Genomic DNA, 123,272 nt, shown 5'->3' with positions numbered 1-123,272 from the left:
GGAATGAAATAAGGGAATACACTTACACGTCAACACCAAAACTGCATGCAACAGTTAGTGTCGCGGAGCAAGTGATAAACCCCTTCTCAATATCACACCTTACCGATGTGGGATAACTCAACAACACTGAGTATCTTTTTTTATTTGAGAAACACACACACACATATATGGGGGAAGGGAGATGAGATAAGGGAATACACTCACACGCCAACACCAAAACTGTATGCAACAATTAATGTCGCGGAGCAAGTGATAAACCCCTTCTCAATATAAAACCAATGTTTTTTTGGAAATAAACACACACAAAAATTCATCGCAAGCCAATCTCACTGCAACCATTGCATGTGAGTGTGACAATCCACAAACACTCTAGAGTCTAACCCAAAAATTAATCTCAACAATCACCCAACTAACACTCACGGCAAGCCAACCAAGACCTCCCACGCCTTGTCTCGACAAACCTAAGCCTAATCAACCCCCAAACCACCCTGATCAGTGATCCAAATCTTTAATCGACCATTGCCCATCAACCCTTTTTCAAGCCACCTTGAGATCTAGATAATAAAAAGAGGATGATAAGAGATATAAAAACTAAAAAGTGTCAATGATCATTTCAATCACTGGTGTATCCAATCTAAGGCTTTGGACTTCCACTCACACATGAATCACATTTTTTACCTGATTGTAGGTATTTGCGTAGTCAATTAGAGACTCATATCAACCATAACATTCTCACATAGAGGGAACACCATTATACAAATTTCATAGCTAAAAAAGGGTAACATTTTTAATGTTACACTTGTTTTTGTTGTAAACTTAAGGCCAGTAAAAAAGGGGGTGTTAGCTAAAATATATATATTATTTTGAAGTAGAAGCTACACAAACTATTTTGATTTGGGATAAATCATAATAAATAAATAGTTTGGGATAGATTATAATATATCCCTTTTTAATTTCCATCCAATACAAACAAATTACCTCTTTTGGTTTGATTCAATCACAATTTAATCCAAAAAACCTTCTCAATAGTTACCTTTTGACTCCATAAAGTTTAGATTAAAAATCAAATCATTCAAAATACTTTGTTGGGAACTCTAAATATTTCATTTCAGTCCAAAAATTAGAGATAATATACTAGAATTGAAGTTTGTTAATTAAATTATGATAGTATTAGCATCAAATCACAATAAGGTAAATTGTATAAATTTCCTTTTGATTTATGTTTTTTTGATAAACCCCTTTGATTCATGTTAGTTGTTCATTTAGGCCAAACAAAAATTTCTGAGCTCAAAGGTCATACAAAATTAAAAATAAGACTTAGATATAATTCTTTAATTACAATTGATTAGCTTTCTCAATTAAAACAAAAAATATAACTATATTGATTTTAATTATTTTTTAAAAATAATATTGTTTATGTTGTATCATTGATGAACACATACAATGTTTGTCAAACAATGCTAAGATCACAAAAATTTAGGGCACATTTAGTAATATTGTTCTAGTAATGTTTTTTTTTTTTTTTTTTTTTATAGATAACTTAAAAACATTTATTAAACAAAAGATAACATTATATCATGAAGGAGAGCTTGTTCCAAGAAATAAGGATTCTTTTCCATCCAAACCATAAAGTCAACAATGCTAATAGCAGGTTTTGCTAAGATATGGGCAGGTCTATTTCCTTGTCTACATACATGAGAAAACAACACTTTCCTAACTTCATTACAAGAGCTTTGAATCCCATAAATTACATACATCACCGAAACTGATGGAGGCGACAAACCTTGAAGGGCACGAACCACATTGAGAGAATCACCTTCCAAAATAAACTCATGTAATCCTACATCTTTGGCTAATTGCAGACCAGATTCAAATGCTTTGGCTTCCACCTCTAAAGGACCCAAAGGAGCATGGAATTTTTTTCACATTGCAGCCACAACCAAACCATTAACATCACGTATTATCACTCCCACCCCAGATTCTTTTCTTTCCTTGAAAACAGCCCCATCCACATTCCCTTTATATAACTGATTTGAGGGAGGTAACCAAGAATGTTGAAGCACTGATTCGGACTGCACAGGTACCGTAGCAGCAGTGGCTTCATTTGCTTCCTGAAATTGCAGCAGCCAGAGTGAAGCATCATGACACAAATCCAATTCACCAAGCCTCTTACCACCATTACGAATTTCATTTCTGTTACCCACATCCTCCAAGCATCATTCCCACCAAAGCAACTGCACTATCATCACAATGGTCAACCATTATCATTTTCCATGCTAACTCCATGAAGTTGTTGAACTGGACTGCATAATTCGGATTAAGAAGCCCAAAACAACTCCACGCCCTTTTAGCTCTCGGACATGACCAAAATAAATGGCCTGAAGTTTCGGCCTCTAGCATACATTCCTCACAAAGATCTTCAGATAATACCTTTCTTCGCTTAAGATTCGCTTTTGTTGGAAGAATATCAAGGCAAGCACGCCATAAAAAATGTCTAACCTTATGAGGAGCTGGTAGCTGCCATAATTTCTTCCAAAAACAGCGTAAGTTACTGTATTCGAGGAAGATGCACCACCAGAATTACCATAACTTTCCATAGCCAATTTATAGGCACTCCGAACAATAAACAAGCCATTAGAAGTCCCTGTCCAGATTAGCTTATCAAATGGAAGTGAATTACTAAGTGGAATGCTGCTAATTTCCTTCACTTCAAACGGTAGAAATAATTGCTGCAACAAATGAATATTCCAGCACCTGTTCTCCATATCAATGAGCTCAGAAACTCGGAGATCCAATGGAGAATTCAGCCTAGGAGAAACAACTTTATAAGTTGAAGAACTTGGCAGCCATTTATCCTTCCACCCCTACACCTTGAACCCATTTCCAATCTGCCATCTCATACCATCTTGCACAAGCTTTTGAGCAGCCATAAGACTTCGCCATACATATGACGGGTTAGCACCAAGTGAAGCTTCTACAAAATCACAATTAGGAAAATCTTTTGCTTTAAAGACATGATAAACAAGAGAATTCTGACCCATTTGCAACCTCCACCATTGCTTAGCTAATAAAGCCAAATTGAAAGGTTTCAGCTGCTTAAAGCCCATTCCCCCATCTACCTTAGGCATGCAAAGTTTATCCCAACTCATCCAATTCAGTTTTCTTTCATCCTGTTTTTGACCCCACCAAAAGTTACAAATCATACTCGTCAATTCCTTACAAAGAGTATCAGGAAGTTTGAAACAACTTATGGTATAAGTTGGTATTGCCTGTACCACCGCCTTAATCAAAATTTCTTTACTTGCCTTAGAAAGCAATCTTTCCTTCCATCCAACTAGTTTCTTTGCAAGTTTTTCCTTGATGTCATTGAAAGTAATTTGCTTTTTTCTTCCAACCAGCGAAGGAAGACCAAAATATTTCTCATGTTGCTTGATAACTTGAGCTCCAAATCTTTGTTTAAATTGATGAAGTTCATCAATAAGAGTCAATATCACATTATATTTTGAACATTTTATAATGCTTTTAACGCATTTTTCCTTTTTGTTTCTATTAAGACTCTCAAAGCACGAGACCAATAAAACTCTAACCCAATTGAAACCCTAATTTTTTTTTTTTATAAAAAGATTGCAAATGTGTTAAATTAATAGTTTAAGACTTTAATTTTTGTAAACTGATATCTTACAAAGCCATACACTAAATAATATATACCTCTCTCTCTCTCTCTCTCTCTTAAAAACGAGGTATAAAATTAAAAATTAGATTACAACTTTACTTAACTATGCTTCGTCATATATTCAAAATAAACTATTTTTTTTAATCGTAATATGTTTTTTTTATATTAATATTTATGATTCAACTATGATATTCAATTCTCTATATGAAATTAACATTAGTTTAGTTGGTATTATTTTATCAAATTATGTATTTAATGTATCAAATTAACTATGATTTGATTAATATTAAATAATTTTGTTTAATTAATATTTATATATTAAAAAATCTACGTGTAGATGAAAATATGTATAATATTGTTTAGATACTTAAAAACTGTTATTTAAATTACAATTAAGATCGCAAAAACTTACAATTTTTACCACAACCCCCAATGAGTTATTAAATGATGGAATTATGGCAATTTCTTTTTTTTTGGTTTGGGGGGTGTTTTGAGAATTTTGGCAAAAGTTGTGTAAAGTTTGTGTGTTTGTAAAAAACGGTAAAACCCAGTGACTTCAAATATGAGAAAACAACCAGCTGCGAATCCTTCTTTTTCTTTCTTCATCGCCAACAATGGCGAAATCACTGTCTCTAACCCACGTATCCCTCCTTCTCCTCTCCCGTCAAAGACTCATGGCCACACGAATACACACACACTCTCTCTCACTGCCACTCCCAAACCCCAAACCTTTCAACAAAACCATGTTTCCATACTCTTCCCTCTCTTTCTCCACCTCTTCCACTCCATACCCTCTTCAATACGACATGATCATCAACCGCCCAACTCAGCCTCACCCTCCTCGCCGACTCACCCGAGTCAATAACAACCCCAACAGCTCAGAAGACTCGCCCCAATCGGACTCACCAAAAAACCCCACTTCAGAAACGGGCATTGAGGACTGGGTGGATCAGAAGCTATTGTCAGAGTGTGAAACAAACAGACCCAGTTCGGGAAACTTGGAAATGAACAAGTCTATGAGGAAGTATTACAATAAGAGGAGGAAAAGAATGTATGGGTCGGATTCAGATGAGGATGGTAGGAGCTCTGAGGAGAGGTTTGTGGAGTTGAAGCCTGAGGTTGTGGAGTTTAATACCTTGCACAAGAGAGAGGAGGAGTTGTATTTTTATGATACTTTTGCTTATCCTTGGGAAAAGGAGAAGCATTATAAGATGGTGTATCAGTTGGAGAAGAAGTATTTTCCAGATCAATGCCTTGACAAGGCGTTTCTTCAACCAGGTGAATCCAATGAGAGTAATGTGAAGAGGGGAAAGAAGAAGAAGAAAGAGGAGGGTGTGGATGGTAAAGGATTGGTTTTCTTCGACGAGGAAGAGGGAGGAGGAGAAAAGGGTAGGATAGAATTGGCGAAAAAGGATGCGAATAAGGATGTTGTGGAGAAGAAGGTGGAGGAGTTCTTTAAGTGTTTGAAGAAAGGTCCCAATAAGGATGGTGAAGTTAAGAATGAGGAGCCATATCTTTTGACAAGGAGTACCGAGCTTCCACCAAGATGGGATGGTCCTTGTGGGACAGTGGTGTTGGTGAACAAACCCAAAGGTGAGTTCCATTGGTTCATTTTGGCACCGAATGTGATTGCAACTTTCATTTCAGGGGTATTGGTCATTAGTTCTTGTTTGAACATTTTGAATTATGCCTAAGTGAATTGATTGACAAAAAATGTCGGAAGTTTTATACTCTAGTATATTCAAAGTTAAGAGTGATAAATTCTGGTACTTAGGCAGTGATTTAGAGCGATACTAATTAATAGTGGGGAGTGAGAATCCTTATTGTTATTGAAGAAAGAAACTTTGGGGAAACTCAATGGGAGTGAGAATAATTGGCCTACAACTACAAAATGTGTGAGATATCAGATATATGAGTCAAACTTATTATTGAGAATGAAATTCATTAGTTTTGGCTGGACATGCTGTGAATGCTAGGAGAAAAGAAAATGGATGTTTAATGGGATACTAGGGAAACTACTTGCCTATAATTTAGGTTGCAGCAAAGGATTATGCTCTATCCTTTGTTTTCTTGATTTAGGATTAACAGGACAATTTATCCAAATTCTCAAATTTCTTTATGTGTCACCATTTTCTTTGAGGTTACAAGTAGAATCATGACAATTTTAGGTCATTTTCCATCAATCAAAATATAACAATATCATATTGCAAGACAGGGTGGACTTCATTTACAGTTTGTGGAAAACTGCGACGCCTGGTCAAAGTTAAAAAGGTGCCTTTTTGCTATTGCATCTGCATGTAGGCATACTTTCTCATGTAACAGCTCTTCCAACCATTTATTTATATATTTGGGGTTGCAGGTAGGGCATGCTGGAACCCTTGACCCAATGGCAACTGGTTTATTAATTGTATGTGTTGGTAAAGCCACTAAGTTGGTAGAAGGGTAAGTTTTGAATCTTATCCACTTTGAATAGTGATTTACTATCTGCCCCATGAATCTAGAATTTTTTTTCCCCTTATCAAATTTATGCCAATGATCTCTCTCTGAAGGCTCTTAATGTTTTTATACTGAAGATATCAAGGTATGGTTAAGGGTTACAGTGGAGTTTTCCGTTTAGGGGAGGCCACTTCAACTTGGGATGCTGATTCACCGGTGTGTTTATCTCTTCTGGATAACTATTGTTCCTTATTTTGAACTTATATGCACCATGATATAGGTTATTTAGAGGATTGTCTTGTTGAATGACTAACTACCTATTGTACCAGCCATATAGAATGAATGTGAGGTATAATCGAGTAAAAATAGCAAATCCCCCCACCCCCAACTATTGTATTGTCAAAATAAAAATTGAGTATAAAAAGCAATGCTTCGTAAGCATATAACACTATCAACATTAGAAAAAAGAACGCAGAAAATGCACTGAAGATGAAAGAGCTTGCACTGAATTTGCACCCTTTGTTTTGCTATATGCCTTTTCTGCATATAGCAGTTTTTTGAATATACATCTTTCTTACTTATCAAATAATAATAATAATAATAATAATAATAATCATACAAATTATTTGCAACAGGGGTACTGTTGTGAGTTGTGACTTATGATGTTGGCAACAGGTTATATGTATGCATACTTGGATTGAGAGAAAGGGAAGTCATGGATAGCCTATAGTCCAATACTATAATCTAGTGCTTGCAGACAAGTTTATTTATATCCATGTGCATAATTTCATCTCAAATGTGGTTAGACTGTTTACAATTGTCTTGCAGGATGACCTTCATAGTTTCTACAGAACACTAGAACTACTAATAATGTTCTATCTCTTGCTAGGATTTAATCCATGGCTACACATGGTGCAAATATTACTCATGGGTCACCTCTTGTGTAGGTTATTCAACGAGAGCCTTGGGAGCAAATCAAAGATGAGGACTTGAAGAAAACTGCTGCATCCTTTTGTGGGGAAATTTGGCAAGTTCCCCCAATGTTCTCTGCCATCAAAGTAAGTATTTCTGTCAAAATTAGTTATGAATCTATGTGTGGACCGATCCTTTTGGCTTTCTTTTTCTTATATTCTTTTCTCTGAAGACTTTGGAAATACATCTATCTTCTGAAACACTTTGCCAGGAAGCTAATAAGTATATATGGGGCTGAACAACTGGCGGTATCCTCTATATGCATGCATTAAATAATCCTGTTTTGTTTCATAATTGCTTCTCATGGAACAGGAAATGTATAGAATAGGCTAAAGAGTAAAGAGTTTCCACCCTCTTCTTTGTTTTTCCTCCAGAGCTCAATCCCTGACTGTCACTGGGTTTCAGTCCACCTATTTTGAGAGGACCGTCAATTGGGCAGGGCTGAGTTGGAATGAGGATTCCGCAGGCTCAGCTGAAACACAACTCTCCTGATCTCATTCCATGACTGGAAGACTTATGGCCAAGTTTTGGGCTCGCACAAAATCAATTGTCCCATACAGAATGCAAAGGTTTCTGAAAATAAAACAAAACTTGAGGTTAAGACTTTGATGTATAACATCTACTTGACCACTAGACCCGCAGCTCTTCTTGAAGCAAAAAATGTATAATTTATGTAAAATTAATAGAAATATCAATAAAATTAATGTAGGATTACTTTGTGGGAATTAAAGGAAAAAGTTGGTCTTCAGCCCAAAAAAACATTCAGGCTCCAGGCAAACTCACTACTCAACCCAATTGACTGTCCTATTCAGGGGAGATCTAATATGAATGTGTTAAATAGAAATTCCATAAAAATGCAACAGAAACTTTGCAGTGTTGTAGTATCATGCATGCTCATTTCATCTTAACTTGTCGAAATTTTACTCTCAAGTTTGATTTCATAATTTGTGTATTATATGCAATTAAAAATTATAAGAATGTAAGCTAAAATTTTTTTATAAAAAATCTGGACCAATGTGAATTCATTAATGTCTTGGAGAAAAATGTCAAATACATATTTTATGCAAATAGACTATCAAATTCATTGTAAACTACATAAAAGTTTCAATTTCTTTGATAGGTCGGAGGAGAAAGGATGTATGAAAAAGCAAGAAGAGGAGAAAGTATTGAGCTTTCACCTAGAAGGATTTCAATCTTCCAATTTGATATCGAGCGTAGCTTAGATGACAGGTACCCTAGGTTTTGTTTGGATGTAGACAAACTCTGGCCTATGAAGCCCGTTATAGTTGACGTTGTAAAATCATACATATATTTGATGGCATACTATATACCTGGAATTTACTTCCTTTTTTTTTTCCTGGACTTGTTGATATGTTTTGTGCTCATGGATGACTCCAGTTCCTAATATACTGTATCAGAGTGAACTTTGCCATGTTCTGTGCCTTATGTGCACTAAATTTTTTCTATGTGAAAAATCTCCTCGACTTAAAGTGCACAAGTTATGGTTATGCCATATTTAAATTTTATTTTGTCACATTCAAGGGGTCAAGGCTGCAGAGGTAGGATGCTATTTAGCCAATGTAGAAGTTTGAAGGCTTCATTTTCTTATATACATATGAGTAAACAATAGACAGCACGATAACTCTGGGCCATGATTTACTTCTTTCTGATCACTCTTCAAAGGTCTTGAGTCAGTTACATCCAGAAATTTATTCTAAAAAATCTCCTCGACTTAAAGTGCACAAGTTATGGTTATGCCATATTTAAATTTTATTTTGTCACATTCAAGGGGTCAAGGCTGCAGAGGTAGGATGCTATTTAGCCAATGTAGAAGTTTGAAGGCTTCATTTTCTTATATACATATGAGTAAACAATAGACAGCACGATAACTCTGGGCCATGATTTACTTCTTTCTGATCACTCTTCAAAGGTCTTGAGTCAGTTACATCCAGAAATTTATTCTACCTTTATGTTCAAGAACTTTCAGACACATTCCTTCCATATATGGGGGTGATTAAATAAGATATGTTTCTGTAGATCATGCTTTAAGAAAAAAGGTGGTGGTGGAAGAAAAACTTCACATACATTTGAAGGGTGTTTTTGAAATCATCACAATGAGATATGCGGTTCATGCATTATTTTATCATGAGTTTGCCATATTTGAGCATGGTATAATTTTGTGTTGGGTCATATTTGAGCATTGTTTCATTTTGTGTTGGGCCATATTTGAGCATTGTTTCGTTTCATGTTTGGTGTTTACAGACAAAATCTGATTTTCCGTGTGACATGCTCGAAAGGTACATACATACGTTCATTATGTGCAGATTTTGGGAAGGCTCTTGGCAGGTAATTACTTTTATTAAGCTCAATACCACATTTTGAAATTCTCGAGCTCTAGCTCAACTGGTGTCTCCTTTCTTTATAAGTGCTAGGTGGAGGGGGAGGGCTGCATGTGTAACCTACCAATCAAAAAAAAAAATCCCCATTTTGAAATGTTTCCCCACAGTTATTGATATCCCCTCATCAGTCTATCCTATCAATAGTTTTCTTTCTAAAAATGGTTGGACTATCTTCAGCTTTTCAATTCTGTAAAATTCCTCTTAAACAGATAGCACTTAGAGTTTGCATTAAGAAATCCTAAAGATGAAAGAAAGATTGTGGGAATTTGAATCTCCTAAATGATTATTTTGGCTAAAGAATCTTTTGAGTTTGAAGTTTCTCTTACTTCCTCACTTGCAGTTGTGCTCATTTAACTGCTCTTCGAAGGGATTCAATTGGTAAGTGCCGATCAAACACATGATTTGTTCAATACATTTACAACATACTGAAGAATTTTATGAGCCCAATATTTTATTTTGAATGATACTGAATCTAATACTACCCAAAACATATATCTTTGAACCTGTTGATTCTTATAATAATTATTCTTAGTAATGCACGTTACCATTCGAGGAGTTTGGGATTACTTCTTTAATTTGTAAAGCTACATAATGCCATGTCAAACAGAGAACTTCAATTGCACATCTTCTTACACCATGAAAAGTAGAAGAAGAAAATAAAGATTGAAATTTGTATATTTCCCCACAATAGATGATGTGCACATCCTGAATCTCCATGTTTCTTGGTGTGGCGAGAGTGTTTACAATTAAAGCTGCATCTTCTTCCACCATTACATTCATCCAGCCTTGACTTGCAAGCTCAACAGCCCATTTCAGCGCTTGAGCTTCAACCACCCTGCCAAACATGTCATAATGCATTTAATCCAAGCCATTACCCTTTGCTCATTGTGTATCCTTGCAGTGACTACTAAACAGCAGATCTGCCTCATTGCTGAATCCTTTAGCTTGATTTGCTTCTCCAAAGGAGGGCACCATCTCTCGAGTGCCTACAACTTTGGATTCATCATTCTGTCCATAGTTTCTCCTTAGAAGTTTGTGAAAGCAGTTGTGGCATGGAGCTTTATTTTTTTTTCTCTATTGATAAGTTACACACACATGCATGGGTCTTGAACCCATGACCTCACCCTACACCTAGAGCTTATAAGGAGAGGATGTCCTGGTTGATGCTCATTGGTGCAGTTTGGAAGTCGTTGAAATGGTATGTTTCCTTTTCCCATGGAAACCTTGTTTCTTATTCTTTACATGGTTTCCAAAGCAACTGTTGCAAAGAGGACAAACTGGTCTTTTGGAATTCTAGACTCCAAATGCTGAGGGTGTGGCACAACTGGGTACCCACACAAACTGTTTGGCTGAGTTTGCTTAAATAGTTTCTATCTAAAACTCTAGTTGGTCACCATCCATGTCATCCTCAAGAAAAGAACATCTTCTTCCTCTGCTTGACATGATGGAAACATACTGTCTTCTATATGGATAATCCCTGCGCATCTTTTCCTCAATGGTAGCCCCCTGCTGCAACTCTCCATTGAAATATCTTGTGTCTTTCATCTAGTTTTGAACCCAATATGCTCTTCCAAAAACTCTTGTTTGATTAGTCAAATCTTCCGTGCTGGTCTATCCAATACGATTACTTGGTTGAGAATTTACCATTTTATCTTGTTGACTGGTAGTAGACACTAGAATGTTGAATATGTAGCTGATTGTTTGTTGCTCAAATAGTAGCTCAAGTTGTTCTCTATCCTGGCAATGGGCAGGTCAGACTAGGTTTAGTGGTGGCTATCTGCACATCAATTCCCTTCAACTCTTACTAGGGCTCTTGTAGCATATTATTGCAACCACTCTTTTGGTATTATGTAATTATCTTTTCTAGCAGGAAGGGCAAAAAAACAAAAACAAAAAAGAAGAGAAAAGAAAAGAAAGAGAACTTCAACTGCAAAAGCGATTTCAAACCAATTTGTTCAATATCAAGTGTCATCTCTATTCTTGTGATTTCTTAGCAATGAAATAAATAGATGGAATTTGCACATGATAAACTTCGTTTCCTTGAAAGTAGAAAAAGTTCAAGATTTCCAAGGGCATGTTCAATTGAAAATTTCACAATTTTAATTATAGGGCAAAAGGCATTAGCAGTTTGATCACAGTTTCCTCCTATGCAGGGGAATATTCAGCAGATAATGCATGGGATTTCAAGGAGCTCGAAGATGCAATTACCAAAAATTATTTCTAATTGCCAATCCAGTCTGTTGCTCCCTCCCAAAACTTTTGGGGCGACTAGAATGAACAGGTCCACAGGATAGGATAGCATAGGATAGAACCATTTTTTGAGTGCACAGTAGCATAAGAGATTTTCTGTGTTAATACTTTTGCTTCTTTGAAAATGTGATACAAAGTGAAATCCGTTGTAGCATTTTCAAGACATTTACGACATCCATGGTCTGCATCAACGCGCACAGTGCAAAAGCAGGTGTGACTCAGCCCCACTGTCCATGTGTTTGTGTTCTGATTTACAGAACTTCCTCATACCTGACTCATTGTCCTAGACTCCTTTATGGCCAGAATTTATATTGTTTGTATCACAGTTCTTTCTTGTTTTCAATATTTTCACAAGCTAACGAAATGACTTGTCCTTTTTATTTTATTTTTTTAAAGCCCATTTGGTAGTGCTAAATTTCCCCTTTTTCACTAGTGAAATGTGAGGGGATATATGTGCGTTTGTGTGTGTATATGTATATAAACATATATCTAATAATTTGACAGTTAGGTGTAGAAAGTTTGAACTGTGGATATCTTAGTTGGAAACATCATGAAGTATCGATTAAGTTAGAAGGCTCTTAACGTGAAGAGATATATTTGATGTAGCACACATATATCTATGTGCTCTCAAAATGTACATGGCATCATTTTCATTTCTATTAGTTTGGTAAAATTGATTTAATTGAATTTTGATATATACAATTTTTTTTTTTTTTGGCTGAGTTATATATATAATTTACCCCATAAAAGGCATCTCCCAACTTGTGCTCGGAGCATTCCATTAGGTTTGCATTACCCTGTAGACTACATTGGCTTATGCATCGCTATAGAAAACAATAGAGGATGCTACAGTAACATTTTTAAAAAAATGTTACTGTAGATATTGTGTTGTTGATCGATCTAGTTGTGGGATGTGGGTTCATTGGCCGTGGCTGACGCTGGGTTTGTTTTGGTCGGCTGAAAAAAACTTTTTAAATAATGTTACAGTTACAAATTATTTTAAAACATTCTTACAAATTGTTGTTATGTTTAATTTTTACTAGTTTTTATTTGGCCTTACTTGATATCAATTTTTTTACTTACTAATAACTATTCTCTATATCAACAACTTGTAAAATAGTTTGCAGCTCTAACATCCTCTTTATTTGAATTTTTAATGTGGTGTATTGTAAAATAAAGAAGATATAGAATATGTTTTAAGAGTGGTTAGGTAAAATAAAATAATAATGGCTTTGGGTGATGCAAATTACTTTTTTTTTGGGCATAAGCCTATGGGAGTGCTCTCAAAGAAGCGGTTTGAGACACAGGGATCAAGATTCAGGGCAGCAAAATCAGTTTTTCTCTATCTAGAAATCAGCCAGCACGTAAAAGAAGGGTAAAGTTTAGATGGTGTCCAAAAAGATAACAATATAATGGATAAAAATACACTGGATGTAAGTAATTTCTTTGTCTGTTGAGTTCAATGAACGGGTAAATTTACAGGGGTTCCTGATTCCAAAATTGTCTCCCCTAATGAGCTGTTGAATTCGGGGGATCATTTCCCATTGCCTCAAAATATGCTTTTTCTGCATTAACTATTCGATCTTGGAACATTATCCATTCTTTTCCACACCTCTCCCTTACCTGACACATTAAGAACTCAAAACTTTCAGTGCTCTTCTTGTGTTAAAAAGTGAACCATAAAATCCAACACAAATGCCACAAATTTGTATTTCTTCTCCATAAACAAACTAGTCTAAACAAGTACAAGGGCGTGCACGCACACGGAGTATTTAAATAAATGGACAGAGATTTCATTAAACTTTACATACCCCTTCCCAAGGTGCCCTCCCAAGCTCTGCTTGTCCCTGTTGAAAGAAGAATTGAGTGACTATAATTTCTTTCACAGAAGATGACTTAAATGACTGGTAGTTAAAAAGCTTTGAATTTACCTGGCTCCCAAGTGAAGGAACACTTTGATGAACAATCCATTGAGAATCTACAACTCCTATCTTCTCATGAGCAGGCTGTTTCCAAGCAAGGATATGAAAGCGACAAGAACCCAATTGTCATCATAAATAAGAGCAACTAAATGCCTGAGGCAGAAAATGAGAAGGGGCAACTAACCTCTACACATTTTCTAAGAGCAAAATCAAGGCCCCATCCGTGAACGAGATCATTCTGCAATGGTGGGACAAAAATTTTAAACAAGCTAGCAAGGGATAAATTAAGGAGTGGAAGCTAGAAAAGATAAAAATGATAATCCATACCTGAATCATATGCCAAACACAACGCCATGAATCCCGAGAAAATACAGGGGCCATGATCTCAACAAACCTGCATGTTTAGAATACAAATAAATTTATTACCACCTATTCTAAGGGTTCTTGAAATGATGGAGGAAGTAAAGCACAAATCCATTTAAAATTGACCAGGGTCAGTTAAGTTTACATACGCTGCACATGGTGGCACATGTGGATTGTTACACCAACCAGGTCTCTCCTCTGTGACCCTGTTGGAGGGAAAAAAGATATAATATGGTCAATCTAAAGGGGAAACCATCCGTGGAATAGGAAAAGGTTTGGGTACAAATTAGTTTGTAGCCAATGGCTACAACTCTCACTCAGTATATTTTTATTAGATGTGAATTTTGACAAATCCACCAATAGATTACATTTTCTTCTTATATCCTTCATGCTTGTAAAATTTCCAAAAGATCAAAGATCAATAACTATGTCATCAATTAAATATTTAAATTTCAAGTTTTTGTAATCTAAAATTATGCATAAAAAATAAGATTATGGATCGAATAGTAAATAACATCCAATTGACACAAAATTTGACATGCGTATTAACAATATAAAGAACACGAAATCCAACGGTTAGATTTTTAAAATATGTAGCTTTGTTAATTTTTTTAGTGGGAGTTGTAGCTAGATTGTAGCCAAACTTTGTCCCGTGGAATATATTCTAATCCTAATTAAGTGCACACATTTTTTAGCAGCAAATGAAGACAGATTTAAGGAGTTCTGTCACTCTTACTTGTGCACTTCACTATCACCTCTTCTCTTTGTCATCTGCCACGTTAATCCATTATTCGGTTCTAAACCAGGCTGTGAAATCTCCAAACCATGCTTCCTCACCAGTTTTATATATCTGCATTAGATAAAATGTGAAACTTTTAAGAATCCTATTTCATCACAACAGTTTTTCCATCTAAATCAGGATATGATTCAACACTCACTCTTCTGCATCAAAATGCTCTACACCAAGATCCTCATCCCAAATAAAGATGTAGTCGTAGGGAGCAACAATGTCAGGATGCAGAAAACGTTTGGCGTACCACCTTGGACCAATTTGCAGGGAGTTTACATGAAAACATGACTACATATGCCTTGGCAAAATTTTGCTACTAGCTATTACAATAACTTAAAATTAACAAAAGAGGTGTTAATTGCTAACCATTTAGTTTGCTTCCGAGCACTCACATGGATAGCTCGCCTTGACCATTCAAATTCATCCCATTCACTTGTCCGATCATCATAGTGAAACAAGACAATGGTGAAGTTTTCTGAGAACTGTAAACATAGCTACCGAGTGAGGGAATGAGAGAGAAGGGGAATTGTGGAAATAAATTGAGAGAGCAAAAAATCAAACTGGCCTTTTTAACTGCTGCATCAATATTTTTCATCTGATCATAACCAACAGTGAAGGTCACAAGATACTTTGGCTTGATGGTTAAATCCTGTGAGTACCACCTCCATCAACAGATTCAAATTAGATAGACAAATCTAAAGAAAGTTAATCATTTGGGAAAATGGAGATATCTTCTTCGTTGTTGGGTAAAGGGAAAATATTCATTACTAATCTAATTGAAGGTTAATGAAACAAACTAAAAGTTTGGTTGTTCACATTGACATCATTGTTGTGATGATGTATCTAAGAATGAGTTTAGCTTTATATGCAATAGTGAATTTCTTTTCTTTGTTCTGCTCAAATCACTTTTAAATGATTTTGTATATTGTTCATTTTTGTTCTCTGTTTCTGGTTTTTAAAGAACATTCTGAGCCCTCCGTCTTCAGTTTAATGCAAACAACCAAACATAATTGGGGGTTATTCAATCGTCTTTAATTCATAATATGCCATTCACAGATTCTTTGTTTAGTGGGCTCATTTCTTAATAGTCATTGCTCACATGTCAACTATCAGTCTAATTTAACCCTCCTAATCTTCATTATTCTTGCTTGTTCTCTACAAATAAACACAGGCTCCTCCCTACCAAACTGCAGCTCTTAATGACTTTCTCTTGGGGTACTTCGCTACTTTTAAATCAAAATAGCAAGGACCACACATGAAGCAACATCACGGACTTTCTAATAGTGAATTTACAGGCCAAATGTGTCTTTCATATTAAAGTCATGGTTGAAGATGCATACCTCACTAGGTTGACCCCATAACCGACGGAGAAAAAAATCTGACTCGGCTGCAATGATATTAGGGGGTAGTCTTTCAGCCCCTCTAGGATTTGTCGGAACCCAAATCTGCATTGGAATAAAAGGGTTAGTAGCTGGTGCTAGCACATAACATCAGCAAGGGCACATGCTGGTGCTGTTCCAGGATAATTACAAAATTAGATACTAAAAATAGCAGGTCTTACAGGTTCCTCACATTATTAGACTGAAACAGATATTAATCAGGTCAATACAATGCCCTGCCCAACCACCCCCACCCCCCCACCCCAACCCCTAAAAGAAGGAGTTAAACTGTACTAGATTTAAGTAACAACTAACAAAGACACAAGTACAGTGACTATTTGTCCTCGAGCCACATGGCATTACCAGGTTGGCTCTAATACTATTTGTCATGACTTGAGAAAAGAGTTAGTAACTTGATCACAACTAAACTATACTCCAAAAGGGCTAATCAAGTTATAACTAGAGTTCCTTGCAATAGCTTATATGGTCCAGTTCAAACAAGTAATCACCCAATGTGGTACTCAACATATGCCCAAACAACACACACTTATCCAATCCAATCCATATAATCCAAGTTATCACAATCTCACCTCTTAAATCCTTGACATCTTCATCAGGGCCCACATTATGTTCTAGTGCCCCCAAGCCACATGTCGTTACTAGGTTGGCTTCGAAACCAGTTTTCTTGACTAGAGGAAAGCACTAATGACACATGTGCTATACCCCAAAAAGACTAGTAAAGTTACAATTATGGCTCCTCATAATCCCACATATATAGCCTAACTCAACCAAGTAAACACTAGATGTGGGACTAAACACACACACACACAACACACACTTATCTAATTCAATATACATAACCACGGTAGCAAAAAACCTCCACTCAAATTCTTGACGTCCTCGTTAGGTCCTGCATTGTGCTATAGTTCCCTCAAGCCACATCCATTACCAGGTTGGCTATGATGCCATTTGTCATGATCCGAGGAAAACGCTAGTCACATATGCGCTATTTAAAAGGACTAGTTAAGTTATAGTTAGAATTCTTTGTAATCCTTATATGGCCCACTTATATGGCCTAGGTCAATCTAGTAACCACTCAATTAGGGACTCAACACATGCTCACAATACACATGCTTACTCAATCTAATCCATATAATCCAAGGTATCACATACAATGTCAAAATTTCAAGGAGGCATGGTTACATAGTACTAGACGAAGTTTGTAGGAAGCTCAAGTATAATGGGTTACTTTTCTACATCCAATCATTCATCACCAAATTAAACCTAAATTTTGCAATATTAAGAACAAAACAAACACAGACACCCATAAATGATAAAGATTCACCATTATATTACACAAAAGGTGTACCGAAAACCAGGATTTTAAATCAATGAGTGCCCTAATGAGCTCCTTGTTTCTATGCAACCCACTCCCCTCACAATCAAAATAATGGTTGTGTCTAGGTCTCCTCTCAGAATCAAAATAAGGGTTCATCTACCCATATGAATAAGACTTATTTGATCCTATTTTTTAACACAACTACCAAGTTTGTATGTAATGAACAGTTTATATTCTATTAATAATAAAAACTGACAGTTCTTATTACAAGTTGAAAGGGATTGGCTTCCAATGTATCCTACAAGGTACATATTAATTCTCTTCGTCAATAGGGCAAATAATTTCCACTCACTATTATCACAAGATGGACAATCTAGGAATTGTTACAGGCTGTTAACTCCAAATGAGGCAATATTTAGAGAACATTTGAAGAAGGCATAGAAGAATTGAGTTGACATAAAATAATTCCAGAGCATCACAATTTCAGGACAAGAGATTTTTGGAAGGAAGGAAAAACCATATTATACTGCACAAAGCAAATAATTTGAGAGAGCCTACCTCTGTATCATTATATCTGTAAAAATAAGTGGATGCGTCTCTATTACCCTTCAGAGAAGACAAAGCATTCAACAATGCTTGGCTTGAAAGGCCTGCGTACTTGTCCTCAATATACGTGAGATCGATTGAAGGAAAAAGACTGGTTGGAAGATTCATCTACCAAATTGATGTGCAAAAAAATAAGTTCCATTACTCCTAGTTGAAATCATTGGAATGGAATGGAGGAGAAACACAACCATATAAACAAAAAAACTTTTGCACCTTGGTTAATGTGAGTGTTGGAAATGACACTCCCAAAAAGAAGCCAAATACAACTCCAACAAAAGTTGTTACAATAAGCCTCATTGTCTCATTCGGTTTTCTCAGAATTCCACTGCATCCCAAAAGATGTCCATGTTATGAACTTAGAATCATGAGAGGCAAAAAAAGAATATAACATTTTTCCTCAACACAAGAATACTAGTCGGTGGTTCCATACCTGCGAAAGGGAGTTCCCATATCAGTCAAAATCCTCCAACTCTACAATCACAAAAGTACAAGCACAAGCTGAAACCCAGCAAGCAATCGCTTTTCCAAGCACACGTAAACTTAGTATTCTCACTTCTCAGAGCTTCAAAAGTAAAACAGAACCCCTCATTTTAAAACAATCAATCCTGTCAGAATTAAAAACATTGCATAAAACGTACTGCATTGATCAAACTCCACAACCATATAACAACACTACAATAAGACCACCAAACCTAAAATTAGCAACCTCATGCTCAAGCAATGTATATAAAGCATTAAAACAGCACAAAAGCTCTAATAAATTGTTCTAAACCCAACTGGTGGAGCATGACCAAAAATCAGCCGCCAAGAAACTCTAACTCAAATGACACCTCCTTTGCTTAAAAGACTAAGGTGGTGGACGGCGTGGCCATGGTTCAAGGAAGAATTGTCTCCTGCATATGCAGCGTGTCTCATAGTATGTGGGCCCCCATCAACTTTGAGACACCCATTGCTTATATCTGCTGCAAGAGATACCTCCTCGACTCAAAGGGTGTGTAATTAATGAAAAAAAAAAAAAATTTTGAAAGAACACAAATCAGTAGGTGTGTACATAGGAACCAAATGAAATTCAGAATTGCAGACCCTACAGCGTAGAAGAAATAGTAGGACCCCCTTTTCCAAAATGGGACCCACAAGAAATCTCCAGTGGGTCATTGTGCTTAAAGAAGATGATTCATTCAATCATCCAAAACCAGAAACTGCAAAGGTTAAAGCAACCCCAACAACCTAAACAAACCAGCCAATGTTAACACTTTCTAAAATATTCACACACACACACACACTCTTTGACAACTTCAATTCAAATTTCCACAAACCCTTTTAAAGTTTCAACTGAAAAAACCGTATTCAGCTAAGAAAGTAGTACCTGCTTGTTCTTGTTATATTAACTACTCCAAACACACACACAAAAAATAAAATAAAATAAAATAAAATAAAACATCGTTGAAAAAATTATCTTCTATATAAGAAGCAGTCTGAAACAAACAACCATAAAAAGGAAACGAAGATTACTATGTGACAAAACAAAATCAACTTACGTGGAAACCAATGAAGAGGATTAAACTCTCTGCCCCAGAAGAACAAAGTCCTTTAGAATGAATAACAATACACTACCGATCGAAAATTTTCTGGAGTGACTCTCCAAAGGGTCCTCAAAAAAAGTAAACTTTTTTTGTGTTTGTGAACTCAGAAGTCAGAACTGAAATGAGCTCTAAAAAATTTGGAAACGATATAAAGAAGTAAATGCTAGTAATAAATAGTATTTATTAACACTAGCAAAAAAAGGCAATTGTATAAGAAAAAGTTAATGAAACTTAAATGGGCATGTTTTTAAAGTGAACTAATTTAAGGTAGTGTTTATGAAAAAGGAAAGAAAGTAATAATATTTTGAAACTCATAAATGTGATATTAGACTTTTTTTTTTTAATAGTTTATTAATAATTAATAATTGCTCGTAGACTTTTTTTTGAAATAGTTTATTAATAATTGCTCGAAAAATACCCGTTAACATAACTAATATTAATAAATTACTTTAAAAAAATTTTGACATAACTTTAATGAGAAATATAAAAAAGTGTAATATTACAGTCACAAATTATTTTACAACATTTTTATAAATTGTTGATTTGCCAACTTTTTATTGGTTTTTATCTAGGCCCATCATTAACTTCATTTTTTCATTTACCAATAATCACTCACCACATCAGCAGTTTATAATTTTTTTTTGCAAAAAAAAATTATATCTCTAGCATTACTCTATAAAAAAATCATTAAAAAAAGTAATTATTTTCTCTTATATTTATAAAAACATGTTTAAAAATATTTTCTAAACTAATGCACTCGGGACATCAATTAACTTTTTAATTTTTATCGTAATATAAAATTAAGAGATATTTATGATTTGAATTTCAAAAGAGCTAAGCAAAGATTATATGATTTTTAATACTAATATTTAAAGTTAATAGATGTAAACTAAGCTGTGTCTGTGTCATTTGAATTTCAAAAGAGCTAAGCTAAGCAAACATTATTATATGATTTTTAATATTAATATTTTTGGTGTGTTTTGTTTTGTTTGTAGGGGGTGTTCTCTTTAACGTGTCGTTTTCGTTGGTGATCTTCTAAAGGAATTGTGGTGGGTCGCAGTCACTCTCTCTCTCTCTTATGTGGGACCCTCTTTGTTGTTTACATTTAAATTTGTGATCATTTTTTTTAGGCAATTAAATTTGTGATCATTGGTACAAAGTCTTTTTACAATAATATACAATAAAGTTTGAGGTTGACATATTCTAATCTGTAACGTGACATGACATTACTTCACATTAATTGTTTTTTTTTGGTTTTTTTTTTTTTTGGTTTTTACATTAATTGTTTTATGATTATAAAATATTATGTACACTTTAAATTTAAGTAGCTTATTTATTCACCCTCAAAAAAAAAAAAAAAAAAAAGCTTATTTATTCCTTAAATTTTGAATTTTTTTAAATAAATACAATAGAATTTCAACCTAATTTTCATTCTTACTTTTTATTATCAAACTCAAACATCTCTGGATTGATTATGGGTGTGAGGATAAATGAGTTGAGTAGGAATATTGGGCCATGAGCCATGCTCGAGGATGTAGGGTGGCCTAAAAAGGGTTGAACAGTAAGGCAAGCTTGTAAAGCAAAGAGACGAGGATAAGAACAAGTAATAACAAACAAAGGTTGTTTCCTGAGGATCCAAACTTCCCTAAGAAACGCTGTAGGGGATTGGAGCCCGGTTCCCTAGAGGATATTGTGCGAAAAGGTACCATGCTTCTAAGGATAAGTTTCAGATAAAAAAGTCCATAGTGAACCAGGAAATATCTGAGAAGAAGGTTACTACCACCACATTAAATGTTCTGCACCTAACTAACTGACTGCATTTATGTGAAAATAATACCTGAATAGTGATATTGAGCCTTACAACTACACACAAAGGTTCCAGAAGAGCTCTAATGGAACAAACATCCAGAACATCATTTATACAATCAACAAATAGAAGACTGGGATTGAAAATGAATAAGACTATACATAGAAAAGACCCAAGTGAGAAATGGGGTATGTAATCATTAAGAGAGAGAAAGAAAGAGAGAACATCTTGTACTAAAAGAAACTTAAGTGAATATAAGAACACTTGATCCTCGGATTGACCGAGGAGTATCATTCCCTTCAAATTGTGTTTTCTTATCTTTCTGACGCGAACCCAATTTCTTGTGGCCCATACATGATTTGCTAAGTCTTACTTGTAAGATCTACTTTCTAACAAATATATTGTTTTGAACTCGTTGGGCCATCATCCATTTCTATTGGACTGAGGGTCAAAATCTAGTACTTACGGTGGGTATAAGTAGAATTCAAAGTTCGAACCCCAAATATATCATTCATTAAAAAAAGATTATAGTGGTAGCAGTTTGATTTTAAATTTTGAATTTAAATTTCTAACTTCACGCCCTCCAAAAAAAAACTCTTACTTCACCATGTTACAATTAAAGTAATAAAAAAAAAAAAAAATAAATAAAACTTAAAAAGAACCAAACTTTGATTAGGTTTCACCATCCAAAAAAAAAAAAAATTGTAATTGTAGTTGTGCTTCACCTTGGCTGTATCTTGCAGTTCTTGGACAGCTTTTTTGATGAACAACATGAAAGAATTTTATAAAAACAGAGACACCAATTCTTGGACAACTGTGTCAAGAGAGAAAGGGCTGAATCAGAACATATATTGTGTGTCTGTACCTGTATAAGATCAACTTTATTTATTTATTTTTCTTCCCTTCATGGAATAGAACATCCTAAAATTATGTTGGAGACAAAAAAAAAAAAAAATTACACGACTTCTGAAGTACCATATCTATAATTTTATATGCATTATTCACATTTTTTAATCACGTTCGTATTAAAACATGAAATGAATGACATGTACCAACGATGAGTGTATGATAATCCATCCCAATAAATTATTCTCGTGCTCAAGCAAAATGTTGGGAAAGTGGTTAATTCATAATTGGCAGCCACGTGAATGGGGGAGTGTGATGTATAAGCAGATTGATGGGAATTTTTTATCTATAATTTCTTAGTTATTTTATGGATGAACTTTGCTAATCGATGCTGTTGAGGCTCAGGCATGTGATCGAGTTTCAATTCTGGAGGTTACTACTTATTAATTAATTGCTTATCAGGATAGCTCTTGCAAATTAGCCGGCCAATTGTTTGATTTGTTTGTTTAAATTAAAGAGATAATGGCCTCCCACAAACTCAAACGTCTCTTTTTTGCTTTGGATAAAATAAATTGCTAAACTTTAATCTATATATTCAAAATGAACCGGCCCCCCAATTAAAGAGTTCCCCCAAAACCCACAAAAAGGAGTTCTATTAATATAATGGGTTACACCTTTGGCCAAAGGAAGAAAGCAAGTGCTTGTTTACTTGTTGGCTTGTTGCTTTAATATATATATATATATATATAGAGTATAATTTTTACTTTTATGTGCTGTTTGGTACAGTGGAATCCACATTACTCCTGACATTCAGATTCTTGGGAATGTGATTCTTTACGAGCTGAGATTTTGAATGCCTAAGAATATAATTATTCCTATGGTTGGTTTCATTGGGAATCTAATAAGATTCCTAGAAATGTGAGATGATAATGTTTCGTTTAGAGAAATAATATGTCTACAACATTTTTACAACAAATCCTAAGTGACAAGTTATTACTGGTTGTTATTGTTAGGGCAAAAAAGAAATCTTAATATTAGTTTCAAATTTGAACTAATAACAACTAACCACTTGTGATTTGTTGTAGACGTAGCATCTCTCGTTGGTTTATTCACAGGAATCTTAAATAAATTATTTATTTTCACATTCTATCCTTAGATTTGAATGTGAACTACCAAGTCCTTTAAAAAATATATATATCTTTCTCTAAATAAATAATGAAAAATAAAATATAAACTATAAATTAAGACAAATTTCATTAAAACTATAGTCTAACATTTCAAATTGACAAGTACAATACAAAAATAACTATTTAAATTCTCAAATATTTTATTCTTAATAATAATTTTTAAAGAAAATATCAATAGAGTTGTCTATCCTGTTTATGTTGTTTTGGAGGGAAAAGATATTGATGATTTGTTTTATATTTTATCTTAATTGCTTAAATGATAAGGAAAAAATGGTTAAAATTGTCAATTTATAAAAAAATACAATTTCTTTTAAACTTGAAAATCTGGATACCCACCTATTTTAAAGGGAATCCACATTTCTATTGAAAGGAGGTTAAAGGGAGAATCCAGATTCCCTTGGCATTTGATTCTCTAGCGTGATTTGCAACCAAACATAGGAATCTTTAAACGTTTCTGGAAATTCTAAAACATTACCCTAACTCATGAACATTTCATAATTTTTCATCTAACATATGAGACATTAAATGTTCTAAATCTTGTGATTTTCTCAAATTATTTCTGAAATTTATAAAATATCTCATTGAATTGGATTGTAGAACATGTTTCTTAATTGCCACCTATAAAAAAAATCCTAATGAATCTTCACTATTGTAAGTGTTTGCTTTCTGAAAATTTTCTTCCATTTTCCTAATAGAATTCCCCATTTACAAACATGGACAAATGACAGAAGATTCTCAAATCTTTGAATCTATTACTATGCCTAGAATGGCATGTGTGCTTACTAAATTTATGAATTTTGTTTCAAATGAGTTTGGAATTACATCAATGAAGAGGACTTCGCGATTAAAACAACACTAAAGTTACAAAGTAAGGAAATTCACACTTTGCATCAACAGAGTTTGAGAAATATATAATCATTGAAGAGAGTCCTCACTCAATTTGTCAATTAGGACTATCAAACTAATTTTGTCTTATTTCTAACACTAAATGCTACACTACTCATAAAGATATAAAGTAAAAGATTTTATTCAAATAATTTGTGTCCCTTTCCTCTTTTATGTCTTCCCCTTTTTATAATATGAGAATTACCGTTATTATATGAAATTGCTTCTAAAGTTTTAAGATGAAAGATTTTTTTTTTTTTTTTTTTTGATGGGAAATACTAAAGACTTTATTAAACCAAAGAAGAAAAGGTTACATCTTTAATCAGAGCTAGATTAAGGAAACACGGTTCCTCTTCTAACCAAACTGAAAAATCATCTATACCAGAGGCATATTTAGCTAATAAATGGGCTGGCCTATTGCCTTGCCTACGGATATGTGAAAAAACAACCTGTCTAAACTCTTGAGAAACAGACAAAGAGCTAGAAATAATAGCAGCCACAGAAGATGGTGGCGGAGAGAGATCCTTCAGAGCATTGATTACCAAAAGGGAGTCGCCTTCAAGAATAAAATCTTGTACACTAAGATCTTTAGCAAATTGCAAACCCACCTCCACTGCTTTCGCCTCAATCTCCACTGCTTTTAGGGGGGCTGAAATCTTCTTGCTAAGGGCTCCAATAACATTACCTTCCTCATCCCGAATCAAAGCACCCACACCTGCAGCTCTCTGATCAGCAAAAACAGCCCCATCAACATTAAGCTTGAACAAACCTCTCGGTGGTGGTTTCCAAACCTCAGGCTGAACGTTCCTTTGCTGCTTTAGCACCGCTACGCTTTCCTGGTATTCAACCAAATATTCCAATGCATCAGATCGTAATCTCGTAGCAAATTTCATCACTCCCCCATTCCTTCGTTCATTCCTATACGACCAGATAGCCCACGCAAGCATAACTACTTTTTCAATCAATGTTGAGTCCCACTCTGCTTCAACTGTTCCGAACCAGAGCAAATCCATGAACGAAGAGAAATGTATGGATGGCGGAATATTGAACAGTTTTACACTATCCCAAACCTCGCGTGCTCGGCTACACTCCCAAAACAAATGACAAGAGCTTTCCAAACCCGAATTACACAGCTCACACACTCCGTCATTCAATACTTTCCGACGCACCAAATTTTCTTTGGTAGGCAGTGTGTCTCGGCAAGCTCGCCATGCAAAATGGCGTACCTTATGAGGGATGTTAAGCTGCCATAACCCTTTCCAAAACCTCCGTAGCCTGCTATCATCGGAAGCAGCCCCAGTCGAGCCTTCAGAGGTGAGCTCAACAGCCACTTTGTAGGCACTTCTAACACTGAATTTTCCGTTATTTGTAGGAGCCCAGACCTGCCTGTCCTCGGGGAGTTTTGAACTCAATGCAATACTACATATGTCATCAACTTCATGTGGGAGAAAGATGCTCTGAATCAGGTTAGTCTTCCATGCGCCAAGAGTTGGATCAATAAGCTCACACACCCGAGCCTCCAAAGGAAGACCAACCGGAGGAGATACTAACTTGTATGTAGAGGGGTTGAGGGTCCATTTATCCTTCCAAATCCGGATACTTTGACCATTGCCTACCTGCCACCGTATTCCTTTTTTGACAACATTTTGTCCTGCCATGATACTTCGCCACGCATATGATGGATTAGCTCCTAGACCAGCTTGTAGAAAGTCACTCCTAGGGAAATACTTCGCCTTAAAAACACGATAGAACAAAGAGTCTCCCCCCATTTGTAATCTCCATCCCTGTTTAGCTAATAAGGCAAGATTAAATTGTTTTAGCTGTTTAAACCCCAACCCCCCTTGAGCTTTAGGAGTGCAGAGTTTATCCCAACTAATCCAAGCCATCTTCCTTTCATCTCTTTGTTGCCCCCACCAAAAATTCCTCATAAGACTAGTCATCTCATCACAGAGTTTATCCGGGATCTTGAAACAGCTTATGGCATACGTAGGAATTGCCTGAGCCACTGCTTTGATCAGAATCTCCTTACCTGCTTTTGAGAGTAGTTTTTCCTTCCAACCCGCCAACTTCTTTTCCAGCTTTTCTTTAATCCCCTTGAAAGAGTTCTTCCTATTCTTTCCCACGAGAGATGGTAGGCCCAGATACTTTTCATGTTGTTTAATAACTTGAGCCCCAAACCTGTTCTTGATTTCTTCCTGAATCTCAGTGGCTGTATTTCTACTGAAATAAAGCGAAGTCTTTGCCCTATTTAATTGTTGTCCTGATGCATCTTCATAGACTTTCAAAATTCTCTGAAGGGACTCACACTCTTCAATAGAAGCTTTGCAAAAAATGAGGCTATCATCAGCAAAGAATAGGTGAGAAAGACAAGGACCATTCCTGCAAACAGAGATGCCTTCCATAGATCCATCATTAACAGCTTTCTTAATTAAAGCAGACAAACCCTCAGCACAAATCAGAAAAAGATAGGGAGAAAGGGGGTCACCTTGCCGAAGACCCCTAGAAGGAACAATATGACCTTTAGGTTTACCATTAATACGGATGGAGTAGGTCACGGTTGAGACACACTGCATCATCAGGCTCCTCCAACGAGGGTGAAACCCTAATCTCTCCATAATTTTCTCCAAGCACATCCACTCCACCCTGTCATAAGCTTTGCTCATGTCTAGCTTCAAAGCCATCTCCCCTCCTCTCCCTGATTTCTTCTGACTAATGTGATGCATGGTTTCAAAAGCAACCAAAATGTTATCAGTGATAAGTCTACCATGAACAAAGGCGCTTTGGGTATCACTGATTATAGCAGGAAGGATTTTCTTCAGTCTATTAGCAAGGGTCTTGGCAGCCATTTTATACACCACATTACATAAACTGATCGGTCTAAATTCAGTAACCCTTTGTGGTTTATTAATCTTAGGCACTAAGACAATCTGAGTATCATTAAAATGAGGAGGAATAATACCTAGATTAAGAAAATCAAGGACAGATTTGGTGACAACATTACCCACAGTAGGCCAAAAATGCTGGTAGAATAGTGGAGGCATTCCATCAGGTCCAGGTGCCTTGAGGGGATACATCTGCTTCAATGCTTTGTGTACTTCATTCGGTTGGAACTCCTTTATCAGCTGCTCATTCATCTGCCGAGATACTTTAGGTTGGACTGCTTCCAAGAGTTCATTAAAATCCGTAGGGTTTGATGAGGAAAATAGCTCCGAATAATACTTAACAAACACCCTCCCAATATCATCCTCCTCTTCCTGCCAAACTTCATCAGAGTCAATAATCCCTTCAATCAAGTTTTTCTGAGATCTTGAGGAAGCTTTGGCATGGAAAAAGCCTGTGTTTCGATCCCCTTCTCTAAACCAATCAACTCGAGATCTTTGCTTCCACATGGCTGCCTCCTTCTCCAACCAACAATTAAGCTCCACCCTAGTCTCCCTTAAATGTTTACTGACCTCCAAATTAGTTGGTTGAACCTCCAATACCTCCAGAAGCTTCTGAAGCCGTGCAATCTCTTTCCCTACGTGCCCAAACTCAGTCCGATTCCACTCTTCTAGTTTTGCTTTGCATGAATTCAGACATGACAACAAAGGATGTAAATTGGCTGCCACCAAACCTTCATTCCAAGCTTCGGTCACTACTTCTTCGCACTTTTGTTCTTTCAACCACATAGATTCAAATCTGAAAGATTTGTTGGGCTTACCCCGTTTCTTGGTAACCTTAAGCTGAAGCAGCAGTGGATTGTGGTCTGAAGTTGAAGAAGACTTATGGATCAACTTTACCGAGGGAAACAATGAAGCCCAACCCGGGCTCACTAAAGCCCTGTCCAACCTCTCTCTGATTTGAAACCCATCACTTCTTTGGAAAAGCCAAGTGAATTTTGGCCCAATAAAATCAACCTCCTGCAACCCACAAGAATTTATCACGCTATTGAACCTTGCCATCTGTTGCTTGGGTCTAGGAACACCACCCTCCTTTTTAGAATCCAACCGAATCTCATTGAAATCACCAATAACTACCCAAGGCAAAGGAGACACAGTAGAGAGAGAATGGAGGAGCTGCCATGACTCCACCCTCCTAGAAGTCTCTGGATTACCATAAAACCCTGTTAAACGCCATCTAGCAGAATTGTTACCCTCATCAATAATACTATCAATATGGGACACCGATGAACCCAATACCTCCACCTTAATCCCAGACTGCCAAAATAAAGCCAACCCCCCACTGGAGCCATTACTCGGAACAACATGACTTTCTTGAAACCCACATCTTCCTTTAACCAACTTCAACCAATCGATATCTGACTTTGTTTCCATTAAGAAAACAAAATTGGGCTTCTCTATCCTAATGACCTTCTGCAAGGTACTAACTGTCTGAGGGTTCCCAAGCCCTCGACAGTTCCAGCTTAATAGACTCATTGGGCTCGGCGGGGTTGCTTAGCAACCTCCGCCACTCCTAAGTGTGTAGCAAAAAGAGAGCCCAAAGCTTTAGCTTCCTCCTCCAATTTCAACTTCTTATCTTTTCCAATCATCTCACTCTCCACCTTATTCCCCATGACATTTTTCCTTTTGGAACCCACTTCATTCTCACTCATAATTTGATCCTCATTACCCACGAGTCTGGTTGTCAATCTAGTCCAACTACCCTTCCTAACTTCTCTGTTTTGAGCCAAACTATGACCCTCATTCCCATCATTAACCACTGCCTCTTCACCCTTATCTTTTGACTTCTTTAATCCTTTATTCTTTTGTTTTGGTTCGGACCAGCCTATTTTGAAACCAATGTCTTCCACTCTCGAAACATTGCCACTGAATTCGTTCAGTCCCTTCTCTACTACGGCCTGTACCGGTGTGTCACCATGTACCTCTACCTCCACCAGACCCGCCTTCCCCGACCCTTGAATCTCCTTTAATATTTCAGTAACTACCTGGTTTGTTACAGCCCCCTCATTCCGGATTCCTTCATCAATTTCCTCAATCATTGTCTCAAAGTCCGACCCATCTGGAAGGTTTTTAGTAACAGCCAAATTTGGTTCACCTCTACTCGGACCTAACCCCTCCGTAGTGCACTCTGTTACACAGCTTTGCACCAACTTCACTACACCTGTCTCCACCGTACCAGTTAGCATAGGTTGAACCTCTACATTCTCCCTTTGATCCCTTGGCTCATATTGCCTACCATTAGCCCAAGTTTTAGGCCCCCTAGACTCATATCCCTTAACCTCAACATATTGACGACGAACCAGACTAAATTGAGAAGCTCTAATCCAATGGCCATATTGTTGCTGCTCCACAGGAAGGGAACCTTTACTCTTCAACCAGATTTCGCAATCTTTGTCGTCATGTGATAACATCCCACACCAAAAACATATATTAGGCAGCCTTTCGTATTGGAAAGCCACCCACCCTTCCTCCTTTTCATCGAAACTGATCTTTCTCCCTCGGCAAAGCGGTTGGGTAACGTCCACCCTAATCCGAACCCTCATAAAGGTACCACCTTTCAACTCCGTCGGATCATTCGACTTAATTACAGGACCAACAGTCGCCCCAATAAACTCAGCCGTCTCCGGAGTTAAGAACTTGAAAGGCAGATCATGAATCTGAACCCAAAACGCACAGAACTTAAACTCCAACTCCTTCACTAACTTGCTGCCATCAAACCTCTGTAAAATCACTAAATGCCTATCAAAAGACCAAGGCTCACCCTGAAGAACTTTCTCGGCATCAACTTCCAGATCAAACTCAAACAATAACACATTATTCCCTGCATTAGTAACACCGAAACTCTCCTTAGTTCTCCACAGCGGTCGAAACGTTCTCGCCACTGCTTCGATATTAAGATTCCGCTTGGTGAGAAACTTTGCAGCCAAAACGTGGTCTGTCTTAGAAAGATTCTTAGACAAACTCAGTTTCTCCCCTTCCTTCGCTGATAACGACAACCCATCACACTTCCTTGTCAACTCCTCCATGATCTGAATAGCGGACCTGCTGCTAAGGCTGAACGGAAACACACTAAAGCCCTACTAGCACTGGAGATGCTATAGGGAGCGCCGTCTTTCTCAAGGAGAAAGGTAACGTATTTACTACAGACTAGGGTTTAAGAGAAGCCCTAGTCCGAGAACTCGATCGAAGATGAAAGATATTGATTCAAATGATCCATGCTCCTTCTTTTCTTTATGTCATCTTCTTTTATATTATGAGAATTTTCTATGTGGAAAATTGATTCAAATGGTCCATGCTCCATCTTTTCTTTATGTCATCTTCTTTTAAGATGAAAGATATTGATTCAAATTATTCATGCTCCTTCTTTTCTTTATGTCATCTTCTTTTATATTATGAGAATTTTCATTATTATATGTGGAAAATTGCGCTGACTTCTTCTAAGGGTTTTTTGTTATTAAACTCACCTCCCCATTAATTTAGAATAAAACGCTCATCTCCCTTAAAATGTAAAATATTTACATTGACCTCCTCTGGATGATTGGAAAAAAAAAGGCATTAAAAATTCTTTAATTTTTTATTTTATCTCCCACTTAAATTGTTGTCCACATCACCTCTAATAGCAATTTTGTTATATGAGGAAAATTGTGCTGACTTCCTTTAAGGTTTTTTGTTATTACACTCACCTCCCCACTAATTTAGAATAAAACACCCATCTCCCTTAAAATGTAAAATATTAACACTGACTTCCCTTGGATTACTGAAAAATTCTTTAAAAATTTTTAATTTTTTTTATTTATAATTTACCGCTGCTTAAACTGTTATCCACATCCCCTCTAATAGGAAATCAGGATTTTTTAAAAGTATTTTCTCAACCTTTATGATAGGTTAGTGCAAATAGTTACCATTTTAGATAGAAGGGAGATGAGTATAATAACAGAAAACCTCAAGAAAAGTCAATACAATTTTTTTCTACTATTTGAATATACCACAAAATTCTTTGTATTTATCCATTTTCTTCAACAAAACATTGACACAAGTCACCCTTATTGCTCCATTTGTCACCCATAAAATTAATTTATTTTGATGTGGCTTTTTTTATTTATAGTAATGATAATTGATAAGGACACATCTTTAATTACTTTCACTTTAACTCACCATTAATATCACTTTTAATATGCATTAATCACATTGAATCATATTAGTAAAAGTGAATTGGTTGAAGAATAATGCTATAACTACAAATTATTTTACAACATTTTTACAAAATGTTGATGTGACCAACCTCTTATTGGTTTTCATATAGGCCCACTGTTAATATCACTTGTTCATTTACTAAGAATCACTCACCACATCAACATCAGCAGTTTATAAATTTTTTTTGTAGAATAGTTTGTATCTCTAGCATTATTATTGGTTGAAACTCAACAATCACATTTACCACCCACAACAATTTGTAAGTTTTATATAGTAGAACTTGTAGTACCTTTAGCATTATTCAAAATATATATGGATAAACAAGGAACACAATGCCACCAAAACGAGCTTGGACATGGTACGTTGTTAACACAATAACTCTTTAATCCTGCCTAAGAGTGTTCACCAAACCGCACAACCACACCTAAACCAACCAAAATTCATGAATATTTCACAAATTTTTATCTAACATATCAGACCTCAATTGTTCTAAATCTTATGATTTTCTCAAATTATTTTAGAAATTTATAAAATATCTCATTGAATTGGATTGAAGAACATGTTTATTTTTAATTGCCACCTAAATTTCTAATGAATCTTGACAACTGCAAGTGTTAGTTTATGATATATTTTTTTTTCATTTTCCTAATAAAATTCCTCAATTACAAACTTGGGCAAATGAGAAAAGGTTCCCAAATCTTTGAATATATTAATTAATATGCCTAGTATTACATCGGTGTGCTTACAACTTTTATGAATTTGGTTCAAATGAGTTTGGAATTGCCTCAGTGATGAGGACTTCACAATTAACACAACACTAAAGTTACTAAGTAAGGAAATTCACACTTCAGAAATGATACTTAGGTTGTGTTTGGTATTGGCTTAAAAAACCAGCATTTTTTACTATTTAGTTTATTTTTACTACTATTTATGGGTCCTATTACACTTTTTGGTACTATTCATAGGTTCTACTGTACTATTTCAACTACCTTTTAGCTTTATTTATAGTACTTTTAGCAAAAAAAAGTTTTCAGTTTCAGCTAAATAAGTTGTTCCTAAATAGACTCTTACTTGCATTAACAAAGTTTGAGCAATATAATTTTTGAAGAGAATCCTTGCTAAATATGTCAATTAGAAATTGCTTTAAATATTTTAATTAAAAAAAAGTTGCTTAAAAGATTTAAGATGAAAAACATTGATTTGAATGAACCATGTCCCTTCCCTCCTTTTATAATATGAGAATTCTCACTTTTTAAAAAAAAAATTTTTTGTTTTTTCTCAATTCTATTCTCGCTGTTATTTGAATATACCATTATTTAGCCCCAAAAAAAAAAAAAATTAATATACCATAAAACTCTTTGTCTAATCCATTGTTTCAACAAAACATTGGCAAAACGCACAAGTCACCCTTATATGTCCTTATTGCTCCATTTGTCACCAATAAAATTTGGGTTGATGTGACTTCTTTTTATTTATTTTTTATATAAGATAGAATTTCTACTCTAACCTAATTTAAGTGTATATGTGGGTAAAGTTCCCTCCTGAAAACTTGAACCCTGACCCTTACCCTCTACACCCCACAAACACTTATACTTATAGAGTGACTTCTTTTAAATAATGCTAGGAACAAAACATTTTTCACAAATGTTTACTTGATCTATTGTAATTGAAATAACATTAATTTCACTTGAACTCATCATTAACACCACTTTTAATATACATTAATGACAATGAACCATGTGAAAAAAAAAAAAAAAAAGTATCATATGATGTTGAACTTATTATTTTATTTTGGCGTGAACTAGGAGCACAATGCCAACAATCTTTACCGTGGATTTAGTGAGTTGGGCTTTATTACATTTACTGGGTGATTTTATAATTTTGGATTTTCACTCGGTGAACAAATCTCGTCTTTGTGTACTGGTGTATTTGTTCTTTATCTATATATACATATAAAACCGAAGCTTTTTAAGCTTCCACAGTTTTCCACGTTAGCATAATATAAAAAAAAAAAAAAACAAAAAAAACGTAATAAAACTTTTTTAAAACCCGACTCTCCCTTTTGCTTTCACAATCCTATGCCAAAACCCAAACTGGCTCTCCAAATCCCCGATCTCCACCTTTGACAAACAAAATGCAGACCCTTTTTCTTTCCTCCACCATTTTCTTTCTCCTTCCTTCAAAACAAAAAACAAAATCCCGAAGTTTTCTATTTTCAACTTTTCCGGTCCCAACTCCACCAAACCCGATTCCCATTTTTCAACTTTCAAAGCATTTGATAGAAGAAGAAGAGAAGAAAGGCAGTGGATCTTATTGTCGGCAAAAGAAAATAAAAATAAAGAGAAGATGAAAGAGATGACAGGGGGATGCGGAGGGCACTGTTAGAGAAAAAAAAAATTGATGGAGAATGTCAAAGAAGAGAAGGGAATGACGATAATGAAGAAAGGAAAACAAAAGTTACAGTGAAGAAAAAAAAAAAAAAAAACAGAAAACCATAAGAGAAGTTCCAGTGAATAAAAGAAAGAGGAGAAAAAAGAAGTAGAAAGAGATGAAAGAGAGTCACAGCTTTGAGATAATAACGTAGGGAGGGGAAGATTTTAGCAAAAGTGAAAAAGGATGCTTCGTAGAAGGTGTGTGATATATAAACACCCTTCTATATTTAATAAATTACAAAAATACCAATTTTCTTTTCTTTTTTTCCCTTTAAAACTTCCAATTTACATCACTTTTTAGATTTTCTTTTACTGTGCATTAGATTAATAATAATAATAATCTAAAAATGATTTATTTTATCTTAGATAATTCCTCAAAATAATAATAATAATAATAAAAACCTTCTAAAGAGTCAATCTTCTCCTTCTGGTCATAGTTCGTGAAAGAGCAAACATTTCGGGTCATAACTGTGGGCCTGAGGTGCAGATAGGCTTGATAGTATACCATTGGGTTTTCATTAGATAAGTTCTTATACCATGATCTTATTTTTTATTTTTTAATTTTTATTTTCATATTGGGAAAGTTATCAATAGCTTTTCCGTGCATCGCACGGGTTAGCGACTAGTTATATATATAAGCGAGGTTTTTATGCAATCTGAATTGTAGGAATATTTATGCAATCCACTATGGCACTACATGACCGTTAAATAATACATGTGGATGGTTCTTTTAACGGCCACATAGTGAGTTGCATAAAAAAACCTACAACCTAGGATATTGTATAAAAACTTTTTATGCTTGAATATATATATATATATATATATATAGGGTTTAGGGTTCCTTGTTATGCTTAAATATTGACCAAGTAACTACCCAGGTGAATAATTGAATAAATTATTAAAATTAGTAGTAAGATGTTGTATGGGTCTATTATAGTGTTTTTTTGTTGGGTTACACGTGTGAATAAAGTCCCACATTAAATAAAGATAAAAAGAATGAGTAGTTAATATAACATAATTGAGCACATACTCATTGGGTTTAAGCCTTTTGGGTTAAAGTATGTCTCTATATGTTATATTAATTACTCAAGAAAGGAGTATGTGTACTGGAAGCCCTTTCGCAAATAGAATGGGGCACGTCCCTTTCGCAGTTAGAGTGGGGACAATATATTGCACCAAGCAAGCTCATAAAACCCACACAAAAAATCTTGGAAAAGGCCCAATAGAGGAGTATTATTGCCAATTGTGCTAGACAACGGTGAAGTGCGAGGCTCCTATAGAGGATAAAAGATGTGCGGTGTTGACACATGGAGGCCCATGGATGACGCGTTGATGAAGTGAAAAGTCCATTAGGCACGAGGGAGTGAGTAGGATTTGATTATGGCCCACAGAAAGGTAGAGACTCACACGTGAAGGGGAGATTGTTAGATTACACATGTAAGTGAAATCTCACATTAAATGAAGATAAGAAAAATGAGTAGTTAATATAACATAATTGAGCACATACTCATTGGGCTAAAGCCTTTTGGGTTAAAGTGTGTCTCTCTATGTTATATTAATTACTCAAAGAAGTTTCTCAAGATGTTTATCTCCCCAACATTTTTCATGAACAACATTTATTTATAGGAAAAAGTTTAGCTACAAAACTGGTTGCAGTCTAAGGCTACAACTTTACTCAATATCTTTTTATTTGAGGTGCATTTGGAAAAATCCACCATTGGATTACATCTTTTTCTTATATCCTCCATGCTTACAAAATTTCTAGAAAATTAAAGATCAATAGCTATGTTATCAATAAATTGTTTAAATTGCAAATTTTTATAATTTAAAGTTTTGCATAATATATAAGCTTATAGATCAAATAGTAAATAATATCTGATTGATACAAAATTTGACATGTGTATTAAAAGTGTAAAGAACATGCAATTCAACAATTAGATTTTCAAAATATGCAGTAATGTTTATTTTATTGAGTAATGTTTTTGCCTTAGGCTACAACCAGTTTTGTAGTTGTAAAGGCAGAATTTGGATTGGACCCAATAAAGGATTGGGTTTTAGCCCAATAAGCCTAAACAATGAATTTGTAGAGCGTGGGTAAAAGAACTAGTTCTATTTTGTGATAAAGACAATAACCGTTGTTTATTTAAGAAAATCAAACACAAGTGAAATGAGAAAATTCGTCCTCAGCACAATCCGAGGATCTATATTATAATATCCAGTTGATGATCAATGTTACAAGAGTTCAAAGGATTATTACAAGGATTTCTTGATTTCTCCTTGTGTCTCCTTTGGGCCACCTCTCCTATATACTATAATTTTGGTATCATCCCTACCATACACATGTAGGTTAGTTTCTAGGAACTCCTTCTTGTCCCATCCAACACCTCCCAGAACCTTCAACTAGCAGCTGTAAGGTTGCTTAACCACTGTTTAGGTATCACCTCCACATTAATGCGGCCAGAGACTTAGCTGGGATGCATTTAATGTGGAGGTAGCAGCTTTTAAAGATATTTGTTGCCTTCCTTTTCTCATCCCTTATCCAATGTTTAACTTCTAACTGTGATGCAACCTTGAAAGATGTCCAAGATGATAAGACATTCTTACTAATCTCGGATCTCTGTTTCCGAGATGACTTTTCTCCTCGGACATATTTTGGACTATCATATACAATCCTTATTTCTTCTTCTTATACCATTCCCATTATAACCTTATTTGACTATCCTCGGATTGGGCCATAGGCCCAATTCGTACAGTTTTAGTAGTACCTTCTGGCTAACTGGCCCCCACAATAGCCCCTCAAAATCTTGCTTTTCGACTCCTCGGGAGAAAAGAAGGATTTTGATATCCTCAGCCCATCCCATTTATGGTTATGCCTTGTCTACCCAAACTCCCAAATACCTTTTTACCTGCCCAAGGCACGCTCCTGATGCTTCGATGTCCAGAGCGTGCCATCATTAAATTTTGGCCGCACTCTTGTCCCCCACGTTCAACAACAGGAAGTAAATCCAACGGTGGAGGATTTTCCTAGGTTTACGAGCGGGAATTTTCTCGCTTGTAACTTTTGTGCCACTATAAATAGCTTTTCAAATCAATTCACTTTCCTATTTTCAACAATCACACAGTTCTAGAGCTCATACACTGAACCTATCACTCTCTCTCACTTCCCTGTGCGTCTACAAATACTAAAAATTTGTCCGGGAACCTTCTTTTCAAACCTGTAAGTTTCCTTGAACCCTCTTAGTTTTCGTTTCAAACTTGTTAATTTTTCTTCAAAACTTCTTAGAAAATGGGTAAGTTCAAGGGTTTAGTTGAATCCGAGGAGGATAGGGAAAGGTTTAGGGCTAAGTACAGGGTCCCACCAACAGTGGGTATGAGATACGCTACCCAGGGGGAATGGGTAGATGCTAGGAAAATAGGAGAGGTGGTCATCCCAATGATCGCCTTTATAAAGGGAGGGATGACCATTCCCATGGGTAACATCACGAGGAACTATCTTAGGTTCTTTAGATTATCTCCCACACAATGCGCTCCAAATATGTTTAGAGTATTAGGGAGTATAGAAGTCCTAAATGAGAGAACAAACTCGAATTTGATCCACCACGATGTGAACTGGGTGTACAACCTACACCATTTAACGGGGCAGGGATATTACCTTAAGTCAAGGTATCCTGAAGTAAGGTTAATCCAATGCCTCCCTACATCAAACAAAGGGCAAAAGGAGGATTTTTTAATCTTTTCTGGAGAATGGCATGATGGCCTTCCCTATCCGATTGAGAAGGGAGCACCAGGTGGGGGTATAGTCATAAATTTATGCACCCTGGCTTATATTTTCCCTTTGTTTCACATTATCTTTGCTTCTAACAAAATTTCCTTCCACTTTAATGATTTTGCAGACAGACTTTCTACCAAACCTCAGCTCAGCTTAGTCAACAAAGAGAGCCTAGATAGAATTTTACGGCCTGAGGTGTTCGTAAACGAAGCCGACGGTCAATTATGAGCAGCGCACATAATCCTTGGGTACATGCCCATTTCTTTTGCATTTCAAGCCCCCAAGTGTGTGATAAAAGCTAACGATCCTCGACTCCATCATATTAGTGTAGCCTACGAAGGATTCGTCGTTCCTGAGGGTATTCCAATTCCTGAAGGTACTCCCCTTACTCAACCACTCTTTGTGGGAATCCCTTCAGTAGGAGCATCATCGTCCCAACCCGTTCTTAAGGAAGAGGAGGAAGAAAGAGAAAAAGAAGAAGAAGAAAATCTAGAGGGGATTGTAACTTTGTTAGACTCCTCGGACGAATTTAAAGTGTTCAACCAACCTCCATCTTCCGAGTGTACATCGGCTAACATTGACTTTCAGCAACAAGCAAACGTCATCACTTCGGATGAAATGGGTATCCAAAGGAAATCCCAAAGAAGTTTGATGGACTTAATAGAGTCTCAGCCCAGAAAAGGTGCACCGGGGAAATCCACATAGCCCAAACTTTCTCCTCCTCCTCCCAAATCTCCTCTTCCTCCTCCTCCTCCCAAATCTCCTCTTCCTCCTCCTCAGCCGTCTTTGCCATCTAGACCTGAACCTGCTGATCCAAAAAGGAAGAGAGAGCATAAGGGTAAAGAGGTAGTAGAGGCTGGGAGGTCTTGTCTTACTTATAAAGACGAGACCCAAAGAGCTACAAAGCATCAAAAGACTAGCCAAACATGGCAGAAAGCCTTGGAGAGCGGGGATAATCAGCCACCTGAGCCTCAGGCTTGGCTTCCAGCTCCAATGATAAATGGTGAACCCCTGAGGGATGATGCATCCATCAAGGATTTCAATGGAGGTGCTGGGTGCCATGTGGCCTCGGCTTTGGAGGAGGCTTTATTACTCCCCACTGATATGGCCAAGCTGCGGTCTATCAGGAAGAATAAGGTTTTCCTTAACCTCAAAAGGTATCTGGGCATGGTATGATGCTATCCCCCTTTTTTTTCTTTATTGTTATTTGTTAGGTTACTAACCCTTTTCTTTTAGGCTGTCCAAGCTACTTTCAGGGTTGAAGAGATAACCAACTCTTGCTATTGGCAGTTGGACGACAAGAGGAATAGGCGCATAGCAGCTATGCAGTCGTTCAACGTTGCAGATCAATCCAACAAAGATCTAAGGAATAAGCTGATTGAGGAGGAAAGGGCCAAGAAGAGTGCTGAATCGGCTCTGGAGAGCGCTCAGAGGCAGGCCGAGGATTAGAGGCAGCTCCTGCGTAATGCCAATGATCAGCTGGCTTCTTTCAAAGAGCAAATAGTTGCCCTTCGGAAGAAACTAGAAGAAGCCCAGAAGCTTAAAGATCAAGTCGAGATGTTGAAAGCTGAGGCCGAGAAGCCAAAAATGGAGGCCGAGAAGGCTCAGGACGAGGCTAAACAACATGGTGACGACGTCGGCGTAGCTGAAACCGAGGAAACCCTTCGGACAGAGGTCCCTGCTGTGTGCCGAACCTACTGTGCTCATACTTGGGAGGAAGCCCTTAACCGAGTTGGGGTTGAGGCTTCTTCTAAGCTGAGAAGGCCAGAACACATCTATTTCCCACCAGCCATACGATCCTCGGACCTTCCTTCCACTCAAGGTGAAGTAGCCTCTACAGTTGCTGACTCGATTGAAGAAACACAGCCTCAGGATCCTCTTCCTCCCAGTCAGCAGGAGCAAACAAAAGAACCTGAAGTTTCCAAGGAAATATCCTCGGATAAGGCCGCAGAGGTTCCACAAGATGGGGCAGCTTCCCAAGGTTTTGAACAGGCCTTAGCTTCAGTTACCATGCCTACCGAAGGAGCCCCCAAAGAAAAAGAAAAAATGATTCCTACTGAAGCAGCTAAATTAGCTAGCAAGACTTCCAAGGACAAGCTTCAGATAAAATTGAAACAATGAATCTTCATTTTTGTAATGTAGTTACAATTTTTGTAATGGAATTTCTTTTTTCCAAGACATGTTTTAATGACATATGCATTTTTGCTTTCTCAAATTTGTATGAGTTATTTTCTTCATTTATGTAATTTTCATTTTGATTGTCCTTTGTTTTAACATAATCATATGCCATGAAAGTACAAAGTTGCTTACACAAGAGAAAAACAAAGTTTACACATATTTTTAATTGGTAATCGGAGTGAATCAAAACTATTGAATCCGTAGTACTATTAAGACACACTTTGAATCTATCAATTCTAACAAGTTTAATCTTTAAGAAAATGTTCTAATGTTTGACCAAATAACAGCCAAGTCCAAGGCATCCTAAAATGCTTTAAGTGATGCTCATGGGCTTACTGCGGTTTACATTTTTATTGGGTGATAACAAACCTTGTGATCCGAGAGAGAGAATTAGGGGTTTATTTCTTTTAAATGCTTGAGTTAATGTTTGACTAACACTTTAATAGGTACCATAGTGTATTAATTTTCATTAAGTCTGTGGTCCGAAGAGCCTAATATGACTTAGTTTCTATTTAATACTTCAATAGATGTCAAGGGGTATTAATTTCCACTAAGTCTGTAGTCCGAGGATCCTGACATGACTTAGTTTCTGTTTAATACTTCAATAGATGTCAAGGGGTATTAATTTCCACTAAGTTTGTGGTTTGAGGATCCTGACATGACTTAGTTTTTGTTTAATACTTCAATAAATGTCAAGGGGTATTAATTTCCACTAAGTCTGTGGTCTGAGGATCCTGACATGACTTATTTTCTATTCAATACTTCAATAAATGCCAAAGGGTATTAATTTCCACTAAGTCTGTAGTCCAAGGAACCTGACATGACTTAATTTCTGTTTAATACTTCAATAGATAGGAAAACACATGATACATGATTGGAATGAATTAAAGAAGAACTAAACAGGATTGTTTTTATTAATAATAATACCTCTTTAGGTTGTTTACATTCCAATGATGGAGTACAGTTTTTTCATCTAGATCCTCCAAATAGTACGCACCTATTCCTACCACCGAAATGATGCGATACAGTCCTTCCCAATTAGGCCTTAACTTTCCTTAGGCTGGATTCCTAGTAGTACTCAAAACTTTTCTCAATACCAAATCTCCTAGGGCTAACGGTCTTAGCTTTACATTGGTATCATAACCTTGCTTGAGCTTGTGCTGGTAGTAGGCCAGTTGGACCATTGTAACCTTCGATTGCCCGTGGTCCAAGGGAATGGGCCAAGAATGTCCAGCCCCCATTACGCAAAGGGCCAGGGGCTATTGATCGATTCAAATGGCCTGCTGGTTAGTGGATCAATGGGGCATGCTTTTGGCACTGTTCACATTTACGTACATACTTTACGGCATCGTTCTGCATCTATGGCCACCAGAATCCTTGAGTCATTGCTCGATGTGCCAATGAACATCCTCTCACATGACTGCCATACACCCCATCATAAAAACTCGGCCAGAAGTTCATTAACTCTGTTAGGGTGTAAGCACAAAAGGTACGGCCCCCCAAAAGACCTCCAATACAGCTTACGGTTTGCCGATAACCAGTACCGAGTAGCTACTTGGTGAACCTTGTTAGCTTCTTTCTCATCATTCGGGATTCAATCCTTGGCCAAGAAGTCAATGATTGGGTCCATCCAACATGGCTCGGCCATCGAAATCATTGCAACACCAACACCAACCACTATATTAATGTCCGACTCCGCTATAAGCTCTACCTTGATTAACCGAGGCACATCCTCCGTTATTGATAATGCCAACGTGGCTAGAGAATCAGCATGTCTGTTCTACCCTCAGGCCATTTGGGTCACCTTTACCGTTCTAAACTCACTTAAGACTTGCTTTACCACTTGTAAATACTCTTTCATTCGAGAATCCCGGGCTTCAAAATTGCCCTGCACCTAGCTAACCATTAGCCGAGAATCTGAATAAATCTTTACATCCCGGACACTCATACCCAAAACAATTCTTAACCCGGCAAGTAAGGCCTCGTACTCAGCTTCGTTGTTAGAGGCCCTGAACCCTAGCTTGAAAGAATGCTCCAACTGTATTCCTTCTGGGGTGATAATGACAATTCCGACACCAGCCCCTATAGCACTTGATGCACTATCCACAAATACCTTTCATGGGCGACATTCCACATGGTACACCATTTCCCCTTTGTTCTTGGGAGAAAACTCTGCAACAAAATCGGCAAGAACTTGGCCCTTCACCAGACTTCTTAGCCTGTACCTTATATCGAAAGATCCCAATCGGGTCCCCCATTTAGCTATCTGGCTCGTAAAATCGGATCTTTTCAACAACGACTGTAAGGGGTACTCGGTCAGGACATAGATGGTATGAGCTTGAAAATAGTGAGGCAACTTCCTCGTAGTGTGCACTAGTGCCAAAACCAACTTTTTCAAGGGTAAATATCTTGTCTCAACATCAACCAAGGTCTTACTGATGTAATACACAGACTGCTGTACTCCTTGATCCCTTAATAGTACGACACTCATAGCATGATCAGACACCGAGAGGTACATGAATAAGTCTTCCCCGGGTTCCAAGGCCATTAACATGGATGCCCGCGTTAAATACTCCTTCAAATCCTGGAAAACTCTGTCACATTCCTTATTCCACTAGAACCCCTTCCACTTCTTCAAAAGTTGGTAGAATGGACGGCAGCGGTCGGCAAACTTAGAAATGAACCGATTAAGGGCAGCTAGCATTCCGGTTAACACCTGCACTTCCTTCAGATTGCCCGGCGACTTGAGGCGTTGTACAGCTTCAATTTGGTCGGGTTGACCTCTATCCTACGATTAATGATCAGATATCCTAGGAACTTGCCAGCTTCCACCCCAAAAGCATACTTGTCCGCATTTAGGCGCAACTTATGTTGCCGAAGAACTTCAAATACCCCCTAGAGATCCTCTATATGCCTCGTCTCTTGTTTACTTTTTACCACCATGTCGTTAATGTACACCTCAACCATATGCCCAATCTTGTCCCGAAACATTCTTGTCATCATTCGTTGATATGTTGCCCCGGCATTCTTTAACCTGAAGGGCATCACGGTGTAATGGTAGTTCGCATCAGGGGAGATGAATGCCGTCTTCTCCTGGTCCTCGGCAGCTAGAGCGATCTAATGATAACCCTAAAAGGCATCCAGGAAACTTATCCTCAGGTGCCTATAAGTGGCATCGACCAATTGATCTATTTTTGGCATAGGGAACGGGTCTTTTAGGCATGCTCGATTCAAATTCGTGACATCTACACAAACTCTTCATTTGCCGTTCTTCTTTCTGACCACTACGGTATTTGCTAGCCATTCTTGGAAAAAGATTTCCTTTATCGCCCTGGCCTCTTTTAACCTCTCGACCTCCTGTCTCACTGCCTCAACGTGTTCCTTAGCTGACCTTCTTGGTTTTTGCTTCTTTGGAGGAAATGATGGGTCTACGTTAAGCTTGTGAACGATATATTTAGGATTAACCCCAGGCACCTCATATGGGCTCAAAGCAAACACATCTACATTTTGTATAAGAAATAACAACGTTTCTACCTTATCTCGATCTCCCACACTTGCCCCTATTTGAAAATACCGATCAACGTCCGGTAGTATCTTTACTCTAATTAATTCCTCGACACAACTAGCCCCCATTCCCTCTTAGGACTCCTATAATTGCTATAAAGAAGCCTCCTCAGCGATGTCCTTCTGTTTAGCCTGCTTATGCTCCCAGTTGACCGCGGCCACTAAACATTGCCTGGCCGCCTGCTAACTTCCCCTTACTAAAGCAATACCCTGCTCGGTGCGGAATTTAACCTTCATATGTAGGGTGGAGGGGACTGCCCCTATCGCGCGGATCCACGGCTTTCCTAGAATGGCAATATAAGGAGAAAACGAAGCGACAACTATAAAAGTCACTATTACTTCCTTTCCTTCCATATTCACGGGAAGTGATATTTGCCCCTCAGGAATCACCACTTGGCCATCAAACCCGACCAGGGGCGTATCATATTTTGAGTGGTCCTCCTTCTTTAGTCCAAACCCTCTAAACAGGTCAGGATACATCACATCGGTTCCATTTCCCTAATCTACCATTACCCTCTTTACTATGAAACTGTTTATCCGGGCCGTCACCACCAATGCATCATCGTGTGGCTGGATTGTTCCCTCTAAATCATCGTCGTTAAAAGCGATGGGTTCTCGACCAATCTTCATCTTCTTCTTAGGGAGTTGCTCGCTCGAGCAATTTCCCACGGGTGCTACGGTCAAAACTCCTCTGCTCATAGCCATAGCAATACCCCTCGGGGCGACATGGATGACTTTAATCACTCCTAATGGAGGAAAGGGAGGGTGCCCCCTTCGCTGAGCACCTTGCTCGGTGCCCTTGTCCCCCGAATCCACCACAAACTCCTTCAGATATCCTGCCTTCACTAACTGTCCTAAATGGTCATTTAACACCCGGCACTACTCGGTGGTATGCCCCTTATCCCTGTGATAGGTACAATACAAATTTTGGTTTCTCCTAGACGGGTCACCCCCATCTTGTTTGGCAATCTGAAGTACAACTCGTTTTTGATCCAGTCTATGATTCTGTGTACCGGCTCCTTAAACATCGTGTTTGCCTCCCTTAGTCGCAACTCTGGCTCTTATATCCTTAAATCCTTTTGAGGCATTAGCTGAAATCCACTATGCCAAGGACGGTTCACTACCGGGGCCTTGCCCTTACTCTACATCCGATCATCCTCTAGGCGTTTATACTCCTCAATATGCCTCATGAGTTGCCTCATATCCTCGGGAGGCTTCCTCGTCAATAACTCCCGTAGTTCGGAGTCCTCAGGTAGCCCTATCCTAAAGGTGCTCGCCGCAATCTTCTCGTTGCCCCCGCCAATCTCATTATAAAGCTCCCAATACTGACTGGCATAACTGCGAAGGGTTTCCCCAACCCTTATCTTCATAGACAGTAATGCATCCACTGCTTGTGGTACCTGGCTACAAGTTACAAACCGAACACCAAATTCTTGGATTAACTCGGCAAAACTGTGAATGGATCCTTTCTGTAACCCATTAAACCATCTCAAAGCAGTAGACCTGAGGCTCAAAGGAAATAACTTACACATCAATGCGTCATTGTGAGTATGCAAAGACATCATCTGGATATAATGGCTGACGTGTTCTACTGGGTCCATTTTCCCATCGTAGGAATTGAACGGTGGGCACGTAAATCTACTCTGCATTTGGGCTCGTTCAATGTCGTCTAAGAACGACGACCAAGCAGCTTTGCGTAAGGCACGGCTCATAGTGTCCATAGTGGCATTACGGGGCCGTCGCTCATCTGGGGAATCTGAACCCTAATCTACATATTCCCGTGAGCGTGAACGATCCCAACGTTAACGAGACTCCGGTAAGTGTGAGCGGTCTCAGTGTCGACAGGATTCCCGTGAGTATGAACGATCCCGACGTCGACGGGAACCAGATTGATTGGACCCTATCCCATAACGATTTTCCCCACTATCAGATCTCCTTTCTTGATTATCTCAATCCCTTCTCCGGTGCCTACCCTTTGCTTCCAACTCCAAGTCTCTCACTAGTCTGTGTAACCGCTCAAGTTTCTCATCTCTCTCGTCAAATTACCCGTACCCTGAAGCACTCGACATTGTCCGATGGGTTTGGTACGACCCCTCTCCAAGGCCGGACCATTCTTCCTCTTGTCCACGATCCCTATCTTGGTACCTCTTGTGACTTTGTTCTCGCCAAGTGGATCCCTGAGAAGATCCCACCAAACAACTTTTAGCGTAACTCCCTGAACGTCTTTCAGATATTCTCCCGAGCGTGAGTCTCAATTGAACCACGACTTTATAGGAGATTTCCATAGATGGCGCTAATTGTGCGCGCCAAAGTTAGGGTTGGTGGACCAACCCTCACTTGGGCTCACAATCTATTTATGATATGAGCTTTGAATTTCCTACTCTGGGTAGTTCTTTATACTAAGACCCAATGGAACTAAATCCCCCCTTTCTCCCTATTATCACTATCCTAGCTTGGTACACTCACTCTCTCTACCCTCCGTTTCTTTGTGAGCCTTTCAACGACCATTTCCCCTCTTCTCTTCTCATATTTATAGCCTAATAATTAGTGGGGAGTTATGATTACTCTTGTGGTTAATGGTAGATGAGGTCCAATGTTATCATCGATAAGTGGGTGTTTAGTTAGGAGTGGGATGTGGTGAGAGTGGCATTGGAGCTGGCTCCCCACTCCAGAAGAGATGTTCGGTAGCAATACTTCCCAAGGCAGTATCGGGCAACTGGGATACAGTGTTCCCGATCAATCATGCTCCCGTCCGAGGTGTACATTGCCGGGTAACTCCCAGGCTATGAACTATGATGAACATATGTCATAATGGCTTGTTCAATGGGTTTTGGGCCGAATGTCATGTCATGAGGCCTAGGCCCGTGGCCTCAGCAGGCTTAGAGTCCAGTTTTGGTCAAGAGGATTGGGCTGTATGGTAAAGTTGGGGTTTAAGGCCCAAGGCTCAAATGGGTTTGGGAGTCTCGTGCCGTACATTATCTAATGGTGAATTTGTCAAAATTCTCTTCTAATAAAAGATATTGGGTACAACCAATTTTGTAATCTAAGGCTACAACCAATTTTGTAGCTAAACTTTGTTGTTTAGGATTTTAGGTTTGTTTGGCTGAAAGTTTAGCTACAAAATTGGTGTAGTGTTTGATTGATATAATTCCTTTATGAGATGGTTCATATTCTATCAAATTATGTTATAGTATGTTATGCTTTTCCAAATTTTTTTCTCTACAACTAAACTTTTAAGTTTTAAATAAATTATTTAAATTTCTCATTCTTTTAAATGAGACTATCATGATAATCAAAATTCATATCAAAATTACGTTTTAATATTACTTAAATAATTGATAGACACATTCAAATACATAGCCAAAATTGTGCTTTGATATAAATTAAAATTCTCACTTCTAAAATAATTAAGTATTAAATCAAGCTAAAGTTATAAGAGGGAGAGAGACTACTTGTGTTGGGGAACTCAAAAATACAACACCAAAATGTACTAACCCAAATAGAGTTGTTAAAAAACACAATCATGCATCAACCTAAAGTGGAGTTGCAATAAATAATAAAAAATTGAGAGAGAAAAAATAATTTTCTATGAGAGAATATGAGAGATAATAACAAATTTATTGAAAATTAGATGAGAAGAAAAATAATTAAAAAAATATAATAATAAACTCAAATTATCATAGTCATGCTATGTAATAGAATATAACTATATTCATATATACTATATTTATAATGCAATAGGATAATATCTATGCAACCAAATAAAAGAAAAATAAAACTTAAAAACACAAAACTAAATGACATCAATCCAAAGTAGATTTCTAAAGAACACAAAGGTTTATAATTAACCTAAACTAGAGATATAGGATTAAAAAAAAAAAAAAATCCACCAAAAAATAATTAAAAAAATCGAGAGAGAGAACCTTTTTTGTGTGGGGAAGATAAAAGGTTAGAGGAAAAGTGATATTAAAACAAATAGTATTGGGGAGATGAGAAATGTTGGAAAAAATGTAACAATAATTTGAGAATTAATATGAAAAAAATGTGTTAAAAATGAGAGAGAGAAAGAGAGAGAGTTGAAAATATGTGAATGATGTGGCCTTCCTATGTTCCAAACAAACATAGACCCCAATAACTTGTGTCAAATGCATTGACAAAAAAAAGAAAAGAAAAGAAAAAAAAAAAGAAATCGGAATATCACACGTGGCAACCAAACAGAAGCTTCGGTTAAAGAAACACCATTAAAGTTTGTTTCACCTTACTTGTCAATCCTCCACGTGGCAACTGGCAACCTCAGTCACACAAAAAAGAATCCCATAAATACCAAACTAAAAAAGAATCCCATAATACAATACTACTTTTAAAACCTATTTATCAACAACTGATTCGATGAACAAACAAACATTACCGTTCATAAAACGACATCGCTTATTTTCCTTGCCTTTAGCAATAATTCTCAAACCCCAGCAAGCAACTACAAAATTGAGCAATTTGTCTGTAACATTAATATACTTTTATTCTTAGTTTTTAGTTAGTAATTAAAATTTTTTTTTTTTTTTTTTGGGGATTCTTTAACGTCGTAAAATCGAGATGATGAAAGTGAAATTGTAGTTGTTGTAAATTAAACTTGTCGGCAAGAAATAATGTCGTCTCCGGAGATTTCCGGAATCTTGGAGAACTCAAAGGAGCTCGATCGGTTAAGGAAAGAACAAGAGGAAGTGCTGGTCGAGATCAACAAGATGCATAAGAAGCTTCAAGCCAGTAAGCCTTTCCTGTTTTAACTAATTGACCCAAATTTATAAATTCAAATAAAAATTGAAACTTGAGGTTCAGTCTTTATCTTTTAGTACCTTGGATTAATGGGTATGTGTTAATTTAGTTAATGTTTGTGTTCTTGTTTAGATTTTTTTTTTTTAATTTTTTTAAAATTTTTATAGTTATGTGTTTGAATGCTTTGAGTTTTTTTTTTTTTTTTGGAGATGGGTTTGATTGAAATTAGCTGCTATTTGAGGTATCCTAGCTGGGTTTTTTTTTCTAATTATGAGCATTGTAACAATTGGTTTTGGTGTCATTGACTGTGGTTATGTTTTGAAGGGATGATTTGGGTGGTTTTTTATTTATTTATCAGTTTGTGAGTGTGAGAAAGTTTAAACTACTATCTGGGTGTTCATTTTTGGGGAAGTCAAGATGGGAATTATTTGATCATGGGATTAAAATGTGTAAATTGTGGACCTGTAATAGGTCACTGTGTCGTGATCAATGAGGACCTCATCAGCTCATCACTTTAGCTAAATTTTGTTGTATAGTTCATTGTAGGTCGACTTTATGGGTTATAGAAGCTCTACTTTGTCGGGATTCCTTAAGTTAAAAATAAATGTGAATTTAAGACAACAAGTGGGATTACTGTGTTAACTTCTAGCTTATTTAGGATACTTGGTAGGGATACCAGATGTGCTGAGTATATGTCATTAAGGGTGTGTTTGGATACCGCTTATTTTGTTGAAAATAATTTTTTTAAAAAAATTGTTGGTTACTGTTCACACTAAAAAACAGTGTTCATATGCTTGATGCACTGTTCATGTCCCATGAACAGTGCACCAGGCGCTGGTCCAAAAAAAAAGGGGCTGAAACGCAAAACGTCCAAACGTGGACGTGATCCAAATGCTCACTAAGGGAAAACAGCTACTTAGATACTCTGATGATTATTTGCGTGTATACAGTCACTGTTTCATATGAAGACTGATGCATCTTTTCATACAAACCTCTTATAATTATATTCAACGGTATCTTATTTTGTCATAAATGATATCTTGTAAGGCTGGAAACTGAAGATCACATTTGTTGGAGACCCACAGAATGGAAGTTATTTGAGGTTAAATCTTTTTAGAAACTGCTTTCTAATGGGGAATCTAACTCTTTTCCCTGGAATTCGATTTGGAAGGTCAAAGTCCCTTTAAAAGTGTCCTTTTTTGTGCGAACTACCATTTGGGTGAGAATTCTGACTTTAGATAACCTTTGGACTTCGGAGGTGCGGGATTATTGTTGTTGACCGGTGCTTTTAGTGTAAGAAGAATAGACAGAATGTAGATCATATTATGCTGCAGTGTGAGTATTCTAGGCTAGGGAATTATGGTCTTTGGTTTTGTGCTTATTTGGTGTGCAATGGGTTATGCCTCGCCATGTGGTGGACTTGTTGGCTGGTTGGATGGGTCGCTTTAGCAAACTCGGGTGGTAATTGCTGGAAGGCCATTCCTTTGTGCCTTATGTGGATCATTTGGCTTGAGTGGAACAATCAGGCTTTTGAAGTAACAAAACGCACAGCAATGGAGCTTAAGATGATTGTCTTAAGATCTCTGTTTGATTTGATGGCTGTAACGCCCATGTACTTGAGATCTATATATATTTTTTCCTTAGATTCCTGTAATATATCTTAATTCTGCAGTTCCAGTACGAATCTTTTGTACTACTGGAGGCGTATTCCTTCATTCTACTAAAATTTCTTACTTACCTATTAAAAATAAACGATATGATTGTAATCATATGTTGCCTTTTATTACTGGCTTCTTTATATTATCCATTTATGAAAGGTAAGGAATGGTAACATACAACAGTATAATATAATATCTACTATGCGTGTCAACTCGACCTTAAGATAAATGGGTACATGTGTAAGAAGGAATACATTATGCGATAATATTTGATTAAGCCTCCATTTGGATCTGTTAAAGAACATAGGGGAGTAATAGAAAAATTTAAAATTGCTTAGTTAGGTATCTAATTTCTTAAGCAATATAGTAATTTCCTTTTTCTCACCCAAATTCCAAACAGATTCATATACCCGACTTTAGAAAGTTTATGTCAAATAATTGAAAATTGTTTCATATGTATATTGAATGGGGGAAAAAAAAGAGTCACAGGGTTGATTCAGTTTAGGAATAGAGTCTGAAAGTACTTCAATGGAAAAAATAGAATGAAGATAATCGGTATGAGGAAATCTGGAGAAGTCTAAATCCTAAGCTAGCTAGGTTTTGTTTCTAATTATGAGCTTTGTTGACAATTGGTTTTGGTGTCATTGAATGTGGATGTGTTTTGAAGGGATGACGTGGGTGGTTTTTATCAATTTATGAGTGTGAGAAAGTTTAAATTACTACCTTGGTTTTCATTTTTAGGAAAGCCTATATTTGATCATGGGATTAAAATGTGTAGATTGTGGACCTGGAATTAGTCACTCGGTTGTGATCAATGGGGAGGTCACCACTTTAACTAAATTTTGTTGTTTAATTTAGTAGTTTGTGCTAAGTCTGTAAAGGTGCCTAATTTGGATTACTAGAGTTCATATTAGATCAAGTTTATGGGTTATAGGAGCTCAACTTTGGTAGGATTCCTTTAGTGATAAATAAACATGGATTTAAGATGACAAGAGGGATCACTGTGTTAGCTTCTAGATCGTTAAGGATGCTTGATCGGGATATTGGTGGTATTGAGAATATGTCATTAAGGGAATACAGCTAGTTAGATCCTCCGATGATTATTTGAGTGTATACAGTCACTGTTTCATATAAGGACTGGTACATCTTTTCACACAAACCTCTTATAAATGATATCATTGTAATCTTATGTTACTTTTATTACTAATTTTTTTTATATTACCCATTTATGTAAGGTAAGAAAGGGTGATGTACAACTCAATAATAAAAAAATCTATGCACATCAACTTGACCTTAAGATAAATGGGTACATGTAGAAAAATGAATACTGATGCAATAAATCATATGCCAGTTTCAACCTTTGTGCAAGAGTCAAGTGTTTGACAAAGGACAAAACCAAAACGATGCAAAAATAAATTTGAAGAACAGAAAAATAAAAGATAGATGTCCTAGGAGTTAGCACCAAGCAAGAGAATACAAACTTCTAGGAGTTAGCACCTAGGGTTGCCTGGAGTCAACATCAAACCATTATAAAATTCTAAGAGAAATTTTATTAATTGATCAAACTGTAAAACAAAACTGAAGTCTTGGATTCTTTAAATAAAGTTCCAAACATTTTATCCTAGTAGGGATAGAAAATAACTTTACTTTCTTGCAAGAAAAGAACTCAAACGCCTAACCAAACAGGAAAAGAAAACATCAAATTTCATAAAAGAAACCCTAATTATTAAATGACTAGGATTAGGTCTTTAGGCCCAATCATTAGTTGGCAGTCTTCTTTTTACATCTATGCCATAGGTCTGCGTAACTGGAGGCCTATATCTTGGCTTCTATCAATTCTTACAGATTAACTTCCTTTGCATGCATTTGTTATGTTTCATATATTCTACTTCAATTGTACAGACAATTACCTATGAAGCCAAAATCTATAAGAGGCTGCTTCTCTGTAACTATGCATAAAAGTCAGTAAAGTTAAATTCTGTAAGAGATTGTTTCAAAACATCTCAAACTTACTTTATTGAGCATATTAATGATAACTTTTTCATGATCTCCAAACTCATAGCTGCTGCTGTCCATTGGACTATGTTTGATTGCATGATGTTTGTTAAACTACCGATTGTTCCAAAAGTTTAAGCTGTTAGGAAATGGTGAATTTATTTACTTAACCATAAGTTTAACACTCCCCCTCACTTGTGGAGGCCTAACAAGTGAGAATTTTAAATTTTAAATGGGAGGTAGAGTAAAGCCAGGGATCGAACTCAGGATCTCCTACTTTGATACTATGTTAAACTACCGATTGTCCCAAAAGTTTAAGCTGTTAGGAAATGGTGAATTTATTCACTTAACCATAAGTCTAACAATGTTGAAGGGAAGGGAACATTAACTTTTTCTAAAGCGTTTGGTTTATGTTATTTGTTTCATAGTTATTAACAACTAAAACACACTCTTTTTCTTGCCTGTTCCTACCTTGTCTCCAAGTTGGAGGGCCCTGGAGGGGGTGGGCTTCATGCAATCTGCCACTCTTCTTCCCCTTCTCCACTGGATTACACAAAGAATAGCCACTTTCATCCTTCCCTTTTCAGTTACCCACCTTTTTTCTCCCTCAAGCAAGCATTGCCAAAGCCCCCATGCTAACTAAATGGTTGTTTGATGCCAAAATAACTCCATGAATGATTGGGAACTAGATGTAGTGGCGGCTTTTAATCACATCTTGGAGATCCATATTCCTTCTGATGAGGTTGGAGATCTGATGAGGTGGAAGTTGAGGAAGAATGGGGAGTTTGAGATTCGATCTTTTTATTGTGGGCCGAGGGCATCATCCTTTGTTATCTTCCCTTGGAAAGCAATTTGGGGGGTTAAGGCTCCCTAGAGAGTTTCCATTTTTGTTTGGACAGTGGCTTGGGGAAAGATTCTCACAGCTGATAGTTTAAGGAGGAGAGGCTTTTATTTAGTAGATTGGTGTTGCATGTGTAGATGTGATGGGGAATTAGTGGACCATCTTTTACTTCATTGTGGGTAGGCTTGCTGGTTGTGGAATTTTGTTTTTAAATCTTTTGGGGTTGCATGGGTGATTCCTGAGAGGGTGAATGATCTTTTGCTCAGGTGGAGGAATTGGCTAGGGAAGCATTCTTCAGAAATTTGGAATTTGATGCCATTGTGTTTGATGTGGTGTATTTGGAGGGAGAGAAACAAGATCTTTGAGGATATGGAATGCTCGAGGGAGCAACATCTTGATTCTTTTATAGGGACTTTGTTTGATTGGTCACAGATTTGGGGACTCACATCTATTGAGTCCCTCCCGATGTAGTTAGAGTCCCTTTCTTATTGTACATAGTTTTATGTTTCTTTTGTATTTTTGTGGCTACTTCATGTTTTTTCCATGTCATAGTCTTTTTTTAATGATATCTTATCTTACCTATTTAAAAAAAAAAGAATTATTTACATTAAGCTAACATAAATTATATACTTTATGAAGATTCGTATTAATTAATTATCTAAAGCTACTAATTGACAACACCACTGCCACCACTATAATTGTCTTTCACTGCAGTCACCTTTCCACTTTTAGTTGAGAACAATAACCTTTCCACCATCTTTTTGCTAGTCCTTAAGACTGTTGTTGCCACCATCAATCACTAACCCACTGCTACTATTATCTTGACCCCCATACATCACTATTATCATCTCAATTTCAGCCATTTACCTATTCCGCCACCACTATTGTCATTGACAACCATGCAACTGAATCCCACCACTACCATCCCAATGTCTCCGGCAGTAAACTACAATGTGATCCAATATCCTTCCTTGACATTCTAGTTCTGTTTTCTTTTGTAGTTGGTTTTTATATCTTTTGTTGTATGTTGTTGCAGCTCCTGAGGTGGTTGAGAAGCCTGGGGATAATTCATTATCTAGGTTGAAAATTTTGTATACTCATGCAAAAGAGCTGTCAGAGACTGAAGTAACGTATGTCCAATATTTTTTTTTTTTGGGATTATGTCCATTCTATAACTTTTATAAAGTTGATATCTTCTACTTTCTTTCGTTTTTTATTTATTTTTATTTTAAAGAAATGTATTTTGCACCATATATGATTCTCAGTATTGTACTTGGCTGTAGCGTTTCCACCATGTTGTTAAATCAACTTGATGCTCTGCTTCCTTCCGGGCCTTCAGGACAACCACGAAGAAGGATAGGTTTGTAATAGAATCTTTGAGCCATAAGATTGGTTATTATGGACACATTAATGAATGCTGAAAGCTTTTGATCAAGGTTTCCTTTTTAAGGTTTTCAGTGATAAATAGCTTATATAAATAAAACAGTTTTCAATAATAATAACCAGCTGATAAATGTCTCTAGCCTTGGTTTGTTTTTAATTTACGTTCTAATGCATATTCTACTAGCCATAAGGAGTTATGCATCAGTAACCTTGTAATCAAGCTTTCATGTTTAAAGTTTACAAAGTGTTTTTTTTTGGTTACTTTCATCTTTCTTTTATGGCTACTTTCCAATACATATTCTACTAGCCGTGTAGAGTTATGCATTTGGACTTTGATGGGAAGAAATTGGAGTGTAGATAAGCATGTATGCCTATTATATTGTTGAGATAAAAAGAACTTGTGTGCGTGTCAGATTGCAATTCTCTTGATTCACAGCGGGAACTTAGCTATTCTCATGTGTACTTTTGCATTTAAAAAAAGGTTATGTTATTTTTAATTACTTTTAGTCTTTAGATTACCTGTAGTCTTTGGATTTCCATTTAGTGCTCCAAAGAGGATCAAATGCCAAGAACTTCAAGATTAGCCATCTTAAACAGCACTCTTAAATTTAATGCTGGGCATTTCATGACAAGCTAATAACTTAAATCTTTTAATTAGTTAATTGAAGCATATTTTTCAGTTTTCAAAATTACTCTGCAATCCTGTTGCTAATCATTGACTGTGTCTGCTATACATTGTGATAGATAGTTGCATCAACAACAATGGATGTGGCATGTTATCAAGTTTTGGTGGTTGACGGGCAAAACTCTCACAAATAAGTTTTAAAAAGGCATATAAATTAGCATTTAAGTGTCATCAACTTGTACAGCTTTGCTTGTGAATATAAAACACAAAGCCAGTAAAATGCATTTTCATGGCTGATTCTAACGAGATGCTTGTCTTGCTTTATGGAATTAGATACTTAGTTCATTTGGCTGACAATACATAAATTACAGAAGGCAATGATCAGAAAAGGAAAAGAATGAAGAATGATTCAGATATTTCAAGGAGTTCCACTAGTATGCGAAGTCAACTTGAGGCTTGTTCTAATTTAAAGGGTGAACAGGTATATTATGATATATTTTTTAATCATGCATGATTTCTTTATAGATACCACATCCAACTAATTAATTCTTTTGGTGAACAAATTCTTTCTCTTGAATGGTTTTTTGTGCCATTCTGTTTTATTAATGTGAATTGTTATTTCAGGTAGCAGCTAGAGTCAGACTAGATGAGGCTGATAAGGATGAGTGGTTTGTTGTAAAAGTTCTGCATTTTGATAAGGAGACAAGAGAGTAAGTTTAGTTCCTGTAAATTGGACATCATCATGTCATTATTTTAACTTTGTCAGAGAATTAAAGCACTTCTTCAAGATCATCATGAGTTTGAGCCAGCTCATCAAATGATAATTGTGTTGTTTGAGCTTGAAGCTAGCTCAAGAAAGAAAAAGAAAAAAAAGAAAAGAGCCAAGCTCATCTTATGACTTTCCCATTTATCTATCAAATTTGATTGTGGCACCAATTCAATTGCCTGGCTCAACATCAAGTTGAAGCTTGGGCTATGAACTTATTTTGGAATGAATTAAGGCATGGAGGAGATGCAGCTTTTCTATTGATTAGGTGCAATGTATAAGCATTTAAACACATGCCAAATGAATATAACCGTCAAACTCAGAAATATTATATGCTCCATATTTCACATGCCTAAGTAGAACTTGACTGCTTGAGGCTGAGTCATTGAGGAATGATACCATAAGGGTTAATCTAGATTGCTTAATATACAAAGTTGAATGAGCTTGTTGTGGAGATAACATCATACTGTTTGTGATCTGCTTGGTTTATTTTTACCCTAGATAGAAGTTACTGCATTTATCTTGTGTTTCCAGTAATTAGTGATGGAATTTACTCAAAAAAAAAAAAAGTAATTAGTGATGGAACAAAGGGATAAGGAATATTCTTCTTGATGCAGAATGGGTAGGTAGAAAATGGATAACAAAACATCTAGTTCAAAATTCTAAAATGAAATATGGTATTTAAATAAGAAAAAAAAAAATGAAATAATAAACTCTTAAATTATGTTGGTTGTGCTCCCTGCATCACTACTTTAAAGCCCAAATTCAAAATTCAAAAATGAATATGGTATCTCAAATAAGAAAAATTCTTGAATAATAAGTCTCAAATAATTCTGGTTGTACTACCTGCATCACTATCCTAGGTCTTTTATTTTATTTTATTTTATTTTAAATAAAAATTGTTTTACCTTCAGAGATTACTTTATTCCTGATTTATGAAGAAGCAACTCTAATTGCAGATTTGAAGTCCTAGATGAGGAACCGGGTGATGATGATGAGGGTGGAGGCCAAAGGTAACTGTCTTTTTCTGACTCCAATTTGACTACCCAATGTTATATTCTATTTAGATACTTCTATGTTATCTTTCTATTTCCATAATTTTGTATAATTACTTGGCTTAACCATGCATGCTACTTGACTCATTGAGAATTCTCTTACATCTTAATAGTTTTAGGTTATAGAGTGATCTGGGTTTTATTAGCTTACAGATAGTTTCTACTGGAATTAAACTACATCTAAGAGGCTTAATTTTATTGAAAATCATATTGTTTATAAGGGTTGTATGACTTTTGACTGCATCTTTTCCACCAAGGAAACATAGGGAGAGAGAGAGAAAGGAATACGAAAAAGAAAAAAGAAAAGCCTTTTCCAATTTTTTTTTAAAGACCCCCTCCCCACCCCCCTTTCTTTTTTCTTGATGCCTCTTTGTGACTAGTACTCTGTTGTGTCAAAATTGCTTTTCTTTTTGCCCTGATTTAAATTGGTCTCTAAGCTGGCCAGTTTGTTATGAAGAGTCCTTATGTGTTGGTGATTGCTAGATGTGACTTTCTTTATTAAAAATATGTAAAGAATGTGGATAAGTCTTTCAGATTTATGATTGAAACTTACATGGTTCGTGGTGAGCTGGATTTGGCCAGAGATGCTGAGTGTTGCCTTTTCTTATCATTTTTTTTTCTTTGGCAAGTAATGATGAGTGCTGGTTGTCCTACTGTTAGTTGCGTGGAGGAATAATATGGTTTACGTTTCTATGCAATTGAACTATTTTCATCTGAGATTGACATTCTTTTTTCTTTTTTCCTTGCTGCTCTTAGAAAGTACAAGCTGCCCACGTCGAGAATAATTCCTTTCCCCAAGAAAAATGATCTTAGTAACGTCCAAGATTTCCCTACTGGAAGTCAAGTTTTGGCTGTCTATCCAGGAACGACCGCACTTTATAAGGCAACTGTTGTTAATGGCCATCGCAAGGTGACATTTCTATCTATTTTCTTTACTTGAACAGAAGTTATTATTAATTTCCTGTGAATTCCAATACTCTATAGATTCTTACATTCCTTTTAAATATGCCTGAGAGTTTGGTGAATCTAACTACTAGTCGTAATTTTGCATGTTGTGGCCTTCTGTCAATGGTTCAAAATATATCCAGAGGAAGACGGATGAGTAAGTGATATCATTCTTTGTCTTTTATCGTCAGTGTATAATTTTGGAAAGAGTGCATAAAATTTTTTGCGTTTTGGGAACCCAACCAAAAAAAAAAAAGGACCTCAATTTGTGTTATTAGTTTCTTGTAGGTGGTTATGGCGCACAGTTTTTAATACCATAGCTTCTTATGTAATTTGATTTCCTTAGTCACTGAAATGATAAACATATGAGAAAAAAAATTGATTGTTTTAACGTTTTTTAAGGAAACAAATAGGCTGAATTTCTTTAGCAAAGTCATCTCTTTTTGTAAGGAAGATGCAGAAGAATGATGACATTGCCATGTGGTTCCACTTTCCAAATGTATCAATCTTCTGTATATTGAAACCTGAGAAATTTTCACTCTAATAAGTTATTTATATTATGTTGTCAATAATATCATGTTTTGGTTGGGCAGTTATTTACTGGAATTTGACGATGATGAGGAAAATGGAGCATTGCCGCAAAGGACGGTACCCTTCCAAAAGGTGGTAGCTCTGCCTGAGGAACTTCGTCAATGAATTCATGCTGTTTATAGCCATGTATAAATCTCTAGTGTTATGTAGCATTGTGAACCTGAACATTGACATGCCTTATTATGTTCCTCTTTTGGTCATTTGGAGGCGATAATGTAAAACTATCTTCTGTTACTTTTCTATGTTATATAGAAGGAAAATTTATTCCTTGTTACTCTCTCTCTCTCTCTCTACTTCCAAGACTTTCTGTTCTTCTGTCCATTCCCGTTAACTTTTTTCTTACATCTCGAACCAAGTGGTACTATTTTTAGCATTAGAGAATCTGACATGAACCATTACATTTAAAAAAAAAAAAAAAAAAGGGCATGCTAGAGGTGAACAAGTGGTATGCAATTATTGTTTACGAAAGTTATTTTTAAAGTCAAGGGACAAAAAAAAATCTTTTTAAATAGTTTAGGGATAATTTTTTTTTTTTTTTTTTCAAGTTTAAGAACAAAAAGTTCATAAATGAGAAAGAACTTCGTGTAAATTTTAGGGACCAAAAAAATATGTTTGCAATGTGAGTTTTGAAGTTGGTTCTTACAATATTGGTAAAGTAGCTAAAGTTTTGTTTGATTAGCACTATTTTTTTTTATAGAAGTTTTTCTTTTATTCCATCAAATAATTTCTACATGAGTAGGTATTTTTGTGAATGAGATAAGATTAGCAATGAGGACTGTATTGGGAGGAGGTTTCGTGGGTATAGACTATATAAGGAAAGTTGAAGATATAAAATACATAATTTTATTAGATAAACTCATAAACCTGAAACTAATGATGAAATTAGATGCTTAGCTTTGCTTTGTGACTATTATGGTATTTTCATATTTTGAATGGATTGATTCACCTACTTGAAGGCGTGGGAGTGAAATTGCTGTACACCTCATGTTAAAATAAAAATTATTCCAAACTGTGTGTAAAATGTGCTTTAGCTTTCTTAGAGAGATTCTTCTCAAAAAAAAAAAAAAAAAAAAAAAAAAAAATTCTTAGAAAGGTAAATTACTTTTAAACCTTATATTTTAGGGGTAGTTTCAAATCAAATCATATATAGTTTGAAAATTTTCAACTCAAACATTTAAGTTTAAGATTATTACAAGTTAAACCTTATATTTTTGTTACTTTCAAATTTAATACTACATTTCCAAAATAATATCAATTTAAATATGAACTTTTTGGTTTTGATTAGGGGTTTAAATTGATATGATTTTTAAAAGTTCAAGGTTTGATTTGAAACCAACAAAACTAGGTTAAAAAATAATTTTCATCCTTGAATTTACATTAATTTTGTTTTTTGCCTCTCAAAAATTTTAAGGATAGTTCCCCCCTCTCAATAGTATAGGGGTAAAAATAGGGAGGGTAAAAGAAATTTATTATTATTATTATTATTTTTGTATAAAAAAATCTAAGGTTTAATTTGATTGGTCATAAGGATAATCATTCTTATTAGGTAAGAGGAGACCAACTTGGGGATTACCCTTTTTACTAAACCATGGGAAGCCCTGAGCAGTTTATCGAACAAATTTTGCACCGAACTCACCCATCCTTTTTGGCACAATAATAAAACTAGGTTAAAATATTATTTTTGCCTTTGGAATTTGCATGAAATTTTTTTTGTCCCTAAAAATTTTTAAAAAGCATTTTTCCCCATTAGTTTAGAAATAAAAATAAGGACGTAAATACATACATACATATATATATATATATATATATATATAGAAAAAAAAAAAGAATAGGGATGATTTTTTTTTTTAAAGAAGTGTAAAGATATAAATTTAGAAAGTATACAATTTTTAAAAGTTTAGGGATGAAAAACTAATTTTCTAAAGTTTAAGGATAGAAACTAAAATCATACAAATTTTAGGGATGAATAAAGTTTAAAGGATTTTTTTTTTTCATAAATGCAAAAGGCTCTCCTTTAGAAAAATTCTTTACGTCTAATTATGTTATAAAAGAACTATTCTTAAAATTATAAGATTAAATTTTACTTAGTTAGGGACCTGAATAAAAAAAAAAAAAAAACTTTTACCTTTAAAAAAAAACAATAACATGTACAACAACAACACTACCCAATACTCATGTACTGAAACGAATACAAGTTTTCACCAAAAAGAAAAAAAGAAAAAAAAAAGAAGCGAATGCAAAGTCCGAGTTCGGAGTTCTGACCCCGACACTCTCTTTTGCAGACTTTCTCTCTCTCTCTCTCTCTCTCTCTCTCTCTCACACACACACACACACAGCTCTGGTGCTTTCTTTTTGGTTTCTATTGTTTCATCCAAATTCTTGTCCTTGATAAAATCGTTCTGCTCTGTTTTTTTTATTTTCCTTCATACACAATAATTCGCATTTGGCAAAGCTCCTTATCTAGTCCCAACTCAACTCAATCGAGTCCAACCCAGTTCAGCAAGTTGCACAGGGAGGGCTTTCTTCATAGTTCTTCACACCTTTACATTCGGTAAAACCCCCTAATTTCTTTATTTAAATTACATTTAGCAAAACTACGTTAAAGTTTCTTTCTTTCTTTTTGTTTTTGTGAATTTGGATTCAAATTAATATATTCATAATTTTTTTATGCTTCTCCTTTTTCACTAGGATGCTAGATATGAAATTTAGATTAGTGGGGTTGTATCAATGAGTCCTATGCTATGCACAATACCCATATCAGTGCTATCAAGGTTACATACACAGAATCCTTTTATGTGGATAGTTCTCAAATATTTCATCCAAAAAAAAAAAAAAAAAATCTTGGAAGCTTCTATATATAGTTGTTAATGCAGGTAGGAAAAGCTTGTATTGGATTTTACTTGTCATTACTTTCAATTGTTTTTTTCCTGCTTGAAATTTGCATAGAATTATAGTTTTCCACCCATCATTTTGTGTTTATAGAAACCCCATTTTCTCTCCAACTAGTTTACTGTACTTATAAGCAAATGGAAAACATATTACTATTTTCCTTGGCCAATGAGCTATACCTCAAATGGCACTTTCTCATTTCATTATAATGGATGAAGGGTGAGGTTGTGGGTACAAGACCCACTGGGTTAGTGCATAGCTCACTGATTAAAAAAGAACTGTTTTCCTTGCAATGTTTTGGTTGTTTAGCTTAAGTATTTCTAGGTTCTCATTTGCATTCTTTGGGTTATATTTGATGCGGATTGTTTAAAAGAAATTCACCTGAAAGGCCAAAAAAAAAAAAAAATCTTGGAATCTACTATATGATTGTTAATGGAGGTGGGAAGAGCTTGTAATGGGATTTGAAATCACTTGCAATTTTTTTTTTCCTTATTAATTTGCTTGGGATAATAATTTTCAACCCTTTTTTTAATTTATATATAATGACCCCATTTTCTGTTGAACCATTTTACTGTATAGTTTTGATAAGTCACCCTTTTACTGTATATATAAGCAAATGGAAACATATTACTATTTTTCCTAGCAAAATTTTAGTTATTGGGTTTTCATTTGCATTCTCAGGGTTATATACTCTTGCTAGATATTGAAGAGGTGTGTGTAAAGAACTGCAAAATGGTGATTAAAATGCTTCTGCAAAACCTTAATTATAGTAATCATCGAGTGGATGCTCCGCTGCCCCTTCAGTACTTTATTCGAAACTTTTCACTCTGGTCAATGAAAAAGGATCCAGATCTCGAGTCGGCTCTGTCTAGAAATCGTCGATGGATAGTCAATAATCAGATCAAGAACATAATTCTTCGATGCCCAAACCAGGCAGCATCTGTGAAATTCCTGCAGAAGAAATTCAAGACCCTTGATCTCCAAGGAAAAGCTATAAATTGGCTTAAAAAATACCCGTGCTGCTTTGAAGTTTATCTTGTTGGTGACGAGTACTATTGCCGGCTAACAAAACGGATGATGTTTTTGATAGAAGAGGAAGAATCTGTCAAAGATAATCAGGAACCGATATTTGTTGATAGATTGGCAAAGTTGCTTATGATGAGCTTGAATCATAGACTCAATGTTATGAAACTTAATGAATTAAAGAGGAACTTTGGTTTTCCAGATGACTATCTAATTAGAATTGTGCCGAAGTACTCGGATATGTTCCGGATAGTTAATTATAGTGGGAGACGGAGTTCAATGGAAATTGAACTGGTTTCTTGGAACCCTGATTTAGCAGTTTCCACAGTTGAAGCCTCTGCTCGGAAGCATGGTTCTCAGCCATGTTTTTCATGTTCATTGCCCTCAACTTGGGTGAAGTCATGGGAAAGGTTTCATGAATTTAATGCATCTCCTTATATTTCACCCTACTTGGACCCCAGAGGTTTATTGGAGGGATCGAAGGAGTCGGAGAAGAGGACTGTGGGCTTGGTGCACGAGTTATTGTCGTTGACACTGTGGAAGAAAGTGTCAATAGTGAAGCTAGGCCATTTTAGGAGAGAGTTTGGCATGCCAGAGAAATTGAATGTTCTGCTGCTTAAGCACCCTGGCATATTTTATGTTTCAAATAAGTATCAAATATATACTGTACTTCTTAGAGAGGGATATAATGGGTCAGAACTAATAGATAAAGATCCTCTAGTTGTTGTGAAGGAAAGATTTGGGGAGCTAATGCAGGAGGGACTTCATGAATATAATAAGAGGCACTATTTGGTGAATTTAGAGAAGAGAAAGAAAGACATGGTTTTAGGTAGATTAAACAAAAGCAAGGATAGAAACTCTGAAATGTCTGAAAATGATGACCAGGGAGACAAGTTAGGAGGTCTGTTTGACCCAGAAGAAAGAAAACGGTTTTATAAAATTCTCTTTGATGATGTTGTTCCATAAACTTCAATGGAGGTGCGTTCTGGTGTTTAAGATATCAACTTTCTGCATGTATTTATTCACAGTCTTGGAGTTCTCCATGACTTACATGTCACCAATATTTCTTATGAAGAAGTAACTCTTATGTGCAGATTTGAAGTACTAGATGAGGGATTGAGTGATGATGATGAGGGTGGTGGTCAAAGGTAACTCTCTTTTTATTGACTCCAATCCACTCAATGTCAAAGTTCTGTTTAGATACTTCAATGTTATCTTTTCTGTCACATTATTTTGTATGATTACATGGCTTATTATGCATGCTACTTGATTCATGTGGAGAATTCTCTTATGTCTTGATGATTTTAAGATTATGGAGTGATCTTGAGTTTATTGGCTTTCTGATAGTTTCTCCTGGCACAAACAAATTAGATTTAGTTTTTTTGATAAGTAACAAAAAACAAATTAGATTTAGTTATAGAGAATTATCGTTCCCTAGATGAATATCTTTATGTATTGAAGCCTTCAAGGTCATCTGTGATGAACTAGCTGCTATACACAAACCTGTTGATGATGCAGACAAAGTCAACTGGGCCCTCAATGGACTTGGAAGCAAGTATGACAACCTTGTCATAGCCATGCAGGTAAGATCTCCTTTACCATCTTTTGAATAGTTTGTTAATCTCTTGTCAATCTGTGAAAGAAGACAAGAAAATCACAGCTTGAATGAAAATAAAGCATTGTTTGCTCAATGTCAAAATAGAGGTCGACGGTCTTCAAACAGTTGTAGTCAAGGATATTGTGGAGGTGGCAACTTTAATCCAAATGGACAGCTTTACTCAATCTCACTACAGTTGGGCTCAACAGCCTACTTCTTGAGGCACCTTGAAAGGACTAGTTGGACAAACACAACAATGTACTCAACAGCTGAATCACAATGCTCAAAAGGACATGGCTTTACTCAATCTCACTACACTTGGGCTCAACAGCCTACTTCTTAGGTACCTCGAAAAGACTAGTTGGACAAACACAACAACGTGTTCAACAGCTGAATCACAATGCTCAAAAGGACATGGCTTTACTCAATCTCACTACACTTGGGCTCAACAGCCTACTTCTTAGGTACCTCGAAAAGACTAGTTGGACAAACACAACAACGTGTTCAACAGCTGAATCACAATGCTCAAAAGCAAAAGGTGATTGTTATACATCAAATATGTGAGAAACCAGGACATAAAGCTATCAGTTGTTGAAATAGATACAATCATGCCTATCAAGATGAAGAGATCCCCATAAGCCGTGGCAGTAATGGCTTTCTCTGATCCACAAGATCTTGAATGGATTCCTAGGTCAGGTGCAACCTCTCATGACTAATGATACGGGTAAACTCCACTCACTTTACCCTTATTGAGGTTCAGATATAACTATTATTTGTGACGGGAAGAGTATAAAATCACTCAAGTTGGAAATATGTCTATATCTACTCCATATGGATTACAGGATCTTAAAAATGTTCTGTTGGTGTTGAATATTACAAAGAATTTGCTTTCTGTTGGAAAACTTATTGATAATTTATTTTGTGTCACCATTTTCTCATCCAATGGCTTTGTGATTAGAGATGAGAAAACATAGAAGAGATTGCCTCATGGTCATGGAAAAGGTGGTCTTTGCATGTGGGAGGAAGCATATGCTTTGTTCTCTACAAATGAAAGCTTTAGAGAAGATTTGGCACCAACAGTCAGGAAACCCTATACAAAAATTATTTACTATCTTAAGCAAAAATCCATTTGTTGAAGTTAGATGGTTAAAACTTGTAAACTTCCATATCTTGTTGACAAGGCACATAGTGATTTTCCACTACATAAGATACATTGTGATCTATGGTGCATGGCACCAATTACTTCTGTCCAAATTTTTTGATACTATGTGTCCTTTATCTACACATGGATGTATACTTTAAGGTATAAATCATTGTCTTTGATTGATTCCAAAGATTCAAGAAATTGGTGGAATTACAACATAAGCATAAAATTAGAGCTTTGCAAAGTGATGAAGGTGGTGGATTTGGAAAGATGGAATTCTCAAAATATTTATCTAACCATTGCAAAATTAGACAATGTCTTGTCCTCGAAATATACCTAATACTCCAGGAAATACCGCCATATAGTAGAATCAATGGGGTCTCACTTTACCGTATCATGGTAAAGTACCAAGTTTGTGTGTTGAAGCATTCCCCACAACAGTGTTTCTGATAGATCCTCATCCTACACCAGTATTAGGTATGGAAACTCCCTTTAAACTCCTACATGGAAAAGATCTTGATACACCTATCTATATATCTATATAATATCTAAAATTTAGTGTAGCATTTAAGATTATTACGGTCTTGTAGAGCTACATCATTGGCCAAGTCACCATTTTTTATTATTGAATTGTTACTTTAATTTTTTGATAATATTAAATATATTAAACCAACTAAGATATTATTAGAAAAAAAAAAAAAAAAAACTATCCAAGTTGAATGTGTAAAGTCAAGTGGTTAATATATTTAATATTATAAAAAATTAGAACAAATCAATAAATAAAAAAAGGGTGATGTGGCCAATGACTTGGTATATCTTGGTTTAATTTGGTCCAAATTGGTCTACTCGGTCCATTTAGTATACTTTGGTCCATTTCAATGCACTTACTTAAAAATAGGAAAAGATAGGTTTAGATTGAGATTACTTATTCTAAATTCAAATTTATTAAAAAATATAGATGGTAAAAAGTACTAATATTATTTTTAATTGTTTAATTTAATGATTTGTGGCATTATATTTCTTTATGTTTTTTTCACCTTATTTTAAATTAGCATTTTAGTTTGAGTAAATTACACAATTTGAGTGTTTTTTTTTTTTTTTTTTTTTTGATAAGTAATAAAGATGTATATTAAAAAAAACTACCTCATGCATAAAGTCATAAGGCAGAGATAAAATTTACAGAAAAAGAAGATAAAAAAAATAAAGAAAAGATACTAATTACAAAGAAGGGAGCTAAGGAACATGGGGAGAGAATCACTAGAGGTGAGTCCCCAAGCCCTAGACCAATCAAAAAGGGAGCCACTGAAAGAAGCCAATAACTGGTCATCGGAACTTTCTATGTCCTCAAACGTCCTCCAATTTCGCTCCCTCCACAGACACCACATTAAGCACAGTGAAGCTAAATTCCAAATGCTAGACGACTGCTTTCCAGGCCAATTCCACCAACCAAAGAGAGTATCTGCAATTGATCTTGGCAAGACCCAAGAAATCCCAAAAGATCTAAACACCAAACTCCATAATCAGTAAGCCTTACCATAATGCAGTAGCAAATGATCCATCGTCTCCCCATTACAATGACACATAATGCACTAGTCAACAAAGTCCATCCCTCTACCCCTCAAATTGTCACCTGTAAGGATTTTATCCCATACAGTAGTCCACACAAAGAAAGAAACACGCCGAGGGGTCTTAACCTTCCAAACACCTTTCCAAGGAAATATAATGGGCAAGGGTCCTCTTAACTTATTATAAAACGATCGGATATCAAAATCCCCATTCTTCGTCAACTTCCATCGCATATGATCTCCATTCTCAGTTGGAGGTAAATTAGAGCCCAAAGTACGGAGAAATTCATCCACACCACCCATTTCCCAATCATTTGGTCTCTTAATGAAACGAATATCTCAGCTTCTCTGTTCCCTTATCCCCAACCATTCAAGAGAAGAGGTCACTGATGCCTCTTTATTGGAGGCAATCCCATACATAATCGGAAAGGTTAATTGAAGTGGAGAATCCCCACACCATTGATCTGTCCAAATCTTCACTCTATCCCCCATCCCTACCTCAAACTGAATATTTTTACTAAAAACTTGCCAGCCCCATTCAGATGCTTCTCCATAAACCATACCCATGTACCCCTCTATCTAGCTTGGAAGTCCAACCCCCCCATTCTTCCCCAAACTTTAGAGCTACAACCCTTCTCCAAAACCTTGTCTCCTCAACTCCAAACCGCCATAACCATTTCCCTAGCAAGGTTTTATTAAAATTAGTTAATTTCCTTACTCCTAACCCACCATTTTCCAAAGGTGCACACACCTTATCCCATCCCACCAGATGTGTCTTGGAGTCGCCCCATAAAAAATCCCTTTGCAACCTTTCAATTTTATTGGTGACAAGTGTAGGGATAGTAAAAAGAGATAAAAAGTAAGTCGGAAGACTAGATAATGTACTCTTAAGCAACATCAATCTTCCACCTTTTGACAAATATATTTTCTTCCAACCAGCCAACTTACGCTCAATTTTCTCCAATATAGGATTCCAAATAGTAGGGGACTTGTAGGATGCCCTCAGTGGCATACTAAGATAGGTCATAGGCAAAGACCCAATCCGGCAACCCAAGATCTCTGCCAAGACATGAATATTAGGAACCTCTCCAATGGGAACCTTTTCACTCTTCAAAGCATTAACCTTTAATCCTGTCACAGTCTGGAAACAAAGGAGCATCCGAACATGTAGAATATGCTCCTCATCTGCATCATGAATCAGAATCGTATTATCCGCAAACAAAATATGTGAGACACATACCCTTTCACCCCTTCTACCATCAGCCCTAAAACCTCGAAGTAAACTAGCAACTTTAACTCTTTTCATCATCTTATTGAAAACCTTCATCATAACCAGAAACAACATAGGAGATAGCCGGTCCCCTTGTCTCAATCCCCTCAAACTCCTAAAAAAGTCAGCTGGAGACCCATTAACCAAAACAGAGAATTGGACTATAGATATACATGTACGGATCCACCTACACCACCTCACCCCAAATCCCATTCTCTTCAACAAATCTAGAAGAGCCTTGCAATTCACATGATCATAGGCTTTCTCAATGTCTAGTTTACAAATAACCCCTGGAATCCTACTCTTCACCCTACTATCAATACATTCATCTATATATTACTAAAAGCTGAAGCATAGCGTTTAATGCTGCTGCGCAGCCACATCAGCATCCACATCATTATCCTTTTTTTTTTTTTCCCATTTTCTTATAATTATTTTTAATATTTTTTTATTTCATATTTACACTTCTCCAACCTTTCTCCATCCTTTACCTTTTCATCTCCTCACTACTTCTCCAACCTTTCTCCTTCCCTCACCTTCTCATCTCCTCACTACCTTCTACATTAATATCATTTTTCATCTTTCCCTTCATCTTCTTCTATTTTTGTCTCTTCTTATTCACACCCTCTTACTATAAATTTGTCACTATCTCTTTCGTTCTATGCATAGTTTTCCCTTACTGAAAAAAGGTTCTCTCTCTCTCTCTCTCTCTCTCTCTCTCTCTCTCAATTTTTGGGTGGATTTTTATTTTTTATTTTTCTTGCATCTTCACTTTAGGTTGATAATTTTTTATATTCTTTAATCTACTTTAGGTTAATGCGATTCAGTTTTTTTTTTTAATTGTTGTGTTTTTTTTTTCCCCTCTCTCTTTGATTGTTAAATGTTATTCTATTGCGTTATAAAGGGTTAAATATAGCATACAAAAATATAATATTATTCTACTACATAGCATGATTTGGATAATTTATTTTGGTAGTTATTGTAATTTGATAGCATGATTTTTATAGTGCTCAATTTAGATGTTAAACCATGAGACTTTAATCATTTTTGTTTATTTTTTAATTCTTTGTGGTGGACAAAGTACTCTTAATAATTGTATTAGAAGTACTCTACAATGCCATTTATTTAGAGAAAAGCAAAGGTTGGCTAAACAAAAATTATTGGATGAGAGACAAATTTTATCTTTCGCAATTTTACTTTAATTATTATTATTATTATTTTATAACAATGCATATATAGAAATTTAATTATTAGGTTTTGCTAATAATTTTTTATTTGATAATATGTTTTGGGTGGATGAAATTACAATTTCTGCAAAGAAAATAACCTTAGTAGATTATAAATAACAAATTGTTTTCCTAATTGGTCCAATTAATCATAGTTAAGTTTTATTAATTTTTTTTAGTTACTTTTTTCAGTGTTTTGGATTGTAGGCATAAAAAATAAGTTTGAGAAAGTTTGTTTAAAACTAAAAGAATAATTTCCAAATTTTATATTCTTTTTAATGATTCACAAAATGTTATAACTTTTATAAAAATAAATAAATATTTTCGTTAACTTGCCTTTTGAATTTTTGAGAAAAATTGTATTTTTTTCATTTTAGTATGACAAAAATTATTAAATTTATGATTTATGATTGTTCCTATATTACATTTATGATTATTCTTATAATAAATAAAAATATAATTACAAAATACATAACTCTTTATTAAATTAGTTTAAATTGTATAAAAAAAATTAATAAAACCACTATAAAAATAATTATCATGCGCAACGTGCAGGTCCGCAGCTAGTTTGTAATAAGAACTGAATCAAATATCTGTCTACCACTCACAAAACTGTTATGAGACTTAGATATCAACTGATCCAAAACCTCTTTCAAGCGGTTTGCCAAAACCTTAGCCAAGATCTTGTATACACTCCCCACCAAGCTAATAGGTCTAAAATCTTAGATATTGGAGGCACCATTCTTCTTAGGGATTAGGGCTATGAGAGTTGCATTAAGGGATTTTTCAAACTTACTGTATTGATAAAACTCTTCAAACACAGCCAAAACATTTCTTTCCACAACTCCCCAACAATGGTGATAGAAGACCATAGAAAAGCCATTAGGACCCGGAGTTTTATCTCCTTCCAACTCTTTAACAACACGAAGAATCTCCTCATTTTTTCAAACCTCCGTTCAAGCCAGTCCCTCTCCAACCCCTCAATCTGATCAAACTCCAAACATTCCACAAAAGGCCTCCACTCCTCTGTTTCCTTGTACAAGTTTTTATAAAATCATACTACTTGGTCCACCATCTTTGATTTGTCCTCATAAATAACCCCATCCACCTCTAACATACTAATTTGATTATACCTTCTTCGCGAATTAGCCACCTTATGGAAGAATTTGGTATTGTTGTCTCCTTCCTTAATGCAAAGCATCCTCGATTTTTGTCTCCATGAGACTTCTTCCAAAGAAAGAGGTTCTATATTTGAGATCTCATCACAACCCTCTCATCTATCTCCACTTCAGAAAGGCTAGAATCCCCTTCCTTAGCGTCCAATAATTTCAAGGCCTCCAACAACTCTTTCTTTTGACGACCTACATTTCCAAACTCACTATGGTTCCACTGAATAATGTCTCCTTTCGGAGCCTTCAACTTCTTGGCAAGCACAAAACTGGGAGTACTTGAGAAAGAGTATTGATTCCACCAAGAATAAACCCTATCTGTGAACCCATCTGTCTTTAACCACATGTTCTCAAACCTAAAAGGACTCTTCCCCCTCAATATCCTCCCTCACTAATATGGGGAAGTGGTCAGAGAAAGGACGAGGTAAAACCCACTAGATCACATCCAGATAGTGGTCCTCCCAATCATGAGAAACCAGAGCCTTGTCTATCCTGGATATCAAAGGTTGATCCGAGCCACTAGACCAAGTATAATTCCCTCCTTCCAACGGCAAATCTATCAAATTAAGCTCCTCAATGAACTCAAAAAAATTCTCCATCCTTGAGTGTTTTTATATGATATAATTTGAATTTGAAAACCAATTTTTAAGTCAGATAGAAATTAGGGGATTGCTATAACTATGATTCTTTTAACCTTTTAAATGATTTAGATAAGCAAATGAATTTATTTTATTTTATTGACATGTGAAATGAAGCTCATTTTGCAATATATAAGTTACTCAACATACCATGGCAAAAATTCATTTCTAAAAAAAATTATTGTCCTCTCCATTCTCAAACAAGAGTGATCATATATATATTTTTTTCATACAAGCACTTAAAATAGTTAATATGACAACATAAGGCCGCATGAAGCAAGCTCTTTATGTTGGTGACTCTATTGTGTAGTTGGAAGAGGTACCAAACTTTTTACTGAACAAAAAAATAACATCAACACCACACAAAAAATTGTAACTGTCCCACGCCTGCAATTACTAGTACTAATTTATGATGTTTGACATATGGTTGTGATCACACTAACGCCTTTGACATGCTTGGATAATTGGAATTGGTGGGTCTGAGAGTGAACCATTGAGTATGTGATTAGCAAACCACTGATTAGCAGCCTGAGAGTAGTGCACACCATCCCAGCTAACATACTGTGAAGGATTAGCACAAGAAGCACCATACACCTCACTTCCATTTACAATTGCTTTTGATCCACACCATACATGATCGTAATTCACATGATACCCACAGCAGACCTTCAGGGGATCGGCAAATCCTGTAAAAGAAGTTACTCATGTAAAGCAAGTTGTCCCAGAATCACAGCTTCAGTAATAGCCATCACATTTGACACTTTTCTTTGACATGAATGTAACAATGGCCCTAAGGTAGAAACCCAAATGCAGTCTTTTCACAAGGAAGACAGGCCAGAATGGCAAGTGATATTATACTTTTTGAGCTTTTGTGCTCTTTTTTCCTCAGCTTTGACTTCATTTTGATATTACTTAGTTAAAAGGTATATTTCTTTTTAGATTAAAAAAAAAAAAAACAACGACAACCAAGCTTTAGCCCCAAAAATTTGGGGTTGTGTATGGATTCTCAACAAACTAATCTTGGTTTTCCACATGTATTCTTTTATGAAATATCAAACTAATTAATCGTGATGAACATCATGATAAATACCTTCATTCTTTGCATTGCTGATTAGTCCATATTTTGCAGCATATAGATCCACATATGTTATTGCTGCTTCTGGGAGCTCTGCCCTTAGTTTGATCACCCTGTCCTTGAGCTGCTTGTTGAACCCTACAGCCATGTCATTTTGACCCTTGACACAGCCTTGCTGGTCCAGATAGCCAGGCGGTGGATTATGATTGTAAAAAAAATTCAAAGGCAAGCATCCAATAGGCCCTGTGTTGTGTATCCAGAATGTCCTCCCCCCTTGTTGATATATGCGCTGCAAGTAGTCCATTACAATCATTTCATACTAAGACATGCTTAATTAAACTCACAATTGTTCAATGTTTCAGATCTTAGCAATGTTAGAGAAAATAGAGAGAAAAGAGAATCAACACAGAAATTTAAGTGCTTTGGCAATGTCTTTACAGTGTATTTACTGCACAAGAGCGGGCAGTGGAAAAATTCACTATAAGAAAATAACGGATTTACAGTGTATTTACTGCACATTAAATTTCCCAATATACCCTAATCATAATATCATACCCCAACCTATTATTCAGCACAGGCCAATATATATATGTATATATTTATATATAATACCACTTTAAGCTAGAGATCAGTGTTACTTTCCCTTCAGAATATGAGCCAGTCTCTAACAACAATCTTCTTATTTCAAGAAATCCTAGTAATCTTGTTACTTACTTGGACTGCTGTGGCTAACTGATTGACAATGTCTGGCAATGCTGCACGAAGTTGGTCGAAGCTCATCTTTCGAAAACCAGCAGAAAGATCATTCTGACCAATATCAAATGTGTAAAGAGCCTTGGAGAAGTCCTGGGGTCTGGGAAGATTGTTTCTTGTCTTGGCTGGGAGTCACAACAAACAAAATAAGCTGATGAAAAGAAGCTCATCCAAACACACAACAATTAGTCCTTTTTCTTTTAATGAGAATAACCTTGGTTGTAGAGATCAGCAGTGCGTGCTTTGAACTGCAGGAATTGCACAATCTGGATGTCAAGAGAGAAAGGACTAATGCCATTTTCAAATATGGTTTCATTTTGCCTTCTAATAGTTGATCCTCCAGTGGCAAAATTTGCTCCATGCCGGTAATTTGTTCCGAGTGAATTCAAGTATGCACTCAAGTATGGCAATCTTAGGCGCTCAGCTGCATGTATACAATTTCTCAAATTAGACTACTGTCCTGAATCTATGCATTTACCATAGATAAGTAGAGTGATATAGAAATGTATGTACCTATGAAGTCTATGAGTACCCGACCATCAGAGTCCCTTCCAGCAGGCCTATGAAAGAATGAATCACCATATGGTGCTATAATGGGATCAAATGCTGCTGATATGCCTCCAGTGTCTGAATTTGAGTCACCAAAGTTGTAGATTGCTGGAAACTTACAAGGAGCTGAGCGTTGCAGCTCCTTACCACTCACACCTAGAACACATAAAACCAAGAACCCAGTTAATAATAGTCTCCCAAACTCCATTGGTGCGGCATAAAAGTAGTTCATGCTGACCACTCTAATTTGTAGGGACCAAGAGCCAGAGGCCTAATTTAGGAAATAGCCTATACTTATCTTATTTTTTTTGCTATAAATAGACTATACTTATCTACTTACTCGATCAGTTAATCTTTCTGTATTGAACTACTAGAGTCTACAAGTCTAGTAACAAAAGAAAAAGGGTAAATTTCATTCACACCCCTTGAGGTTTGAGCTAATGTCAATTAGGTTCAAGACTTTTCAAAACTAACCAATTTGGTCCCTAGAGCCAATTTAGTCTCTAAAAAAATTAAGAAAAAATAACTAATTATTTATGGACTAAGTTGGTTTTAAGGATCAAATTGGCTAGTTTTGAAAAGTCTTGTATTTGGTTAGCATTAGTCCAAACCTCAAGGTATGATAATGAAATTTACCCAAAAAAAAAAAAAATAATAAAAAAACGTCTCCATTCCTTGCCATAGATAGAAAAAGAAGCATCTATATTTGTTCTTTTAAGCTGCACAATCCTAAGCATACATGGTTAGAACTGAGAAGACCCTAATATTAGGAAGGAATGGAACCGTGATTTCATCTAAGGACCCAAAGATTGAAACAAAAATTTTCAATAATGAAAAATAAGAAATAAAAAACGCCAAATCTATATCTATATAGTACTAAAAGTTGAAGTGTAGCATTTAATGTTGCTATGCTCATGTTGAGCCATATTAGCAGTCATGTCATTACCATTCTTTTTCCTGAATTTGTCATACAATTTAAAATTAGTTTTCCTAAAATTAAAAATACTAATAAAATAAAATAATTCCCAACCCTATCTCTTTCACGGTTACAATTTTAGGCGACAATTCTTTGTGTTCCACGGTTACAATTTCAAACGGCAATCCTTTGTGTTCCACGGTTACAATCTCAGACAGCAATCTTTTAGCTTCACATCAGCATCCACGTCATTATCTTTTTTCTTTCCAATTTTCCTATAATTGTTTTTAACATTTATTTTTTTAAATATTTACACTTCTCCAACCTTTCTCCCTTCCTTTCCTTTTCATCTCCCCATTGCTTCTCCAACTTTTCTCCCTCCCTTACCTTTTCATCTCCCCACTATCCCCTACATTAATATCATTCTTCATATTTTCCTTCATCTTCCTTTATTTTTGTCTCTTCTTATTCACACCTTCTTACTATAAATTTGTCGCTATTTCTTCCATTCTATGCATAGTTTTCCCTCACAACAAAAAGGTTCTCTCTCTCTCTCTCTCTCTCTCTCTCTCAATTTTTTGGTTTTCTTGCATCTTTGCTTTAGGTTGATAATTTTTTATATTCTTTAAAAATCTACTCTAGGTTAATGCAATTTATTTATTTATTTTTTTAAATAATTGTTGCTGGTTTTTTTTTTTGGTTCTCTTTGATTGTTAAATTTAATCCTATTGAGTTATAAAAAATTAAATATAACATATTAAAATATAATATTATTCTATTTCATAGCATGATTTGGATAATTTGGTATTTATTGTAATTTGGTATTTATTCTATTACATAGCATAATTTTTAATAGTGCTCAATTTAGATGTTAAATTATGAGACTTTACAAATTTAAAATTTATTTTTTAATCATTTATGGTGGTCAAAGTACTTTTAATAGTTGTATTAGAAATACTCTATAATACCATTTATTTAGAGAAAAGAAAATGTTAGCCAAATGAAAATAATCGGATGGGTGAAAAATTTTAACTTTTGCAATTTTATTTAAATTATTATTATTTTATAACAATGCATATATAGAAATTTAATTCTTAGATTTTGCTAATAATTGTTTGTAAGGACTCAATTCGCAACGACCCCAAAATGGTATTGGGTTCGCACGTTAAGGGCCCAAACAATATAATTTGTAGAGCGTGGGCTGAAAGGCTAGGCCTTGATCACCTGACAGTGGTTAATCATGGTATTCGTACAGAGGTGAACCATGTTTGCTCAAGAAGTCTTTCTCCTCGGCATGGCCTGGGAGGCTCTGGTTCTTGGCCTTTTTTCCCAGCCCCCTTTCTGGATTGCTTACTTCTCTTTTTATATTAGCCTTTTTTCCTCCCTCCAACGTCCACGTGTAGGTTCAGCTTTCCAGGGCTGATACTTGTCCCATCAGCCCATACCCAAAGTGGTTGGGGGTGGTTGTAAAAGCTGAAAAGCATTGCTCTGTTTGACGCAGAGTATTTAATTGCAGTAATGGCAGCCTTTCCTTTGTCTTTTGTCGCCATATTGTCCAGGGGTCCTTTCTCTATTAATGTGGAGGTGTTCAGCTTTTCCTTAAACTGTTCCTATACCGTACTTGCCCTTTCTTTTAGGAGCGCATCGGGATGTCGAGGATAAAATCATCCTCAGCTATATCTCTAGGCCATTTGGTCTTTCACTGTATGTCCTCGGCTATATCCCTCCTTGGCTTGGGCCTTGGGTCCTAAAGCAAAGTGGGCCGGGGTCACAAGTTCTCTGGCCCCACATTGTTTATTTGATAATATGTTTTGGATGGATGAAATTACAATTTCTGCAAAGAAAATAACCTTAATAGATTATCAACAACAAATTGTTTTCTTAATTGGTCCAATTAATTAGTGTTAAGTTTTATTAATTTCCTAAGTTACATTTTTTTGGTGTTTTGGATTGTAGGCAGAAAAAAATAAGGTTTGAGAAAGTTTGTTTAAAACTAAAAGAATAATTTTCAAATTTTATATTCTTTTTATTGATTCACAAAATATTATAAATAACTTTTATTAAAAAAATAAATATTTTCGTTAACTTGCCTTTTGAATATCTAAGAAAAATTGTATTGTTTTCATTTTGGTATGACAAAATTTATATTTATGATTTATAATTGTTCCTATATTACATTTATGATTGTTCTTATAATAAATAAAAATATGATTACGAAATATATTACTCTTTATTAAATTAGTTTAAATTGTAAACAAAAATAATAATAATAAAATCACCATAAAAATAATTATTACGCGCAACATACGGGTTCGCGGCTAGTTCATATATAAAAGTTTGAAACTTAATCATTATTATGTTGCATGTTAAGTCTTCAATATTTTTCTAAATGTATATCCGGTTAAAAAGAAAAAAAAAAAAAAGAATTGATTAGGTTGAGCAAGACAATAGCATGATTGGTTTGGGTATTTGCAGTCCTATTGCTGGGATTTCTTTATGGATGATTTTTTTGGTAGTATATTTCAAAGGGCTTTCATTCTCTTTTGACATGCAAATAGAGCAGAGATCACAGAGCACACCACATAGAATACATGCGTGTTAAATGGAAGCTGACACACTTTTGGGAAAAACTGTTGGGTGCATCACGCACATGATCCAGCCCACACAAGATTAGAGCTACGGCTTGTCAAAAGGTCGAGCAGTGGGTTTTGAGGACACAGAATAAGTATAGAGAGGAGCTGGGGAGAAAAGAAAAGAGAGGAGAGTCAGAGGCCTAATGGTAAAACAAGGGAGTAAAACAAGGGAGTTTCTCTCTCTTCAAATAAAATAAAATAACTTTTACGGTACACGTAAGCTTTAAAAGAAAAAAACACATACACATACTAAATACATAATTTTTTTTTTTAAATTTTTATTTTCACATTTTAAAATATGTTATTTGAAATATAGTACCAAACACATTTTTTGCATTATAGAGAAGAGCAAAGGAGAAAAGAAAAGAGAGAAGGAGAGGCCTAATGGTAAAATGAGGGAGTTTCTCTCTCTTCAAATAAAATAAAATAACTTTTACGGTACTCGTATACTTTAAAAAAAAAAAAACACATACACATACTAAACACACAATTATTATTATTTTTTTCACATTTTAAAATATGTTATTTGAAATATGGTACCAAATACATTTTTTACATTATGAATACTTTAAATACGTGTTTTCACAAAACCTTTTAAATCGCAGTTTTTACATAATTTTGAACAATGATGCTTGAAATCTGCTACCTAACAAGACATAAAGTTCTAACCGTGGTCACAACTCAGCCCACACTAATGTCAAACTCATATTGTATTAACTTACTAACATATTTATTAATTAGTTAATATGTTATTTACTTATGTCATATCCTAATTTTTTGATAGAAAATTTTATATGTGTATTGTTTATTGATGGGTGTATCAGTTTCTCATAATGGATCGAATTAGACCAAAGTAGACTGTAATGGATTGAAGTGGATAAAATGACTGAACTAGACTGAAATGAACTGAATTAGACCAAAGTAGAACGAAATGAACCGAATTGGACTGAAATATACAGAATTGGACCGAAATAGAGTGAACTAGACCAATGGTACCAAAGTGGATCGAATTAGTCTGAAATGGACTGAATGGATCAAATGGGATCGAATTGACCAAATTGCTACATTGAAGTAGCTCAATAGGAGCGCGCAACAATAAATGCTATGCTTCAAATTTTAGATATTATATAGATTTATAAGACATATATAGTAAAATTTGTACTAACTCTTATATCACTAAAAAATAATTAGGAACTTATTTATTATGTTGTTGATGTGAAATTAACCAATTGTGTCACTTTGTAAAGGAAATTGAGAGAGATATTTTTTGGTGTGTGGACATGTGGGAGATTAGGTTGCTAATGTTGACAATTTACCATATAGGAAATTGTTTTACAAAAATTAAAGCCTCGCGATGTTAAGAGAAAAAATTTATCTAGATATATCTAAAAGCTGAACCGTATCATTTATTGTTGATACACTTCAGTTGAGCCACATCAGCGTCCACATCATTATTTTTTTCTTTCCAATTTTCCAGTAACTTTTTTAACATTTATTTTTTTTAATATTTACACTTCTCTAACCTTTCTCCCTCCCTTACCTTTTCATCTCTCCACTACTTCTTCAACCTTTCTCCCTCCCTTTCCTTTTCATCTCCCCATTACCTTCTATATTAATATCATTCTTCCTCTTTCCCTCCATCTTCCTTTATTTTGTCTCTTCTTATTCATACCTTCTTACTATAAATTTGCCACCATCTCTTCCATTCTATGCATAGTTTTCTCTCACAAAAAAAAAAAAGAAGGTTTTCTCTCTCTCTCTCTCTCTCTCTCTCTCAATTTTTTGGTGTTTTTTTTTCTTGCATCTCTACTTTAGGTTGATAATTTTTTATATTATTCAAAACTCTACTTTGGGTTAATGCAATTTAGTTTTGTTTTTTAAATTGTTGTTGTTGTTGTTGTTTTTTTTTTTTTTAATTTTTTTTAAGTTCTCTTTGATTGTTAAATGTTATTCTATTGCGTTTTAAAGAATTAAATATAGCATATAAAAACATAATATTATTCTATTACATAGTATGAATTGGATAATTTAGTATTATTCTATTACATAGCATGATTTTTTATAGTGCTCAATTTAGATGTTAAACTATGTGACTTTACTAATTTTTGTTTATTTTTTAATCCTTTGTAGTGGACAAAGTACTCTTAATAGTTGTATTAGAATTACTTTATAATGCGATTTATTTAGAGAAAAGCAAAGGTTAGCCAAACGAAAATAATCGGATGGGTGACAAATTTTAGCTTTTGCAATTTTATTTTAATAATTATTATTATTTTATAACAATGCATGTATAGAAATATAATTCTTAGATTTTGCTAATAATTTTTTATTTGATAATATATTTTGGGTGGATGAAATTACAATTTCTGCAAAGAAAATAACCTTAATAGATTATCAACAACAAATTTTTATTCTAATTGGTCCAATTAATCATTGTTAAGTTTTATTAATTTTTTTAGTTTTGTTTTTTGGTGTGTTGGATTGTAGGCAGAAAAATAAGTTTTGAGAAAGTTTTTTTACAATTAAAAGAATAATTTCCAACTTTTATATTCTTTTTGTTGATTCACAAAATGTTATAAATAACTTTTATTAAAAAATGAATATTTTCATTAACTTGCCTTTTGAATTTTTGAGAAAAATTGTATTATTGTCATTTTGGTATAACAAAATTTATATTTATGATTTATAATTGTTCCTATATTACATTTATGATTGTTCCTATAATAAATAAAAATATGATTACGAAATACATTACTCATTATTAAATTAGTTTAAATTATAATTTTTTTTAATAAAACCACCATAAAATAATTATCATGCGCAACACGCGAATTTGCGGTTAGTTATTATTAATGATTCGACACATTTATAATATATTTTTTTTTTCCAAACAAGTTAGGGCTTCAATTTTGTTGGATTTTTCTTCTCAAAAAAAAAAAAAAAAATTGTGTTGGGTTTTTTTTAATCTAATATTTTGGAGGCGGTGTCTGAGATAGGAAAAATAATGCAAAACCATTACAATCATAAAATTTTGGGCCTTCTTATAATAGGGGTGGACGGTGGAGCCTTTTTATAAAGGGGATAATACGTTTTTAGTAATGGAAGTTAGGGCCTAGGCCTTGGTCTAGCATTCATTGTCAAAATCTCAATCACAAACCATCGATTTCAAAATTTCGCAAGAGGTTTGGTCAAACAAACTAGTGGATTAGTAGAGTTTGAAAGTGTTTGTTTGTTTGTTTTTTTTATTATTTTATTTTAAAGATTATGTGCATGTGTAAAGTGGACAACATATAAAACTGCATTTGAAGTCAAGAGAGTGCAAATTTCTTGGTTTGAGAAAGTTTAGAGGTTACAGGTTTTGAAATCCAATCTTGAAGGAAAAGGTTACTAGAAGAGATGCCTTGTATGATAAAGATCTCCATGTTGAGTTAGAATGAAGTAAAAGTGTGTGATGAGGGCTCAAAGGAGAAATTAACAATTGAGGTAGAGTTTGATGCAGATCGTTCATCTACTGATAAAGGTGACTATGGAAAAACTAGCAGCAGCAGTAAGAGCTTATTCAATGAATTAATTGCTAGAGGCAGAAAGAAACAAAAGTTCATACAGCACAACAAAGATATGAATTTGAAAGTATGGTTAGGTTTGCTTTGCTTAGGTATCCAATAGTGGAGATCCATTATCTTACAATGCTGCTATAAACTCCATCTTTTTTGGGATCAATATCTTGATTTGCTCTTTTAATTTTCAGATGTATGTTGGCTTTAGACTAGTCTCATGTCTGCGTTTAGACCTAGCCTTAGCTTCTGGAAAAGCATCTGCCATTAGCTTCTTCTTCACTCCCTTTGATTCATGCAGAGGGACTTGTTGGAGTGGTTTAGGTAATAACACAATTTTGGTAGAAACACTAGCAAATAGCAATTGGGTGAATCTTATTTGAATCTATAGGAAAGATACAGACAATGTGATGAAGAGTATAAAGACAATGACTAGGATAAGATTCATATTATGCAGGATAGATACCTGAAGCTGTCAAGTCAACTAATCATTTTTCATCCTCAGCAGGATCAAAAGGCAGTTGAATAGCCTTCAGAGTGTTCTAAATAAATGTCTTATTATTGAAAACTTCCATGTATGTAGACCACTAAATATCGAAGAGTTCAGTAGATGCTGGAAACTCCATTAATCATCGAAAATCAATGCCTTTCAGATCCTTCTCTTGTGATAAAGCCAACTGTTCTCCAACCTAAGCTTGATAAGCCACTTGTGTGTGCCAAGCAGCATTAAAGGAGGAGTTGGAGTGGCTTGGGTTAAGCCAAATTGCCAGGCAGACATAGTTGGGGTATAGACCTTGTCCAATTCTACTTCTGTTAAACATGAGCAAATCTATTGAAGCCAGGAAACTTGCCCACGCAACTACTGTATCTAAAAACTTACTTCCTGTACTAAAAAGTCGGTAGCATTCTGACCCGAACTTCCCGAGGGTAAATGGGGTAAGCTGAAGGTCGGTCCTTTTATGTTCTGCAAAAGTATAGAACCATCTTACAAAGGTAGGGATAGAGGAATCATATCTGGCTTCCATTAAGTATTGGCCACATGAATGTGGAACTTATAGATTAAGTTTTAGGAATAGGAGAGAAGGATGGAACATAGGCATACACCCAAAGCTGCAAAAACCATAATGGTCCTTGAATGGATTTAGAAAAGCTATCACGAGTAAGGGAAGAGAGGGATCAATACAAGTGGAAAAAGAGCCAAGGCTAGCCTGTGACCTTAAGCTAAGGCTTTAGCAAAAGAAGATATCATTGAGTAACTCTTTTTGTTGTACTACACACCATAAATTGACAAATCCAGTAGAAGTAAAATGAAACTTACTCATGAGTAATGATACTGGGCCCTGGGGAGATAGAGTAGTGTTCTGCATTTGTCAAGTCATAAGAGGGTGTAGGCCAAATCAGAAGGGTCGGCGTTTGATTGATAGTTACCATCCCTACATTGAGGTTGGGATGTAGCACTTCTCCACAAGGGGAAAGGTCTGTTAGGTGAAAGACATCTGAAGTAACAGACATCGTCCCCATAGGGAAATGAAACATATTGGTCATTAATGGCTCGAACATAGGCAACGGAGACAACAAAGACTGGTTAACAGTAGGACGATAAGCGAAACAAATGATGCTTATTCAAATTATGGCTGCTCTGATAGTTTTTTTTTTTTTTTTTTCTTATTCAACTATGGCTATGTTAGATAATTTTTTTGCTTATTCAAATTGACTTAATGTTGCGCATATACTTCCTTTGTTGTGCATTCTTACCATGAATCTCCATTCCACCCCTACAAATTCCCTGAATGCTACCTACTGTATTCCTCATGATGCAGCAAGATACAGTGTAACTTCTTAACTTTCCAGTTAAAAAAGAAAAGAAAAGAAAAGAAAAATCAATAAACAGGACTTAAGTTGTCAAGAAGCCTCCTGTAACAGTAAGCTTCTTGACAACTTAACATTAGCACAATAACAAAACTCATGCAATATTGAGACTATTTTCAGCATTTATGCAATCTTAAGCATGATGATGGGGAAAACAAAACATGCAAACTAGAGAAGTATGACAAATCAGCTGGCCATTTCAAATATTATGGTCTTTTTTACCCTTTGCTTTTAATTTTGGATTGGCAACTGAGACAAATGTTACAATTCTGCTAGAGATGCAACTTCTCAAGACTCAATGTTATTCTTCTGATACACCTATAGTGCTAATTCTCAATGTTTTTACTATTATACCTTTCCATTGCCCAATCTAACACATATGACATATGGTTGTGATCACACTAATGCTTTTGACATGCTCGGGTAATTGGAATTGGTGGATCTGACAGTGAACCATTGAGTATATGATTAGCAAACCACTGACTAGCAGCCTGAGAGTAGTGTACACCATCCCAGCTAACATACTGTGAAGGATTAGCACAAGAAGCACCAAACACCGCACTTCCATTTACAAGTGCTTTTGTCCCACACCAGACATGATCGTAATTCACATGATACCCACAGCAGACCTTCAGGGGATCGGCGAATCCTGTAAAAGAAGTAACTTGTGTAAAAAAAATTGTCCCAGATTCACAGTATCAGTAATAGCCGTTACATTGGCACTTTTCTTCGACATGATTGTAACAATTGCCCTAATGTAAAAACCCAAATGCTGTCTTTTCACAAGGAAGAAAAAGGCCAGAATTACAAACAGACATTATACTTTTTGAGTTTTTGTGCTCTTCCACCCCCCCCCCCCCCCCCCCGGGGTGGCGGGGCTTTGACTTCTTTAGATATTACTTTAGTCAAAAGGTGTATTTCTTTTCAAATCAAAAACATCAATAACTACTTAGCCATAGTCCCAAAATTTTGGAGTCGGATATGGATTCTCAACAGACTAATCAAAATTGGCCACATGTATTCTTTTCCGGAGTATTAAACTTATTAATAGTAGTAAAATGTTCCACATCTTAAGAGTAACATAAATTGTAAGCTCAAAAGAATGTAATGGTAAACCTTGATAGGCATGTGAAATTGATTAAGTGATGTGAATAGGATTACAATATAATAAATACCTTCATTCTTTGCATTGCTGATTAGTCCATATTTTGCAGCATATAGATCCACATATGTTATTGCTGCTTCTGGGAGCTCTGCCCTTAGTTTGATCACTCTGTCCTTGAGTTGCTTGTTGAACTCTACAGCCATGTCATTTTGACCCTTGATACAGCCATGCTGATCAAGATAGCCAGGCGCTGGATTATGATTGTAAAAAAAGTTCACTGGCAAGCATCCAATAGGCCCTGTGTTGTGAATCCAAAATGTCCGCCCCCCTTGTTGATATATGCGCTGAAAGTAGTCCATTACAGTAGTTTCATATCAAAGATATGCTTGATTAAACTCACAATTATTCAGAGTTTCAGATCATAGCAATGTTAGTGAAAATAGAGAGAAAAGAGAGTCAAAGACAGATATTTACGTGGTTTGGCAATGTGCTTATATCCACGGGAGTAAGAATCGGACAAAAATCACTATCAGAAAATAAAGGATTTTCAATGTATTTACTGCACATTAATTTTCCCAATATACCTTTATCATACCCCAACCTATAACTCCGCCTAGGCAAAACAAAAGTAACATAGAGCTGCATTATTAGGCTTTAAACTAGATATCAGTGTTGCCTTCTCTTCAGAATATGAACCACTGTCTCTAATTTCAAACTTCTTATTTCAAGCAATGCTAGTAATCTGGTTACTTACTTGGACTGCTGTGGCTAACTGATTGACAATGTCTGGCATTGCCGCACGAAGTTGGTCGAAGTTCATCTTTCGAAAACCAACAGAAAGATCATTCTGACCGATATCGAATGTGTAAAGAGCCTTGGAAAAGTCCTGGGGCCTAGGAAGCTTGCTTCTTTCAGAGGGTGTCTTGGCTAGAAATCACAATAAAAAAACTAAATAAGCTGATGAAAATAAACTCATCCAAACACACAACTATTGGTACTTTTTTCTTTTAATGGGAATGACCTTGGTTGTAGAGAGCATAGGTGCGTGCTTTGAACTGCAGGAATTGCACAATCTGGATGTCAAGAGAGAACGGACTAATGCCATACTCAAATATGGTTTCATTTTGCCTTCTAATAGTTGATCCTCCAGTGGCAAAATTTGCACCATGCTGGTAATTGGTTCCAAGTGAATTCAAATATGCACTCAAGTATGGCAATTTTAGGTGCTCAGCTGCATAAATATTTTACTCTATTAGACAACTATCATGAATCTATACTTTTACTATAGATAAGTAGAGTGATATAGAAATGTTTGTACCTATGAAGTCTATGAGGACCCGGCCATCTGAGTCCCTTCCAGCAGGCTTGTGAAAGAATGCATCACCATATGGTGCTGGAATGGGTTCAAATGCTGCTGATATGCCTCCAGTGTCTGAATTTGAGTCACCAAAGTTGTAGATTGCTGGAAACACACAAGGTGCTGAGCCTTGCAGTTCTTTACCTCCCACACCCAGAACACACAAAACCATGAACCCAGTTAATAATAGTCTCCCAAACTCCATTGGTGCAGCACAAAAGTAGTTCATGCTAGAACACTCTAGTCTATAGGGACCAGCAAGAACCAGAGGCCTGGTTTTAAGGTTATCTACCTACTTAATCTTGGTGTATATGGGGCAAAAGGAAGCAGATATTCTTGACATTCACGTGCACACCGATTTACTGCTGCTCACTTTATATGTTTAATTTAGGAAAATTGTATTTTTACTGTTGCAAAATGGACAATTTTTTGTGTTTTTATAATGTAAATATATGATGGAAATTTATTTTGTAAGTAAAATGTAAATATATAAAAATTCTAAAAAAAATTTTAATAGGAATTTATTACTTTTTTTTTTTTTTTTAGCAATCAATTTTGCTGGTCAAACTGTGTCAATTTCACTTGTCGATGCTGTCATTCACTACTCATATTCTTCCTTATATGTTTTGGTTTTTGTGTGAAGGAGAATTGATACATAAGGTATTGAACTACTGGAAACAAAAAAAGCATCTCTATTCCTTCCAGTAGATTAAAAAAAAAAAAGAAGCTTCTCTTTTTATTCTTTAAGCCTAACAATAGGGAGGAATGGAACAAGAATTTTTTTTTCTTTTAACATTATTTTTTAAATATTTTAGTTAGTTGTCAGGTTTGCAAACTATATAGAAAACTAGCATCTTAAGACTCTAAAACTCGAGTTCAAATCTGAACTCGAGTTTCTAAGACTTGAATTGCATGTGATGGAAAAAAATTCACGTGGGAATCGAGTATTTAAAACTTGAGTTCCCGTTCTTCTTCCACATCTGAATCTTCCTCTTCCTCAGTTCTTTTCTTCTTCCTTCCACATCTGAGTCTTCCTTTCAGATCTGGTCCTCTGTTCTTCCTCTTCTTCTTCTTCTTCTTCTTCTTCTTCTTCCTTCTTGATCTGTTCTTCCGTTCTTTGCCTCTGTCCCTCTGTTCTTTGTTTCTCTGTTCCTGCCCGATTTGATTTGTTTTGGTCTGTTTCACTATAGAAATCAAGTCTTGTAGACTCGGATTTACTTTTTACAAACTCGAGTCTATAAGATTCGAGATCTATGTGGCAAAAAGTTACCCAGATTAGCAAGTAGAATTCGAGTATTTGAAACTTGATATTTAGATTGAAATCGAGCCTCTAAAACTCAAAATGCTAGTTTGCAGTATTATTCCTCACCCATGTCAACTTATTATATTCTTTCCCTCATTAATGCTATCCTGCAAATTCCCTCCCACGATTTCATCAAAGGGCCCAAAGATTGAAAGGAAAAAGAAAAAAAAAATCACCAATGAAAAATAAGAAAAAAAAAAAAAAAAAAAACACTGAAAGGTAGTATAGGGGAAAAAAAGTCGTACATAAAACTTCTACTTTTTGCAAGATTTGTGAGAGGTTATAAGAGGCCGTCTTCCCTCCAATTTATTTTGGAGAGGCTGATTTTGAGATTTGAACAAAGATAAAAATTATTATTATATTTTATTTTACTTGCCAGCTGTAGTATTTTTATTTTGATTGTGTTTGCAATTAAGGGTGTGTTTGTTTTGGGTAAAAATTACTTTCGGAAATGCTTTTCTGGAAATGCGGGTGTTTGGTTGGTCCGGAAAATAGAATTTTTCGGAAATCAATTTCAGTTGACCGAAAAAAATACGCTTTGACCACAGAAATGAATTTCTGTTCCTATTTTCACTTCAAATGAATTCCAGAGAGAGAGAGAGAGAGAGAGAGAGAGAGAGAGAGAGAGAGAGAGAGAGAGAGAGAGAGAGAGAGAGAGAGAGGAAGAAGAGGCGAGCCCCGAGCTCCAGTCCAGTCCAACGATCGCCGATGACCCCCGAGCTCCAGTCCGCGCCGATCGCACGCACCAGTCGATCTCGCGAGCTCCAGTTCGACGATCGCACCACGCCGATCGCACCTTCGATCTCGCCTCCGCGCAATCTCGCCTTCAACCCACCGATCTTCGACCCACCGATCTCTCTCTCTGTGTGATTTTGATTTCTGTGTGATTTTGATTTTTGTTGTTGTTGTGGTGGTGTGGTGGTGGTGTTTTGGTGGTTGTGGCTTTTGATTGCCGGAGTTTGCTGCCATGGGTTGAATTGCCGTGTGAAAAATTTGTAGGAAAATAGCATTTTCAACCATACAACCAAACACCAGAAAATATTTTTCATAATATTTTCTGAAATGCAACCAAAAACTTAAAAATATTTTCCTTTCCGGAAAATAGCATTTATTTTCCGGAAAATCACTTACATGAAACAAATACGGCCTAAAAACAAAATAAACCAAATTGATTAGGATGAGCTGGACAATAACAAGATTAGCATTAATATTATAAAGTTCTAGGCTTTTAATTTTGTATCCTAAGAATAAATAATCAAAGTAGCAACACATGGTCAGTTGAATTAAAAAAAAAAAAAGAAAAAAACCCGAAACACACCATCATTTGAATGTAACTTTTTCTTCTTTAACAAAAAGCCAAACAAGTTGCTTATATTAGGAATTTGTTATCTAAAAGCAGTTTTTTGTTTGAGGAAGAGACACCAGACACAAAAGTGAGTTCATAACTTCTAATTTTGGAACTACACTTCACAATCTTATACTCCATTTTTCTACATATAGTTATATACACTAAAAAATAAAAATAAAAGTTTCCTTTGTTCCTTTAATAATTCCGTCCCTGCCTAACGTTATGTGGATTCTGATCAACATTGTACCAAGATCCAAGATTGGGTTTAGCAAAAAAAGAAAAGAAAAAAAAAGATCCAAGATTGAGGATGGATATGGCTATCTTCTTCTTCCTTTCTTTTCATTTGTTTATTTATTTATTTTTGTGGTGATAAACAGCTATCTTCAGTCCTAGTAGGGTAGTGGAGAGTACATTGAAGATAATTCATCTTTTTGTGTTTTGACACTTGAAAGTGTGTCCAATACATCAGTGTACGAGACATATTAAAATGTACATAAAATATGTGTTCTTATCTTAACGTAGTTTTCAGTATATTGATGCACCAAAGCTCCTGTCCTTCGCATTTAATTTAAGCAGAAAAAGGAAATAGAAAAAGAGAGAAGATCTGATAAAACAAAAAAGAAAAAGAAAAAGAGAGAAGATTTGGGAAAAGGGTGGTGACAAATTAAGAGTGTGGAGGACAGCTCAAATGCATAAATGCATAGGGCAACACATGTCCCTAATTGTAAGGACCAAAGGATCATAATCATGTGGCCATCTAGAAGTACCTTGAAGAAAGAGAAGTCGGTGATGGGGCTTTTGTGTCTCATACCATATATTTTATTTAATGAAACTGTACGATGGTTGTCGCTATCTGCAATAAAGTGGACAAGCAAAAAAAACATATAGAAAAAAAGATCTTTGTTTTGCGCAATTAGCGGTCATGCATTGCAGAGACGTGATAACGTTCTCCTCTGAAGTGGGCTGCATTCTGATTTCTGATTTCTGATTTCTGATTTCTGAGTAGTAGCCCACGACCCAAACACAAATAACATCAAGTTTGGGCCATGAAGCCTATCCCACCATTGATATCCAAAGCTGACATCTTCCAATTTCTGAAAAGGTAGTTCTCATTTGCTGTCGAACTTCATTGGCATAGAAATTCTATCTTTCAAGGGCCTTATATGATGCTAATCCTACATAACACCATTGGATTTTTTTTTTTTTTTTTTTTTCTCAGGTAGAAAAAGCATGCTGCCACTCACAATTCCTTTGAGTCTAGCAACAGGTCAGGAAAATGATTTATTTTTTTTTGGTATTGATTGATATTGGTACACCACATATATTAAATGTGAGTGATTTCACTAATAATTAAAATCAACATATTTCAAGTGTCAATATCTCTCATAGAAAGTCTATTCCATCGGTCTTACATCATTGGACTCCTAGCCTGGAAGGAAACATCAATCGTGCAAGATAGTAGTCATTTGTGCATTAATTGTGCCCAATAACTTCTTATTGCATTTAATGTTAGGCGATTTGTCTCTCACTTTAATAGTAGGTCTGAACTCTGAACATATTGAGCCATCCAATTATCTCTTGAAGACCTCTAACTTTGGACAGGTATCAAATCAATTAAAGAAAAGTTGTGCTTTAAGGCTTGATTTGGGACAAAGGAGTAGGTGTAATTTACAAGTATAAAACCCCTCAAACATGACAAGGAGATATGCTTTTAAAAAAAAAAAAAAAAATTATTCACTACTTAGAAAATTAAACTTCTATTTCCAAAAAACCCAAACTGACTTTATCATCAGAATGTCTACAGGGACAAATTGATTTCAAAACAATCATTATTAGTTGGCGATACATCTTTACTTCCGTGGCCTTCCTAGTTTAATCCCACCTCTTACAATTTCATTTCATGAAAGGTAAAAATGAGTTCAAGATTGGGAAAGGGGTAAACTTGGCAAACAAGTCAAGTTGAACGGGTTTGTGTTTTATCAATATGGATTAGAAACTTATCGAACTAAAATGAGTTACTATTCTGATGACCCTTATCGATGTCAGGTTTTGGCATTGACCTCGATCATTTTGACCCTTTGTCTTTTGAACAAGGGTCTTGGTGACCAGTGATGAGGTGTACTCGGGTTTGCCAATTGCCATCATAAGGTTCGTAGAGAGGATACAATTTCAAAATCTTTGAGAGGTTGACCAGCAGCAGCCATGGTGTCAGCTTAACCTTTAAATTTCTAGATATAACCGTGAGTTGATAGTGGATCTGCTCTGTTGACTGAGAAGTGAACGCTCTATCAAGTGCTCTGCTTTAATATATCATATAAAGCAAGGACACCAAATGGTTTTATGAAATGTTAAATACATAAAATATGGGCTAAATGAAAGAGCTCACTCTCACACTTTTAAGAGAGGAGTTTTAATATATTCGTAGTTGGAAAATGGCAATGCATTGAAGATTACATCTTTGGATTGCTGTATCTCTTCCTATTTAAAAATTGGATACACATAAATTTCCATCACACAGACTGACGCTTATGACAAGCATGCATGTGTGATTGGCACTGGAGGGTCCGTGAATGAACCATTGAGGATATGATTAGCAATCCAATGATTTGCAGCCTCAGTGTAGTGCACACCATCCCAGCTAATATACTTGGAAGGATCTTCACAAGACCCCGCATATATTTCAGTACCATTTATTTTATCCCTATGCCCACACCACACATGGTTGGAATCCTCGTGATAACCACAGCAAATGCTCCTTGCATCAACAAATCCTGCAAAGGACAACTGTTATTTCATTGTTTTTTTATCCCCACCATAGGATCTTGGTGGAACTTGTACTTCATTTAGCATGTGACAACTGACAAGTAGCAGATATCACATTGGTTTAACAAAGGTCAGGGCAAGAGCAGTCTCAAGGTAGCTTTAAAAAATAAAAGAGTTTAAATTGAAACTATTAGGATTTCGAGTTTGTGAGAGTTTAATTAACACCTCGAAGGGTCTCTAACATGTTGGGACACTGCTAAATCAAGAAACTTAAATGATTGGACATTTGGACCTAGTTATGTAATATTAACTATCCACTCTTGTTAGTATTAATGTCAATAGAGTAATGTCTATTTTGCATACTCACCACTTTTGCACAGTAATATTGTGACTTGTATTCCAAGTTAGAAATCCTGACTTCAAGTCACAATTTTAGTTCAAAAAACTGTGTACTATGCGTGTAAGTGAATGTGTGCAACATAAATTTCCCTATTCAATATGTGACTTTACTATTTAACTAATCACACCATAAGTTTCTTCGTCAACAAGTATTACCTTGCTCCTTTGGATTGCTGATTAGTTTATACTTTGCTGCAAAAATATCCACATATGTTAATGCAGCTCCAGGTAGCTGTGTCCTCAGTTTGGTCACTCTTCTCTTCAGTTGCCTATTAAACTCTATAGCCATGTCATTTTGAGCTATGAGACATCCGTGCTGGTCAAGAATGCCAGGCATTGAATGGTGGTAGTTGCGTTGGGTCACTGGCAAGCAGCCAATGGGACCTGTATTATGTATCCAAAAGTTCCTTGCCCCTTGTTCATGCAGATGCTGAAAGAGATTTTATTGATTTTGAGCCATAAACACAATAAACATGTTAGATTAGAGTCCCAATCCTGTTAATTTCACTTGAGATTAACTTTTTTTTTTGTTTGACTTACTTTAACTGCTGAAGCTAACTGGTCAATTATGTCTGGGAGTACTGCTCCAAAATTTTCACTGCTTGATTTTCGAATACCAGCAGCAATATCATTTTGTCCAATGTCAAATGTGTAGAGAGCATCTGAGAAGTCCTGAGGCCTTGGAAGATTTCTTCTGTGGGAGTTTTTCTTGGCTGCATGTCGTAAACAAATGTAGAGGACATTGTAAGTTGGTGAGAAACGATTTCTTTTTGGGTGATTTGGTATTACCTTTGTTGTAGAGCTTGCTGGTGCGTGTCTTGAACTGGTCAAATTGCACAATCTGGATATCTAGAGAGAAAGGGCTTGCACCAGTCAAAAAGAAGGACTCATTAAGCTGCCTAATTGTTGATCCTCCTGTGGCAAAATTTGCACCATGCCTGAAACTTGCTCCAATGGAATCTAGATAGGCACTCAAGTATGGCAATCTAAGGCGCTTGGCTGCATAAAAAAATAACCAGCTTCTTTTTTTTCTGTGAACTTTGATAGGCAAACAATTTTAGATATGTGCTTGTTGGACAGAGAACAAGTTGATATGCATTTTACCAATAAAGTCTATTATAAGCCGCCCATCGGAGCCTCTTCCAGCTGGTTCATGAAAAAAGGTCTCGCCAGACGGTTGCCCTGCTGGATAGAATGCTGCTGATATCCCACCAGTATCTGAATTTGAGTCTCCAAAGTTGTAGATTGCTGGAAAATCACAATGTGATAAACCTGCCATTTCTTCACCTAACACACTCAAAAGCAAGAAAGCTATACTCCAAGCAATGAATACCCTTTCAACCTCCATTCTTGCACCAAAACAGTGACTCATATGACACTAGCACTTCCCTTGTTTATGGTAGCCCAGAGGCTTAGTCAAGGCAAAGTTTTCTTTGATATAGACACAGAAAATATATAATCATGAGAATCCTGTGCATATCAAAGCAAGTGGGAAATAAAAATGAGAAAGAATATATTATGTCTCAATCTCCCATTGGTTTCTTTAAGAATATATGTAGTCATGAAAGTCATGAGCTTACCTAGCAACGGAATATATATATATATATATATATATACATATATCTCATAGGCAATCTCAAGCTACTATGAGCTTCCTTAATCTATCTTTCTTTCTGTGCGCGTTGAAAATGACTTTTCCACACTCATTTTGTTTTTGTTTTTTGTTTTTTTTTTTTTTCCAACTAATATATGTGATACTCCAAATTATATGAATGGTATTGAATAAAATGTTAATCTACGGCTATGTATTACATACACATCGAATATTACAAGATGTGCCAATTAAATGCAAAAATGATATCACCCTTTTGCTTTATAGCATCACTATATTCATGCTCTTAATTTGTACCTGTCTTTGCAGAAGCTTAATATAAAATTGTAGACTTTTTAGATCTGACTGTCTAAATCCCAGACTGTTGTAGGACATCCTTTGATGTCACTATATGCAACTTGGTTGGCCTAACTATAAGTTGTACTTATTATCAAAAGAGACAACTCATATATTGTAAGCATCTTTAAAATGGAAATTACCGGCTCTTGTTCCATCTTGTTTCAATTTCTTGCTACATAAAGAATGGGGACAAGGGTATTAATCGTATAGGAGAACGTATATCTTTTTTTCTTGACAAAATGATCACTCTTACATTTTTTTTACTATGCTAGAATTAATACAAAGTTTATTACAAGAGTTTTACAAATTAATATATCACTTTTTAAACATAAAACAAAAAGTAATTAAAAAATTTCTTTATTTATGTTGTTAACCGTCACACCAATAATATTTATTGTCATGCCTGTTTATAAGCCTTTTGTAATTTTAAACAATTTCCAACATTTTTTCCCAACAACAGAAAAGTAGAGTTAAATTATATGAGAAAATAAAAATGCTATGTAATTTTTTTTTAAAATGTCAATGATAATAGATTTTATCTATTAACACAACTCATTACTCATCGCACATAGAACAATATTTGCCCGTATTTATCACAAAAAATCGATGCAAAATGTGGGCTTTTTTTTTTTTTTTTTCTTATAATCAAAATCATGTGGGGTCTAATATAACATGTGATGCAAATTGCATATATTAATAAAGTTTTCATTTCTCGAAAAGGCCAAGGAATTGACATTACATCATATAATCCAAGCTACCCTTGACCTAGAATCAACATAAGACATTAAATAATACAAGAATCACAAACTAGCTAGGCTTTGCCACACTAAATATATACTGGTACTGAAACTGGGCATCACATGCATCTTTAAAAGAGTATAGGTCATACTGTAGAGAATTTCCATAATTGGTCGGTGTATATATGGGTTGGGTTCATATATATATATATATATATATATGGATTTTTTTAATGTGTGCCCTAAGAACACACAATAATTTTCATCTTTAAAAAAAAATTTCTCGAGAATTGAAAAAGTATTGACAATTTTTTCAATTCTTAAGAAATTGTTTCTAAAAATGGATAGTTTAATGTGTGCGCACATATTAACCGGATCCTATATATATATATATATAACACATTTCAAAATTAAGCTCATGTATGTTGCGCACTTCTTCTTTATTTACACATTTTGCCTTGAACTCTGCGTATGATTATGAACACAGACTGAAACGTTGGATGGTAATTTGATTATAAATCTTCTTTGGTCACAATCATCGATGTCAACTACATGCGCAAGAACTTCTTATTAAGTAGTGTTGGATTGCTTTCTCAAAAAAAAAAAAAAGTAGTGTTGGATTGTAGTAATCTTTGTCTTCCATGCTTTCTCCTTTCATATTATTTTTTGCTTTTGGATTAAAAAAAAAAAAAATGCTTTGCTTAAAGAGTCGAGGTCAACATTAACTTTTTTGTTAGCTATCAAAGATGTTTAATTGCCTTAGGTCCATTAAAAAAAGTTTCATCACGGCAATGTTAAAATTTTGTCCAGAGCCAATCGACATTAAGGCTGCTTCTCGTAATCTTTGACTAATACTTACTGGTTAAAATATTGAGCTACACTATGAATCCATAATATATTTGAAGAAGGCGTATGAGGTTTTTTTTTTCTTCTTATTTTTTATTTTTATTTATTTATAAAAGGAAATGATGTGTGAGGTATTTTTAAAAAAATTATATATGTAACAATTTGTCATCTACTAATTAATTGCTTCCTTGTATTACAAACGAAGTCAAAATGCACTTAAAAGGTACACCAAAGTCCACTTTGGTGTAGTTACATTTACAAATTTTTTACTATTATTTTAGTCAAGTACATAAACCTTAGTATTATAACAAATAGACTCCCTTATTATTATTATTATTTTTTTGCCATTTTTTTAAAGCTTTCTTTGGCTTGTTTAGTATATGGTACTTACAAATAGACTGCCTAAACTGTTATGTTGTAGTAAGACGCCTTCATTTTCATTATATTAATTAGTTTCCTCCTGGAAGAATCTCATTGGTATTCATCATTCAAACATGCCTCGAGACCACGCCAAATATGGCTTCTTGGTCATCATGGCTATAATCATTTTATAGTCATTCATGACAGTCAACAACTGCAATATAAAAAAGAGCTCTCAAAATTATATGTTCTTATCATACCAGCATAACTAATATAAGTGTGATACATCATGTAAAATATTAACAATTTTCTTAAAGCTATTATCATATATAATAGAGTCACAGATGCATACATGTCTTAAGATTCTTGTATCCTTCGGAAGAGGCGGAAAAACAGCTCGAATCTTTGAAGCAATTGGTGGCCAAGGAGGAACAGGAGGCTATGGTAGGGAAATTTGTAGAAAAATTTAAATGCAAACATGTAAGGTCTCAAAGGGGCCGTAAGTTAGTTGGCATCTCAGCTTTGTGGAATTCACCTTGTGTCTTATAACAAAGAAAAATTGTTGTAGTTGTCAGGGTCCATTAGGCCCCCTTTACTTTGTAGCTTGAGCTCATTAACCCAACCCAAGTAAATCTTAAAAAACAAAATGTAAATCCAAAAAGATGTAAACCCAATCCAAACGAAAAAACGAATGAAAAAAAGGAAAGAAAATTTGAAAAGCGAGACAAAGAGAAACTGAGAGGCGAGAGAGACATAGAGAGTAGAGAATAGTCGAGAGTACATAGTTATACATATGGAATAAAATTAAATACTCTCTGAAGTGCCATGGAAATTTTGCGGGGGCTAAAAGAGTTATGGGGAGGAATTTGGTTTATTCACTTCAGCATAAGGTTTCGGCTACGGTTTCCTATGAAACCAAGAGGTAAGCGAAAATAGATTTTGATTTATGAGAACACGAGAACAATATTTTGCTACTAGAACTCTCTTGCTCCTTCTTGTCTCTTTAAGCCATTAGAAGATCATAGGAAATAAACATGCGTTGCTTCACTATTGTTGGCCATTATGACACATTAACTTTCTCACTATCAGCTACTCTTCAGTGACCCCACTAGCACCACTTAACTCCACTCAGTTCAAGGAGTCTATAGGAACTAATGATGCGTTGTTTGGACATGTATTTGAAAATATATTGCAGACGTATGTATATATTATGTTTATGTTAATGATTTTTTTTTTTTAGAATTTCAACTTATGGCGTCCGTTCCTGATGATAACTTTTTATCATCAAACTAAGACATCAATTGGTTTTTGGTGTAAGTGGAATTGAACTTCAGATCTCTTATTCAACTATCAGAGACTTTACTAGTTGAACTAATTAAAACCCACAATTAGTTGTTGATTTAAAAAGGATTATTCCTTCAAAAATATCATGCTGAGAAAGAGAAGAGAAACAATTAGTTTTTTTTTTGGGGGGGGGGGGGGGGGGGGGGGGGTAAATATGAAGGAATGCTTACAAGTTACAAGAGCAAGACTCCTATTTTCTAAGGGGTTGTTGCTCTGTCTTCGTGTGCTTCCTTGCGAGCAGATTTTGTGGATTTAATTCCGTGTATTTGTCTTACCTCATTTTCTCTAGAAAGTGGATTAGAATCTTAAATGGTTTCATAGGCAGAAAAGTGGATTAGAATCAATAGTCTATATTAAAGGAATAAACCTTTCTAAAGGAATAAACCTTTTTAATTCAACGATGAATTATGCTAATGATTGATTGTGTGAAAATAGTATGTTGTGTCATGTTTTTCTTTATGTACTCTTATTGAGTGATTCTTGATTCTACCTTGTAATCATTAAAATAAGCTTTCCAAATGAGCTAAAGGTGTGAAGTTGGGTCAGCGTGAGCTAGCAATAACATATAATTATTTAGTGAAATACATTAAACATAGATAAACAAATATTAAATGTCTTTTTTACTTGTTACAAGGGTCACCAACTACAATGCGGATACATCAATTGAAGTTGGTATCACCTATCATAATTCTACAGTACCTTTTTCCTCGAAATTGCTCATTAATCTTTTTCTCCCTTCGATAAATTATTGCCCAAATCACATTTGTTAAATGCAAATGATAGTTAAAATCAAAAATTATTTTTGAAATCAATTTTTTTTTCGAGGTAATTATTGTTTAAAACTAATGGGTATATGAAAGGAATGTGTTTAATTGTGGTATTAGATTTTTCTTGCTCCTCCTTATCTCTTTTAAGCCTTTAGAGGATCATAGAAAGTGATCATGAATGGCTTCACCATTGTTGACCATCATACCACATCAGATGTCTCATTTTCTGTAATATCATTAGTGCAATTTGACTCCCCAAAGTTCAAAAAGCCCATAAGAGCCAAAAGATATATCGTGATTATGTCTATATTTACGTTACTGTTTATGTTAATGATTGATTGTGTGAATATAGTATGTTGGGGCATGTTTTTCTCTTTGAAAATACAATATTTTGAGCCACTATTGATTCTATAATGTACTTATCAAAAAAGAACTATTGATTATGTCATGTAGTACTTAAAATAAGCCTTCGAGATGCACAAAAATCACAAAAAAAAGAAAAATGCAGTAAAAGAGATATAAAGGTGTGAAGTTAAGTCGGGATAAACTAGCAAAATAATTATAAAAAAAATTTACAAAAACTCATAAAGTCTATAACTTCATTGAGAAACCAAGTGGTGGGTAAGGTGCTTTTCGGGATTATCAAAGAATCAATTTCCCTAAAGAAATAATTAAAGATATAGGGTAGACAGAGGGTTGGGTTGGAGCTTTTGTGGGGGTGGTATGGAAGCAAAAGTGGAGCCGGGATCCCCGGGCGCAGAGGAGCTAGAGTAAGAAATGCGGTCGCCTAAGGACCCAAGTAGAAAAAAGGCCTCAAATTTTAATTAATAGGGTTTGTGGGGCCCAATAATTTATGGGTCAGGTCCATTTGCTCGTGGGAAGTCCAAAGGCCCAAGCCAAAGAAAGCTACGGCCCAAGCTCAATAACATAAAGCCCAAATGGCCCAGAGATGTTGCCGAGGACAGTTCAGTCCTCGGCAGACCCAAAATTCCACCGAAGAAGAGGGGCAAAAACGGTATAGGACCAGATTGGAAAGGAGATCTAAAATATCTCGGGAAAGCTGCCCTCATTATCCTTCCCAGATAAGACTCTACATCCAGCAGAGCCGGATTCTTTGGCTTTATTAACCATCCCCAACAATTCTGGGATTAGACTGACGGAACAAATATCAATCTCGTAAAAGTTGACCCTACACGTGGACGAAGGACAGCAAACGTAGGCTAGTATAAAAGAGAAAGTAAGTAATCTGGATAAAGGGGGGGGGGGGGAACAATGGTCAAAAAACCAGGGACTCCCATCCTACCTCGAGGAGAAAAACTCCATGGGTGAAAGCCACTTAAAGATGTATGCATACCACAAAAAATCACCGCCGGATAACCGGAGGAAGACCTTAATGATCCTCGGACTAAGTCCGAGGAGTCCAACCCCTCAGGATGTAATGCTATAGGGCTTAAATGTTCAAATCCAACTCTTATTTTCCACATGAATTCCTCTAAAAACAGGATCGGACCATCGCCCTGTGATCAAAGGCAAGCCTTTCAAGCCCACTCTCTACAAATCATATTGTGAGGGATCTTTCATGTATGAGCCCAACATCATTATTGGGCCGTTAAAGAAATCGTGTCCCTACAATTGGCGCCGTCTGTGGGAAAGGCTAGCGTGTTGGCGCGGCTGTCGGTGGAGTCAGGGCTATATCTAGCAGAGGTCTGCGAAGTTTCCTCCATCTCCGGCGATATGCAGTTATTGCTTCGACATAAACTTCCGTTAGGGGCTACGCCCTGCAGTGCCGATGGCGCGGGCAACTCTAAGGGCTTCCGGTCTCAAGCCAACTCTCCCCGCCCTGGTCTAGGGGCTAACCTTCGAAAAATAAATAAATACAGAGGAAAAACTACTTAAAATTAAAAGTTTTGGACAGAACCAAGGCCTTACATGGTCCTCGGACTCAAGCCTATGGGGAAACCAAGTACTCAAAAAAGTTTTGAACAGAACCAAGGCCTTGCATGGTCCTCGGACTCAAGCCTATGAGGAAACCAAGTACTCAAAAAGTTTTGGACAGAACCAAGGCCTTGCATGGTCCTCGGACTCAAGCCTATGGGGAAACCAAGCACTCAAAAAAGTTTTGGACAGAACCAAGGCCTTGCATGGTCCTCGGATTCAAGCCTATAGGGAAACCAAGCACTCAAAAAAGTTTTGGACAGAACCAAGGCCTTGCATGGTCCTCGGACTCAAGCCTATGGGGAAACCAAGTACTCAAAAAGTTTTGGACAGAACCAAGGCCTTGCATGGTCCTCGGACTCAAGCCTATGGGGAAACCAAGCACTCAAAAAAGTTTTAGACAGAACCAAGGCCTTGCATGGTCCTCGGACTCAAGCCTATGGGGAAACCAAGCACTCAAAAAAGTTTTGGATAGAACCAAGGCCTTGCATGGTCCTCGGACTCAAGCCTATGGGGAAACCAAGCACTCAAAAAAGTTTTGGACAGAACCAAGGCCTTGCATGGTCCTCGGACTCAAGCCTATGAGGAAACCAAGCACTCAAAAAAGTTTTGGACAGAACCAAGGCCTTGCATGGTCCTCGGACTCAAGCCTATGGGGAAACCAAGTACTCAAAAGTTTTGGACAGAACCAAGGCCTTGCATGGTCCTCGGACTCGAGCCTATGGGGAAACCAAGCACTCAAAAAAAGGTTTTGGACAGAACCAAGGCAATGTATGGTCCTCGGACTCAAGCCTATGGGGAAACCAACTACTTAAAAAGAAGAACTACATCATATGGACCTTAGACTCGATTTGAGGAGAACTCTCCGTTAACAATTGCGTTAACCCCTGAACTGTATGGATTCTCAAGTCTGCCCTCGGATCTTCAGTACCCAAGGGATTGATGCTAAATAGGGCAATATGTTACCATAAACACAATCAGAGTTCCTTGTTGCTCGATTACCCCTTCGGGTGAATTACTTAGAATTTAACGTTCCCGGACGATCTCCTCGCACTTGTTACGAAATATTCGGCTGCTATCTCGGTTAGTTTCCTAAGTCTAATTTACTTTGAATTATCGTTATTATGCATGGTAGTGTCGATAAATCAGAATTAGTTGGATTATGTTTCAAGGTTTCCTGCTCCAAGCATCATTGAATAAACACACGCATGGATCACACCCATTCACAAAGTAGTGTTGCAAAAAGAATAGTATTCAAAACACGTAAATAAACTTCCCTTTTTACTAAAACAAAGAAGTAGTACATCGTACAATGAAAGGCTGGAATCAGCTTATGTCAAAGCTCACTACATAATCAAAAAGAAAGATACAAGAGAATAAGCCAAAGCCGAGGAGATGGCATAGAGGATAGGTTGGCTACTGCTTCAAGACCTTGTTATTCCTCAACGCTTTTACATGCCCATAACTCAGGCAGTAAAAAAACCCAGCTTGGGGCCTGCACCATCGAAGAAAAGGTGCAGAGAAAGCCCAACTTCAGGCTAGCGTAGCTGAAGAAAAGGTGCATGAAACCCAACTTGAGCCTCACACCGCTGAAGGAAAGGTGCGGGGAGCCGGAGGTTGAGGAGCCTTCACCAAAAATTTGCCTGCGACAAGGCAGAGGCGATGATGGCGGAGAATCTTTCTTCTGACACACCAAAATTCTGGCATGAACAGAACCTGCTTCGGATTTTGACTAAAAGAGGGAGAAACACCTTCCCCCCTCTGTCGAAACGGAATATTCTCTTGAATTTATGCCTCTTTTGCCCGTACCTCACTAATCTGAGTCTCAGGATGACACGGCGCTTCTGCGGCGGAGAGAGTTCCATCTCCCCAACCCTCGCCTTAAACATGTTATACTAAAGGAGGATAGCACCGGATATGGAAGTTATGATGTGGGAGAAAGCTGAAGGATTTGTGTGTAGATAAAGCAACTCTCTCTCTTATTTATTTGAAAAGATAAGGTGGTGGCATTTAATTCACGCAGCGTCCCAAGGAACGCTACAGACAAAATGGCTCCGGCTCAATCTCCAACGCCACCTGCAACCGTGGGATTAAAGGAGTCTCGGGAAGGTGCACCTCGAACACTGGGACGCCAAAAAGTACCTCGTGACCAAAGACTACAGAAATATCTCTTAACTTGTGGGCCTAGTGAATTCGCGGCCCAGGCCTGTTCTGCAGGGGGGCCCAGGGACTATGGCCCACGTCGGGGAATAGCCGTTGCCGAGGACAACCTCCTGCTCGGCACCTCACGAAATACCTGAGGAAAGGGAGAAACTGAACTCAAAGTTTTGGACAGAACCAAGGCCTTGCATGGTCCTCGGACTCAAGCCCATGGGGAAACCAAGTACTCAAAAGAAAAACTATAAGTTTTGGACAGAACCAAGGCCTTGCATGGTCCTCGGACTCAGGCCCATGGGGAAACCAAGTACTCAAAAGAAAAACTATAAGTTTTGGACAGAACCAAGGCCTCGCATGGTCCTCGGACTCAAGCCTATGGGGAAACCAAGTACTCAAAAGAAAAACTATAAGTTTTGGACAGAACCAAGGCCTTGCATGGTCCTCGGACTCAAGCCCATGGGGAAACCAAGTACTCAAAAGAAAAATTATAAGTTTTGGACAGAACCAAGGCCTTGCATGGTCCTCGGACTCAAGCCTATGGGGAAACCAAGTACTCGAAAGAAAAACTGTAAGTTTTGGACAGAACCAAGGCCTTGCATGGTCCTCGGACTCAAGCCTATGGGGAAACCAAGTACTCGAAAGAAAAACTAAAAGTTTTGGATAGAACTAAGGCATTGCGAAGTCCTCGGACTCAAGCCTATTGGGACGCCAACTACTCGGATGAGGAAAGTCCTCGGCTCAAATGCTGTAAAAGGTTAAAGCCAATAAAAGTGTTAGGATGATTACTTCCTACACCGTATAGAGCATCCAGTTCTAATCTCGGCATTGTTTTGGGTAAGTATCGTTATTCACAGGTAGGCACTGCTATGTCAAACCATTCTATTAAAGTTATAATGATATCTTTTTGTTAGCAAGTATTTTGGCCTTATTTATCATTGATTCAAATGCTATACTATTATGCCGAGTAGCGTTTGCAAATTTGTAAAAACATAGAGACAGAACATGCGAAGTAAGATAACAATAATTTTTTATTAATATGAAAAATTATTACAACATACAAAGAGGGGCTTAAACAAGCCTATACAAAAGGTGAACTGCCGAAGCAGCAATAACATCCGCAATACAGATAAGTAAACAGCCAGGTGTCTTTTAAACTCGTCTTCAAAGTCTCCCTAATCTCTGCCTCAGTATTGCTCATATTAAGAGAAGAACCTTTTTTAGAAAAAGTTGAAGGAGAAGGAAGAAGAAGATGAAGGAGAAGGAAGAAGAGGATGGAGGAGATGGATGAGGAAGATGGAGGAGATGAATGAGGAAGATGGAGGAGATGAGTAAAAGAAGGAGGAGAAGAAGAGAGAAGAGATGAAAAGAAAGAGAAAGGAGCAAAAGAGGGAGAAGGAAAAGCACCAGGATGGATCTGGTGGTGGAAAGAAGAAGAAAGAGAGGCAAATGGGGGGCGCCAGTGAACGAAGAGAGGAAGAAGCAGGGGCACTTAGTCCTTGCCCCAGTCCTGACTCCTAACACGCTGGCGCCATGTTAGATATGCTCGTGAGAGAGCGGGTGGTACTGATGATGTGCTTCCTCGGCTCAGTCACGTCGAAAGTATGACATGACGAGTCCCTGCTTCGGATTTTGGCTAAAAGGAAGGCGAGACAAATCTTGAGTCTCCGCCATCCTTGCCCTGACCGAGCCATTTCGAGCTTCGCTAGAACATAGTGTTTCTGGGAGGGGAATGGTTTTTTCATTGCTTATTACTACGGTAAGTGTATTTCAGGCTAAGGTATAACCGGAGAGTAAAAGTAAACTCCGGAGAGAATCTAAGGATTTCAAGTTTTGGTGGGGTTAAAGGGATTCATTTGTGGGGGAAACAACTCTTGTTTCTTCTCTTTATATAGGGGACGAAGAGGAGAATACTTAATGTGTTCAGATCCCCAAGGAAATCTGCAAACATGAATACGCCCGTTTCATCCCCCCACGCCGTCAAAAACCGTTGAATCTGGGAGGTCTCGTAAAGGGAAGACATTAAAGACGTGCTTCGAATAACCAAACGGCATAAACGCATCGTGCGCAATTTAAGGGGAATATCTTGTAGACCGGTACATTCCCTGGGCAGGTGAAGAGTCGCCAGCGTCAGTTAAGGGCCGAATTAAATGAGCCATAATAAAGGCTCGGCATTACCAAAACCCCCCTCTCCAACCAGGAAGTCGGACAGCAGGGTTTTGAGGGGCTATTGTGGGGCCCAATAATTTATGGGTCAGGTCCATTTGCTCGTGGGAAGTCCAAAGGCCCAAGCCAAAGAAAGCTACGGCCCAAGCTCAATAACATAAAGCCTAAATGGCCCGGAAATGTTGCCGAGGACAGTTCAGTCTTCGGCAGACCCAAAATTCCACCGAAGAAGAGGGGCAAAAACGGTATAGGACCAGATTGGAAAGGAGATCTAAAATATTTCGGGAAAGCTGCCCTCATTATCCTTCCCAGATAAGACTCTACATCCAGCAGAGCCGGATTCTTTGGCTTTATTAACCATCCCCAACAATTCTGGGATTAGACTGACGGGACAAATATCAGTCTCGTAAAAGTTGACCCTACACGTGGACGAAGGACAGCAAACGTAGGCTAGTATAAAAGAGAAAGTAAGTAATCTGGATAAAGGGGGGGGGGGAACAATGGACAAAAAACCAGGGACTCCCATCCTACCTCGAGGAGAAAGACTCCATGGGTGAAAGCCACTTAAAGATGTATGCATACCACAAAAAATCACCGCCGGATAACCGAAGGAAGACCTTAATGATCCTCGGACTAAGTCCGAGGAGTCCAACCCCTCAGGATGTAATGCTATAGGGTTTAAATGTTCAAATCCAACTCTTATTTTCCACATGAATTCCTCTAAAAACAGGATCGGACCATCGTCCTGTGATCAAAGGCAAGCCTTTCAAGCCCACTCTCTACAAATCATATTGTGAGGGATCTTTCATGTATGAGCCCAACATCATTATTGGGCCGTTAAAGAAATCGTGTCCCTACAGGGTTATTTATAATTAATAAATAAAATAATATTTTTTTTACCAGATGAAAACAAATAAAAAAGAAAGAAAAATGTAACGTTCACAATATTTTTCACAACACTTTTACTACTAGTGTTAAGTAGTAGGTTGTTATTGATGGCAGAAAAATAATTATAGTGATATTTTCAAATAGAAAACAAAAAGCAACTTAAAACCTAGGATTTGTTGTAAAAAATATTGTGAATGTTGCATTTCTTAAAAAAAAAAAAAAAAAGAATAATAATAAGAGTTGAATTAGGAAACTTTTACTAGTTCTCATCCAAATCTACCACTAATTCCATTTTTTTACTTACCACTATCAATCTGTCATATCAACAAATATGAAAAATTTTGTCTAACTTTTTCTGTTTATAAAATTTCTAAAAAAAGAAAAAATTCTAGGTAGTTCATATTAATTAGTAGTAATTTTACATCTAATACAAGATAATCAATTTTCGTCTTAGGCCTCCAAATGCATCAAGCCACCCCTAGGGAGGGGGGGGGGGGGTTGAAGTATGAATAATAATAATTTTTTTTTTTTTAAATCAATACTAACATCCATATAGTATTAACAAACTACTAGCACTTTCTTAACAAAATATATATATATATATATATATATATATTAGCAAATGAAAAGACACAAAATAATCATTTTTTAATGTATTACAATGTATAATGCACTAAAAATATTCATTACGTGATCATATGTCAAATTATTTACCAAGTAAATAAGAATACAAGAATGTGGCCAATATGCAAAATGCACTAATTATAAATTTATTACTCTTCAATTTATAAAATTATTAATTTCCCATTTATAAATTTATTTATTCTTAATTTATTAATTCTAAATAATTATTATTTTTGTTACATTATTATCTTATCATGCAATTAATTATTCAACTAAAGTGAAAACCAGAATTCATTCCCCTCTTACCCACACGACACCTACAGTAAATCATTTATTGCTCTCATTTTTACCACTGATTTAACCAACTACATGCTCCAAAAATCCAAATCTTTACCCTTATTTTATGTTATTTTTTGGCTCAAGAGTCCAAAGATTTGTAGTTCTTCTAAAGAGTTCTACACTCTTCTATGATTAGGTTGAATAATGCTTTACTATCTATTAGTATAAGTTATAGGGGCATAAACAACTAATAAAATAAGTCAAAAAGTAACTGAGCTCATAGAGAAAGTACCACTGGGTCATCATGTATCAAAGAGTTAAAAATAGTCTTACAGAGAGAATCATAGTTAGAGAGGTGCCTCAACCCAGATGAGACAGAGAAATACCTTGTCAATGCTGTGTTGATTTCTCAATTAGGTTCTTTTTTTTTTTTTGGGGGGGGGGGGGGGGGGGGGTGGTGTTGTTGGGGAATCTGATGCGTGGGATCAAACTGGTTTTATTTAAATTTTATGGGCTGGGTCTAAAATTAGTTGATTGGAAAAAAATTTCTTTAGCTTTTTATCGGTGATTTTGTGATTGGACTAATTTTTTCAAGGCTTGCTAATTTGTTTTCTTGGAATTAGTTAAATGAAAACCAACTAGTCGGAGAACTATGCGTGATAATTTTTTTAAGGTGATCTCATTAAATATATATATATATATATATATTTATTTATTGTTATTATTATTTTTTAAGGTGATTTCATTAAATATATTATTATTATTATTATGGGATAATTACAGTAAACTCACCTGAGGTTTGGCCCATTTGCGCTTTGCCTACCCGTGGTTCAAAACTTATCACTTTGCTCACCTGAGATTAGTTCTGTTAGCCTTCCGTAACCCACCTCTCCATTTGCCGTTAGAAAAACACATTTTTAGGCTAAAACAAATATAACAAAAATAAAAAAAGCTAGGGTTTTTCATTGCTCATGAACTTCAATGAGAACAAAGTGGAGGAACAACACACCAATCAAATGGCTCAATGAAATTATTTTTAATCTATAACAATATCAATAATTTCACAACAGCCAAACTATCACAATAGCCCAACTATCACAACAACCACAATCACACCAATACTTAACCCTTTCTTCGAAGGCAATTTTCCTTTTGCTTGACTCATTATAGGCGCTTCTGGTAACAAGCTCGGGTTTGATGGCACCGTCTGAGCCAATGCAGTCATTGGAGATGTATTGGTGAACGAACAAGCAGGCAAAGGACTCGACCCACATAGCCCTTCGTTCCCAGAAAAGCTTCCTTGACCAAAGCACAGTGATAGGTTTCATTTTCCTTCATTCTTGCTTCATGGGTTTCATTTTTTTGTGGTTTTGGTTGTGGGTTCATCTAATTTCCTTCATTCTCGCATCCGTCTTGGTCTCAGCCTCTATCTTGGCGATTTGGAGCAGATCCAGGAAAAGGGCCAGCGGTAGTTTACAGAGAATGGAGCTCGATCTCGGCCTCCGTCCCTGTCTCGGCCTCTGTCTCGGCCAAAATGAAGCTCGATCTCGGCCTTTGTCTCGGCCGGCAGTGGTTTTCTTTTTTTCTTTTCTTTTTTTGCTTTTGGGTTGTGGGTTTGATAATGATTTGATTATGGTGGGGTTATGAGTTGTGGCTTGTGGTGGTTGTCGATTGTGGGTGTGGTGGTGGTGCTGAGTTGTGGGTTCTAATAGTGGTGGTGGTGGAGTGGGTGGCAACGCTTCGTGGGTTTCAAATTTTTTTTTTTTTTTTTTTTTTTTTGGTTGTGGATTTTATTTGATTTTGGCTTGCTAATGGTGGTTGACCTCCATGGCCGCCGTTAGCACCACTATGAGCCACCGCCACGATAGCCAAGCCACCGTACAAGCCACCATCAAACTGTAGATCGAAGCACTCGACCACCACCATCAGCAAGATGAATAATGGTGCTGTTTTTCTCTCTTTGGTTTGTTTCTATTTTCTGTTTAATCTATGATTGGGTTTTAAAACTTTTTTTTATTACAGTTTGGGTTTGAAAAATAAGAGGGATTTTGGTATGGATTCAAAGGATTTAATTGGTTTTGGATGTGTGTAACTGAAAATTTTGAACTATATTTACAAATGTTGTGTTCTTGTGTTCGTGAGGAAAAGATTTAATGGTTCAAGTTTGATCCGTGTTATGTTCTATTTTTAATAAAAAGGTGTTTTTCTAATGTCTAAGGGTGAGGTGGGTAACGGATAGGTAACAGATTGAAGTTCAGGTGGGCAAAATGATAAGTTTTGAACCACGGGTAGGCAAAGCGCAAACGGGCAAAACCTCAGGTGGGTTTACTGTAATTATCCCTATTATTATTATTATTATCATCATCACCAATTGATTTTTCATTATTTTTTAAGTTTAATAAAAGCTTTACAAATACATTTTTTTTTAAACCTTTACATATATATTTTTAAATCTGAATATTTACATATAATTTAAGTAAACTTTATATATTCCACTTCTTTGGATGTGTAAAATCATAAACTACTACTCCATAATAATAATAGTGACTAATTAGTTTTAGAATAAAGTTTAACTACAAAATTGATTGTACTGCATTTAATTTGATTGTCATTGGTCAATACAACAATGTGTTTGAGTTTAATTGAAGAGCCTAATGTATTATACCTAAGAAATCATACTTAAGTTTGGCCCGCTATATTTTAGGATATCTAAGGAATTGTATTAAACTTTGGTTTGCTATGTTTTAGGAAATGTTTGGTTCGTTAGTGTTGAAAACAATTGATTCTCAAAAAAAAAAAGTGTTGAAAACAATTTTTTTTTTTTTTTTACATTAATCTATATCTATATATATCTAAAAGTTGAAGCATAATATTTATTTTTGCTACGCTCCTGTTGAGCCACATCAACAGCCACCTCATCCACTTATTTCCAACATTTTCTCTCTCCTCTTTAATTATTTTTCTCCTTATTAATTTATGACCTTACAATTACTCTTCCTCCAACATTTTCCCCACTTTTACCTTTTTATCTCCCCATTACCCCATACCTTAACCTTACAATTCCTCTATCCCTTTATCTTCCTTTTATTTTGACTCTTCTTCTCCCCATTTAATTTATTATAAATATTTGTTTTTCTCTCTTTCATTCAATCCATATTTTTCCCACATAAAAAGGTGAATATTCTCTCTCTCTCTCTCTCTCTCTCTATTTTGGGGAATTTTTTTTTTTTTGAACTCTACATTGGGTTGATGCATTTGGTTTTATTTTAATTTGTTATCTTTTTTATTTTATTGTTAAATGTTATTCTATTACATAGCATAGCTTGGATAATTTGTTGTTTACAATCATACATTTTCTTTTGAGTATTCTTCTATTCATGTTATTTTATATAATTTTGATATTTCTCTCACATTCTCTCTTAGAATATGTGATTAAAAATAAATAAAAAATGAGAGAAAATATAAATAATTTAATCATATGGAGGATGTGGCTGAATTTAAATGTCGAATAAAATAAGATGAGAAGAAAAGAAAAGTAAAAATAAAAGATATAACAATAAACACCAAATTATTCAAATCATGCTATGTAATAGAATAATACTATATTCTTATATACTATTTTTAATTCTTTATAATGCAATAGGATAACATTTAACAATCAAAGAGAACAATTGTAATATTTGAATGTGCCTATCAATTATTGGAGTAATATCAATTGTAAATTTGTAATGAGATTTGATTAACATGACAACCTCCTTAAGAGAATGAGAGATTTAAATAATTAATTTTGAACTCAAAAAAATTTAGTTGTAGAAATAAAAAAGGAAAACATAACACACTATAACAAAAGTTTGAAGAATATAGATTACTTGAAAAAAGAATAATATCTCTTCTAAACAAAAGAATAATATCAATTAAATACACCCATTTTTTTCCAAAAAAAAAAAAAAACTCAAAATAATAAAATGATATATTTGTTGAGATAGAGAGATGGAAAATATTTTTAGAAATAGTTCAATTTTTTAAGAGAACAAATTAGTTTCAGTAAATTTTAGAAAATTAATCATACATTCTACCACATTACAAAGTAATTATATATTTTCACGCATAACGTGGGTCTGCGACTAGTAATATATAAAACTTCATACGTTAAACCCTTATAAAAACCATTGGGTCTACCTTTTGCCAACCACCATTGCCGATCTACCCATCCACAACCATAAACCTCCCATCTTTGGTTGCCATTGTTGTCGTTGTCATTGTCATCATCCACCACAATGGTCACAACCAACACTTTCCTTCCTTTAATTGCCATCATTGTTGGAGTTTTGGGGTGCAACTAAATGGTAAAGTCCCATATTAGATTATATTAATAAGAGTCAGTGGTTAATATGATATAATTTGACCAAAACTCAAACTTAAGTTTTTAGGTTAAGTAGTGTCTCTGTATATTCTATTTCTCTCTCAATTAGAGTTCTACCCATGGTGTTATCTTTACAAAAAGTGGTATTAGAGTCATGATGTTTCAATTGGACAAGTATTCATTAGTGAAAAGCTCTTATGTTCGCTCACCCATATTTGAGTAAAAAGCACTCTATTGGTGAGCAAATTAGACTTGTTGGTGATGCACACTTGGATTGCTATGAAAGATCAATAGAAGTGTAACCACGCGAGTGGTATGATTGGCTAAGTGGTAAAGTTCTACATTGGAAAATAATAACAAGAGTGGATGCCCTCAAAACCATATTTTTAAAATTTTAGGTCAAGTGATGGCAAGAGATTTTAATTCCTCAATTGAAGTCTCTCTAGTTCTATTATCTCCCCAACAGAGAGAACATCTTTTTTTTTTTTTTGATAATCAACAGAGAGAACTTCTATTATTGAGACTATTCTTGATTTTTCATGTAGCTAAAACACAACGATTTAAAACAATTTTCTGTGTAGCTTGTTTGTGAATTTATATGTGTAAATTGAGTACATATCTTTTGTCAAAAAAAAAAAAAATCTAAATTTCTAATCATACAAATCAACCCATATGGCATGCATGTGTAATTGGAATTGTTGGGTCCGAGAATGAACCATCGATTATCTGATTAGCAATCCAATGATTTGCAGCTTCAGTGTAATGAATACCATCCCAGCTAATGTACAAGGAAGGATCTTCACAAGACCCAGCATAAATTTCAGTACCATTAATCTTATCCTTATTCCCACACCACACATGCTTGTAATCCTCGTGATACCCACAGCAAATGTTTCTTACATCCACAAATCCTGCAAAAGGCCAACCATTTTTTCATTTAAAAAAGTTAGATTCTTGGCAGAGCTTCATTTTCATGTGACAAGTGACAAATATCATATTGGTATAGTAAAGGTCAGAAAAAAGGCATCAACTAGTATCTGATTTAGATAGCAACAGTGTCATGGTAACAACAATACTGAAGTACTACCTTGCTCCTTTGCATTGCTAATTAGTTTGTACTTTGCTGTAAAGACATCCACATATGTTAATGCAGCATCAGGTAGCTGTTCCCTTAGTTTGATGACACGACTCTCAAGGTGCCAATTGAACTCTTTAGCCACATCATTTTGAGCTATGACACATCCATGCTCGTCAAGAATGCCAGGCGTTGGTTGGTGGTAGTAGTGTAGGGTCACTGGCAAGCAGCCAATGGGACCAGTGTTGTGTATCCAAAATGATCTTGCCCCTCCTTGGTACAGATGCTGAAAAAGATGGTTGACTTTTAGCCATAACACACAATAAACGTGTTTGATCTGACTCGCATCTTGTTAACTCCAATTGACATATGACTTTGAACATTTTATACAACTTACTTGAACTGCGGTAGCTAGCTGCTCAATTATGTCTGGGATTACTGCTTGAAACTGTTTATCACTCATTGTTCGAAAACCAGCAGCAATATCATTTTGGCCAATGTCAAATGTATAAAGAGCCTTGGAGAAGTCCTCAGGCCTTGGAAGATTACTTTTGTGGAACTGTTCCTGGGCTGCATAAAAACAACAACAACGATGAAGCTTTAGTCCCAAATTTATAGGGACTAGACAAGGCTAGCCACACATATTGTTTTCCATCATGCTATTCTATACAAAATCATACTGTCTATTACTTCTTTATTCACATGTTCTTTTTTACTGATAATGTTATTTTTGGTTCCTCTCTATCTTTTTTCATGCCCTCAACTTGAATCAACTCACTCTTATTCAATTGTACATATAATAAACTCAAAATAAAGGAGATGAAAATCAGAGAGGACTATTTTCTTTTAGAAGTTGATGTTTCATATTACTTTGGTTGTAGAGATTGCTGGTACGCGCCTTGAACTGGTCGAACTGCACAATCTGGATATCTAGAGAAAACGGGCTTACACCATTTGAAAAGAAGGATTCATTAAGCCGCCTAATGGTTGATCCGCCAGTGGCAAAATTTGCACCATACCTGAAACTTGTTCCTATTGAGTTTAGGTATGCGCTCAAGTATGGCAATCTAAGGGACTCGGCTGCATAAAAACACAATAGACTGATAAATATTCTGTGAAATTTAGAAAAACAACATTCTAGATACATGCTTGCAGGGCAGAGAACAAGTTGAAATGCAAGATACCAATAAAGTCTATTATAAGGCGCCCATCGGAAGCTCTTCCAACTGGCTGATGGAAAAAAGTCTCGCCAGACGGTTGCCCTGCTGGGTAGAATGCTGCTGCTATCCCACCAGTGTCTGAATTGGAGTCTCCAAAGTTGTAAATTGCTGGAAAATCACAAGGTGATAAGCCAGTCATGTTTTCACCAAACACACTCAAAACCAAGAAAGCTAAACTAACAGCAATAAAAACTCTTACAACTTCCATTCTCACTGGACAAAAACTCTGACTCATATGCTGGACACTAACACTTCTTACTGTTATAGTGATATAGACTCCCAGATGCTTAGTTATAGGCACACTTATCTTTATATAGGCAAAGAGAAATGAATATGTATTCATGACAATCATGTATATTTCCAAAGAAAAATATTTATCTTTATTAAAAAAAGGGAAATATTAAAAATTTATTTTTATTCCACATCAGTAGTATTGCATACATTTGTTGTTTTCCTCTGCTGTTGCTAAATCCAACGTTCCCTTTTCTGTAAGGCATCTCCAGCTACTTTTCTCAACTTCGTGCTGCAAATAAACGTTATTCATGCATTGTTATGGCTTGTCCATCTCGAATTTGGAAGTAATTATTCAGTACTTCTAGAGTAATATTTTATCCTCTCACTAATAGTGAATTTCACTAATTAAATTTATGATGAAATTCACTATTCATATAATAGTATGACATATTGATCCAAGATTACTAATTCCAAATTTGGGGATTTTATCCATAAGATCCTAGTTCCTCATATAAGAGGAACTCAGTCCATCTAAATCTCTTATACAAAATCAAAATGGGGAATGGAAATGGGAAAAATGGAATGGTGCCTCCTAATTACATAACAAGATGGGGTAGTTCCATCCTAATTTCACAAAGAGTCCACTTCACAATATTTTAGTTTCTATAGAAGTACATGTTGATAACACTTTCATCTACTATTCCGCTTAAAATGATAGCCATTACATAAAATTTTTAAGTAGAAAAGGGGTAACTACATAAATACAAAATATTATGCATTTTTTTGTCACCATAAAACAAGTTTGTAATTAAGTTGTAACCCCCTAAAGAAAAAAAAAAAAAAAAAAAAAAAAAAAAAGAAGAAAATCTTATGGACTAACTCAAAGCATTGTCCCATGTATATGACAATAATTAGCAGTATTTACCACGAAATCGATGCAAAATCATGTGGGGGGTCTAAAATAATTTGTTACAGTCCTTGAGTCCAAGAAATCATTGTTCAAATATTAACACAATACATCATATGATCCAAGCTACCATCACGTATCTAGTCGTTATCATAATACTTTATATACTCGTAATGCAACTGTTGTATCACACGCCGCAGCTCTCTTTAATGTTTATAAAGCTAGATGTCTCAACTCTCAACCAGAAGATATTTAATGGTTCATTTGTTATACGCTTATTTTGTTAAAATTGAAAATTTTTTGCTGAAAATACTGTGAATAAAAAAAAATTAGTTAAAATAGTACAATAAGTTGGCAAAAATAATCGTGCCAAACGGACACTAAATATAAATAAATGAAACTTTTAATGAATAAAAAATCGTGCCAGCTATTGAGACTTGCCATTAGATCCGGTTAGTAAATGGCATAAATATTACTAAAAACTTTGTAACTAAACTAAGACCTCGGTATTATTATTTTTTTTTTTTTTTTATTTCTTTTTTTTTTGAGGAAGACCTCTCGGTATTTTAAAAAAATGGCATAAAGATTATGATGTAGTTATCTTCTCCGTAGGTGGAACTATTATTTTATTTTATATACTATTGACTAAAATCATTGTATTTTTGTATTCAAAAGTTATTAATATTCCTTGATTTTAGTCGTAAACAAAGGCTCACAAAGATATACTAACATTTCCTTTCAAACTTTAAGTGGCATGGAGGAAGCTAACTTGAGTTCTAGGAATTATTTTTCAATATGGTAATTTTTCCCTCCTGTAATAGCATTTAGCTCATCAGATACTTTTATCAAAGCTCATCATATGCTTTATCAATTCCAAGTTTGGCAGTGGGTTCCAGTCAGCTCAACTGGTAAAGTCTCTTATAGTTGTATAAGAGATCTAGGGTTCAATCCCCTACCTACACCAAAAACTAATTGGTGTTTTGATCTGATGATAAAAAACCTATCATCATGAGTACACGTCATAAATTAAAACTCTCTATAAAAAATAAAAATAAAGTACAAGTTTGGCAGATATTTTTTGACTTCTTTGTAGTTTGTAGACCAATACAATGACTTTTGGTTTAAAAATTAATGTAATCATAACTGGTGCATGGTGCGTGCAGCTAAAAAATAAAAAAGGAGAAAATTTTGAGGCTCATTAATTTATTAATTTTATTTCACCAATATAAAACACATTTTAAAGGGTCAGATGTGTTTGCCGACTTCTTCATTCTTTACGCCTTTTCCCTTAAAATCTGCCTAGGATTATGATTTATGATGCAGACTTTCGGTAATGTTGCATAATAATTGATGTCAAATCTTCTTTACTCAGAATCAAAGATGTCAAAGTCATGCTCATGAACCATAGTCATCTTTGTCTACCATAAATTCTCCTTTTACTTTAAGCTTTGCCTATAATTATAGAGAACAAACATGCTTTGCATAAGACTCAATGTCAAAACTTTTTGGTTATTAGCAATCAAATATGTATTTTTCTCCTTTTACTTCAAGCTTTGCTTATAATTCTGGACAATAAACATGCTTTGAATAAGAATCAATGTACTTTTTTTGTTAGCAATCAAAGTGTCCAACTACGTTAGCCCATGATTCAGTGACACACTGACACCAAAACCCTCTATGATGAAATCAAACTGCCAATAGAGCTGTCTCACATTTTCTTTAAGACATCTATAGGATGGCATGTGGAAAGGTGTCACTGAAAATTTGAGCCGATGATGCCGTAATATCACCAGTGAGCAACACAATCCACGCTCGCTCCCGCTAATAACCTGCAAGAAGAAAAAGTGATCTCGCCGTGGGCACCGGTGTGGTGTCGACCAAATACCCTCCGACAGTCAAATTAGAACTGTTCTCAACTCTAGAGTGCTAGAGAGGGTAAATTATGCGTACCTTGATTTGCGAGGGTATTGAAGCTTTTATAGTAGAAGAAAATCAGCTTCCCTTCCTTGGACTAGAAGTCTTTTCCTCATGGGACTCTTCCTCAAACAATCCCAAGCGTGATGGACAAGTATTTCCTTGTAGAGTGGGTTTTTCATTAAGGCGGATCTTCTAGAATTATCTTTGTGCGAACATCCTGATTTTCCTAGGGTTCCCTCGAATTCCAAACGTGTACACCAAGTATTTTAAGTGACGCTAAGTCCTCGGCCCATGCTTAATATTGGCCCATGAGTCCGAATCCGTCAGGCCCAATGTTCCGCGATTTCTTACCCCTTCAGTTGCCCCCTTCACCCTATGGTCCGTCATGTTTTTAAGTGGTCGGATCATTAGGGTGACGGTTAAATTTAACTGGGCATGACGATCAAGGATTGCTAACGGTGACGGTTGAAAACTTTGACGTCCCCAGATGGAACATATTGACGGATGAAGATTCATGAAGTTGACGGCTCCTTAAAGGGTACGATCCGTGGACGCGTGTTGCCAGGTTGTCACATTAATGAGGCATGCCACGTGTCATTCTTGGATTGGATGGTGTATCGGATCGAAGCATCGCTTCGTCTTCCGTGCATTTCTCATATATATAGCGCACCTCTCTTCCCTCATTTCCAACATTTTCAGCAAGAAATCATTGTCAGAGCGGAGTCGTCAGCCTTGTCAGAGCATTCCGTTGAGAATCTATACCCGTCGGCTATTTCATCTGTCAACTACTCTTTACACAGTGTGGTAAGTGCTTCATTCTCATTTTTCATCATTATTTTTTCAATGTTACATTTTGTGTTTACATTTTTGTTAGACCTACACACCTGTCAACAATTTTAGACCCGTTAGTCTTAGGTTTTATCGTCAATTTGTAGGAAATGTCTAGTGCGTCAAGTAACCAGTCAGTGGTCCGTGACGGGACGGAATACGAGGAGGTATACCCGTCCGGTCATAAAGACCAAGAGAGTCCCGGCGAAGATAGGAGTCCGTCTGCTTCTTCTTCGTCCTCAGCAAATAAGGATATAGAGATGGGTGAAGAAGAAGGTTCTTCTAATGACGACGGGGATCAAGCACTGGGACCCGTTGTTGGTGCTGGTGGACTAAGGGAGTTCATCATACTACCAGAGTGGACGGTGCATAGATTCACATCCGTCATCAAGGAGAGACACTTCAGCACTTTTAGGACAAAATTCCAAATTCCAGACAACATTTCCATCCGTCTACCATACGTGTCGGAGAAGTGTTACTACGAAAGAGTAGAAGGTGTCGGAGTGTACGAGCAGATGCTAAAGGCAGGACTTCGGTTTCCGCTAAGTGCACTTCATAGAGAACTCTTATATTATCTGGGATTGTCCGTCACCCAGATATCTCCAAACGCCTGGAGGGTCTTCATAGTGATGGAAGTCCTCTATGGAGCAACGTCGGACGGACGTAGGAGGTTGACGGTGCGTGAATTCCTTCATTGCTACCGTCCAGATGAGATCGATAGATCAAGGGGGATGTACAGTTTTGCTAGTAGAAGCCCTTTGTTGAAGGTCATCTTTGAGACTCCCGACTTAAATAGAGACTGGAAGAGTCGTTACTTTTTTCTAGAGGGTAACACGTGGATGAACCGTCCTGGGGAGACGGAGTACATGCCTGTTGACACAACTTGGGGAGTAATACACCCTTCACGTACGCACCCGTCCTAATTTTATAATCCTTTTCATACCGTCCATTATAATTTTTATAACCGTCTATTTCTCTGCAGGTAGACGGCGCCCACAAGTTAGTGTTGAGGAATTTGGTTTCCTTGAAAAGATTTTCCAGAAGACTAAGCCGGAAGAAAAGACCTGGGCCAAGTTAGTGAACCCAAAAACAATACATTGGTATTGTGACGATCCCAAACCTACCCGTGAAGCCATTATATACGACGAAAGAGTCCACAGACGTAAGTCCGTCAACTTTTACTTTTCGAAAGTAGTCTTTAACTTATGTAAATAGCTTCATTCGTCCTGTATTACAGAAATGGACGACGCAAAAAGGAGGGCACTGATAAAATCGCTGGCCGTCAAACAAAAGGAGACGGGTGAAGTTGTGGTTCCCAAGGGGTTGGGATTGTCGGCGAAGAGGAAGCAGCTGCCCAAGTCTGACCGTCCACATAAGCAGCAGAAGGTTCCTCTGGAACCCGTTGTGGGCTTGATGGCAGAGGGAGCGAAGACCGTCACCCCAACAAAACATGGGTCCGGCAAGGGCTTAATGAAAGCCCCGTCCACCAGCCAGGAGAAACCTCCTCCTCTTCTCTGTGATGACTCAAAATTTGTCTTGGAGAAGCTTTCGTCCATAATTTCCACGGAGGATTACGAGGACCTGGGTAATCATTCGACGGAGGCAATGGGGGAGACGGGTCTGTTTGCTGTTGCACAGGTAACTTTTATCCGTCCCTTGATGTCCGTCCACATTTTTTTTTAGCCTTCTGTTTAACACCCTTTTAACTTGTTTATTCCAGTCCTTGGTTATGATGAAGGGCCTAATGGACCGGTGCTTAAACCGTGAGGCGGCTCTGGACCGTGTACGGGCAAAAGCAGAGCAGACGGAGGACGAACTCGGTCAACTTCATAAGTGGAAGTCTACAATGGAGAAGAAGTTCGACCTGTCAGAGAAGACTAGGAAGGAGCTTGAGAAGAGGACGGAGGAAGCTGGGAAGGCCTTGGAGGCAAAAGACGAGGAGATAAAGGTCTTGAAAGAAAAGCTCCGTCAAGCCAAGGAGGATGCTGTCAGTGAATACTGAGACTCCGAGGCTTTGTTGAAAGAGCTGGGGGGATCGTTCCTTCAAGGCTTCGACGATGCACTCCGTCAGCTTAAAAAAGCCTACCCTGACCTGGATTTGGCAATGATAAACGTCAATGATCAAGATCAGACATCTGTTCTGCCCGCCGCTTCAGAGAATACGGACGACCTTTTTGGCGACGATGCGGTTCAGGGTGACGGAGAATCAGTCCCGTCGAAGGATGCCCAAGTTGCCGACCCAAATAAAGTAGCCTGATATTACTTATCTTTTTGTAATTTATTTTGAGAACAATCCGTCCTCTTTTTTTGTATTAAACACTTGCCCCCTGGGCTTTTTATTTGTTTATTAATGTTATACTTTATTTTTATGCTTTCTATTTTTGCTTTGGAACTTGATTAAAAATCCGTCCTCCTCATGAAGGAGAGATTCTAAAAAAATACTCGTCTATCCAAGTGTACTTCTAGCCAACGTTCACTCCGTCCACAGTGTGGAGTTTATTATTTTTAGTGTTGATTGATCCGTCCATTTGGATGATCTGTCTACCTTAAAGACAGGTATGATCCGTCAACTTTCCAAAATCTTGGTAGTTTGTCCACTTTTGGACTTGTAATTATGTTCACCGTTTTGGTGATCCGTCCACTTTGAGGACAGTTTTTCATCACCTTAGTGATCCGTCCACTTTGTGGACTTGTAATTATGTTCACCATTTTGGTGATCCGTCCACTTTGAGGACAACTTTTCATCACCTTAGTGATCCGTCCACTTTGTGGACTTGTAGTTTCACCGTTTTGGTGATCCGTCCACTTTGAGGACAGTTTTTCATCACCTTAGTGCTCCGTCCACTTTGTGGACTTGTGATTATGTTCACCGTTTTGGTGATCCGTCCACTTTGAGGACAGTTTTTCATCACCTTAGTGATCCGTCCACTTTGTGGACTTGTGATTATGTTCACCGTTTTGGTGATCCGTCCACTTTGAGGACAATTTTTCATCACCTTAGTGATCCGTCCCCTTTTGAGGACAATTTTTCATCACCTTAGTGATCCGTCCACTTTGTGGACTTGTGATTATGTTCACCGTTTTAGTGATCCGTCCACTTTGAGGACAGTTTTTCATCACCTTTGTGATCCGTCCCCTTTTGAGGACAATTTTTCATCACCTTAGTGATCCGTCCACTTTGTGGACTTGTGATTATGTTCACCATTTTGGTGATCCGTCCACTTTGAGGACAGTTTTTCATCACCTTAGTGATCCGTCCCCTTTTGAGGACAATTTTTCATCACCTTAGTGATCCGTCCACTTTGTGGATTTTGTTGCCTGTATGATATACATTCGTAATAAACATCCATGTGAAAAATCAAAGTCGTGTCTGAATATTCTTCTTTAAAGAAAATGCGTTTGTAGAAAAAGTACCTGCCCCCTTGGGCTTAAAAAGGCACAAAAAGATTGTAGCAAAAGTAAAATGGAAAAACTAATAAATTGTAGCTAAAATAAATTTTGGAAATCTCCGGATCCCCATATTTTCCCCTACTGGTAGTATTTCCGAAGATGCTCCGTGTTCCAAGGGTGTTGTAGCTTTCGTTCGTCCATCGTTTCGAGGTGGTAGGTTCCCTTCCTTTGCCATGACGCGATCCTGTAGGGTCCTTCCCAGTTGGGGCCGAGTTTTCCTTGCGAAGGATCTCTGGCGGTACCCATTACTTTCCGTAGTACGAGGTCCCCGACCTGGAAGTCCCTGTGCTTCACTTTGCTGTTGTAGTGTTTCGCCATGAGATCCTGATAGCGCGCCAACCTCTGTTCTGCTGTTGCCTTAACTTCGTCCAGTAGATCAAGCTGGAGGCGCATACCCACTTTGTTCGTATCCTTGTCGTAGCTCTCCACCCGGTAACTCGTGAGCCCCACTTCTGCGGGAATGACAGTTTCGGTTCCATATGCGAGCCGGAATGGGAATTCTCCAGTAGGTGTTCTTGCTGTAGTCCGGTATGCCCATAGGATGCTTGGTAGTTCGTCTGGCCAGATACCCTTTGCCCCCTCGAGACGGGTCTTGATTATTTTGAGCAGGGACCTGTTCGTGACCTCAACTTGCCCGTTTGCCTGTGGGTGTGCGGGTGATGAGTAGTGATTCTTGATCCCTAGCTCCGCGCAGAAGTCTCTGAACATGCTGTTGTCGAACTGCTTTCCGTTGTCAGAGACTAGTACCCTAGGTAGCCCGTACCTGCATATGATATTTCTCTAGACAAAACTTCGGATGTTTTTCTCCGTGATGGTGGCTAAAGCTTCTGCCTCGACCCATTTAGTGAAGTAGTCTATGCCAACGACCAAAAATTTCAACTGCTGGATAGCCGTCGGAAACGGACCCATAATATCAAGTCCCCATTGTGCGAACGGCCACGGAGCCGTCATAGGTGTCAGCTCTTCGGACGGCTGCCTTATGAAATTGCTGAACCTCTGGCATTTGTCGCAAGACTGGACATAAGCTTGCGCATCCTTCATCATTGTAGGCCAGTAGTATCCTGCTCAGATCAGCTTGTGTACCAGTGATCGTGCGCCTGAGTGGTTTCTGCAGATACCCTCGTGTACTTCTTTCATCACATAGTCTGCTTCTTCTTGGCACAAACACCTTAGGTACGGTCGAGAGAAACCCCTTTTGTATAGGACATCCTTCATCAGCACGAACCGTGACGCCTGGACCTTCAGCTTCCTTGCAACGCCCTTTTCCTCTGGTAACACCCCGTCCTTTAGGTAGGAGATTAATGGCGTGGTCCAGTTATGTTCAGAGTTCACCACCTGCATATTTGTCCCGTCATCGATAAGTGAAGATATTTGGACGAATGATAATACCTGTTCGGGAACCAGCATGAATTCGGCTGATACAGCTTTTGCTAGTTGGTCAGCCCATTCGTTCTCTTCTCTTGGGACCTGAATGAATTCGACTTCGAGGCTGTTGATTCGGTACCTCACTTCTTCCAGATATCTCTTCATTCTATCGTTCTTGCACTCGTAGTTGCCATTGATCTGACTTGTGACCACTTGTGAATCGTAGTGGACAATTATGCTTTTTGCACCCGCGGCCCTTGCAAGGTCTAGCCCCGCGACCAGGGCTTCATACTCTGCCTCGTTGTTGGTTGTCGGGAAATCCAGTCGGATCATGCACTGTATCGTGTCCCCCTGCGGAGTTTTTATCACTACTCCGGCTCCTCCGGCTCGTCTGTTTGAGGATCCGTCTGTGTGGATACTCCACTGTTCCTTCTCTTTTACCAACTGGTCCTCCCCGAGTGTAAACTCGGCGATGAAGTCAGCTACTGCCTGTCCTTTTATGGCCGTCCGCGAGCGGTACTGGATGTCGAATTCGCTTAGCTCTATCGCCCACAAGGCCATCCTTCCTGCTGCTTCTAGGCTATGCATGGCTTTTCTCAGTGGCTTGTCCGTTAAGACAATGATTGTATGCACCTGGAAGTATGGCTTAAGTCTCCGCGCAGCAATTACTAACGCGAAAGCCAACTTCTCCAACTGAAGGTACCTCTCTTCTGCTCCTTGGAGCGCACGGCTGGTAAAGTAGACGGGTTTCTGTATACCGTCCTCTTCCCTTACCAAGGCTGCGCTTACAGCGACAATCGAGACTGCCAAATAAAGGTAGAGTTCCTCTCCGTGTATGGACGGACTAAGCAATGGTGGAGACGATAGATACGTCTTCAAGTCGTTGAAAGCCGTTTGGCATTCATCTGTCCACTCAAATGACTTTCTCAGAGTTCGGAAGAATGGCAAACACCTATCCGTCATCCTTGAGACGAACCTGTTTAGTGCTGCGACCTTCCCATTTAAACTTTGGACCTCCTTGACCGTCCTTGGTGGTTCCAACTCCATTATCGCCCATACTTTTTCCGGGTTGACCTCTATTCCTCTTTAGGATACCATGTAACCCAAGAATTTTCCCGCAGTTACTCCGAACGCACACTTGTTCGGATTCAGCTTCATATTGAACGATCGAAGTGTATCGAATGTTTCTCTGAGGTCATCTAGGTGATCTTCTTCGTGCACGCTTTTAACCAACATGTCGTCAACATAAACCTGAACGTTCCTGCCAATCTGATGTGCAAACATCTTGTTCATTAGCCTTTGGTATGTTGCTCCAGCATTTTTAAGTCCAAAATGCATCACCTTGTAGCAGAATAATCCCTGGCTTGTGACGAAAGAGGTCTTCTCCTGATCAGATTCGTCCATCCTGATCTAGTTGTAGCCAGAGAAAGCGTCCATGAAGCTGAGGAGCTGGTGTCTTGCAGTCGAATCCACAAGGGTATCTATCCGTGGGAGCGGGTAGCTGTCTTTGGGACAAGCCTTGTTGAGGTCTGTGAAATCTACGCACATCCTCCAGCTTCCGTTGGCTTTCTTAACCATAACTACATTCGCCAGCCAGTCGGGATAATATACTTCCCGGATGAAACCTGCCTCTAGTAACTTCCGAACTTCCTCGGCTATGGCCCTTTCCCGTTCCCGGGCGAAGACTCGTTTCTTTTGCCGAACTGGAGGGAAGGAAGGCGACACATTCAACTTGTGGACCATGACCGATGGGTCAATTCCCGGCATGTCTTCATGATTCCAGGTGAATACGTCTTGGTTATTTCTTAGAAAAGTTGTGATCGTCTGGCGTACGGGCCAACTGGCTAGTGTGCCAATCTTAGTCGTTCGTTCAGGCCATGTGTCGTTAAGTCTTACTTCTTCTAGCTCTTCAACCGGCTCTGCTAATGCTCGCTGTTTCCCGATGCACATTGTCTGCTGCTGATCCTCTATCTCTAACATGGCGACGTAGCATTCTCGTGCTGCTACTTGATTCCCCCGCAGTTCTCCAACCCCATATTCCGTCGGGAATTTGATCATTAGGTGGTATGTAGAGGTTACCGCCTTCCAGGAATTGAGAGTGGGTCGCCCGAGGATGGCATTGTAAGCGGACGAGCAGTCGACTACGAGGAACGTTATCTCCTTAGTGATCTGCTGAGGATAGTCACAGCTAGCGTTATCGCGCCCAAAGGGAAGACCTTCGTACCCCCAAATCCTACGAGTGGGGCGTTCATTGGGGACAATCGTTCCTTGTCGATCCTCATCTGCTGGAATGCTGGATAGTACAGGATGTCTGCTGAGCTGCCGTTGTCGACGAGGACCCGGTGCATATTATAATCCCCAATCTGCAGGCTGACTACTAGCGCATCGTCATGAGGATGGTGAAGTCTCCGAGCGTCATCCTCTGAAAAGTTTATGACGGGGTTGTCTATCCACGGCATCTTTGGTACTGATCCTGTGAGTTGGACGCTATGGACCATCTTGAGGTAGGTCTTGCGGGCTTTCTTGGAAGATCCGGCTGCAGTTGTGCCCCCTACGATCATTCGTATGTCTCCTATGGGTGGTCTAGGGTGGTCGTTCTCCCTTCGTGGAGCCTGTTCTTCCGGTGTATCAGTTCTTTCCCTGCTGACGAACCTCTGTAGTTTCCCCTGCCTGATTAGGGCCTCAATCTACTGCTTCAGGTCGTAGCAGTTAGCTGTGTCGTGACCGTGGTCCCGGTGAAAGCGGCAATACTTGTCTCTTGGTCTTTTGTTGGGGTCTCCTTTCAACTTTCCAGGGAAAGTCAATGCTCCTTCATCTTTGATTTGCATCAATACTTGGTCGATTGGGGCTGTTAACGGGGTGAAATTGGTGAACCTTCCAGTAGGCGGTCTGGAGCGCTTTTCATCACGTTGATCCCCGGTTTTAGCAACCTTTCGCCCTCTGTCTTGTCTCATGTCTTCTTGCCTTTCCCTCTTCTTCGGCCTTTCCTCGCGGGCCAGCAGCGCATCTTCTGCATTCATGTACTTGGTAGCCCTGTAGAGGACGTCCGTCATGGTCTTTGGGTCATTCTTGTATAGGGAAAACAAGAACTTACCCTTCCGTGGCCCACTAGTGAACGCGGCTACGAGTATTTTATCGTCAGCTTCATCAATCGAAAGGGCTTCTTTGTTGAAACGAGTTATATAGGCTCGCAGCGTCTCATCCTCTCGCTGCTTGATGTTCATTAAGCAAGCGGTGGACTTTTGTATCGATGTCCGCCTATAAAGTGTGAGGTGAACAGGGCGCTCAACTCCTTGAAAGTATTGATGGAGTTTGGTGTCAACCTACTGAACCAGACCCTCGCAGGCCCCTTCAGTGTGGTCGGGAACGCCCTGCACATGATCTCGTCTGGCACGCCCTGAAGGTGCATCAAGGTCTTGAAGGTCTCTAGATGATCGAGTGGATCTTTGACCCCATCGTAACTTTCGATCTGCGGCATCCGGAACTTTTGTGGCAGGGGGAATGAGTTGACGGACGTGGTGAACGGTGAGTCGGTCCTGTTCACCAAATCGTCGAGATCAGAAGATACTCGCCCC

The 123,272-nt window shown here is 36.6% G+C and overlaps 10 protein-coding genes and 1 long non-coding RNA gene across 20 annotated transcripts; 4 read left to right on the top strand and 7 right to left on the bottom strand.

Moving 5' to 3' along the window:
- The first annotated feature begins 4,225 nt into the window (after window positions 1-4,225).
- On the top strand, window positions 4,226-12,115 carry LOC126714768 (uncharacterized). Of its 3 annotated transcripts, none has more exons than XM_050415065.1 (9): window positions 4,226-5,266; window positions 5,889-5,944; window positions 6,033-6,115; window positions 6,247-6,325; window positions 7,057-7,167; window positions 8,202-8,311; window positions 9,344-9,427; window positions 9,821-9,858; window positions 10,382-11,417. In XM_050415065.1, the coding sequence occupies exons 1-9, from the start codon at window positions 4,288-4,290 to the stop codon at window positions 10,507-10,509; spliced, it is 1,668 nt and encodes a 555-aa protein (XP_050271022.1). In that variant the 5' UTR covers window positions 4,226-4,287; the 3' UTR covers window positions 10,510-11,417. The 3 variants fall into 3 exon arrangements, with proteins under 3 accessions (XP_050271022.1, XP_050271024.1, XP_050271023.1); XM_050415066.1 differs by lacking the exon at window positions 10,382-11,417 and adding an exon at window positions 11,634-12,115 and having other exon boundaries at window positions 4,227-5,266; XM_050415067.1 differs by lacking the exons at window positions 9,821-9,858; window positions 10,382-11,417 and adding an exon at window positions 11,634-12,115.
- Window positions 12,116-13,095: 980 nt separating this feature from the next.
- Window positions 13,096-19,903, bottom strand: LOC126714767 (uncharacterized). Of its 4 annotated transcripts, none has more exons than XM_050415063.1 (15): window positions 19,668-19,903; window positions 18,560-18,600; window positions 18,343-18,454; window positions 18,082-18,237; window positions 16,146-16,250; window positions 15,371-15,454; window positions 15,172-15,287; window positions 14,954-15,055; window positions 14,752-14,865; window positions 14,165-14,221; window positions 13,980-14,046; window positions 13,837-13,890; window positions 13,662-13,736; window positions 13,542-13,577; window positions 13,096-13,353 (listed from the first exon to the last, which is right to left on the bottom strand). In XM_050415063.1, the coding sequence occupies exons 2-15, from the start codon at window positions 18,577-18,579 to the stop codon at window positions 13,240-13,242; spliced, it is 1,212 nt and encodes a 403-aa protein (XP_050271020.1). In that variant the 5' UTR covers window positions 18,580-18,600; window positions 19,668-19,903; the 3' UTR covers window positions 13,096-13,239. The 4 variants fall into 4 exon arrangements, with proteins under 4 accessions (XP_050271020.1, XP_050271018.1, XP_050271019.1 ...); XM_050415061.1 differs by having other exon boundaries at window positions 18,560-18,734; window positions 19,668-19,902; XM_050415062.1 differs by having other exon boundaries at window positions 18,560-18,691; window positions 19,668-19,902.
- Window positions 19,904-44,655: 24,752 nt separating this feature from the next.
- Window positions 44,656-45,234, bottom strand: LOC126702461 (uncharacterized). The gene has a single exon (XM_050401163.1). It carries the CDS (start codon window positions 45,232-45,234, stop codon window positions 44,656-44,658), a length of 579 nt encoding a protein of 192 aa, XP_050257120.1.
- Window positions 45,235-47,870: 2,636 nt separating this feature from the next.
- Window positions 47,871-58,416, top strand: LOC126714766 (SAGA-associated factor 29 homolog A-like). 2 transcript variants are annotated; one of them, XM_050415060.1, is made up of 9 exons: window positions 47,871-48,274; window positions 53,814-53,907; window positions 54,061-54,137; window positions 55,160-55,266; window positions 55,410-55,495; window positions 56,511-56,564; window positions 57,363-57,516; window positions 57,695-57,708; window positions 58,145-58,416. In XM_050415060.1, the coding sequence occupies exons 1-9, from the start codon at window positions 48,157-48,159 to the stop codon at window positions 58,245-58,247; spliced, it is 807 nt and encodes a 268-aa protein (XP_050271017.1). In that variant the 5' UTR covers window positions 47,871-48,156; the 3' UTR covers window positions 58,248-58,416. The 2 variants fall into 2 exon arrangements, with proteins under 2 accessions (XP_050271017.1, XP_050271016.1); XM_050415059.1 differs by having other exon boundaries at window positions 47,872-48,274; window positions 55,157-55,266.
- A 1,921-nt stretch (window positions 58,417-60,337) lies between these two features.
- Window positions 60,338-64,918, top strand: LOC126714765 (protein WHAT'S THIS FACTOR 1 homolog, chloroplastic). 4 transcript variants are annotated; one of them, XM_050415058.1, is made up of 6 exons: window positions 60,338-60,693; window positions 61,713-63,032; window positions 63,149-63,202; window positions 63,573-63,637; window positions 63,757-64,375; window positions 64,610-64,918. In XM_050415058.1, the coding sequence occupies exon 2, from the start codon at window positions 61,764-61,766 to the stop codon at window positions 63,018-63,020; it is 1,257 nt and encodes a 418-aa protein (XP_050271015.1). In that variant the 5' UTR covers window positions 60,338-60,693; window positions 61,713-61,763; the 3' UTR covers window positions 63,021-63,032; window positions 63,149-63,202; window positions 63,573-63,637; window positions 63,757-64,375; window positions 64,610-64,918. The 4 variants fall into 4 exon arrangements, with proteins under 4 accessions (XP_050271015.1, XP_050271013.1, XP_050271011.1 ...); XM_050415056.1 differs by having other exon boundaries at window positions 61,732-63,032; window positions 63,757-64,918; XM_050415054.1 differs by having other exon boundaries at window positions 63,757-64,918.
- A 1,980-nt stretch (window positions 64,919-66,898) lies between these two features.
- LOC126702449 (uncharacterized) lies at window positions 66,899-67,843 on the bottom strand. Its single transcript, XM_050401154.1, has one exon. It carries the CDS (start codon window positions 67,841-67,843, stop codon window positions 66,899-66,901), a length of 945 nt encoding a protein of 314 aa, XP_050257111.1.
- Window positions 67,844-70,907: 3,064 nt separating this feature from the next.
- LOC126714764 (GDSL esterase/lipase At5g14450-like) lies at window positions 70,908-73,248 on the bottom strand. The gene is made up of 5 exons (XM_050415053.1): window positions 73,005-73,248; window positions 72,706-72,915; window positions 72,453-72,616; window positions 71,754-72,027; window positions 70,908-71,349 (listed from the first exon to the last, which is right to left on the bottom strand). The coding sequence occupies exons 1-5, from the start codon at window positions 73,246-73,248 to the stop codon at window positions 71,102-71,104; spliced, it is 1,140 nt and encodes a 379-aa protein (XP_050271010.1). The 3' UTR covers window positions 70,908-71,101.
- Window positions 73,249-82,189: 8,941 nt separating this feature from the next.
- Window positions 82,190-84,814, bottom strand: LOC126714762 (GDSL esterase/lipase At5g14450-like). The gene is made up of 5 exons (XM_050415052.1): window positions 84,436-84,814; window positions 84,139-84,348; window positions 83,872-84,044; window positions 83,188-83,461; window positions 82,190-82,661 (listed from the first exon to the last, which is right to left on the bottom strand). The coding sequence occupies exons 1-5, from the start codon at window positions 84,701-84,703 to the stop codon at window positions 82,414-82,416; spliced, it is 1,173 nt and encodes a 390-aa protein (XP_050271009.1). The 5' UTR covers window positions 84,704-84,814; the 3' UTR covers window positions 82,190-82,413.
- A 3,239-nt stretch (window positions 84,815-88,053) lies between these two features.
- On the top strand, window positions 88,054-91,287 carry LOC126714761 (uncharacterized). The gene is made up of 3 exons (XR_007651672.1): window positions 88,054-88,227; window positions 88,345-88,392; window positions 90,943-91,287. It is a non-coding gene; the product is annotated as an uncharacterized LOC126714761 (long non-coding RNA).
- On the bottom strand, window positions 89,490-92,059 carry LOC126714760 (GDSL esterase/lipase At5g14450-like). The gene is made up of 5 exons (XM_050415051.1): window positions 91,392-92,059; window positions 91,077-91,286; window positions 90,828-91,000; window positions 90,444-90,717; window positions 89,490-89,896 (listed from the first exon to the last, which is right to left on the bottom strand). The coding sequence occupies exons 1-5, from the start codon at window positions 91,657-91,659 to the stop codon at window positions 89,652-89,654; spliced, it is 1,170 nt and encodes a 389-aa protein (XP_050271008.1). The 5' UTR covers window positions 91,660-92,059; the 3' UTR covers window positions 89,490-89,651.
- A 17,201-nt stretch (window positions 92,060-109,260) lies between these two features.
- On the bottom strand, window positions 109,261-111,288 carry LOC126714759 (GDSL esterase/lipase At5g14450-like). The gene is made up of 5 exons (XM_050415050.1): window positions 110,961-111,288; window positions 110,647-110,856; window positions 110,174-110,346; window positions 109,789-110,062; window positions 109,261-109,612 (listed from the first exon to the last, which is right to left on the bottom strand). The coding sequence occupies exons 1-5, from the start codon at window positions 111,229-111,231 to the stop codon at window positions 109,365-109,367; spliced, it is 1,176 nt and encodes a 391-aa protein (XP_050271007.1). The 5' UTR covers window positions 111,232-111,288; the 3' UTR covers window positions 109,261-109,364.
- Window positions 111,289-123,272: the final 11,984 nt, after the last annotated feature.

Source organism: Quercus robur, chromosome 2 (assembly GCF_932294415.1).
Source record: "Quercus robur chromosome 2, dhQueRobu3.1, whole genome shotgun sequence".
Classification (NCBI taxonomy): Eukaryota; Viridiplantae; Streptophyta; class Magnoliopsida; order Fagales; family Fagaceae; genus Quercus; species Quercus robur.
The sequence above is the reverse complement of the archived record's forward strand: the minus strand, read 5'-3'. Positions and strand labels throughout refer to the sequence as shown.

What these genes read in the sequence shown, in the direction of transcription:
- LOC126714768 (XM_050415065.1), top strand. Translation starts at nt 4,288, where the DNA reads ATGGCGAAATCACTGTCTCTAACCCACGTATCCCTCCTTCTCCTCTCC. An exon ending in GTTGGTGAACAAACCCAAAG is followed by an intron (nt 5,267 to 5,888) that starts GTGAGTTCCATT and finishes ATTGCAAGACAG; the next exon opens with GGTGGACTTCATTTACAGTT. An exon ending in TCTTCGAAGGGATTCAATTG is followed by an intron (nt 9,859 to 10,381) that starts GTAAGTGCCGAT and finishes GTATCCTTGCAG; the next exon opens with TGACTACTAAACAGCAGATC.
- LOC126714767 (XM_050415063.1), bottom strand. Translation starts at nt 18,579, where the DNA reads ATGGGAACTCCCTTTCGCAG. An exon ending in TATGGGGTCAACCTAGTGAG is followed by an intron (nt 15,455 to 16,145) that starts GTATGCATCTTC and finishes TGGTACTCACAG; the next exon opens with GATTTAACCATCAAGCCAAA. An exon ending in GGTGATAGTGAAGTGCACAA is followed by an intron (nt 14,222 to 14,751) that starts GTAAGAGTGACA and finishes TCCCTCCAACAG; the next exon opens with GGTCACAGAGGAGAGACCTG.
- LOC126702461 (XM_050401163.1), bottom strand. Translation starts at nt 45,234, where the DNA reads ATGGACACTATGAGCCGTGCCTTACGCAAAGCTGCTTGGTCGTCGTTC.
- LOC126714766 (XM_050415059.1), top strand. Translation starts at nt 48,157, where the DNA reads ATGTCGTCTCCGGAGATTTCCGGAATCTTGGAGAACTCAAAGGAGCTC. An exon ending in CTGTCAGAGACTGAAGTAAC is followed by an intron (nt 53,908 to 54,060) that starts GTATGTCCAATA and finishes ACTTGGCTGTAG; the next exon opens with CGTTTCCACCATGTTGTTAA. An exon ending in CTAATTTAAAGGGTGAACAG is followed by an intron (nt 55,267 to 55,409) that starts GTATATTATGAT and finishes TTGTTATTTCAG; the next exon opens with GTAGCAGCTAGAGTCAGACT.
- LOC126714765 (XM_050415056.1), top strand. Translation starts at nt 61,764, where the DNA reads ATGGTGATTAAAATGCTTCTGCAAAACCTTAATTATAGTAATCATCGA.
- LOC126702449 (XM_050401154.1), bottom strand. Translation starts at nt 67,843, where the DNA reads ATGGGATTTGGGGTGAGGTGGTGTAGGTGGATCCGTACATGTATATCT.
- LOC126714764 (XM_050415053.1), bottom strand. Translation starts at nt 73,248, where the DNA reads ATGGAGTTTGGGAGACTATTATTAACTGGGTTCTTGGTTTTATGTGTT. An exon ending in GGTACTCATAGACTTCATAG is followed by an intron (nt 72,916 to 73,004) that starts GTACATACATTT and finishes GTATACATGCAG; the next exon opens with CTGAGCGCCTAAGATTGCCA. An exon ending in TGCTGATCTCTACAACCAAG is followed by an intron (nt 72,617 to 72,705) that starts GTTATTCTCATT and finishes TGTGACTCCCAG; the next exon opens with CCAAGACAAGAAACAATCTT.
- LOC126714762 (XM_050415052.1), bottom strand. Translation starts at nt 84,703, where the DNA reads ATGAACTACTTTTGTGCTGCACCAATGGAGTTTGGGAGACTATTATTA. An exon ending in AGTTAGCCACAGCAGTCCAA is followed by an intron (nt 83,462 to 83,871) that starts GTAAGTAACCAG and finishes GACTACTTTCAG; the next exon opens with CGCATATATCAACAAGGGGG. An exon ending in CAGCAATGCAAAGAATGAAG is followed by an intron (nt 82,662 to 83,187) that starts GTATTTATTATA and finishes CTTCTTTTACAG; the next exon opens with GATTCGCCGATCCCCTGAAG.
- LOC126714760 (XM_050415051.1), bottom strand. Translation starts at nt 91,659, where the DNA reads ATGAGTCACTGTTTTGGTGCAAGAATGGAGGTTGAAAGGGTATTCATT. An exon ending in GCTTATAATAGACTTTATTG is followed by an intron (nt 91,287 to 91,391) that starts GTAAAATGCATA and finishes TTTTTTATGCAG; the next exon opens with CCAAGCGCCTTAGATTGCCA. An exon ending in CAGCAATCCAAAGGAGCAAG is followed by an intron (nt 89,897 to 90,443) that starts GTAATACTTGTT and finishes TGTCCTTTGCAG; the next exon opens with GATTTGTTGATGCAAGGAGC.
- LOC126714759 (XM_050415050.1), bottom strand. Translation starts at nt 111,231, where the DNA reads ATGAGTCAGAGTTTTTGTCCAGTGAGAATGGAAGTTGTAAGAGTTTTT. An exon ending in CCTTATAATAGACTTTATTG is followed by an intron (nt 110,857 to 110,960) that starts GTATCTTGCATT and finishes GTTTTTATGCAG; the next exon opens with CCGAGTCCCTTAGATTGCCA. An exon ending in AGCTAGCTACCGCAGTTCAA is followed by an intron (nt 110,063 to 110,173) that starts GTAAGTTGTATA and finishes CATCTTTTTCAG; the next exon opens with CATCTGTACCAAGGAGGGGC.